At 39.8% G+C, this 101,029-nt stretch overlaps 2 protein-coding genes across 4 annotated transcripts; one reads left to right on the top strand and one right to left on the bottom strand.

Moving 5' to 3' along the window:
• Positions 1-2,113: 2,113 nt before the first annotated feature.
• Positions 2,114-36,277, top strand: uprt (uracil phosphoribosyltransferase (FUR1) homolog (S. cerevisiae)). Of its 2 annotated transcripts, none has more exons than XM_063061032.1 (7): positions 2,114-2,468; positions 15,080-15,122; positions 15,849-15,918; positions 20,654-20,716; positions 22,782-22,943; positions 23,817-23,915; positions 36,142-36,277. In XM_063061032.1, the coding sequence occupies exons 1-7, from the start codon at positions 2,260-2,262 to the stop codon at positions 36,195-36,197; spliced, it is 702 nt and encodes a 233-aa protein (XP_062917102.1). In that variant the 5' UTR covers positions 2,114-2,259; the 3' UTR covers positions 36,198-36,277. The 2 variants fall into 2 exon arrangements, with proteins under 2 accessions (XP_062917102.1, XP_062917101.1); XM_063061031.1 differs by lacking the exon at positions 36,142-36,277 and adding an exon at positions 26,079-33,354 and having other exon boundaries at positions 2,115-2,468.
• A 6,783-nt stretch (positions 36,278-43,060) lies between these two features.
• Positions 43,061-94,817, bottom strand: zdhhc15b (zinc finger DHHC-type palmitoyltransferase 15b). 2 transcript variants are annotated; one of them, XM_063061030.1, is made up of 13 exons: positions 94,582-94,617; positions 83,441-83,580; positions 72,763-72,789; positions 59,109-59,203; positions 57,611-57,731; positions 56,256-56,325; positions 54,168-54,200; positions 51,337-51,457; positions 50,511-50,643; positions 48,625-48,751; positions 46,705-46,814; positions 46,041-46,104; positions 43,061-43,198 (listed from the first exon to the last, which is right to left on the bottom strand). In XM_063061030.1, exons 3-12 carry the CDS (start codon positions 72,770-72,772, stop codon positions 46,058-46,060), a joined length of 867 nt encoding a protein of 288 aa, XP_062917100.1. In that variant the 5' UTR covers positions 72,773-72,789; positions 83,441-83,580; positions 94,582-94,617; the 3' UTR covers positions 43,061-43,198; positions 46,041-46,057. The 2 variants fall into 2 exon arrangements, with proteins under 2 accessions (XP_062917100.1, XP_062917099.1); XM_063061029.1 differs by lacking the exon at positions 83,441-83,580 and having other exon boundaries at positions 94,582-94,817.
• Between the last annotated feature and the right edge of the window lie 6,212 nt (positions 94,818-101,029).

Below are 101,029 nucleotides of genomic sequence, written 5' to 3'. Positions count from 1 at the left end.
GCACAACTGGGTTCAAGAACAGATTCTATCCCTCAACCATCAGGCTCTTGAGCAAAGGGGGGTAACTTGGTATCTTGCCATCCATGCAGATGTTACCACAACCAATGAGCCTGCGGACTCTCACAGCTACCTGGACTATTCCTCTTCGCACCCCGTCTCTTGCAAAAATGCCACCCCCTTCTTGCAATTCCTCTGTCTCTGGCGCATCTGCTCTCAGGATGAGGCTTTTCATTCCAGGACGAAGGAGATATCTTCCTTTTTTAAAGCAAGGGGCTTCCCATCCTCCACCATCAACTCTGCTCTCAAACGCATCTCTCCCATTTCACGCACATCTGCTCTCACCCCATCCTCCCACCACCCCACTAGGGATAGGGTTTCCCTTGTCCTCACCTACCACCCCACCAGCCTCCGGGTCCAACATATAATTCTCCGTAACTTCTGCCACCTCCAATGGGATCCCACCACTAAGCACATCTTTCCCTCACCCCCCCTTTCTGCTTTCTGCAGGGATCGCTCCCTACGCGACTCCCTTGTCCATTCGTCCCCCCATCCCTCCCCACCAATCTCCCTCCCGGCTCTTATCCTTGTAAGCGGAACAAGTGCTACACATGCCCTTACACTTCCTCCCTCACCACCACTCAGGGCCCCAGACTCTCCTTCCAGGTGAGGCGACACTTCAGCTGTGAGTCAGCTGGGGTGATATACTGCGTCCAGTGGTCCCGGTGCGGCCTTCTATATATTGGCGAGACCCAACGCAGACTGGGATACCGTTTTGCTGATAACCTACACTCTGTCCGCCAGAGAAAGCAGGATCTCCCAGTGGCCACATATTTTAATTCCACGTCCCATTCCTGTTCTGATCTGTCCATCCACGGCCTTCTCTACTGTCAAGATGAAGCCACACTCAGGTTGGAGGAACAACACCTTATATTCCGTCTAGGTAGCCTCCAACCTGATGGCATGAACATTGACTTCTCTAACTTCCGTTAATGCCCCTCCTCCCCTTCACACCCCATCCCTTATTTATTTATTATTTTTTTTATTTTTCCCCTTTCTTTCTCTCTTTTTTCTCCCTCTGTCCCTCTCACTATATCTTCCTCTGGTGCTCCCCTCCCCCTTTCTTTCTCCCTAGGCCTCCCATCCCATGATCCTCTCCCTTCTCCAGCCTTGTATCCCTTTTGCCAATCAACTGTCCAGTTCTTGGCTCCATCCCTCCTCCTCCTGTCTTCTCCTATCATTTTGGATCTCCCCCTCCCACTTTCAAATCTCTTACTATCTCTTTTTTCAGTTAGCCCTGACGAAGGGTCGTGGCCCGAAACGTCGACTGTACCTCTTCCTAGAGATGCTGCCTGGCCTGCTGCGTTCCACCAGCATTTTTTGTGTGTCACTTGAATTCCCAGCATCTGCAGATTTCCTCGTGTTTGCGATCTCACTTTAAGGACTCTTTATCTAGTTATTTCATGTTCTTGTTATTTATTTATATTTGCATTTGCCCAGCTATGCACTCCAGTTGATCTTTCATTGATCCTGTTATAGTTACTATTCTATAGATTTGCAGGGTATGCCCGCAGAAAAAAATTGAATCTCAGATTGTATGTGATGACATATATGAACTCTGAAAATAAAATTTACTTTGAACTTTGAAGTCTTCTTGCCCAGATGGCGCTGCGCCCAATTGCAACGTCCTATTTAACTCTAAATGTCGATTTTCTGTAATATATTTTATTATTTGTTAATTTATTTGTGGTAATATTACTTGATGTATTCTGTGTATGTGTGTGTGTTTGTGTTATATGTACAGTACTGTGTCGTGCACCTTAATCTGGAAGAAAGTTGTTTAATTTGGTTTATACATATATTCGGTTGGTTGACATTAAACTTGAAGTTGAAATTTTCTAATTTTAAGTAAAAGCGGTCTTTCTTGCCTTGATGAAAAGAATCAGCGTAGCGTGAAGGGACACTAAGTAGAATCAAATAAATGAGTGAATACTTAACGCTTTCTCTGTTGGTATTTCGTAAACAAATTTCGTGAAAATGTAAATCAAAAGAAAAAGTGGGAAATAGGGGTGTTGCGGCGATGAAGAATCAGAAAGGCACCGGCCAGCAGATGGAGCTAGGATATAAAAGGCAGAGTCTGAGATAGCAACGGCAAGAAGTCTGGAGATTTTTTTTCTTCTCTCTCGTTTTCGCTGCCATTTGGCTTCATTTCACGGACTGCGGAAGCTGGAGGCATCATAAGGAGGAGTGGACTGTTGTTCTATGGAAGCTGATTCCCCCCTTTCTAGGATCATGCCTTGTCAAAACACCCAGCAGCAGCAACTCAACAACTCCGAGCGGAACCACACGCTGCCCAAGCAAGTGAGGTTCGCGGCCAGCGTGGAGCCCGAGCCCGAGCCGCTGGGAGCGCAGCTCAAGCTGCTGCCCATGAACGACCAGATCAGGGAGCTGCAGACGATCATCAGAGACAAGTGAGTGGCGATCGAAGGGCCGAGAGGTGGGGGGACGAGACCGATTGCCAGCTCAGTGTGCCGGTGCTGGCGACGTTGGCCTCTTCTCTTTGTGTGCGGAGCCTGGAGGTCCAGGCCTCCACTTCAATGGGGACACCGGCATGAGGAGGGGAATGAGTCACATCCCTGTCTGCAAGATCAAGTTCAACCGAGAGCATGTGTCAAGTGCACAAGCAGCCAGTATATTCTCGGGTTGGAAAGCACAGTGTCTTAACTAAGAGAATGAAATGTGTACAGAAATGTTACTTATCTGTTTATTCAACGGATAGTACAAATCGTTCAGTCATATTTTCTTTTTCAATCTTTTTATTAGTTTCATAAAATATAAACATAACAATAATAGTACAAAGTTACTCGGAATACATTGTTATACTTAACATGAGTAATTATAAAACCAAATAGTACTTAATTAACAAAACTCCCAATCATATAGGATACCAATGAATAATACAGAACAAAACTACTCTAGACAAAAATCATGAAAAAAGAAAAAATATATAACCCCCTCAAAAAAAACTAAACTAAACAGAATTAATCAACTAAACTAAAAAAAAAGACCTGGGCTGTTTTAACATCGTAAAAAATGGAAGAGAAGAAAACCTTAGTGTCGACGACTCTGTTCCTCTCAACCAACACTACAGAGAAGTAAAATAAGTTTGGAAATAGTCAAATTACATCATATGAAAATGCTGCATAAATGGCCTCCAAGTTTTTTTCAAATTTACTGGAAGGGTCATAAACCACACTTCTATTTTTTTTCCAAATTTAAACACAACATAGTTTGTGAAAATCAGTGAAATATAGTATCCAATTCAGCAAAATGGATCTTCTAGCCATTAAAGTAAGAAATGCAATCATCCGACGAGCTGAAGAGGTTACAGTCATATTTTTACATGTTCTTATTTCCGCCTCCGAGCCTAACTGGCCTGATCTAATGCGCACGGCAAGCCGATTTTTACTTTACTGTACAGTACGGGAGGTGTGCTCGTTTACTTCCTGAGGGGCAATTCCCAAATCGTTTGAATAACCCATGTGTCATATAGTGCGGTCACTGGTTTCAAATAGAATAGGAATGCCGGTGGACTTCCGAAGTAAGTCTGCACGTTGTGTTCTAAAAGCGCCGTCCCCGCTATCGGCATGAATTACTTGCAAAAACAACTTGGGAGTAATTCATTCACTTTTATCAAACGAGACAATTAATGGAGGATATACCTATTTTGCCACTTTCTACCCTCTTCATTGCTGAGGGTTTGCTTAGACCCTGAAAAATCACGAACGCCTCTCCCACGTGTGTGTCACAGAACAATACTGCACGGGAGCTGGCCCGTCGGCCCCACTTGTACCTGCAGACCGGGCTGACCATAAACATTTCCTATGCATGTATCTAACCAAGTGCTTTGTATGGTGGTTGAAAATTTGTAACTTTTTCAGTCATTATAAGGTGTGTTTGGGGGGGGGGGAGGGAGCAGAAGAGTATTATCGGAGGATAAGCCCAGTGGTATGACTTTGTTCTGACTTGAATTCTACAGGGTGCATTTAGGTCAGAGGTCATTTGACAGTGATCCAGAGCAAGAATAAAGTAGTGGTTCTGCTACCATCCAGGCAGAGATGGCTCAAAGCACAAGTGAGAGATCTAAACAGGAAGCAACTGGTTTGAGTGGTGGTTTTACACCAGCTTCTCTTTGGGGAGCTTACACCAGATTTGTGGCAAATAATTTTCCTCTGCAAGGTTTTGTCTTTAAAACAAAAATGACATACCACCTTAAAAGTTTCTTGAGGCAGTTGATCTGATCAACCATTCTAGTTACCCCCCCCACACCCTCTCTATCTATTACTTCTGTTGCTACACTGATAAAACTTCAAACCACTTTTTATTATGCTGTAATATAGTATTCCAACTGTATGCACATTTATTCCATATACGTTCTTTAACCTCTGACTTTATTTATAGACAGAGCCTTGAAAAATTAATCAGCCACCACAACTATATTCACATCTTATTGTTTCATTTTCTATATTTTAACTATATTGAAGTAGGATTTTTTGAGCTAATCTACAAAACATTGGGCATCAAGTCAAATCAAAAGAAAAATTCCAAAACCTGTCAATAATTGACTAAAAATGTAAAAAAAATAAAATTGAGGCAAAAAATTATTCATCCCCTTTGTAATTACTGCACAACTTTTTTCAGGTGCAATACTGTACATTACCTTACCAACTCACCCAATTTGATGATGCAGAAAATTGGAGGGTCACCTGTTTTCAATGAATTCATGAAAATAAATGCCTCTTCTGTCTAAGGTCCAACAATATTGTAGATTTTCAACAGACCAAACCAAAATGAAGACACAAGATCATTCAAAACAAGTCAGGGAAATGATAATAGAGTAGCACAAATCTGGGCAAGGGTACAAGACCATCTCAAAGTCACTGGACATACCTTGGAGCTCAGTGCAGTCCATTATGGAAAAATGGAAAAAATATGAAACCATAGCCACATTGCCTAGGTCAGGCTGCCCCTCTAAATTTAGTTACTGGAGAAGAATGGCACTTGTAAGAGAAGCTACTGAACTTCTCTTTTTAAAGCAATGAAGAGGGGAGACTGCCTTTTGATCGCTGACGGGGTCGCTCTGTTACTGAAGAGGGGAGACTGCCTTTTGATCGCTGACGGGGTTGCTCTGTTACTGAAGAGGGGAGACTGCCTTTTGATCGCTGACGGGATCGCTCTGTTACTGAAAAGGGGAGACTGCCTTTGATCGCTGATGGGGTCACTCTGTTACTGAAGAGGGGAGACTGCCTTTTGAATCGCTGACGGGATCGCTCTGTGACTGAAAAGGGGAGACTGCCTTTGATCGCTGATGGGGTCACTCTGTTACTGAAGAGGGGAGACTGCCTTTTGAATCGCTGACAGGATCGCTCTGTGACTGAAGAGGGGAGACTGCCTTTTGATCGCTGACGGGATCGCTCTGTGACTGAAGAGGGGAGACTGCCTTTTGATCGCTGACGGGGTCACTCTGTTACTGAAGAGGGCAAACTGCCTTTTGAATCGCTGACAGGATCGCTCTGCTGCCGCAGAGGGAAAGGCCTACTGCTGTGCCCAGCGAATGTTATCCAGGTTTTTGACATTTTGCGTGTGGACTTGGACTGTAGACTCTTTTCAGTCTTGTAGTTTTTGATATTCTGTGTTTTTTGCTTGATCTTTCCAATTTTTTTGTGTGCGGGGAAGGGGATTTGGGGGTTGATGTGCTTGTTCCTTTTTTTTGTTCATGTTTTATGTGGGGAGGAGGGATTTGGAGGTTGATGATGGTGCTGCTGTCCTTTTGTTTCTTGGTTTTGTGGTTATCTGGAGAAGAAGAATTTCAGAGTTGTATACTGTGATAATAAATGAACCTTTGAACGGACTGTGACGCCAACAGTCACTCTGAGTGAGCTGCAGAAGTCAATGGCTACAACCAGAGATGAAGTTCATGGCTCCACAATCTCTAAAGGCCTTGCACAAAAAGGCAGAGTGGTAAGGAAGAAGCCCAGGCTTTTAAAAAAAAAAGCATATCCTTGGCCATGAAGACTTTGCAAAGCATCACTTAGAAAATACTTTAAAGATGTGGAAGAAAGTTTTGTGGTCATAACTTTTTGGCTGTAACACTGTATATGTGGAATAATCAAATACTGTGCATCAGCCAGGTAACACCATCTCTACTGTAGAGTATGGTGGAGGTAGCATCATGCTATGGGGATGCTTTTCAGCAGCAAGGACTGGAAATCTGGTCAGGATTGATGGTGTTACGTAACCGGCAACAATGAATATCAATCGAGACAGGTTATATAAAAACAACCAAACATTTATTAAACGCGGATAAACGATAAAAAAAAAACAAACGAAAACTTTAACCGGAAGTTAACTGATATGCAGCTGTTCAACAAATTGTCACTTGGCACTGGTTCTTAAAGCGTTAAATGCTAAAACAGTTATTAAAGCGATAAAGTGAGATATAGTTCTTAAAATGGTAAATTCGAAAGTCCAGCAGATTTGTACGTTCAATTGAGAGAGACTTCTCTGGAGAAGGATTTCTTCATAGACGCGACTTTCCTGCTGGTTCTGTCCAAAGGATTCACAATGCAGTAAATAAACAGTTTAAAACAACTGACTTTAATTTCTTTTAGAGAGAGCAAACCTTTGCATGAGCTCTTTGCTCTTTTGGCAAGAGTTATCTCGATGCAGGTCGCTACTCCTTCAACGAAGACTCAATAAGGTCGATCCTTTGTTAAACTGCCGACCGATGCCGACTCCTCTCAATCCTTCAGTCCTGTACTTTGATAAAGTCTTCACTCTCCCTTCTACTGCTGGAATTGAGTAAATCAGCACATCTAGCCAAAAATTTCCAGTCCAGTAGTATTGTCTCTTGCAATAGAACGCACAACCGTTTCAAAAATGAAACTGCGTCACAAAAACAAACACGCAACAGAAATGGAGACACAGCACGTTCTACCTGGAAACCTACAAACTAAAAACTAACTGCGTCATCTGGGGTCTACCCCTATATACCCGTGGTGCACATGTCATCACGTGACCTCACGTCGGCAGGAAAATTACATCAGGTGACCGCCAAAAGACCATTACATCATTCTCACAAAAAACCACAGATCTCCTTTAGGCATGTAACAATGGGAAGATGAATGCTGCTAAATACAGGGAGATCCTGAATTTAAAAACCTGCTAGCCTCTGCCAGAAAGCTTAAACTATGGAGGAAGTTCTCCTTTCAGCAGGACAGCGACTTAAAACACACTGCCAGTGCAGACATGGAGTGGCTTCAAATGAAGAAAGTTGATGTCCTTGAGTGGCCCAGTCAGAGTCCTGACCTTAATCCGATCGAACGCCTCTGGCAAGATCTCAGGATTGTTGTCCACCACTGCTCCCTAACTGACCTGGAAGAGCTTGAGCAATTTTGCAAGGAGGAATGGGCAAATCTTGCTCCATCTCATCGTACAAAGCTAACAGATGCTTATTCAAAAAGACTACTAGCTGTAATAACAACACGAGGTGGTTCAAATACGTATTGAGCGAAGGGGGTGAATACTTTTGACTGCTGAATTTTCAGTTTTTGAATGTTTACTTTTTCATGCTTTACAAGTTTCCTTGTTTTTTGGGTTCTGTGGGAAAAAAAGGAACGTGATTCACAACACACGTCAAAGTTGCTGGTTATCTGGTTAACTTCTCTAACATTGACTTCTCTAACTTCCGCTAATGCCCCACCTCCCCCTCGTACCCCATCTGTTATTTATTTTTATACACACATTCCTTCTCTCACTCTCCTTCTTCTCCCTCTATCCCTCTGTCTATACCCCTTGCCCATTCTCTGTGTTCCCCCCACGCTTGTCTTTCTCCCTGGGCCTCCTGTCCCATGATCCTCTCATATCCCCTTTGCCAATCACCTGTCCAGCTCTTGGCTCCATCCCTCCCCCTCCTGTCTTCTATTATTTTGGATCTCCCCCTCCCCCTCCAACATTCAAATCCCTTACTCACTCTTCCTTCAGTTAGTCCTGACGAAGGGTCTTGGCCTGAAACGTCGACTGTATCTCTTCCTAGAGATGCTGCCTGGCCTGCTGCGAACACCAGCAACTTTGATGTGTGTTGCTTGAATTTCCAGCATCTGCAGAATTCCTGTTGTATGTGATTCACAAAGAAGTTCTCAAGTAAATTAATCAAAATCCCTAGTTATAGTACTCATCTATGTGAACAAAGGATTGGGGGCTGAATACTTTTACAAGGCACTGTAATTCTTTATTCTTTATAATTGTTGAATGTTGTTTTTTATTGCATGTTGTACCAACACAGCAAAGTAGATTCCTAATACATGTAAATGTATATGGTGAACAAAATTGATCCTTGATCCTTTCCACCAATGTTAATTGTAAGCCATAAACTAGTCACTAAAGCCTGAACTGTGCAGAGAGCTGAACATTCTGGATTTAGGCAGAAATTACACTTTAACTGCTGTGTCAGTGCAGAGTGAATTCACAATACACTGGCCTTACAGATATTTTATTGTGACGCTTCTGTGGAATGGTTTTCTGCACAAGTGACACATTTCAATTCTATTCAAATAATTTTGAGTTCCTAAAGGAACAGGAAGGCTTTGCAATGGGCAGTTAAAACGTGCCCAACACATCACTGGCACCAGCCTACCTGCCATCAAGGACACATATACAGAAAGGTGCTGGAAAAAGGCCAAAAATTTCATGAAGGATCCCCCCCCCACTTCACCCTGCCCACTCCTTCCTCCCGCTACTCTTTCCTACTCCCATCAGGGAAGAAGTTTTGCAACATCTACGTCAGGACCACCAGGCTCAAAATCACATGGTTCTCCTAAACTGTTAGGCTGATTAACAACTTCTACACATTAATTGGTCCCAACACCACTGCATACGCATCACCTAGTGTCACTTTATGTGCATGAACTGTCTTGAGATACATAAAGTGTATAAGATAGGTGAGAGTTGATGTTGAACCACTGGAAAATGATGCTGGAGAGGTAGTAATGGGGGACAAGGAAATGGCAGATGAACTGAATAAGTATTTTGCATCAGTCTTCACTGTGGAAGACACTAACAGTATGGTGGATGTTCCAGGTGTCAGGGGTCATGAACTGTGTGAAGTTGCTATAATTAGAGAGAAGGTTCTTGGAAATTGGAAAGGTCTGAAGGTAGTTAAGTCACCTGGACCAGATGGTGTACACCCCAGAGTTCTGAAAGAGCCCACAGTGGCTGAAGATGTCGTGGAGGCATTAGTAACGATTTTTCAAGAATCACTGGATCCTGGAATGGTTCCAGGAGACTAGAACATTACAAATGTCACTCCACCCCTCAAGAAGGGAGAGAGGCAAAAGAAAGGAAACTATAGGCCAGTTAGTCTGACCACAGTGATTAGGAAGTTGTTGGAATCGTTTATTAAGGAGGAGGTTTCAGAATACTTGGAGGCATGTGATAAAATAGGCCATAGTCAGCATGGTTTCTGCAAGGGAAAATCTTGAAGAAATAACAACCAAGGTTGATGTGGTGTACTTTGATTTTCAGAAAGCCTTTGACAAGGTGCCACAAGTGAGGCTGATTAACAAGCTACGAGCCCATGATGTTACAGGAAAGATTCTAGCCTGGATAAAGCAGTGGCTGATTGGCAATGAGTGGGAATAAAGGGAGCCTTTTCTGGCTGGCTGCTGGTGACTGGTGGTGTTCTTCAGGGGTCTGTGTTGGGATCAATTGTATTTGTGTTATGTCAGTGCTTTGGATGATGGAATTGATGGCTTTGTTGCAAAGTTTTCAGACAATATGAAGATAAGTGGAGGAGCAGGTAGTTTTGAGGAAGTAGAGAGGCTACAGAAGGACTTGGCCAGATTAGGAGAATGCACAAAGAAACAGCAGATGGAATACAGTCTTGGGAAGTATATGGTCATGCACTTTGGTAGAAGAAATGATGGGGTTGACTTTTTTAAAAATGGAAAGTGAAAGGGTTGACTATTTTTTAATTGGAAAGAAAATATAAAAAACTAAGTTGCAAAGGGACTTGGGATTCCTTTTGCAGGATTCCCTAAAGGTTAACTTGCAGGTGAGAATGTGGTGAGGAAGGCAAATGTTAGTATTCATTTCAAGAGGACTTGAATATGAACACAAGGATGTAATGTTGAAATTTTTATAAATAACTGGTGAGGCCTCACTTGGAATATTGTGAGCAGTTTTGGGCCCCTTATCTTAGAAATGATGTGCTGAAACTGGAGAGGGTTCAAAGGAGATTCATGAAAATGATTCCAGGATTGAATGGCTTGTCATATGAAAAATGTTTGATGGCTTTTGGCCTGTATTCGCTGGAATTCAGAAGAATGAAGGGTGATCTCATTGAGACCTATCGAGTGGTGAAAGGCCCTGATAGAGTGGATGTTTCCTTTGGTGGGAGAGTCTAAGACCAGAGGACACAACCTCAGAATAGAGTGGCATCATTTTAGAATGAAGATGAAGACGTATTTCTTTAGCCAGAGAGTGGTGAATCTGTGGAATTGTTTGTGGAGGCCAAGTCTTTATATTTAAGGCAGAGGTTGATCATTTCTTGATTGGTCGAGGCATGAAGGGACAAGGTGAGAAGACAGGGGTTTGGGGCTGAGAGGGAAATTGGATCAGTCATGATGAAATGGTGGAGCAGACTCGATCCATTAACAATCATTTTGTTCTCCTTTACACTCGTATACTGAAGAATGACAATAAACAATTTGAATCTAACTTGTATTCATTAGGCTTGGAAGTTAGTTGCTTTTTATAATACACACCTCTGACAATCCTGTCTAAAAGAACAGGGATTAGCAGCGGCAGCAGACGCAGTAGGATATTCTGGATGGCTTAGTGGTGCCACAGGGAGTGCTATTGTCAACACAGCTCTGGGGACTTGGGTTCAATCTTGACCTCTGATTATGTTGAGTGGAGTTAGCATGTTTGTCCCTGTGACTTCCTGGGTTTTCCCTCCATGCTCCAGTTTCTCTCCCATGTCCCAAAGAGTTGCTGGAAGGTTAACTAGCCCCGTGGTATAGTTGATTGGCAGGAGAAATAGTAGGCGATCGATGGGTAGATGGAAAAAAAACAGGTTACAGGGTCGAGGATGGGAATACTCTGAGAGTCAACATTGATTTGGAATCAATGGTCTCCTATGTTTCGTAAAAGTAGAGAGCCAGATCTGTTTAAACTTTCTTTGCTAATCAGATCATGGCTCATTCATTTTTCTGTCCAATCCCCATATTGTCTGACTCCCTTGCTGTTAAAATTAGCCTTAAATATAATCAACAACTGGGCATCTGCAGCTGTCTAGAGGGAGAGAATTACTGAAACTTAGAAATCTCTGTGGGAAGAATCTAAGGCCTGTTATCTTAAGACTAAGCTCTAGTCAGGACCTTGAGCTGTTGCAAACAGCTCTTATGATTTACTATCCATCATTCTCAGAATCTGGGAGACACGAGACTAGGTGCTGGGGTCTGGAGCAGCACACAAAGTGCTGGAGGAACTCAGCAGTTCAGGCAGCATCAGTGAAGGAAAGTGGACAGTTGGTATCTTGTTGAGAGCATAAGATATAGAACCAGAATTGGGCCATGTTCCCTCTCAGCTCCAATGTCCTGCCTTCTCCCTGTAACCCTTCATGCCCTGACTAATCAAGAATCTATCAACCTTTATATTTTTTTAAGGCAAAGACTTGGCCTCCACAGTCACCTGCGACAAGAAGTTCCACAGATCACCACTAGCTAAAGAAATTTCTCCTCATTCCCGTTCTAAAAGGATGCCCCTTTATTTTGAGGCTGTGTCCTCTGGTCCTAGACTCTCCCACCATAGGAAACATCCTCTCCACATCCACTCCATCAAGGCCTTCCTTTCAACAGTCGATAGGTTTCAATTAGGTCAGCCCCCATTCTTCTGAATTCCAGTGAATATAGGCCTGGAGCCATCAAATGCTCTTTTCTGGATTCTCGGAATCTGTTATGATTCATTAAAATTGCCTCATATTCCTTGACACTCTTTATTGCATGGATAATCTTTTTCTTCCAGAGGACAATCCCTTCATTACAGGAACCAGTCTGATGCATCTATGGCAGTAATCCCAATGCATTTTATTAGTTAGAAACAATCATTTGGAATAGTTCTGAAAGCCATTGAGAGATTTGTTTTCACTTAGAGCATTAACATTTGCTGATGCTTTTAAAAATATTGGATTGTTCGTCCTTTAACATTTGAAATAAGCTGCACTCAACAATTATCTTGATTGTAAAGTGGTTTAGGTCTTCGCCCATAAGAAATCGTATTCCACACGCATTGGAAGGTCTCATCTGACAGTGTATGCATAAGGGTTAAATGATCACCTGTTAAGAGTTCTTGTGCGTCACAGTTTGTTGCACTCTCTAAAATCAGTCAGGTTTATTATCCCTGACATATATCGTGAAATTTGTTGTTTTGTGGTGACAGTACAGTGCAATATATAAAAAATTATTACAGGTTACAATAAAAATTAACTGGTGCAGAGGAGGAATAGTGAGCTGGTGTTCATACTGTTCATGGGATGAAATTGTGTGGAAAGAAGTTCAAATTCAGAAAGGATTTGATGGCAACACCTAAACATCTTCACATGAGTGAGATAAGACACACTTAAACTTTTTATCACCAGCCTTTTGACATTGACAGGAGCTGAAGACCGAACATAAAGCTAATATATATATATATATATAGGTGATTCCTAACAACATCAAGGGTGTAGTCAACAATTGAGAGTTAGCACCGTGTAAATTGTCCTGCGTAGTTTTTTTAAAATATAATGTCTGAGTGCATATAAAAAAAAGCCTTTTTGTGAGATGATCTGAAAAATGTCAGGAAGCTCCATGAAAGAGCTAATTCGTTCCAAGTCATTTTCAATCCCTTGTTTAATTATCTTATTTTGTGGTTTCAAATAACAAAAAAAAATCCTTTTTAATATATCATTTTAATTTTATATGTTCAAAAATTAATGACAAATCTCATAAAGACGTAGTGGGCCAGGGTACTACAGGCTGAAATTCTGTCAGCTGGCATTCTGTGGCCTGGTAATTCCCATGGTCCAGATCCATACTAATTAATTCTAACGAAGGTCTTAAAATTAACTAAAATCTGTACTCGTTAGTAGCTAATTAACCTACCAAATCAACTTTTGCAATCTCAGCTGACATTTATAGATGCTTTGGATTACGGACAATTGCTGGAACTCTTACATGACCTGGGGAAGCATCTGCACTTAGGAGGAACAGGTCTGCTGTGATTCAGGGTAATTTCTGTGGTCTGGCACCAACTGGGTCCCAAGTGTGCTGGACTAGAGAGTTTCAACCTGTAATAGGTTGGTAAGGGGGAAGTTTTTGAGAAGCATCTTAAAGTATGAGATAGCTATGTGGAGAAATTTGGCAAGCAAATTCCAGAGTTTAGGTCCCATGCAGCAGGAAGTACGGTTGTCGGGAGGAGTGGGGTATCAATTGTGCTGGAATTGGAAAAGGTGGAGGTTGGTAGGACTGGGAATTACATGGGTGGGGAGGGCTGAGGTCATGACAGGATTTGCCAGTTCCCAGCTTGAGGAAGTGGGAACTTCCTGAAGTGAGATGGTGTGTCATGGTAGCGTAAAGCTATTACAGTGCCAGCGACCCAGGTTCAATTCCCACCACTGCCTTTAACGAGTTGGTACATTCTCAGATGATCCCGTAGATTTTTTTCCCAGGTGCTCCAATTTCCTCCCACATTCCAAAGGCGTATGGATGAGTTAGTAGGTCATGTTTAATTGGTCATGTGTGTAAGTGGATGGCAGGGCTCACTGGGCTGGAAGGTCCATTACCGTGCTATATCTTTAAATAAAATTTTAAATTCAGAATTGGGTTTATTATCACCGGCATGTATCGTGAAATTTGTTATCTTAGTGGCAGCAGTTTAATGCAATATATAATATAAAAGGAAAAAAAAACAAAATAAAATAATAAATAAATAAGTAAATCAATTATAGTATACATATATTGAATAGATTAAAAATCATGCAAAAACCCCCAGAAATAATATATATTAAAGTGAGGTAGTGTCCAAGGGCTTAATGTCCATTTAGGAATCGGATGGTAGAGGGGAAGAAGCTGTTCCTGAATCGCTGAGTGTGTGCCTTCAGGCTTCTGTACCTCCTTCCTGATGGTAACTTAATTAAATTAAGTTCTTCTTGTGAGCAGTGACGCTTGATCTTGCTTCACCTGACAAGAAATGGTGAGTGACCCAGAATACATCAGGAAGGGAAAAGAAACTTAAGACCAGATTCAGATCCAAAGTAGATGGAAAAAATGTCTCTTCACTTTGACTCCAATTGCTGAGAGCCATGAGTTCCTCTTGCAAATCTCCTCCTAATTTGACTGTACTTGATAGCCTTAAGAGAATTCATGGCATGGCTGCTGTGTGAATTAGATAATATTGTATTAGTGCAATCCTAAATTGAGATGAGATGAGGTCATTGGCTAATTCTGCCATTGATCAGGTCTTGGGAGACTTGAGAGTGAGAGTGGCTGTTCGCCATGGAGAAAGTGTGGCATTTCCTGGCATTGAAAGGACAAAGTGCATACAGGAATTGATGTTTGTTTTTGATCCAAACCTATTTCCTGATACATTGCCGTGTAGGCCCTTCCAACCCTTTGAGCCTTGCTGCCCCAGCAACCCCTGACAAACCCGATTAACCCTAACCTAATCATGGGACAATTTACAATGACCAGTTAACCTACCTGGCATGTCTGGACTGTGGGAGGATCCAGAGGAGATAAACACTAATTTCATGGGGAGGATGTCCTTGCAGAACAGCGCCAGAATTGAACTCTGAACTTCAGAACTTCCCAAACTGTAACAGCATCACACTAACTACTTCACTACCATGGTGCCCATTGAAATTGCTTTGCTTTGGCTTGAATTGCAATATAATTTGTTGAAGGGTTAAGGGGATGCACTAAAATAAGATTTGTCACGGTTTTGCCTACATCTAAAGAGGCTGCTACTTTTCCTTTGTCCCCAGAACAACAAGCAGAGGAGACTTTGTGTTCTGTGCTGATCGCTTGGTGAGTAGAAATATAAAATTAACATAAATTCTGTTTTTTTAAAAAAAAGAATTAATTCTCCTTGAAGCCCTCAGTTGAGATTCTTAGTAGTAGTAGTCATACTTTATTGATCTCGGGGGAAATTGGTTTTCGTTACAGTTTTTCGTTTCGTTACAGAAATTGGTTTCCAAAAAAGAAAGGAGTAGGTGTGGCGATGGTAGAGCGTGGCAGGGCTGTAAGCATAGAGCACTACAGCACAGAAACGGCATTTGACTAATCTAGTGCATGCTAGCTTGGTTTTCTGTCTAGTCCCATCTAGCTGCACCTGGCCCGTAGCCCTCCATTACCTCCCTTATCCAAGCTTCCCTTAAATATTGCAATCGAACGCGGGTCTGCCATTGCCGCTGGCAGCTCGTTCCGCACTCGCCCTACCCTCTGAATGAAGAAGTTCCCCATCATGTTCATCGTTCACCCTAAACCCTTTGACCCTCATTGTAGTCTTGCTCAACCTGAGGGGAAAAGGCCCTGCACCTACTCACCCTACCCATCAGAATCAGCACCTCTGAAATGACAATTTTTTAGATCATGGAATGCCATTTTAAAAACAAAACTGCATTTGACATTTTTCTTTAATGGCCAAGAAATAGGCATTGTTGCTGGAGTTGTTTTATAGTCCTGCCGTAAAATGGTCACTAAATCTGTCAATGTAACTGTACGGACAATATCACCTGGAATATTATATTATAGATCAGACTCGTTGTCGAAGAAGGACTGAATCAGCTACCATACACTGAATGTACAGTTACAACTCCAACAGGTATGAAATAAACGTACTGATATAACTCAAATGTTGCCATAATTGGCATGTCTCACTGCTATACTCAACACATACATCTTGGGGCCTAAAATGGGAGACATGCTCAAGGTTCTTTTGTGTGGCTTGCCAATGACTATTTTGGCCATGGCCACGTGCAGCATAGTTTTAGCGCCATAGTCCCATTAATGAATGGGACTTGAACATTTTCACTTGCATGTTGTGTCATCATTGAGTGCACAGGTAAAGTATCAAGTAAGTATACAAGCAGGTTTGGCCTCTGGTGGGGATTGTGGGGATTATGGGGAAGAGAGGCCTGTGTTTAGGATTTGTTTGGGTCTCAGATGGGCATTGTTCAGGTTTTGGGGTGGTGAGGAGAAAAGGAGTTGAGGCTAGCACACACAAAATGCTGGAGGAACTCAGCAGGTCAGGCAGCATCTATGGAAAGGAATAAACAGTCGACATTTTGGGCAGAGGCCCTTCTTCAGGATGGAGAGGGAAGGGAGTAGATGCCTGAATAAAAAGGTGTGGCGGGGAGGGGGTGGGGGTAAGAGGCTAGCTGGAAGGTGATGGGTGAAGCCAGGTGGGTGGGAAAGGTTGAGGGCTGGAGGGTGGACAATAGGAGAAAGTGAAGGAGGAGGGGACCCAAGGGGAAGTAATAGGCAGATGAGAAGAAGTGAAAGGTCAAAGTGGGGAATAGAGGAGGGGAGGGGGAGGGGAAGGGGAAATTTGTTTTACTGGAAGGAGTAATTGATATTCATGCCATCAGGTTGGAGGGTTCCCAGATGGACTACAAGGTGTTGCTCCTCCACCCTGAGGGTAGCTTCATCTTGGGCCAAGAGGAGGCCATCAATTGAGATGTCAGAATGGGAATTGGAATTAAAATGTTTGGAGTCGGGGTGCTGTTGTGAGGATTTGATAGTGCGGGGATGAGTAAGTTACAGATCCCGAGTGGGATTCCAGTTCTAAACTGGGGCCCGCTCTGAAATGGCATTATTAATACACCCTTCGTTTGAGAGCACCCAATAACAGGCAAATTTCAGAACCTGACTCGATTTCCCAGGCAATGCAGAAATCTTGGTAACAGCACAATTAGTTTCTAGAAGTACCTACTAGCTTACTCTTGGAAGCAAATCAGTGCAGAACCCTGACTGGTAAAATGACCACCAGCATCGGGCAAATCTCTCCCTTGTGACTCCTGCAACTACAGAAGTCACCAGCCCGAGGAAATCAATCAACCATTAACCGATAAGTATTGATAAATAATGCCACTGATAGGACTGCTGGATGATTTATGTTTCCTATATTGGAACATCTCTTGCTGATTGTATGGTAACCTGTGGATGTCATCTCTGAAGTAGCAGTTGTGGTGTCATTTCAGAGTTGTTTGCCTTTGGAATTTTCTTTCAAAAAAATTATTTTTATTTATTACAAACAAACAAAAAAAAAAGCACATCTGCAAAAACCACAACTGTAACAAAATCAAATTAAATATTGAGCAGCAAAAGGGAGAAAGATATAAAGGCAAAAGTAAACGTATACAGCAGAGGTTCACCGCACCAGAAAACCTCAGTCCTCACCCCATGAGAAAGTCCAATACAGGGGCCCATATCCTTTCAAAGATGTCCCCTCTGTCTTCTTTACATAGTCTCAGTCTCTCCAAATGTAAAGTATTTGCCAGTTCTCAGCCACAGATCGTACGTAGGCAGAGTCCATTTTCCACATTTGCAGGATTAACTTCTTAGCAATCACCATTCCAAACAATACAGCCATTTTTTCCATACATACTGGCTGAAGATAGGGAGCTTGTTGCTCCAAGGATGGCTATGAGCGGGTCTGGTTCCCACCACTTCCCAAAAGCCTCAGAGAAACAGTGAAAAATACTTTTCCAGTATGCATGAAGCTTACAACATGACCAGAATGATCGTGACAAGTTACTATTCACAGGTTTACATCTATTACAAACTGATGAAACATCAGGGTAGAAACTGTGCAACTTTTCTTTGGAATAATGGAGTCTATATGTTGTTTTAAACTGTTTAAGTCTGTGTCTGACATTGAATTTTGACCTGCCTACTTCACTTGCCCCCTAGCAAGTCCTTACCAATATAGAAACATAGGAAAACCTGCAGCACAACACAGGCCCTTCAGCCCACAATGCTATGCCGAATATGTACTTACTTTAGAAATTACCTAGGGTTACCCATAGCCCTCTAAGCTCCATGTACCTATCCAAGAATCTCTTAAAAGACCCTATGGTATCCGCCTCCACCACCGTTACCGGCAGCCCATTCCACACACTCACCACTCTCTGCGTTTTAAAAACAAAACTTGCCCCTGACGTCTCCTCTGTGCCTACCTCCAGCACCTTAAAACTGCTGTCTCGTGTTAGCCACTTCAGCCCTGGGAAAAAGCCTCTGACTATCCACACGATCAATGCCTCTCAATACCAATATATGGTATCCATTGCGATTTGTCCTGCAAGTGTACTTTTGCTGTGGGTCCTGTTTAGCTGTTTAAGCACATAAGTCACCAGACAATGGACGCCACCATCCAAATTGGGTGTCCAGTGAATAGGAGTTTACTGAGCTCCATATTGATGCCCAGCTGGGACACAGCAAGAACTTGCTCTGATCAATGTGTTTTACTGCCCTTTATAGTATGGGTAGATTTGCAGGGCGGTTCTTGAAGTGGAAACGGCTTCCTTCAGAGGCTTGGGGTGTGGTGCTGACTGTGCGCTGTCTGAGTGGAGTTATCATACTCTCCCTGCGACTGTAGGTGGCTTTTGAATGCTTCAGATTGCTCTCACGGCCCGGAGGTGAGCTGGTTGGTCAGCCGGACATGTGAGGAGCCACGACCAAAGGTCACAGCTTACTGCGGATCACTAACTCAGTGAAAGACAACCATTGGTTTGCCCGAAACCTGTTGGTCTGGCAGCACGTCGTGGAGGCACGCTGTCGACTGCAGGATGACATGCTGGGGAATGCGCTGAAGCTTGGTGCAGCGACTGGAAGGGCTCTGGAAAGCACCACAGGACATGGCTCTTCCACTATTGGAGAGGAAGGACCGGGCTGGATAAGGAAGCCCCTGAATTATTGTAGTAGCATACGATTGGCATGGGGCCACATGAGTGGCACAGTGCTGTTGACTTGTATGAATGTAATAGAACAGTATGAAAGCATTTACTATGAATGTGAAGAATGAAAAGGCATTGCATGGTTTATTCTTGTAAATATTTTATTATGAAGTTTATTTTGATATATTTAAAAAAAAACATGCTGGGCAAGTTTGAGCTGACTGGAATTCCACCTGCTCCGTGTAGTGTCTTAATTAAGGTGACTTTCGATATTGATGTAGTGTGTCAAAAAGCATAAAAGGGAAGTTTAGAGAGAATCAGTTTCGGGGAATAGAGAATTAAAGAGAAGAGGGAATGGGACTAATGGGGTTGCTTTCTGGGTGTCAGTACCAACTCAATGGGCCAAATGGCCTCCTTTGGTAATGTTATAAGATTTCTTTTAAACCTTCATTCTCCATTTGAGGAATATTAGTAAATTGGAGGAGTTTCATTGAGCAAGTCAGAGATGTTTCATCACAGCCCTCCTGAACATGTTTGAGTCAAAACTTTTAACATGATGGGCTTTGACTAGCTTCCCACTCCTTGTGCAGTCAATCGTAGAGAACAGCAGCAGAGAGCAGAGCTGCTCCTGTGACAGCTAGTGGAAGAAGCTGCTGAATTTAAATATATTTGTAGTGAAATGAGCACCTGCACATTTCAAAGAACGTAAGAAATAGGAGCAGGAGTCGGCCATCCGGCCCGTCGAGCCTGCCCCGCCATTCAATAAGATCATGGCTGCTCTGTCCGTAAACTCAGCTCCGCTTACCTGCCTTTTCCCCATAACCCTTAATTCCCTCACTATGTAAAAATCTATCTAACTGTATCTTAAATATATTTAGTGAAAGCCTCAACTGCTTCCCTGGGCAGAGAATTCCACAGATTCACCAATCTCTGGGACAAACAGTTTCTCCTCATCTCTGTCCAAAATGTTCTCCCCTGAATCTTGAGGCAATGCCCCCTAGTTCTAGTCTCACCTACCAATGGAAACAACTTTCCTACTTCTGTCTTAGCTATCTCTTTCAAAATTTTGATCCCTTCTCATTCTTCTGAATTCCAGAGAGTATAGTCCCAGGCGACTCAATCTCTCCTCATAAGTTAACCCCTTCATCTCTGGAATCAACCTGGTGAACCTCCTCTGCACTGCCTCCAAAGCCAGTATATCCTTCCTCAAGTATGGAGACCAGAACTGCACACAGTACTCCAGGTGCGGCCTCATTTTATTACATTTATGCATGAACAATGTAACTATGATATTTGTCTACTCCAGACAGCCACTAAATACAGAAAAGACATCAACTTCCAACCCCTCCCCCCGCCCAGCACAAGAAAGAGAAGAAACAAAACTCTCAAGCCCAAAATGCCCTCCTCTCCCACAGCAAAAAAAAACCCGGGCCAATAACCATCTGGACTCGCAGAAAAAAGCGGCAATGGTAACAATCCCTGACTGTTTGATTGTCCGAACTAAATATTCTACTTATCCAGTGGAAAGTAAGCGGACGTCAAATGATCTGATATCTGATGATTTGCAGCTTATGAGAATGGTGGCATAAGAGCAGGAAGGACTGTGAGGAATTTGGACGACTTGTGTGATGCTAACCTCAGTTAATCTTTAATCTTATACAGGCCATAAATATGAAGGAGTGAAGTTTGAGAAAGGAAACTGTGGTGTTAGTATTATGAGAAGTGGTAAGTAATCATTGTCTACAGATTTTTGTCAGCGAGCATCTTGCAGTAGGCAAATATTTTGACATGATGGAGAGGACAATAGCTTGATTGGAGTTGGCTGGGGCAGGAGTAAGGCAATATCGAATATCAGCCTTTCCCCATCCCTCAGTGTGCCTTATACTCTTTTTATCCTTCCTACTTCAGTGCCTGTCGACACGGGGAGAACGTCCAATCTCCTCAGACAGCAGCGGGAACTGGATCCCAAACTTACAGCTGACACAGTAAAGTGTTGCACTAACCTATACACTGTTGTGCCACCCCCAGCCAACTATGACAGGAATGTTGTCCAGTTTCATTATCCTGATATGCCTGAGAGTCTGTTGGTTCATTACTATGTCAAGGAAAATGATTGTGATGTGTTAAGCATTTTTACTGCTGGATCAAAAGATAATTTAACTGGGAATGTTGGTGTGGCTGTTTTTGTGCCTGAATTACAGGTAACAATAAAGGAACATCTTTCTAATCATTTATCAGGTTTATACAGCAGAACTGGTTGCCATCATTTTGGGCTTACACTGGGTGGAGGGAGTTTGTCCTTGCAAAGTTGTAATTCAGATTCTTTATCGGGTTTCACTAGTATTGAAACAGGTCATTCTAGCAGTTGGTCAGATTTACTGCTGGAAGCTCTTTGAACTTTATGTCATATTCAAAGTATTGGTTTACATGCTCTCTTCTTGTGGATCCCTGCACGTAGAGGTGTTGAGGGGAACGAGTGGGCTGATTGGCCAAAAAATCTGTTAAAAGTTCAGCTGTGGATGTAGACCTTCCACTTGGTGAATCAGAAGCCAAGGGGTTGGTGGGGCTAAGAATAGGGGATTATGGCAAGACTTGCAGGATAATGGGCATGAGAGGAGACACCTTTACAGTTTACACAACACTTTTGGATTGATGGGAGAAGAAGGTAAAACAAGAAGGGAAGGAATTATATTTATTCGATTTAGAATTTGGCATACTATGTTTAATTATTCCTTGTATTTGGAAAACATCACTCTGGGGTGTGTAGGTTTTGTCATCATTATGAAATGGTTGAACACATTTTACAATGTGAAGCATATAAGGTTGAAGGAAAGCAAATGCAGGCTGCACGGCTAGCTTTGGGCGTTGATAGTTCTTATTTAAAAACTAAGTTTCGGAAATGACTTTAATTCACAATATTGTCTTTCATTATTTACAATCTTTAGAGCTTTTTGGGGTAATTTTAATTCACATTTGATAAAGAACTAGTAGGGATTTTTATTTCTGAACTCTCTGCACCACATTCCAGTCTAGTTGGTGGTGGTAATCCACCTTTAAATTGGACTGCCAACCGCCATTAAGAGTCATCAGAAGAAGAGACTCTTATATAAAAGTTAATAAAGTTAAATACTCTTTTAATTAATACTCATTTGATAAAGTAGAATATTCAAAAATACATGCCACACTGAGGTTCTCCTACCAAGTTCTGCAGTTTGATGTGTAGGGTTAATCTGAAAGGACTCGGAGTTATCGATTCATACAGCATGAAAACAAACCCTTCCACATCAGTCATCCAAGATCTGTATCAGAGCTAATCCCATTTGCCTTTGTTTGGCTCGTAACCCTCTAAACTAGGTGTTCCCAATCTTTGTTATGCTGTAGACCCTTACCATTAACCAAGGGGGTCTGTGACCCCAGGTGGGGAACCCCTGCTCTAAACCTTTTCTATCCATGTGCCTGCCCAATATCTTTGAAATATTGTAATTGTACTGTACCTGCCTCTGCAGCTCACTCTACATACTCACTACCTTTTTTTGTGAAGAGGTTTCCCTTCAGTTCCTTTTAAATCTTTCCCCTCTATATTAAATCTGTATCTTTTAGTTTAGACTCCTCTACACTGGGACTATGACTAATTGCCTTATTTTTTTTTATTCCACCGTTGTTTTCTAACTTACCTCTAAGTTACCCATCTGTAACAACTTCACACAATGAAAGCTAACTTGAATTCACAACTAACAGTTCAAATGTCTGCAATAGTTGGAACAGAGACTAAATCAGAATGTTCATACAGGTGAAGCCATGGAGCAGGGTTTACGAGATTGTTGTCGATCAATACGCATTGGAAAAATCCTAATCCAAAGTGATGAAGAGACGCAGAGAGCAAAGGTCTACTATGCAAAATTCCCACCAGACATCTACCGCAGAAAGGTGCTTCTAATGTACCCAATATTGAGTAAGTACCATGTGTTTTTTTTTTGAACACTTTGAGAAAGGAAAGATCTATATGGATGAGAAAGCTGGAAATGAGTTTACACCAGGCATGTACTTGGTATAAAATTAAAACCTGTTTGATCCAAATCTGATCTTAAAACTTTTATTTTAAATCCTGACCATAAAACTAGGTCCAGTCGGGTTTGGGTCAGGTACCTGATGTATCACATTGGGGTCACATGCAGCGTGATGATCCTTTTCACAACTAATGATGCTGGGGAAATCAAGATGAGTTGACTGATCAGATAGATCTAGATTTCATGGGAAAAGATTCCAATTCAGGAATTACTGAAGACTTTGTCATCGATTCTTCATGTTTAGCTATTTTAACTGAATGCAGCATTCCCATATCAACTGTGGATAGTTGCACAACTTGTCTCTGACTTGTATCAGAGAAGCTGTAAGGATGGATTATCCAGTTAGAGGCCTGGATTTTCCTGTCACTAATGAAGGAATGACACAATAAATTTGTTGCTTTGCCCTGCAATTTGTGGTAATTAGAAACCCAGTTAGTTGCTTCCCAGATCATTCATTATCCTTTCTGCTGCCAATACTTTTTGGAAGTGCAAACATTATGTTGGCCTCAGTTTTGCAAAATAGTACAACCTTAACATTGTTCTTGTGTTTTCACCATTTATTCAGAATAGGTTTATTACTTTACTAGATTACACCAAAAATGTTCGCACTATGATAGTAATTCCACAAAAATGAGAAACTCTGAGAACTACTGATGATCCAATGGATAATTCACAGCTACAAGGATAAAATGGCCTGGACTGATCTGAGATGAAAATTTCCATTCTGGATAATGGCTGGTCATCTATTTATACTGCAGGCACAGGCAACACAGTTATAGAAGCTGTGAAAGTTCTGATCGAGCACGGAGTGCAGCCAAACCATATAATCCTACTCAGTCTTTTTTCAACTCCACATGGTAAGTAAGAAACAGACTTTAATATTGGGATGTACACACAAACTTTTTTTTTACATAAAAGGTGCAAGAACTAAAAATGTATTTTAAAACTAAAATTACTGTCTCTAAGCATTGTACAATCAGAATGGCTACATGGACTTGTGGCCAGATTTAGAATGCTGGCGTGAACAGTGAATTCGGTTTTCTCCTTCACTTTGTTGTAAAAATTTTAAAGATTAGATTTATTTCGTCACTTGCACATCGAAGCATACAGGGAAATATGTTGTTTGCGTCAGCAACCGACACAATCAAAATATGTGCCAGGAATTACATGCAAATGTCGCCATTCTTGTGGTACCAGCGTAGCTTCACACAACCTACTAACCCTAACCTATAGGTCTTTGGAAAGTGAGAGGAAACTGGAGCACCCGGAGGGAAACCCACACGGTCATGTACAAACTCCTTACAGACAATGGCAGGAATTGAATCTCAATAGCTGGCACAGCAGAGCGTTACACTAACTGCTATGTTACTGAATCCATCCAGGCAGCAGATGCTAACATGGTCAATTGTGAAGTGCAGCCAAATTTTAATTTTCACTCCTCGGCTGAATAATACAGCCTTACGTTTCCTCTCCAGAGGAAGTAGGAGTGTGCTGGAGTGAATTTGGAAATATCAGGTCTGCAATCCACTGATGTCAAATAGGTTTCCTTAAACTGGTAAAACCCTTTATATTTATACTTCCATTGAGCTGGTGTTTAAAAGTATCTGAGTGGTAGTGTATGCTGGGTTATTCTTCACTCAACTTTGGATATCAGGAAAATGTTGCATCAAAATTAATGAATGAAGATTCACAGCAGTTTTCAGGCATGTAAAAACCCTCCATTTTCTATGTGACCATCAAGCTTTTCCCCTTTAACCCAGTCTTGCTTTGCTCTCCTCTGCTGCTGCCAGCATTTTCCTCTTCATTTGCCAGGTTCCGTTCTTCAGTTATACAGAGGAATGCCATCTTTTCCCATTGTCAATTTAGCATCTCAGCCTCAGTATTTCTTGTTCCCTTGTACCTGTGTGATCCTGCTTGGCATCCACATGTTCTGTACTATTAGGTTGTTTATAATCAGATTATAATATTTCCTGCTGAAGATTGGGAAAATCCGAGGATAAATCACAATTTTCTTTTCCTTCCCACTCATCATTCATCATCTCAATCCCTTCTAGATTCCCTGAAATGAATATTTTAATACAGCCCTTTGTTACTGACCTGAATCCAAAAGACCTGGATTACTGATCCTGAGGCAAATCCATTACATCCATTGTTGAAATTAAATATGAATAAGTTGCGTTCATAATGATGAATATCAGACTACTTAGTTAAAAACCCAAGTTATTAGCTAATGGCTGACAAGGTAGGAAATTGCCATCATTACTATTTAGGCCAGTATGTGACTTCAAACCCACCATTGAAGAGTTTGGCCTTAAGTGCCCTCTGGCTGTTTGGATATTTCATGGCCTTCCAGACCTCATCCAATGGAAGATTATTGAATTGAATTTCTGATCTATGTGATCAATTGTAATTTCCAAATAGTTCCCCCATCCACATTGCTTGGTACCACTTTAGGCAAATTCAAACATAATTCCTGTATTCTGATATGATCCACCATCCCTCAGTACAAATTTTAAATTCTACCTTCTTGCTATTTGTCACCTTAGAAACCTTTTCCTTTGAACTCCTGGTTCCCCCCCCCCCCACCCCCAATCATTAATTCTGCTGTTTGGAGCAATTGTTTGAATTTCCTGCTCCCCACTCTTTGAAATTTTCTCTTTTTCTGTTAGCTCTAACACCTGTTTAGAAATATTTTGAAACGTAAGCCATATTGCTCAGGTGGGTATTGGGAGTACTTTTTAGCAGCAGCTGGGTTGTGGAATTAGCGTATATGGATTACATATACATGGTTGAAAGTGAGTGCGTTGTTGGTTATGCTGCATTAGTGACACTTGCTTGTTGTCCAGTGTGAATGGCTGCACAGTTTGCTTTTCAAGTACAACACTTAAACACTTGCACTTTGCGCTTGTAACTCCGCAAAGATGTGTAGAATTCTTTATCACCAATAGAACAGAGATTTCCTGTGGTTTTCACAAATTACATTAAAACATCAATTTGGTTTATTATTTTCCCCTATAAAGGTGCAAAATCTATAATAGAAGAATTCCCTGAGATCACAATCTTGGCCACAGAGGTCCATCCAGTGGCACCCACCCACTTCGGACAGAAGTATTTTGGCACGGATTGAAGCGCAGATGGGATCCAAGCAAAATCTTTGAATGCATCGTCACTGCTTCCATGGATAAAGGCCTAGTTTGATTCTAGTAGGTGTGTTTGCCCCCAACCAGCTCCCAACCCTACTCTTTGTGGCAAGACAAAATGACAACTACACATCTGAGAGCATTTGATCTGATTTTTTTTTTGCCTCAAGTTCTTTCAAGTTACTTTTATGAGATGTCAGTTCTCTAAAGCACATTCCAATTCCATCATGTTTGCACTGTGCTTGCATGTGTGCTTTTGACATTTATTCATTTTAGCATATTTATTGTTTGCAGCTAGAGGCAGTGCCTAATTGTAAATTAAACTATAATTAAATGTTTTTTTTTTAAAAAAAGCATTAAATTGCATTCTAATTATTTTGCGGTTCCCTTGTCCAGTTTTTCTATTTTCCACTTGAGATTATAGTTTCACCTAAGTGTCACTTTTCACTGTAGCTACAGAGTGAACTGGCTGCCTTTCAGGTTATGGACAGGATGGGCAAGTGGAAATCACAAATGATTCCATTCACAATCTTAGACACACAAGTGCCAAAGGGTCTAGAGGGGCAATTACAATTGCCCTGATCTGTGGAAAGAAGGGGGTAGTCAGTGGTTTACATTAGGACTAAATGTAGTTGCAAGATAGTTAGAAAGACCTACAAAATGCTGTAGGAAAACAGCAGATCAGGTAGCATCTTTTGCCTCGAAACATTAACTCTTTACTTGTCTCCAGAGTTGCTGCCTGCTGTGTTCCTCCACCATTTTGTGTGTGTGTGTTTGTGTGTTACTCTGGATTTCTTACATCTACAGAATTTCTTGTGATTACAATGAATGTTTCCTCCTTTTTTAAAAAACTGCAATAATAGAAACCAGACATCAAACCTGGGATCTTTCTAAACATTAAGTGTAGTGCCACAACAGAGCTGCCTCCCAGTCCTAATTGTTCATAATTTTTGCAACTGTGTCTTACCAAGGTACAGCTAAAGTTAGTTAATAATTTATCTACATTTCAGGATATCAGATGAGAAGGCATTGGAGCAGGAGTAATTCCGTGCATATAATCTGCAGTAAATTATATTGCATATTTGTGGCAATGAATTCTACAGATTCACCACTGTCTGGCTAAAGAAATTCCTCATCTCTAGTCTAAAGGGACATCCTTCATTTCTGAGGCTGTGCACCCTGGTCCTGAACTTTCCCTGCTATTGGGAACCTCCTCCCCACGTCCACTCTATTTAAGCCTTTCAATATTCGATAGGCTTCAATGAAAGTCCCCCATTCATTCTTCTGAATCCCAGCCTGTATGGGCCCAGTACCAGCAAACACTGCTCGTTCATTAACTCTTTCATTCCTAGGATCATTCTTATAAATCTCCTCTTCAATGCCAGTACATCCTTTTCTCAGATAAGGGGCCAAAAACTACTTTTGTTCCAAGTGTGGTTTGACCAGTGCCTTACAAAGCCTCAGCATTACATCCTTGGATCAGTAAGATTCTCTCAATGTTTACTTGAAAACAGTTCGGCTTTTGTGTAGCAGTGCTATTATTACAGATACTGCCCTGCTGATGGAGCAAGTTGAAACAGCCACTGACAGCTGAGAGCTGAGTTTCCTCCCCATTTTCAGTGGGAACAGCACAAGTAGTGGGAAGTCTGCAGTGACTCTCTGATAATCACTGAGGTCAGTGTCAGAGCACCAATGCATTTGCCTGACTTTGCATTGCTGCGGGACTCTCGTAAGCAGTGCATGAGGAAGAGCAACAACCAGAATCCCCTGCTTGTTCAAAAAATACTTCCTGGAGACTCAATAGACTAATCATTACTTGTTTTCTTCATGTTTATTTTTCTGCAAAGGCTTATTTCTGTTTTCCTCTTGTGGCTAGACCAGTACTATGTCTTTCCCTGCAGATCATGTTCATTGTAAGATGTCAGATGCTTGACTTACAGGCATCACATGATATTTCTCAATGACAAGATTACACCCACGCAAATTAATCTGTACCCACTGCCTTCAGCTTCCTCACTGAGGCATTTGTGCTTCATGTTATTCAATCATCTTTGACTTGGTGCCAAAACCCACTGGCCTGTGGGTCCAGATAGTGGTTGCATGGATAATCTTCTACGTATGTGTAATGACAATGCTGTTAAGGTATGCAGCAGAGTTATTAAGAGGGTGGTGAAAATGTCAAGCATTATTATGCCCGAATGTTTGTCTCTTGGTGTTTTGGTGGAGAACATGGGCAGGAATCTTTTAAAGGTTGGAGAAATTTTATTATATTTCACCTCCTTTAAAACCCGACACCCACAACAATGGGAGTGCAAAGGAACAGGTACAAGAAATCCACAAGTAATTCAGTTTGGAGGCTACAGGTGAATGAGTTTATAGAAAGATGGATCTGCATGAGAACTGATTGCTTCTTGGCCTGGAATCTTATTATTCTTACTGAATATTCTGAAACATTGTCTTTTTAATTTCACTCTCTTGAATATCACTACCTGCCTAAATCAGAATCAGAATCAGGTTCATTATCACCAGCATGTGACTTGAAATTTGTTAACTTAGCAGCAGCAGTTCAATGCAATACATAATCTAGCAGACAGAGAGAAAAAAATAAACCAGTAAATCAATTATGTATATTGAATAGATTTAAAAAATGTGCAAAAAAAAAAAAAAGAAATATTGTATATTTAAAAATAAAAGTGAGGTAGTGTCCAAAGATTCAATGTCCATTTAGGAATCGGATGGCAGAGTGGAAGAAGCTGTTTCTGAATCGCTGAGTGTGTGCCTTCAGGCTTCTGTACCTCCTGCCTGATGGTAACAGTGAGAAAAGGCATGTCCTGGGGGCTGGAGATCCTTAATGGATGCTGCCTTTCTGAGACACTGCTACCTAAGGATGCCCTGGGTGCTTTGTAGGCTAGAACTAAAGATGGAACTGACTAGATTTACAACCTTCTGCAGCTTCTTTCGGTCCTGTGCAGTAGCGCCTCCATACCAGACAGTGATGCAGCCTGTCAGAATGCTCTCCACTGTACAACTATAGAGATTTTTGAGTGTATTTGTTGACATGCCAAATCTCTTCAAACTCCTAATGAAGTATAGCCACTGTCTTGCCTTCTTTATGACTACATCGATATGTTGGGACCAGGTTAGATCCTCAGATCTTGACACCCAGGAACTTGAAGCTGCTCACTCTCTCCACTTCTGATCCCACTGAGGATTTGTATGTGTTGCTTCGTCTTACCCTTCCTGAAATTCACAATCAGCTCTTTCGTCTTACTGACATTGAGTGCCAGGTTGTTGCTGTGGCACCACTCCACTAGTTGGCATATCTCACTCCAGTACGCCCTCTCATCACCACCTGAGATTCTACCAGCAATGGTTGTATCATAAGCAAATTTGTAGATGGCATCTGAGCTATGCCTAGCCACACAGTCATGTGTATATAGAGAGTAGAGCAGTGGGCTAAGCACACAGCCCTGAGGTGCACCAGTGTTGATCATCAGCGAGGAAGAAATGTTATCACCAATCTGCACAGATTGTGGTCTTCTGGTTAGGAAGGTGAGGATCCAATTGCAGAGGGAGGTACAGAGGCCCAGGTTCTGCAACTTCTCAGTCAGGATTGTGGGAATGATGGTATTAAATGCTGAGTTATAGTTGACGAACAGCATCCTGACATAGGTGTTTGTGTTGTCCAGGTGGTCTAAAGCTGTGTGGAGAGCCATTGCGATTGCGTCCGCTGTTGACCTATTGTGGCAATAAGCAAATTGCAATGGGTCCAGGTCCTTGCTCATTTTCTCTTTTCTTGTAAATCCACTATTTCTTCTTCTGTAAGCAGATCCTTGATGGAATATAAACTGAAATGACAATTAGAACACACTCCCAGTGGCCATTCTATTAAGCACAGAAGTGGAGCCCTGTGTGGTCTTCTGCGGTTGTAACCCATCCTCTTCAAGGTTCAACCTGTTGTGCATTCAGAGATGCTCACCACTGATGTAATGTGTGGTTGAGTTACTGTCAGCTTGAACCAGCCTGGCCATTCTCTGACCTCTCATTAACAAGGCATTTTGCCCACAGAACTGACGCTCACTGGACGTTTTGTTTTTGTTTTCCCGCACAGTTCTCTGTGAACCTTATTGTGCATGAACATCCTGGGAGATCAGCAGTTTATGAGATACTCAAACCACCCTGTCTAGCACCAATAATTATTCCATGGTCAAAGTCACTTGGAACACAATTTTTCGCTATTCTTACGTTTGGTCTGCAACAGCAACTGAACCCTTTGATCAGGTCTGCATGATTTTGTGCATTGGGTTGCTTCGGTAAGATTGGCTGATTAGATATATGCATTAACAAGGTGTACCTAGTAGTCGCTACTGCAGACATCCCACCTCTCCCGGAAGTTCCGGGAATCTCCCGCATATTAATAGTGGCTCCCTGATGCCCGCAAATTATATACAAAATCACGGAAATCAATTTTTTTGAGAGAGAGAGACAGCAAGCAAGCGAGAGCGCGCGAGCAAGAGAGCAAGCGAGAGCGCGAGAGAGTGCGCGAGCGACCACAAGAGAGAGCGCGTGCGCCATGGCAGAATGTTCCAAAAAAAGAAAATATAAAAAGTACGTTACCCCAGACTACACTGAAGTGTACCCCTGCCTAATAGGGGTCAAAAATAATGACAGTGTTGCTGGCTGCACTGTTTGCAACAGTGACATTTCTATTGCCTATGGTACATTAAGACTGTAAAAGACGTGTTGAGGTGAGTTTAACAGGTGTCATTCGTTCATTAGCATAGCTAACGTTATTTAAACCAGCTGGCTGGCTGCTAAGGAGCTACTCTATTGCAGACATCCCACCTCTCCCGGAAGTTCTGGGAGTCTCCCGCAAATTGATGGTGCTACCTCCCTGAAATGAGTTTTTGCAGGGTGGGATCTTTGCTACTGAGGATAGCGCAGGACAGACCCTTCATTCCAGCCCATGTTGTGCTCAATTTATTAAACCAATGACTCTGAATCTTATCCCTCTTCCCTGCACGTTGATCATCTCTCTCCCTTCTCTGCATATTCACATCCCTATCTAAGAGTCTCTTAAAGACTTCTATGCTATCTGTCTGTACAACCACCTCTAGCAGCGCACTCTATAGTAGTATCCACCACTTTTTGTCTGAAAAGAAATGTTGCCTCACACATCTCTTTGTACTTAAATACATGCCCTTTGGTACTTGCACTTTCAATGCTGGGGGGTGGGGAAAAAGGATACTGGCTGTTTATTGTATCTATGCTACACATGGGTTTCTACCCACTCTAAAGAAAACTGCCTTAGCTTTTCCAACCTTTTGTCATAACATATTCATTCAAACCCAGCAGCATCCTGGTAAACCTACCTACACCCTCTCTAAAGCCTCCACATCTTTCCTGTAATGAGGTGACCAGAACTGAATGCAATAGTCTAAATAGGGTCAAACCAGAGTTTTATATTGCAGTTACATAATTTCCTGGCTGTTGACTTCATTGTCTTGACTAATGAAGGCAAGCTTATCATATGTCTTCTTTACCACCTATCACTTATAAATTATGTGTGTGTGACAAACAGATATCCCAGTACAGTTTCCTGCAATACATCACAGGATACAGAGCTCCATTCAGAAATAAAGACTATCCACTGCTAATATCTGTTAACTATGGGTAAGCTAATTTTGGATCTAACCAGCCAATTCACTGTAGCTCCTGTGCATCCTAATTTTCTGGATGAGCCTGCCAAGTATCTTAGTAGGACCGGGAGGCTGTCTGGTTTTTCTGGATTGGCTTCTTCCTCCCTCCCTGTGCCCCCCCCCCCCGACCCCAGGACACTCATTAGTTATCTGGAGGTCTGGTCCAGAGTGCTTATTCATGCCTTGCATCTGCTTTGTAGGCTCTGCTTCTATTGCTGACTTGCACATCACACCCCGATATAAGAGTTATGTGATTATATACGGATTCAGGAATTCATCACTGTATTCTGGATCCTAAACTGCAGGTAAAGAACTAAATGGAATGTATACCAGCACTAACAAGATATAATCATAAAATAAATAAACAATTGCATGAAACTAGTTTCACAAAATAAGTAATGGCGGTCATATAAAACTGTATTGCAAATGACTAATTTATGTATAATACCTGCTTTTGTGCATACTGCTGATACTTTCCTAACTTTGATTAAAATAAAATTTTTCAGTAATATAGTGTATCTGATCATTAATTTCCAAGGAAAAACAGTTTAAAGCAGGATGCAATAAACATTTTAATAGCAGCATTTGGATGTTGAATCTTTTTGAAGAAATTGCTTGATTTTCCCCTAATGATCCTCTTTTCCTTTAAAAACATCTCGTTAAAAACCATTCCTTAAAAGATGATTGAATGCATCTGAGCTCTGTTACATTGATGCCCTCTAGCTAAAGTTACATCTGAATTTCTGAAATCACAAGACTTGACTTGCGCACTGTAGCTGTTGAATTGTCCCTCCTAGTCTTTTTTTAACTCCTCCGATTTCTATTCTATTCACTTTCCACTTGGGACTGATCTTGTTTTTTGACTCTTAAAATCATGCAGGCCATCTAGAATACTGGCTTCTACCCAGTTTTCCCTTGTTGATACTTAAAAGGTGCTGTACATCTTTATTCTACTTTTCCCATTATAATGGTAAGGAGATACTATGTTGGAGTCATAATATTGTTCAATTTAAAACCAAAGGGATTGAAACTATTATTTGCTATGCTATTATAACTGGTGATCTTGCTCTCTAAGCGTTTGTAACATGGTTCAATCTTAATTCCATATTACTCGTGGCAAATATATTTGATTCTCACTCAATAAAAGGCATTAAGAATCCAACACTTCATAAACATCTTTATTGATATAAAGATCTTTATAATAAAATTTTAAGATATCCTAGAAAGTATTAAGAGCGCAGTTAAAGAAAGTCAATGACATGGGCTATAATGAAAAATAATCAGTGCATTTCAACATCTCTGCATCATATAAAACACCAGCGGTTTGCTACTGACTAAACTTTTCTTTATCCCAAAAGCTGGAAGTGCTGAATCATGACTTACAATTTGTTGGACATTGCAGCAAATAAGCAATGCCCTCTACTTCATACCCAGAATTTTAAATCAAAGCCTCGACCCCAAGAGCAATTGAAAAGAATTGTTTATCAGTTAAATTGTGAAAATCATTTTCAAATAATTTGTAAAAACAAAATTCATTGAGTTTTACTGCAATACTTGATCATTTTAATAGTGTAGGTGTAATTAAGGTTCTCTTCAACATGGTACAGGTACAGATATAATGCAAGTACACCAGATGAGTGGAAATTAAATCTCAAGCACAGATGTGAGAAGGCAATGTGCTTTCTTACTGCAGTTGGAACATGTAAATGATAAAGGATGATACTTTGGTCTATTTTCGAACTGGAAAAGAAAGCCCTACTTGTCAGATAGATTTAAATTTTTAAAGCTCCAAAGCTGGCTAAAATACTCTCTGTGACAAACTATTGTTTTCTGAATGGCACACAGCTCAAATTATACCATAAAAATACTTTAAATCACTTTCTAGAATCAGAGCAGGCTAGCACTTTATATTTGCTACTTCATTTTTATTACAATTTATTTAAACACATTATATCAGAAAGTTTTCAAGTGTTTTTAGTGTGAAGCAACATCAGCTTAACCACAACCGACGATGTCCTAAAGTACAATGCCTCTTTTTTCTTTTCTTTCTTATAACAACATAATGAAAGTCAAATGAATGTATGTATAGTAAACAAGCAAAAAGCAAAGGAAACCCTACCACCCCATCTCCTTTCCCCTTCCCTCCCCTCCCCTCACCCCTCCCGTATGTGCTGGTTAGGTCCTACTGCCCCCCCACACTTAGTTCAGCTGTCAGTCTCTTCTAAATACAACAGTAATGGTTGCCAAGTGTTTTCAAATTCCTTGAGTCTGTCCTTGATAACGTATCTTATCCTCTGTAGATGCAGAGTATCCATTAATGCAGCCAGCCATTGTCTGAGTGATGGTGTTTCCTCCTTTTTCCAGAACATCAGTATGAGTTTCTTTCCATTAAGTATGCCATAGGTCAGGAGTTGTTGCTGGTTAGCCTGGAATTTATTTGACCTCGCAGAAGTTCCAAAAATTATTAAAATGGGGTCTGGTACTATCTGAACCTTTAGTACTTTCGATAGGACCTCAAGTATTTGCTTCCAAATACTCTTGTATCCTGGGACATAAAGCATAACTATGTAACAAATTTGCTTCTGAGGACTTGCATTTCTCACACATTGGGGACACCTCTGGGAATATCTTATGAATCCTTACTTTTGACTAATGTAGTCCATGTAGGATTTTAAATTGTATTAAACAATGCCTGGCATTGATGGAACAGGAGTTAACATACTCCAAAGCCTCATTCCATATAACCTCCTCTATCTCTGTACCCAACTCCTATTCCCACTCTTTTTTAATATTATCCATTGTTGTATGGCAGTTGCTTTGCATGGCATCATACCGATGGGCGATAATGTGTTCTGTCCCTAAACATGATCTTAAATGGTTATCTAATTTATCAGGTTCTTCCCTCTCAAAACCAGAAAGATGCAATCTTGTATAGTGTCTTAGCTGGAGATACCTGAAAAAATGACTCTTTTGCAATCTGAATTTGTCCTGGAGCTGCCGAAATGACACAAAAATCCCTTGTATGTATGTCTCCAATGCTGCGTATCCCTAATTCTTGCCATGCATCAAAGGCCCCATCTATACATAAGGGGATAAAAGAGGGGTTCGCTGATATAGGTACAAGATAATGTTCTGAGTTTCAAATGCTTCCCCATTTCTCTCCACATCTGTATGGTGCTATGGATAACGGGATTGCCTCTATAACAGGCTTTATTTAACCGAATAGGGGACATAATGATTGCCCCTATGGAATATGGTAGGCAATCCTCACGCTCCATCTCCAACCATCCGGGAAGTACAACTGTATCATCTGTCCAGTATGCTATATGGCTGACGTTAGCAGCCCAGTAATAAAAAATAAAGTTGGGATGTGCCAGCCCCCCACTAGTCTTATTTTTGCAGAGATGTTCTTTCCTAATGTGATGAGCTTTATATTTCCATATGAAAGGCAGAATTATCGAATCTAATCCTTTAAAAAATGGTTTTGGTAAGATAGAGGGGCAGGTTCTGAAATAGATAGAGCAGTTGGGGAAGAAAAATCATCTTGACTGCATTTACTCTACCCACTAAAGAAATTGGGAGTGTCTTCCAAAATTCTATTTTCTTCTTAATCTTTTCAATTAAAGGGGTAAAATTTGCTTCAAATAGAGAACTATACTTCTTGGTTATTGTACTTCCAAGGTAAGTAAACTTCTCAAGGGTTATTTTGAATGGAAATTGTTTAAGCCCCTCCTGTTCTTCTACTCGTACCGGGAATAATTCACTTTTTACCCCAATTAATCTTATACCCCGAGAAAGTGCCAAATAAGTTGACTATTTCCAGCAAAACTGGAATAGTATTATACGGTTTCCTTACAAACAACAAAACATCGTCCACATAAAGGGAAATTTTGTTGATAGTATATTCTGTAGTGTACCCATAAATTTTGGGGTGAGAACGTATAGTCTCCGCCAGTGGTTCCAGGGCCAACACAAACAATAAGGGACTTAATGCACAGCCCTGTCTTGTGCCCCTGTGCAAACTGAATGGTTCTGAGAGGGTCTGATTAGGTAGTATTTTAGCACTAGGGTCACTGTACAGTAGATTAATCCAAGTTATAAATTTGTCTCCAAATGTTTTAAGAATGTAAGGAGGATAATACTGGAGTAGCACTTGGCTGTAGCTGTCTTTAAAAGCCTCAATCCACATACTTACATTAGATGAGCATATAAACTTGACACAATGTGTACTGTTTTATTTGCAGATGCTACTCATTGGGGATCATCAAGTTGCCTGCAGTCAGACTCTCTGAAGCACTAGCTTGGGGTTGCAGAAGAGGAGGATTGGATGTTGATACTCTCACAACATTTAACTAGTATCTTGAGGCAAATTCTGGAGAATGGGATTAGAAAGGTACTTAAGGGCCAACACAGACAGGGTGGGCCAAATGTTGTGTGGGTAAGATTTACATTACAGAGACATTTGGAACTCCAGATAATTATTGCAAATGTTTTAGGAATTTAAATCCCTAACCTACAAGTGGGCTCTGCCCAGCAGATGGAACGTAGAAATGTAGAAATATTTGTAATAGGTTCAAACCTAGTGAAAGGAATCAGGCATGGTAACAGCTAAGGTAATTACTTACCTGCATTACAGAAATTATTTAATTTTCCCTATTGATTACTACTATACTGTTCTTGGTAAAAAAACAAATCGGTCATCTTCCAGGTCAACTTCGTTATTACAATATCATCTTACTTCCAAGAATTTCTCTGTAAAGGGTTTCTCCACTTGTTTTCTACTGGCTGCTTCTACTTCAGGAGATATTGTCACTGTATAAATCTATTAACAAGTCCACTCTTTTAATAAAACCTTTAAAATGTATGCAAATTGTTCTCTACAACCTTGATAATAGATCTGACAACATATTTATGCACAGGCATGGGCACTGTAGCCTCCTTGCCAATTGAGGGCATTAGAGTAAATTGATTGAAGGGGAAAATAGAGGGAAAGGAAGATTGATGATATATCATGATGTATGAAAAATCCTTACATTGAAAAAGGACTTGCTATCAAGCACTCTAAAATTAGTACACATGCAAGTATACAACACATGGATATACATTTCACAAAAATATATTTATCAAGCATATTCATTTAAAACAAACAGTATAAATACAAATTCCTTGTAAAATAATGTTTGCTGCCTTGGACAACTGCTAGACAATTTAATGCACCCTAACAATTTTTAAAAGTAACAAACCAATATGCTGGAAGAACTCAGCAGGTCAAACAACATCTAAGGGAGGAAAGCAATTGTCAACATTTAGGATTGAAACTGTGCATTATTTGTCACCAGCTTTAAAAGTTACTAGTGACTAAAGTCAGTACATAAAGCATTTCTAATGGAATTCAATAATATATTAGGAATAAAGTAACTTTTTTTTGTCATTACCAACTTTTTTTGGGGAAGTATTACTATTTCCAGATAATATCTCTGAGGTAGTTGAGACAAAGTCAAAAATGATATTTAAAAATGTGTACTTGACTTCTTCTGTCAGCAAACCTTTGGTTTGGGTATTGGGTTCCTCTAGAAATGTTACTTTGCAACTTTCACTTGGAGACAGGCTTTTTTGTTTCGACGAGACAAACCTCTTCTATATCTTCTATATTTAAGTTGTCTAAAGCAAAATGCTTCAATTGAAAGGAACCGTGATGAATTAACCAAACTAATCCTCTTCCCAGCGTTAGCCAGTTACATGATTTAGTGGACCCAGACCATGAATCAGATTTTCAATGGCTATATGTACAGAGGTTAACATATTAAAGTGGTTGTTTTAAGGAAATACAAAATAAAAGGAAGTCTCTGAGATGGCTTTAGCAGTGTTAGGAATTTGTCAAGTTTAAACTGTGTTAAATTATAGTTCATTAAATATTAGCTTTTTGTCAAATATACAAAGCATACAGTGAAATGCATTGTTTGCATCAAATCAGCCAGCATTGCGCTGGACAAGCATCGTCACATTTCCACACCAATACAGTATGCCCACAACTCACTAACCTTAACTGTTTGTCTTTGGAATGTGGGAGAAAATTGGAGTACACCGAAGAAATTCATAGCAGACATGGAGAGAACTTACAAACGCCTTAAGGCAGCAGCATTAAATTGAACCCCAATCGGTGATCCCTGGCACTAAAGTAATATGTTACCATGCTATTCCTTTCATGGTGGTATAATTGAGGGCCCTGGTCATAATATAGCAGGCATGTTGCATCAGTCCTGCCCTCCTGTAGACAAGTAGATCATTGAACCTGCTCTGCCATCCAGAAACATTGTTGAAATGCTAACTCAGCAAGACCTATTGGCATTATCCTCACATCCTCTGAATTCTTGATGTACAAAAATTGTACTTAGTCTCAAGAATTATCTGTTCATCCCCTGAAGATCAACAGACTTCTGGCATACACAACTAAAAATTTACAGCCATCTGAGTTAAAATATTTCTCAACTAATTCCAATTGTGCTATTGCTTATTTTAAGATGCTAGCTATTAGTTACAGACACCACAGTTAGGGCAAATATACTCCCAGCAGTGAGATGGAATTCAAGTGATGCATTTTGGGAGGTTAAACCACAGTAGGATATGCACAGTGAAGGGGAGGCTCCTCAGGATTATTGAACAAAGACCTGGAGGTACAAATACCTCGTTCCCTTGAAGTGGCAACAGGGTGGTAAAGGCGGTGTAATGCATGCTTGCCTGTCACACAAGTACAAAAGTTGGCACATCATGTTACAATGGTACATAACGTTGGTTTGACAGCATTGGGATATTGTGTGCAGTTCTAGTTGCAATGCTATTGGAAGAATGTTATTAATCTGGAGAGGGTGCAGAAAAGAATCACAAGGGATATTACCTGGGCCGGAGGGCTGAAGTTATAAGGAGAGACTGGATAGGCTGGGCCATTATGGAGGTTTATAAAATCATAAGGAATATAGAGAGGGTAGATAGTAACAGTCTTTTTCTCAAGGTAGCAGAATCTAACACAAGAATGTATAGGTTTGAAGTTTGATAAGGGGAACAAAACTGCACACAATATGCCAGGATTGTTTTCACCAAGGCCATACATTATTGAAACAATTATTTTCTTATACTTCATGAGGATGACTAGTTCAGCAAGTCATGTGTGTGGAAACTTGCAGTATTCAGTTCTATTACCAACACTTTATAAAATGAAACAGTTTGGGCTGATATATGGTAACATTTGCATGCTTAAGTTCTAAACAAAGATCATCCCAAAAATCTACCACTCCAACACACAATGTCATTGTCCTTATTGAACCTTTGATCACTCTTCAAAAACCTGTGAGCTATTCTATCCAGAAAGACAAAAACAAAAGCTGGAGAAGTAAAGTTCCTCTCCATCACACAAAACTGATGAGAGGGGAAATCTACAGTGATCCTCATATCCAAAGAATTAATAGAACATTTCCTAAAAAGTTAAGCAGACAACTAGTAACAAACGCATATAATCTCTTTACATTGTCAGCATCTGCTATACACTTTTACTTGCTTTTCTTTAAAGCTTCAATGCTTGGTGCTGTAAAAAGCACAAATTCAACCTTGTTGATCATAAATTTCTTGAAGTTGGGATATGGATGTAAGGATACTTATTCAATAAGGATAACTTATTCCGTTGGTAATAAAGCAGTTGCTTTATTTTTTAATGTATAATGGACAGCTTCATCCTCCATTCTTTGTAACACACCCTAGCTATGTCTGTTCCTTCATTTTAATTAACCTTTATTTTTCCATTAGAAACTAGATAAAAATGACGTCTTTCCATTTTTAAATTGGGTTCCTGGGATTCATTTTGAGAATATAGATATTCTTGTAAGTTCTAAGAGTCATTAGTTGAATTTTACAACTTCTCCAACAATACAACAAAAAATGCCTGACTGGCTTAATGGGGACATATTGATTGGTTTCTCCAGTGTAAAGCTATTAGTAACAGAGGCATTACTGGAGATGTGTAGAAATGCTACTTATAAACCAGTAATGATAATTTTTAAGCAAGGAATGATTTTAGTTTACCAATATAAAGGTTTCTATTTTGGATTGATATTTATTATGTAAAGCAGTTGGTATTTCATTCTTAATATTCTTGTTATTAAGAACTAAATTAAACAGGAAATCTTCTGAGCAGAGAGCATGAAAGGTAGAAAGCGAGTCAGAGAATGATAGAGAACATCTCATGTGGTGTTTATATTCAATCTTCCAGTCAGTATCCATTTGAATCACTTGGAAGTTTGGGGTATTTAAAGGATAATAAGGTGCAGATAAAGAAACAGAAAATAATAGCTTTCATCAAGTTATTAATGCAGTATTTTATTGTTCTTACTATAAACCAAGAATACATTCTGACCTTACCTTGGTTACTGTTGTCTATAAAGCTGCAAGGGAACTAATGGATGAAAATAAACATCCTGATTATCTGTTTTATTATAGGAACAATTGTATTTTACTTTATAACCCATTTCATAAAGATATTATACAAGGCAACGAGTACTGTACAGTATGTTGTCAATTTATAATGGAATTTATAGTGGAATGCCCTAGTTCTGTCATATAGGAAAATAATATAGGTAATACATTATTAGAGTGGGATATTTCATCTTTGATAGAAACTGTATTTATATCAACCTTAAAATGAATGGGGCTTATTTTAGACAAATATTTTTTATTGTGATATATTAACTACCAATAAATTTCTCACTAATCTTGAGATTTATCAATTGAAATTGCACTTTTATCTCCACTTGTATTTCTCCATACAAGATTTCTAAAAATATTCCTACTGTGCACATTCTTAACAGTTAAAATATATGCTACTTCTTTTAAGTGGGGCTTGGCGAATGATTGTGAAACTAGAAGTAAACTACATTAAATTATGTGTACCTGTCAGGTTAATAATCAAACTTGCGAAAGCTTAGTACATTTATCAAAACTTGAAACACTAGAAATCAGACTTCAATTTTCAATGGCAGGATTTATGATTGTATCTGAAGCTGTCATTTTACTGTAGCAAATCAAGATTATTGAACAAATTCTCAGAAATAAACTCACAATTTATTCTACTTTGTTGAACTTATTTTTGTTTTTAAATATTTCTTGTTATAATGTCTCATTGTACAAAGACAGTTCTTCACTTTACAAAATATTTACAACATAGCTAATACTTGAGATTTGGTCACTGATTAGGATATAACAGTGGTTTAATTTAGAAAATGAAAGCTCTTCTATATGTCTGCAGAGCACCTTTAGTAAGTTTGACAAAAAGAGCATTTATAGGATCTGAAAAATACCAGGGCTTTCCTATAGTGGGCAGCGCGCTATGAAACACATTTTGAATTCAAATTCATTCTTGAATTCTAATTCAAATTCAAACTCATTACTTTAACTGCAATTTGCTTTATATTGAAAGGGCTTAGAGGATATGTTATTAACAGATAACAAGTACCACCAGTTTTCAAACAATTTTTACAAAACTAAAGTTTTCATTATCATGTCCCTATTGCAACCCTGGGTATCCAAAGTGAATTATTCAATTCAGATTGACCTGTAGCAGAAGCTACAAAAAGGACAATGCTGTAATTATAGAGTGCTTTTCCCATCCTCATGACATCCCAAAGGCTTTTCAAACATGAAGTTACTTTACAAATGTAAGAAACAAAGCCAATAAGTTGCATGCAGCTGAGTCCCACAAAAGAAATAAATATAATCTCTTTTAAGGACTGGCTGAGAGATATGTTGCAAAGGATAAAAGGAAAATACCTTAAAGGTGTATTTCATTAAATATGAATGTTATCGATACTTGTTAAGAATACTTTAAGCAAGACAAGTGAATACACTAAATCCCACGGAAGTATACAACATAATTTTCTTTTTTTTACTGTTTTGTATCTCTGAAAATAATCTGTATCTCTGTGGATTAATATCCTTGAATTATTATCCCTTAGTATTCCTAGAGATGTTTGAGTCACTGTTTTGGCCTCAGCAACAGGCCCAGGAGCCTAGTCAGAAAATATCTAGAAATTAAAGTTCATGAAACTGAAAAGCCCCATTATGAGAACATGTTTCAAAAGCAGAACCTATAGAAAGATGTTGCACATCGTCAGAATAATACCCATTGTATTATGGCTCAGGCCACTGAGGGAATGCATCTGTATGCAAACAGAAAATCATCCATGAGAAATTGCACTTGTTCCAATGTAAACACCTATGTCAAGAGTTAATTTTTAACCTGAATGAAAATACAATTTAAATAAATAAACTGGTAGAAAACTCTCAATTATGGGTTGTACAGGGAGGTAGAAGATGATATTTTGGAGGTGGATTCATACTACAGGTTAAAAACACACACTGAAAAACAGTTTTTTGGATGCAGAGAAAGATCAGGAGAATTTTTACGGTAGACTTTTGTTGGTCATTTCTTTTGCTCAAAATTAAAATTAGTGCCATAGAATGATAATGAAAACTGGACCTGATATTATGCTGTGATGTGAAAGGCATGTGTACATTAAATAAGAAACAATTAAATTTTCCTAAGGTTCAAGAATAACTGAAACTTTGAGCAGATACTGCTTTACCAATCTTTGGTCCCTCGTTGGAGTAATATTATATTTAATTTTAATTCTGAGGGTAAATTAGTTTTTAAAAATATGTACATCACATTACAAACATATAAAAAAGAACTTGCTAAATTCAAGAATCTTTTAAACATATTTAAAAAACATTTAAAAAGATGACCTGGTTTGAAATGACTTAATTCATATAAACACAGTAAATAATCAATCCATTGCTCTTTTGTTCAAACACATGGATGAACAGATATTGCAGAATTTTCCACTTGACAGTTCGATATTTGTACCTTACCCCTGTAACTTTAGTGCAAGGGACACTTCTGTTTAGCACTTTGCCCTAATGAGTTAAATACAACTTGTCAATGTTAAGTTAATTGCAATATTAGTTTCAGATATTTGATAGAGTCTCATTCACACGCACATTATTTACATACATGTTCCTGCTCATGGGTATTAAGATAGTAAGTGAATTTACAACAGTCCCCTATCATTCCTCCACTATCCCAGGAAAATGCAGTTGTTCATGAACCAAAGTCTAAATGTACGTTATGTAATGAGAGGATCTTCAGTAGACTGTAAGGCATGTAATACCCAGTTCCATCTCATTTATTGATGATCTTTAGGGATCCTTGGTTCTCATATTTTCATATTAAATAATACTGTGGCACCTGGGATTAACCTGAAAAAAAGGCAATAACTAACATCAAGAATAGGTAAAGTCATTTTTAATAAAGTATTTTCAATTAATAGCCTTAAGAAGCTGTCTTTTTTTAAGAAAAAATGGAGGGAACTGTTTGATTAATAAATAAATCAAAAGCATTTTAGCTTTGTTTATGGCGAGGTTCAGATATCAATGCTCAGTTGGAATTAATTGACGAATAGATGTAATCAGAACATGAAGCAGCAGAATTTTCATAGATGACTTTAACATTAAAATGTACTCCATATTCTTCTTCAAGAACTTTTCCCCTTATCACTGTTCATGGAAGTACAGTCAGATACTAAGGTACAACAGAGTGGACACAGGCATCAATTAAATGGCTATGCTTCTTCTAAATTAAGTTGGTACAGTGATGATGGCTATTAAGCCATCCTGGCATTATTTAATAGCCAAATAGGTGTTTGACAAGCAATAAAGTGGTGGTGCTGTATAATGGCCTTGGTTGCTCAATTAAGAATCTTTAATTCAAACTGAAAACATCAACTTTTATGAATTTAGCATTATGATGTGTTCCCCTGTAATTTTAAATTCACTTGATTTATGGATTAGAGCTGAAAGAGAGAAGAAAGTTCATTTCAAGTCTTTCCCAATCACAATCAATATAGTCATTCTCTTCTGATGTACAGGTAGTGAATGTCTGGCAGTGAGGTCTCAAGCTTCAGTTAAGTATGCAAGATGGGAAGATGTACATGATTGTGTTTGTCCATTTACATCTATTTTCAATTGGGATATTACCTCAAAAATTAACGAAAACATTCATCATGTAGAACTAAGTTGAATCAGAATCAAGTTTATTATCACGGACATACTGTATGTTGTGAAATTTGTTGTTCTGTAGCCCTAGGTACAGTGCAATACATAAAAAATACATTACAATAAAATACAAAAAAGAGTAGTGCAAAAGTACAGCAAAATAGTGAGTTAGTGTTCATGAACCATTCAGAAATCTGATGGCAGAGGGGAAGAAGCTGTTCCTAAAATGTTGAGTGTGCATCTTCAGCTCCTGTACCTCCTCCCTGATGGCAGTAATGAGAAGAGGCACATCTTGATGATGACTCCTTAATCTGAGCTATTAATAATTTGCACATTCCAGTTGAACTTATACTTACTCTTAATAATTTCTCCTTTGGCTCCTCCCACTTCCTCCAAACTAAAGGTGTACCTATGGGCACCCGTATGGGTCCTAGCTATGCCTGCCTTTTTGTTGGGTTTGTGGAACAATCTATGTTCCGTGCCTATTCTGGTATCTGTCCCCCACTTTTCCTTCGCTACATCGACGACTGCATTGGCGCTGCTTCCTGCACGCATGCAGAACTCGTTGACTTTATTAACTTTGCCTCCAACTTTCACCCTGCCCTCAAGTTTACCTGGTTCATTTCCGACACCTCCCTCCCCTTTCTAGATCTTTCTGTCTCTGTCTCTGGAGACAGCTTATCCACTGATGTCTACTATAAGCCTACTGACTCTCACAGCTATCTGAACTATTCCTCTTCTCACCCTGTCTCTTGCAAAAACGCCATCCCCTTCTCGCAATTCCTCTGTCTCCGCCGCATCTGCTCTCAGGATGAGGCTTTTCATTCTAGGACAAGGGAGATGTCTTCCTTTTTTAAAGAAAGGGGCTTCCCTTCCTCCACTATCAACTCTGCTCTTAAACGCATCTCCCCCATTTCACGTACATCTGCTCTCACTCCATCCTCCCGCCACCCCACAAGGAATAGGGTTCCCCTGGTCCTCACCTACCACCCCACCAGCCTCCGGGTCCAACATATTATTCTCCGTAACTTCCGCCACCTCCAACGGGATCCCACCACTAAGCACATCTTTCCCTCACCCCCCCTCTGCATTCCGCAGGGATCGCTCCCTATGCAACTCCCTTGTCCATTCGTCCCTCCCATCCCTCCTCACTGATCTCCCTCCTGGACTTATCCGTGTAAGCGGAACAAGTGCTACACATGCCCTTACACTTCCTCCCTTACCACCATTCAGGGCCCCAAACAGTCCTTCCAGGTGAGGCAACACTTCACCTGTGAGTCGACTGGGGTGATATACTGCATCCGGTGCTCCCGATGTGGCCTTTTATATATTGGCGAGACCCGACACAGACTGGGAGACCGCTTTGCAGAACATCTACGCTCTGTCCGCCAGAGAAAGCAGGATCTCCCAGTGGCCACACATTTTAATTCCACATCCCATTCCCATTCTGACATGTCTATCCACGGCCTCCTCTATCTGTAAAGATGAAGCCACACTCAGGTTGGAGGAACAACACCTTATATTCCGTCTGGGTAGCCTCCAACCTGATGGCATGAACATCGACTTCTCTAACTTCTGCTAAGGCCCCACCTCCCCCTCGTACCCCATCTGTTACTCATTTTTATGCACACATTCTTTCTCTCACTCTCCTTTTTCTCCCTCTGTCCCTCTGAATATACCTCTTGCCCATCCTCTGGGTCCCCCCCCCCCGTCTTTCTTCCCGGACCTCCTGTCCCATGATCCTCTCGTATCCCCTTTTGCCTATCACCTGTCCAGCTCTTGGCTCTATCCCTCCCCCTCCTGTCTTCTCCTATCATTTTGGATCTCCCCCTCCCCCTCCAACTTTCAAATCCCTTACTCACTCTTCCTTCAGTTAGACCTGATGAAGGGTCTTGACCTGAAACGTCGACTGCACCTCTTCCTACAGATGCTGCCTGGCCTGCTGCGTTCACCAGCAACTTTGATGTGTGCCAGTTGAACTTATGTTTTTTTTGTTGCTATACAAATAAATGGAAACTGAACAGTGAAAATGGGCTCAGATACTTACGTGGGAGCAAAGATCAGCTAGCTCTCCATTTCTACAGTCACAGAGGTGTTTCCACTTGTAGTTGCTGACAGAAGATAAAGTGACGTTTTAGAAAACATCTGAGTCATTTCCAAAAAAAAAAGTGATTTTCTTTTTTCTATAGTTAGGAATATTAGAAGCACAATCCAGTCAAATTTAACAACTTCCTTGTTTATTTGGTTGTAGGAGGGAGGCAGTGGAAGAGAGAGGAGCAAAGGGAGATACAGAATACTCAAGCAGAAAATATATGGGGGGGAGTAGGGGAGAGAGTAAGAGTAAATGGCAAACACAATTTCTATTTCGCAATCCAGTGATACAGACGGATACTTCAAATATTCCCAACATACTAAAACCTTCATACTTACTATGAGGTGAAATGAAACCCATATTAGAACTACCACCTTCTGATTTACCCCTGAACCTAGTACAGAATACAATAGTCGTGATTTTTCCCAACAGATGAAGATTTAACAATGATGACACTGTTCTAATCTTGTTTAATATGAGATGTCTGTCAGCAAGTAAATTTTGTGGGCCAGCATGTCTTAAAACCAATTACAATAAACAACCCATCTTTATTGAAGTATACTCATCTGACTCAAAAAGGCTCATTTCTGTCACTAAAGCATAAGATTGACTGACTTACCGTAGTAGTCGACATCCGAATCTCCCTCATCCCAGTGCTCATTGTTGGAGAGAAGTGGATTGTGACTCTCTGACTGCGACTTCATGGGGAAAAAGTGTCCATCTCCAATACTAAAAATAAAGATTTCAAAAGTATCATTTGATCTATAATGATTTAATGTGGTGATCAGCAGCAGCAGAGTGGCACAGTGATATTAATGACACCTTTGTGAAGTTGAACATTCTCCCTGTGACTGCATAAAGCCCCCCAGATGCTTTGGTGCCCTCACCTCATTCCAAAGATGTACTGGTTGTTAGGCTCATTAGCAACTGTAAAAGTTTGGATTCTGGGGGAAAAAGGGGGGAAATGAGATCCGTAGGATTGCTTTGAGAGCTGGAATAGAGCTGATAAACTCAATGGTCTCTATCTATCAGGTAAGGAAATACAGATAAGAAAAATGAGTGGCATGGTAGCTAGTGCCTAGCTTTACAGTGCCAGCAAATGGGGATTAATTCCAACCGCTGTCTGTAAGGGATTGGAACATTCTCCCCGTAACCGCATGCGTTTCCGGGCGTCCTGGTTTCCTCCCACATTCCAAAAGTGTATTGCTAGTAAGTTGTGGACATGATATGTTGGTGTTGGAAGCATGGTGGGCTACCCCAGCAAATCCTTGGACTGTGGGGGTCACTGAAGCAAACAACGCTTTTCACTGTATGTTTTGAAGTACATGTGACAAATAAAGCTAATCTTTAATGCTGCTTTGACTCAGTGATCTGGACTGTATTCAGGGACTCATCTTCGAATCTGGGTGAGTATGCTGCAGTTGTTACCGACTTCATTAAAATCTGTGTGGATGAGTGTGCCTACAAAGACTTGCTGTACATTCTCAAACCAAAAGCCGTGGATGAACCAGGAGGTACGTCATCTTCTGAAGGCTAGATCTATGGCATTCAAGTCTGGTGACACAGGTCTGTACCAGAAAACCAGGTATGACTTGCAGAGGTCTATTTCAAGGGCAAAGAGACAATTTTGAACGAGGTCAGAAGTGACATTGGATGTACGACAACTCTGGCAGTGTTTGCAAGACATTACTTCCTGCAAAGTGAAACCCAATAGCATGAATAGCAGCGATGCTTCACTACCAGATGAACTCAACACCTTCTATGCCAGCTTTGAAAGGGAGAATATAACTGCAGCTGTGAAGATCCCTGCTGCACCTAGTGACCCTGTGATCTCTGTCTCAGAGGTCTTTAAAGAGGGTGAACCCTTGCAAGGCGAAAGGCCCCAACGGAGTATCTGGTAAGGTCCTGAAAACTTGTGCCAACAAGCTGGCCGGAGTATTCAAGGGCATTTTCAACCTCTCACTGCTATGGGTGGGTTCCCGCTTATTTCAAAAAGGCAACAATTATACCAGTGCCTAAGAAGAAGAATGTGAACTCCCTTAACTGTGGAGAGCATTCTGACAGGCTGCATCACTGTCTGGTATTGGGGGTGGGGGGGGGGGCTACACAGGACTGAAAGAAGCCGCAGAGGGTCATAAATTTAGTCGGCTCCATCTTGGGTACTAGCCTACAAAGTACCCAGGACATCTTCAAGGAGCAGTGTCTCAGAAAGGCTCGTCCATTATTAAGGACCCCATTACCCAGGGCATGCCCTTTTCTCATTGTTACCATCAGGTAGCAGGTACAGAAGCCTTCTGAAGGCCCACACTCAGCGATTTAGGAACAGCTTCTTCCCCTCCGCCATCTGATTCCTGAATGGACATTGAACCCGTGAACACCACCTCACTTTTTTTTTTAATACATATTATTTCTGCTTTGCATGATTTTTAATCTATTCAATATACATATACTGCAGTTTATTTATTTTTTTTCTTATTTAAAATTTTCCACACAGTTACAAAAGGCACATCAGTACTGAGAGTCCAAATGGGTAGAGTACCTGGTAAAAATAGGTAGCAGCCAATACTTTTTTTCTGGTCCAAATACATGCTCTAAATTTTTCCTCGTGCCAAGGTTGTAACCATTTTTATCTGGACCATGCTGAAATATTGGTGCTGAGAAGGCCTCTGGAAAGAAAAAAAAAGAAATATTTTAACAAATCCACAGAATTGTTTCACATTCAAGAACAATCTGATCGTTACTTCTTTGGAGGATCAGCTAGATATTTACAGAAAGCGAGTTAGAAAATTGCTCAGTGCATGCAGCATTTCTGTTCATGCTAAAGTGCAATATTTAGTTACTTTCTATGCCGCTATTTTTAGAGTCAAAGAAAAATATAGCACAGAAATAAACCAATTGGCCCATCTCGTCTGCACCGAACCATTTAAACTGCCTACTTTCATCAACCTGCACTGGGACCACAGCCCTCCATACCCCTACCATCTATGTACCTATCCAAACTTCTCTTAAACACCGAGTTTGAGCTTGCATGCAACACTTATGCTGGCAGCTCATTCCACAATCTCATGTCCCTCTGAGTAAAGAAATTTCCCCTCATGTTCCCCTTGAACTTTTCATCTTTCACCCCTAACCCATGACCTCTAGTTGTAGACAACTCAGTGGGAAAAGCCTGTATGCAATTACCCTATCTATACCCCTCATAATTTTGTATACCTCTATCAAATCTCCTCTCAGTCTTCTATGTTCCTGACCTATTTAGTCTTGCCTTATAACTCAGGTTCTTCAGAACTGGCAACACCCTTATAGGTTTTCTCTGTACACCATTTTCTTCATGTTGGACTGTCATTTGACTCACAATTTCTAAAATGTTTATTTTATGCTTCTTGCACACAGCTTATTTCTCAGCCTGGATCTCAAGCTTCCAGATTCCATACCCAGTGTTATGAAACTGACCATTTGGTTTTTAACGCTTGCACTGTTGGCTGCTCCTCACAATGTTTCTTCCTCCTTTCCTGCACCCAGTTAATTTAAATGAATGCTAACATTTTGGGAAGTCATTGTTCATAAAGACTACCTAAATGGCACGAGTTCTCTGATACGGAAGTATTTTTTTTGTTGAGGACTAGTTCATCTTGAGTTTGGAGAAGTGTTACTGGAGGCTGACTCATAAAGCAGAAGACAAAACACAGTTCAAATATTGCACATTATGGGCAATTTTTATGAGCTTATAAAAGGATCAAGACCTAACCAACACTATTTCTTATGAAAATATTTGAATAACCGTTTGGTTTAATAGAATGAGCTGAGTGCATCTGCATTAAAATACTGTATTTTGTAGTAGTATGGATTAAAATGAAGTAGAAACAGCAAACTGATAATCCTTCTGTTATATTTGTCCAATGAAAACGATCCTCAGGTAGGACATATACAAGTACTGTCACAACAGCTGCAACATCTGCTTCTATTTATTGAACACCTTTAACAGAATATCATGGCATGCCATAAATATTAGAACAGATGCTATGGCTTGATGAAATCTGTAGATCTGTAAGAGTGTCTCCAAGGAGAGAAAAGAGGGATGGTGGACGGAAGGAATGTATGGACTCATCAGCTTAAGGCATAGCCATAATGATCTGGATGTGCAAAAATTCAGAATATGAGTACAGATATCTTGAGGGGATGCAATACTGGACGAGACCACCAAGAATGACTGGCATAACCATTGAGCCTATCAGGACAGAGAAGCTGCAAGTTAAAACTCCACAGACGTGCCCACAGCAGAAACTCAGGCTCTCCCTTCTCCCCCCACCCTCTTCTTCAATGCCCCTAAGTAATCCACAGCATCAAACATCCAGACCTGAATTTTAAATCCACTCATCCATTCCTTAATAATTGCAAACAAGTGATATGTTGCTGAAGTCTTACCTAATGTAGATCTGTTTAAACTGACCAGCCAACAATGGTAGCTAAGGAGGAACATGAGGCTCAGGAAGAACATGACAGCCACGAAAAGAAGAAAGAGAACATGGAATTTTGCAGGACCATCGGGAAGACCACCCTGTCAGGAAAATAAGAGCCAATGAACTATCACTGAGCAAGAACACAGCAAACTTGTAATTTTCAAAGCAACCGTTGTTCTGAGCCATGTAGACAATAACAAAGATACATGATATAATTTTATATACAAACTTCAGAGCTGAGATGATCCAAACTCTAATTTGAAGTTCATGTGATTTAAGTAATCTTAAAATGGTCACTAATTTACACCTATCCGTCAGTTGTTATGCTCCTGAATAGGAAATGTGATGGGGAGGATAGTTAGCCCAAACTCCACACCTGATCACTATAAAGTGAATATCTTCAGAGGAATAAATAGATTGAAAAAGACTGACATAGGACAGTGGTCGTCTGTGATACCATCAAAGACCCAATAGCTTGCTAGCACTCACTTTAGGCCCTGATGAAAAGTTGCCACCACAGTCCGGTTCCACCAGTCTCAGTACTAATTAGAAATGCATGCTAACTGGGTATGATACCTTTGAGAAATGACAAGGAAGGTGCAAGGAAATAAACCGAGACTACATACATGTTAACTAAAACATTGTTGTAGTGGAGATTTTCAACAAGCAATCAAATATTGTTTGTGTACCTCGAACCAACTAAAGTAACTATTGAACTGACAATCCATATCCAGATTTCATTTGTGCATGTTTCATATTTTGAGTGAGGATACATGCAAACTGGAAGTTACCGTCCAAAACATGATGAAATATTGCAGAACTGTGGCAGCAACAAACAACGAATACAGCATGGAATATCCCAGAAAGAGCAGAAAAAATTTGTAGTTTGAAAATCCAATACAGTTGTTCACCCTAGAGAGAAAGAAAACTATTAGAACAAAGCCTTTGTTTATATAATAAATAACAACTGGGATTTAATTTCCATTTTCACAACCTCATAACATAACCAATAAATTATTTTTGAAATCACAGTTGTCCAGTAGGAAACACAAGTAATATACACTGAAAAGTTCCACAGATTTCAGTAAAATGATGATCAGATAACACTTTTTGCCAGTGATAGAACCATAGAACACTACAGCACAGAAAACAGGCCATTTGGCCCTTCTAGTCTGTGCCAAACCTTCATTCTGCTAGTCCCATTGACCTGCACCCAGTCCATAACCCTCCAGACCTCTCCCATCCATGTACCTATCCAATTCATTCTTCAAACTTAAGAGTGAGCCCGCATTTACCACATCAGATGGCAGCTCGTTCCACACTCCCACCACTCTCTGAGTGAAGAAGTTCTCCCTAAATCTTTCCCCTTTCACCCAAAAGCCATGTCCTCTCGTATTTATCTCTCCTAATCTAAGTGGAAAGTGTCTACTCGCACTTACTCTGTCTATACCCCTCATAATTTTGTAAACCTCTATCAAATTTCCCCTCATTCTTCTACGCTCCAAGGAATAAAGTCCTAACCTGTTCAATCTTTCCCTGTAACTCAACTCCTGAAGACCCGCCAACATCTTAGTAAATCTTCTCTGCACTCTTTCAATCTTACTGATATCCTTCCTATAGTTAGGTGACCAGAACTGCACACATATATTCCAAATTTGGCCTCACCAATGTCTTATACAACCTTGCCATAACATCCCAACTCCTATACTCAATACTTTGATTTATGAATGCCAGGATGCCAAAAACCTTCTTTACAACCCTGTCTACCTGTGACGCCACTTTCAAGGAATTATGTATCTGAACTCCCAGATCTCTTTGTTCTTCCGCACTCCTCAGTGCCCTACTATCTACTGTGTATGTCCTACCTTGATTTGTCCTTCCAAAATGCAATACCTCACACTTGTCTGCATTAACTTCCATCTGCCATTTTCTGGCCCATTTTTCCAGTTGGTCCAGATCCCTCTGCAAGCTTTGAAATGCGTCCTTGCTGTCCACAACGCCTCCAATCTTAGTGTCATCAGCAAACTTGCTAATCCAATTTACCACATTATCATTGGGGGACCAATTTTGTCCCTTACTATCCTTTTACTCTTAATATACTTGTAGAAACCCTTCGGGTTTACCTTCACATTATCTGCCAAAGCAACCTCATGTCTTCTTTCTGTCTTCCTGATTTTCTTCTTCAGTATTTTCTTACATTTCTATACTCTTCAAGTACCTCATTTGTTCCCTGTTGCCTACATTTGCTATACAACTCTCTCCTTTGCTTAACCAGATCGCCAATATCCCTGGAAAACCAAGGTTCCCTATGCCTGTTAACTTTGCCTTTAATCCTGGCAGGACCATGCAAACTCTGCACTCTCAAAATTTCGCCTTTGAAGGCTTTCCACTTACTGAACAAATCCTTGACAAAAAACAACTTATCCCAATCAACTCTTCCTAGATTCTTTCTCATTTCCACAAAATTGGCCTTTCTCCAATTTAGAATCAGTGACCAGACCTCAGTTCGAGGACCAGTCCTATCCTTATCCATAATTAACTTGAAACTAATTACATTATTGTCGCTGGACCCAAAATGTTCGCCTACACATACTTCTGTCACCTGACCTGTCTGGTTCCCTAATAGGAGATCAAGTTTTGCATCCTCTCTTGTTGGTTCCTCTATATATTGATTTACAAACATAGAAAACTTTCCTGAACACATTTGACAAACTCCAAGCCATCCAGCCCTTTCACAGTGTGGGAGTCCCAGTCAATATGATACCAGATGAAATATTTATAAATAAAAGGCTCCAGGGCAAATTCCTTTGTTTTTTAGAACCGTAGTTTCATGAGATCTTTTATGCCTAATTGAAAGGAAAGATGGATCTTGTTTAACATCCTATAAGAAACACGCATCTGCTGCAGTGCAGCAATTGTTCTTACTGCCCTGAAGGTTATGGGCTGAGTTTCTTGAGTGGTACATGAATCTGTTATCTATTAAATAGGAGGCAAGTCTGACTGAATCTATCATGCAGGACTCTACAGCTGCTCTTGCTCTTGTGCTAAGATAAAAATGTAAAAATTTTCCAAGCCATTAATATTCTTTTTCACTCCCCCCAATAAAAAAATTGGAGCATGGAACGTCAATGCTAAGGAAGGTTATTACTGAACAGATAAACTTTCAGGGAAGTAAACCGCAACTGAAGATCTACTTAACTGAAAATTGTCCTGTTCAATTTTTTTGCAAATTTGGCTAGTTATATAAAACATAAATTTATGGGACAAAAATGAAACTAATTATAAATTAAGGAATTTTGAAATACTGAATGGATATTAATTTATCTAAAACTCTTTTTAATTCTGCAGATGAAAAGTTCTAGGTCACAATGACTAATGAACAGTAACCAACTACAAGTTTATTTCAACAGGATTTTCAATATTAAAGATGAGAAACCAGACAATTAAGAAATCGTCTGGCATTATCTGAATTCACACTAGAAATCTTACACTGTGTCTCTGTCCACTCTATAATGAAAACGCACATTATGTTATGTGTGAATTAATGACTTGATTATAAAAAGTTTTACGACTTGATTACACTTGTTGCCCAGTGCTTGGTTAAATATCAGATTTGACCTACCAAGGACAGTGATGGTCCATTTTCAATACACACCTAAAAACAAAACAAAGAAATCCGTTAGTAATAAATAATAACCTTTAAAAAGTAAACCTCAGGTACTTCCAGGAGAATTTTGGTTGGTCTTCAACATCAATTTACAAACCCTTTAGCATTGTTGAAACTCAAGGCACTTCACAGAAGTGTTAGCAAACTAAATTTGACAAATCTGCATTGGAGCTACAGGCTGGTTAGTGAGATAAAATTTAAGGTGTTTCTTAAAAATAGGAGAGATAAGGATATGGAAAAGTTTGGGTTGGGAATTCTAGGGTTAGGATTCAGGCAGTTGAAATTACTGCTACAAATATCCAAGCAATTAAATGATAACGTTTAAATGGTCAGAACTGGAGTGTAAACATGTGGGAGAAAGGGAAAATATGAAATACAATTATTCAAGATAGACCGTAGTTAGCCAAAGATTAATCCGGGAATCTGTCCAACCAGCTAAATAATTTCAGTCTATGTTTCAGCCTAGATAATGTGAACATTAATTATTTACACATTTCAAATTGCAGGTTATGGGTTAGAAGAGAAAATGATTTTTAAAAAACTGATCTGTGGAAAGAGAAAAAAAAATTGCAGGCCAGATTATTCTGGACCTGGTTCATATCTAGATCCATGAATAATTTTCCTAATGACTGGATGAACCTCTGTACTTGACAGGTATCTGGTGAGGAAGTCAAGTAGCATATTCCAAGTCCCTGACAGCCTTAATGGTCATCAGTAGACTTCAAAGCTTTTTAAAATATTTCTGGCTTGCAGAAACATTTAAACAGGTCAAAAAGGGGATTAGAACATTCAGGGAATTAAAACATTATTTTGGTAACTAAATGTAAAAAATATAATTAACTGCACATTAAAATCAAATAATTAGAAATATTAACGTTAAAAAATATTGATGTTTTATCAAAGACATTGAAATGGAAGTCTCTGTAAACACAACAGTTCTCTATGCTGTAAAGATAAAAACTGGATGCAGAGTGCAACCAGTATATTTCTTGGTACTGTAACTCACTGCTCCACTGTTGAGTGTAAGAAAAAATGTGCCAATATCTAAACCCCAGCACACCCTCACCTTCTGCTTTTCATTATACACTTGGGAAATCTGGTGGGCTAAAGAGTGAACAGCTGACAGCTGGTGATGTCTTCTGAAACTGTTGGCTATAAATCGGTGGCTTTGTGCCAGCGTTTCAGATCTATGATCTTTAACTGACCTTCCATGTATATGAGGATCAGGCAGAAAAGTAGCATTTTGATAGGTAAGCAATGACCTTGTCAAATGGTGAGTAGGCTCAAGGGACTGTGTGACCTATTCTTCCTCCTGCTTCTTACACTCTAAGCTGTTCAACAGTGCTCTGAAAGTAAGCATGTGAACATTTGTGTGACAGGAGAACTGATGTATTGTTTTAACTATTGCTTATTCCACTATTTTATGCACCAAATAATAAAAAAAACTGTCATTTTAAATTGCTATGCTTAGATATCTGTTCAAAGTAGGATTGAATGCATTATTGTATTCTTGATCCCTTGAAACTTGCATTCTCAGTTTTTGAAATTAGATCATTGCCGTATTCACTTGTACTAAACTCACTTTCCCTTCATTGCATAAAAGGAATGAATTTTGTCAGATTCACATAGAAGACTGTCTAATGACAGCATTCCAGTTACTTCAGCAAAATGCATTAAGGGGCAAGCAACTCATTAGATATAGCTTTACAAATGTAGCTCTGCTGCAGTTGGTATACAGAAGTGCTGATGTGAAAATCAAAGACCAAAGGTATAGTCAGCATTACATTCTCCAGCAGGGGAGAAACCATGTTACTAACTATGTAGTGATACCATGAATATTTAACTCTGCAGGTGAGAAATCTGTTCATTGTATACAAGTAATATCATAGAATTTCACTGCATTCAAATCAAGAATAGGATATATATTAGAATTCATTGAATCCAATCTACATATATGATCATTCGTACAAGAACATTGTTCATTTAAATCAATCTAGTTGCTTCATTTTAGATTTCTTTAATTAAAAGATCTGAACTGCATACGTGTCACAGATGGAGCAGTGATGACAACGATCAGGCTTAATCAGTTGGCACCGGTCACAGTATCGGATGGCTAATGAAAAGAAGAAGGATTAGTATCACTCTCCTGCAATTTTAGTGCTTAGATGAAGAACTTTCTAAATCAAAAGTTTCTTGGAAAACTTCTTCCTTTTTAAACTTTTAGTATATAACAGGATTCAGTTGCATAACATAGGTCTATAAATTTAGAAATAAAACATTTCAACAGCTCTAAAGGGTGGTCAATGTTACAGCATCTAACAACATAAAAGGCCACCAAGCTAGTAATTGATAAGACAAAATCAATACTGTCATTTTCAGCTGAAATACACCACAATAAACCTATTACTGTTCAGCAGAGTGTCTGCACTGTGGACGAACAAGGGTGAACAGTATACGTGCAGGATAATGCCCCTTTTTGGAGTCTGTATGCATTCGAATTGTAATGACATTGTAACATAACCTCCTTTCCACCATGGTGCAGAGGGACTTTGAAGTTTTCATGCAAGACTCCCAGCAGGTTAATTTATAGATTGAGTCTGTGGTAAAGGCAGCAAATATAATGTTGGCATTTATTTCAAGAGGAGTAGAAATTAAAAGCAAGGAGATAATGCTGAAGCTTTATAAGACACTGGTCAGGCCGCACTTGGAGTATTGTTAACAGTTTTGGGCCCCATATCTCAGAAAGGATGTGTTGCCATTGGAGAGAGTCCAGAGCATGTTCACGAGGATGATTCCGGGATTCAAGTGGTTAACATATGAGGAGCATTTGGCAGCTATGGTCCTGTACTCACTGGAATTTAGAAGCTTGTGGAGGGATCTCATTGAAACCTACCAAATGTTGAAAGGACTAGATAGTGTGGATGTGGAGAGGATGTTTCTTATGGTGGTAGTATCCAGAACTAGAGGGTACAGCCTTAAAATTGAGGGGCAACCTTTTAGAACAGAGGTAAGTTGGAATTTTTTTTAGTCAGAGAGTGGTGAATCTGTGGAATGCTCTGCCACAGAGTGCGATGGAGGCCAAGCCCATGGTGAAAGTTGATAGCTTCCTGATCGCTCAGAGCATCAAAGGATATGGTGAGAAAGCAGGTGTATGGGGTTGGTGTGATCCAGGATCAGCCACGATGAAATGGCAGAGCAGGCTCGATGGACTGAATGGCCTAATTCTGCTCCTATGTCTTATGGCCTAGCACTAAGTTATTTCTTCCCTCTTCTCACTATTAGTCAAATTAATTATTTTCTCAAAAGGGGTCAGCTTTTGCTACTGATTTAGTGCACTTACTTTATGTTTGTTTTTCAAACATGAAACATTACAGATGTGTGATATTGGATTCTCATACCTCCGGATGCAGTCTTGGTGTACACTGGTAATGTTTTAGCCACATCCAATAGAATTTGCTTTTGCACCTCAGGATTTTCTTCTCGCTCATATCTCTCTCTGTCAGCTCTGGTCAATTGAAACTACAAGCACATGGAAAATATAACAAAATTCCATTAACAAGAGTGTGCAAGAATGTCGCATTAAAAAAAGAGCTAATTTTGTGGTGCAGCAAGAAGAATGAATGTTATGTCGTATTATTATATAACAGGAAGTCAGAAGTAAATATAGGCAATAATAATATCAGGGTTTACCATCAGGACCAGTCTCTCAAAACTCATTAGAAGATGGAATAAATTTTAATACCCTAATGAAAAAAAATTACACCTCACAGTATGTGGTTTTAATATAGCAATTGTATTTTTGCATTAATTATTGCCATTTTAAAAACTAGAGTTATGGCATTTTAGTACTGTGTGTTGTTCAACAACTAGCTGGTTTGAACACTATACTTGAAACCTGGCTGAAAGTATTAAGATGCTAAACAGTTTTAACTGTCAGGAGGCTTTGCCTTTAAACAGGTATGTTGACAGTTAACTCATGAACTCCAGAACCTAGGCTCTGCTGAAAACTGGCTACCTTCCTAGATCTAAAGGCAGAAGGTCGGACTTTGACTTATTAAACAAAGAGTTTGTTACTGAGTAAGGTGGATGCAAATAACCCAATGAGATTATTTTGTAGAAGAATGGAAGAGATACCTTCATTGCCAATATTAATCTATCATTCAACATTAATTAGAATTATTTGCTGTTTTTCTCTGGTTTCTCATGTGGCAATTTGCTGTTGATTTCCTATAATAGACACAAAACTTGAACATCACAGTAAGATAAAGAATTTTGGATCATTCTGCAGGGGAAATGAAACTCCGATAGAAACGGAAGGTAGAGAAAATTCAGTGGTGGAGAAAGTGGAACAGAATAAATTCAAGAACCTTAGACTTACACACCTCCTGCAAAGTTCTACGAATCCCTACAACATTATGGAAATAGATTCCAAGTGACTAGTTTTTATAAATCATTTAACTGTGCTGCAAGCAGCTTTAACAGATCAACCCCCATTTTCAATGATATTTTCCTTTGCTTATAAATTCATCCACCAATTTTGTTAGATTTCTCAGTCATTTATAGTCTCTAGCTCAAACAGATTATTGCCGAATAGGTACATTCTTGCCTAAGCTGCTCAAAACAAACCGCACAGAAGGAGCTCAATTCGCTTTTTCTCTCAATGGTTTTGATGCTTCTTCAACAGATGTACCAAATCAGCATCCAACAACACTCGAGGGAATGTAACAATACACCCTACAATTCTCTACTCTGTTTGAGAGTTCTTGGGGTACCAAGATGCTCTGTAGAGCAAGTATGATCCATCAGCTTTACATAAACCACGATGATGAAGTTAAACATGACACCGAACTTTTCACACAAGATCAATCAATGCTCACTTAAGTCAAAATGAATTACCTTTCGAGAAGGCTGTGCTGGTTCTGTAAAAATAGCTTTGCAATAGGTCCACACAAACAGCACAAAAAATAAATGAAATATCACAAGATATGCAGCTGTAATATAACAAAAAAATGGATCAGGTAAAGCCAAAATGGTTTCATTTTTAAAACAGATAAATAATAACATTTGCATTTTAGAAAAAACAAGTGCATCTAAATTAACTAACAAACGCTTATATTTGCAAGGTTTAGACATTCAGCTTTGTCTTCCAAACAGACAAGGACAATGCAATAAAGCTGATGACAATCCTATAAATGAGCGGATAACAGCTAGATGGTAAAAACACAGACCACTGGCTAAAAACATGGATCAGTGAAGACTGATGTAGAAAGACTTCAAGGTGGCACAATGGCGCAGTTTGTGGATCGCTGCAGACCTGAGTTCAATGCTGACCTCGAGTGATGTCTATGTGGAACTTGCACGTTCTCTGCATGACTGTATGGGTTCCACTCCCCATACAGGCTGCTCTGATTTCCTCCTATATCCCAAAGGTGTGCAGGTTGGCAAGTTAATTGGCTACTGTTGATCTCCAATTTTTCTGATGAAGATGAATAGTAGTCTCTGCAGGTAGATGATGAGAATGTGGGGGGCATAAAATTAAAGTTAATGTAGGATTAACGTAAACATGTCGTTGATGGCGAGCACAGACTTGGTGGGCCAAAGAACCCATTCTGCCCTGTATGCCTCTATGATTCACTTATTACAATAGTTGAAATTGAAAATGCTTTTTCCTTAGTTGTTTAATTATATTAAGTCTTATCAGAGAGTGACTACACCTTCAGCTAAGAGAGTCATTTTTGTCCTAGATTATGTTTCAGTGATACTTAAATTTATTAATTCTGCCAGCACATCATGCCCTCCATTTTAAGCAGTAAGTGATGTGATATGGCTAGAGGTGAATGCTGAGTTCAAATCAGAAGCTAAATAATCCAAAATAGGATGGTTTCAAAAGTTGAATGTTTCTTTTCTATTTCAATATGTTCTTTGGTTATGCCCTACCAGCAGCCTTGGTTTTAAACTAGCTCCCATGTAGCTAACTTGATTGATTCCCTATTTAAATTGTTAGATTACCATTAATTTGCACTGTTCGGGAAATTTTTGTCGCAAAACCATTAAATACTATGAAATCTTTTAAATTTAGAACCCTAATGGCAAATAGTTGAGACTTTTTAGCAACAGCTAGGTAACAAAACACAGGATACTACCAGACTGTTGCACTGCCAAGGTTTCAAATAAACAAACTGCTTAATATGGATTATTTCTTGACATTCATTTAATATTCCTTAACCGAAACTATTCTAGATGCTGAAGAAACAAGTAACATAATTTCTGTTATTAAAATATAAACATGTAATACATGCAAATTCAGTACAAGGTCCTTATTAATATTTTTGATTTCAAACCAAAGAAAACTATTTACAAATCTTTATTATTAGCAAGCTCCAAAGCAATTAAAATAAAAGGTAATATTTTGAAGTTTACTAATGGGGACAATTTTTTAAAAAAATTATTGACATCTGGGTATGGCCAGCAAGGCTGGCACACCCATTTCCAACCAGGTTTGCTGACAATCTTTTGCCAATGAGAATTTCACAAGTGTTGAAACAACACAAAGCCATGACAGATTTTGTTTCTTCACATAGCTCACTATTTCAGGAAAATTGCCAAATGGAACCTTGTATTTATGGTGTACAAGGATTGTCGTGAAATAAAACAGCCAAAATATTTTGCAACATTTGTACTTGGGCAAAAAAAACCTCTCACATTTTAATAATCTAATATTAATTTCTGTATAAAGACTGAAATATATTTAGAGTGAAAATCAAACATTAATATTATAAACTCACTACACATGGCCAATTTGGAAGTTGATACACATTTTGAGAGCAGACACTTCCTCTGCAGATCTGACTGCGCTTAACCCAGGCACTAGAAACTTATATGAAAAAAATATGAAACATTTGATCCATTCCTTATCTCAAAGAGTATGAAAAATAATTATCTAAGGAACAGTAAAACATTATGCTACCCTCTCCATGATTATTATAGCAAGAATTTATAGCAATTCTTTAAAGAACTGGGTTTCCATCCCTCCACTATTGATGCTGCCTTAACTATGATTGAATATTGAATTCCTCTTGTCCTTACCTATCACTCCATCAACACATTATGTTCTGAAACTTCCGCATCTCCAAAGGATCGTACCTTTTCCTCCCACTCCCTGCTTTCTGCAGGAATCACTCTCTTAGCGGTTCCCTTGGCCATTCATCCCTCCCCACTAATCTCCCTCCCGACACTTATCCCTGCAAGCAGCTTAAGCCTCTCCCCCCCACCTCCATTCAGGGCCTCAGGCAGTCGTTCCAGGTGAGGCAACACTTCACCTGTGAATCTGCTGGGGTCGTCTGCTGTGTCTGGTGCTCCCAATGTGACCTCCTCTACACTGATGAGACTCGCTGTTTTTTCAGCTTAAACCACTTCAAAAAGGGTTGATAGCTATAATTTATAAACGGATATTGAATTTACGAATGATATCTAATGATAAAATTAAACATGCTTGGGAATTGGAAGTTCAAGAGTCATTCTCAGATAATCAACGGAGTAAAATTCTTCATTTGGTTAATAGCTCATCTATTTGTGCCCGTCATTCCTTGATACAGTTCGAGATAGTGCATCGGGCCCACATGTCAAAGGATAAACTAGCACGTATTTTTTCCAAGATCAATCCTATTTGTGACAGATGTAATAATGAGGTGGCCACTTTAACTCATATGTTTTGGTCTTGTCTAAAGCTAGACAATTTTTGGAGAGATGTTTTAAAAACATTATCAAAAGTCTTGGATCTGGACCTACAACCTAATTTACTTACGGCAATATTTTGGATTACCCCATCGAAACCAGGAAATATTCCTGTTTCTGCTCAACGTATGATAGCCTTTTCAACTTTATAGGCTAGGAGAGCCATTTTACTGAAGTGGAACGATTCTAATCCACCTACTGTCTTTTATTGGCTTTCCTCCATTACGTCTTGTTTAAGTTTAGAGAAAATAAGAAGAAAGACATTTGATACAGCCTTTAAATTTGAGCAAATCTGGCGACCTATTATTCAATATTTTCATTTGATTTGATTTATTACTCTTCTGATTTTTTTTCGAAGTTTTAGATTTGATTAGAAAGTCTTTCTTTTTTTTTTGGTTGTATCCACAGAATGGACTGCCCAGTCCCTTTTTTCTGTATAGTGTAGTGGGGGTTTTTTACCTTCATTTAAAATTCAAAGTTTTTTCTTTCCTCTTCATGAACTGATGAGGAGAATTAGCTGTTTTTTTAAAATTATACATTATATACTAGCTTAACACTATGTTTGACTTTGATAATGTCTATTTTAATCTCTGTTTGTATTGTTATTGATATATATATATATATTTGAGATAATTCTCCTCTTGTTTGTATTTATGTTCCTTCTAAATCAATAAAAAGATTAATAAAGAAAGAAAGAGACTCGCCGTAAATTCGAGGACTGCTGCTTTGAGCACCTCTGCACCATTCACCACAAGCAGGACTACCTGGTGGCCAAACATTTTAATTCCTGTTCCAACATGTCAGTCCATGGTCTCCTTCTGTGGCAAAATGAGGCCACCCTAGGGTGGAGGAGCAACACCTTACCGTCTGGGTAATCGATACCTCCTTCAAAAAAACAAATCCCCCCCCCCCCACCACCATTCTTTACAGCTGCCTCCTTCACCTTCCCCCATGTTTTTATTCTGGCATCTTTTCCCCTTTCTCAGCCCAAAACGTCAACTATCTTGTCATTTCCATAGATGCTGCTGGCTGAGTTCATCCAGCATTTTGTGTGTGTTGCTTTTGATTTCCAGCAGCTGCAAACTTTATGATTTTGAGAGAAAACTTGCTTGCAATATCAAAAACAAGCAGAAATGGTTTCTGTGGACGCCTACAAAAGGAGGGAAATAAGTGTGACACCACTGGAGAATTATCCCTGCTGGTGAATTAATACAAGGAAATAAAGAAATGGCATTATGTTAACTCAGTTTTTTTTGCATCAGTCTTCACAGCAGGGGAGTCTGCAAATATCCCCAGCAGGTGGGATAAATTCAAATAAAGGGAGGAATTGTAAACATCTCAATCACAAGGATCATAGTACAGTATTGGAGAAACTAAGGGGCCTATGGTTACACAAATGAAAGGGATCCAGTGGTCTGCACACAAGAATTTTAAAGGAAATAGTGACAGAGACAGCAGACTCATTGGTTGAAAATTTTCAAAACTCACTGAATTCCAGGAGGGCATCAGATAATTTTAAAAACAGCTGGAGGGATGTAACTAGTGGTGTACCCCAGGGGATTAGTTCTTGGCACTTGATTGTTTACAAATTAGATTAATGACATGGAGGAAATGAAATATAGTATTTCCAAGTTTACAGATGATATTAGAATCAGTGAAATGGTATGTTGTGATGAGGTAAGTGTGATTCTGCAAGGTACATTAATAGATTGAGTGAGTGGACAAAAACATGTCAAATGGAGTTTAATGTGGGGAAGTGTGAGGTCATGCACTTTGGTAAGAGGAATTAAAAAGCTGGGTTATTGTCTAAATGGAGAGAGATTGCAAAATCAGTGAAATCCAGAGGCGTCTATATTTTTTACTGCATGAATCACATAAAGTTAGCAGGCAGGTCCGACCAGTAGTGAACCGGCAAACTGCATTTTGGCCTTTCTTACAAACGGGTTGGAGTTTAAATTGGGTGGTTTAGTTATAGTTGTATACTATAGAGTGTTGATGAGGCTACACCTGAAATATTGTGCATTGCTTTCGCTCCCTTACCTAAAAAAAATGATATAGTCAAAAGAGATTTAGTAGATTAATTCCGAGGATGAGAGGATTGTCCTTGCGACAGAGGCTGGACTATTTGGGTCTGTACTGCATAGAGTTCACAAGAATTGAGGGGACTATGTTAAGCATACAAGATGCTAACTGGGGTTAACAGGATAGATGCTGAGATTTCTGGAATGCTCTGCCTGTGAGGATGCTGGAGGGCAGATCATTAAATATATTTAAGGTAGAAGTAGATGAATATTTGAAAGATGGAGTGTTAAAGGTAACTGGTACAGAAGTCAAAATCAACATAGAACAGCCATGATTACATTGAGACCGTAAGACACAGGAGCAGAATTAGGCCATTCTGCCCATTGAGTCTCCTCTGTCATTCCATCATGGCTGATGTATTACCTATCTCAACCCCATTCTTCCCATAACCTTTGCCACCTTTCTAATTAAGAACCTATCAAACTCCGCTTTAAATATGCCCAATAACTTGGCATCCACTGCCATTTGTGACAATAAGTTCCACAGATTCGCCACCTTTCAGCAGGTGTAGGCCAGCTGACCTCTCCAGCCTGGGCCACCCACCTTTCACTTACTGAAAGAGGAGCCACATTTGAGAAGTCTCCTGGCCAACTCCTGCTTCAATTCTCCTGCATTCTGAAGTTATACTTTTATTCAATTACATTATTTTTAAAGTTACAATACTGAAAGGGGAAAGATGACAGTGAAACCTAAGAGGAAGTGAACAGATTAAAAGGAATAATCAAGGAGTGGCTATCTACTTGTGACATCACTTTCAAGGAATAATGGATCTATATTCCCAGATCCCTCTGTTCTACCACACTCCTCAGTGCCCTGCTCACCATGTAAGGCCTACCCTGGTTGTTTCTCCCAAACTGCAACATTTCACATGTCTGCATTAAATTGCATCTGCCACTTATCAACCCATTTTTCCAGCTGGTCCACATCCTGCTGCAAGCTTTGATAATCTTCCTCGTTGTCCACTGCATCACCAATCTTGGTGTTATCCACAAATCTGCTGATCCAGTTTACCATGTTATCATCCAGATCATTGATATTGATGACGAACAACAATGGACACGGCACAGATCCCTGCGGCACACCACTTGTCACAGGCCTCCAGTCAGAGAAGCAACCATCTACTACCACTCTCTGACTTCTTCCATGAAGCCAATTTACTATCTTATCTTGAATACCAAGCAACTGAACTTTCTTGATCAACCTCCCAAGTGAGTCCTTGTCAAAGACCTTGCTAAAGTCCATGTAGACAACATCCACTACCTTGCCTTCATCAACTTTCCTGGTAACTTCCTCAAAAGCTCTATTAGGTTGGTTTGACATGACTTATCACACACAAAGTCATGTTGATTATCCCTAATCAGACACAGTCTATCCAAATACTTATATATCCAGTCCCTTCCAATAACTTTCTCACTACTTATGTCAAGCTCACTATTCTATAATTTCCTGGATTACTCTTAGAACCTTTCTTAAACAACAGAACAACATTAGCTATCCTCCAATCCTCTGACACTTCACCTGTGGCTAAGGATGATTTGTATCTCTCTACCATTAATGGTGGGTCCATAGCAATCTTCTGACAATTAACTAAATAATTATTACAAGATGTATTTGAGTTATTTAGTTTTTATTAACACAAGAGATTCTGCAGACATTGGAAATCCAGAGCAACACAAAAAATGCAGGAGGAACTCAGGCAGCATCTACGGAGAGGAATAAACAGTTGATGTTTCAGGCCAAGATCCTTCATGAAGACAAGATAAACAGGGGAAGAAGCCACAATAAAGAAATGGGGGGGGAGGGGAAGAGGAGGGAATAGAAGCTGGCAATAGGTGAAAACAGGGGAAAGGGTATGAAGTGAGAAGCTGGGAGTTAGTAGGTGGAAAAGTTAAAGAGCTGAAGAAAAGGAAGTTGATAAGTGAGGGGAGTGGAACATGGGAGAAAAGGAAGGAAGAAAGGACAGCAGAGGCCAGTGATGAGAAGGGGAAAAAGGAGAGCCAGAATGGGGAATAGGAAAAGAGAGAAAGGGAGGAGGGAGAAATTACCAGGAGTTCATGCTGTTCATGTTTGGAGGCTACTAAGATGGAATATGTGGTATTGCTCCTCCAACTTGAGAGTGGCGCTGTTGTAGGCATAGAGGCAGCCATGGACCAATATGTGGGAATGGAAAGCAGAATTAAAATGGGTGGACACCAGGAAAACCCACCTTTTGTGGCTGACAGTGTTAAAGGGCTCGACTAAGCGATGCACAGATCAACATCAGGTCTCAAAAACGTAGAGGAGGCCACACTGGGAGTACCAGATAGTTTTGAGTGAAAGGATCTTGTTGATGATGATGGATGTTATGAAGGATGATGTGCAGGACAGGGAGGCTCATGGGGTTGTAGGAAAGGACAAGGAGTACTCGATCCCTAATATGGCAGTAGGAAGATGCAGTGAGGGTAGATGTCCGGGAAATGGAGGAGATGAGAGCAAGGCAGCATTGACGTTAGAGGAAGGGAAACACCATTCTTTGAAGAAAGAGGACTTCTCAGATATTCTGGAATGGAAAGCCTCCTCCTGAGAACAGATGCAGTGGAGGCAGAGGAACTGAGAAAGGGAATAGCATTTTTACAAGTGACAAGGTGGGAACAGGCATAGTCTAGATAGCTGTGAGAGTCAACGTTCAAAGTAAATGTATTACCATAGTACATATACATCACCATATACAACCCTGAGATTCATTTTCTTGTGACCATACTCAATAAATCCAACAACCATAATAGAATCAATTTAAGACTGCTCCAATAGGGCAGACAACCAGTGTGCAAAAGACAACAAACTGTGCAAATACAAAAAGAAAAAGAGTAATAATAATAATAATAAATAAACAATAAATATCAAAAATATGAGATAAAGAGTCTCTGAAAGTGAGTCCTTAGGTTGTGAAAGCATCTCAATAATGGGGCAAGTGATATTGAGTGAAGTTAACCCCATTAGCTCAAGAGCCTGATGGTTGAGTGACAATAACAGTTCCTGAACCTGGCGAAGTAAGTCCTGAGGCTTCTGTACCTTCTTCCTGATGGCAGCAGGAAGAAGAGGGCATGACCTGGGTAGTGGGTGTTCCTTTAGATAGTTGCTGCTTTCCTGCAACAACATTCCATGTAGATATGCTCAATGGTGAGGAGGGCTTTACGCATGATGCACTGGGATGTATCCACTACTTTTTGTAGGATTTTCCGTTCAAAGGCTTTGGTGTTTCCACACCAGGCTGTGATGGAGCCAGTCAATACATCTCCACCATACATCTACAGAAGTTCATTAAAAGTTTTAGATGTCATGCCAAATCTTCGCCAACTTCTAAGGAAGTAGAGGTGCTGCTGTGCTTTCTTAGTCATTGCACTTACGTGTTGGGCCCAGGACAGTTCCTCTGAAACGATAACACTGAGGAATTTAGTGCTGCTGACACTCTCCACCGATGATCCCCCGATGAGGACTGGCTCATGGACCTCTAGTTTCCTACTCTTGAAGTCAATCATCAGCTCTACAGTCTTGCTGATATTGAGTGAGAAGTTGTTGTTGTGGGCACCACTCAGCCAGATTTTCAATCTCCTTGATTCATCACCACCTTAAATTCGGCCTTCGACAATGGCATCATCAGCAAACTTGAAAATGGCATTGGAGCTGTGATTAGCCACACTGTCATAAGTGTAAATCAAGTACAGTAGGGGGCTAAGCACACAGCTTTATGGTGCACCTGTGCTGATGGCAATTGTGAAGCAGATATTGTTGCCAATCCGAACTGACTGAGGTCTGTAAGTGAGGGAATTGAGGATCCAATTGCACAAGGAGGTATATTGAGGCCAAGGTCTTAAAGCTTATTGATTAGAGTCAGTAGGTTTAAAAAATATATCACTAGACAGTCTGTCTCCAGAGATCAAGAAAGGGGAGAGAGGTATTGAGATGAATCAAGTAAATTTAAGGGCAGGGTGGAAGTTGGAGCAAAGTTAATGAAATTGATGAGCTCAGCATGGGTGCAGGAAGCAGTCGAAGTAGCGTAGAAAGAGTTGGGGAACATTACCAGTGAAGGCTTGAAACATGGACAGGTAGCTGACAAAAAAGACGGGTATAGCTGTAGCCCATCCAGATGCCCACAGCTACACTTTGGGTTTTGAGAAAGTGGGAGGACACGAAAGAGAAATTGTTGACAGTGAGAACCAGTTCCACCAGAATGCAGAAGGGTGGTGGTGAAAGGGAAATGGTCTGTTGTCAAGAAAAATGCAGAGAGCTTTAGGGCCATCCTGATAGGGTTAGAGGTGTATAGGGACTGGACATCCATAGTGAAGATGAGGCGATCAGGGACAGGTATCTTAAAGTGTGTACGAAGTGTAAAGAATATAGGTAGGAAGGTACTGAACCAAAGTAGTCTGGAAATCCAGAGCAACACACAAAGGGGAATTCAGCAGGTCAGGCAGCAACTATGAAAATGAATAAACAGTTGATGTTTCAGGCTAAGACCCTTCATCAAGGCTGGAAAGGAAGGGGAAAAGATGCCAGAATAAGAAGGCAGGAGGAGGAGAAGAAGAACAATCTAGAAGCTGATAGGTGAAGCCAGGTGGGTAGAAAAGGTAAATGGCTGAAAAAGGTGGTATCTGATGGGTGAGGAGAGTGGACCATGGGAGAAAGGGAAGAAGAATAGGTACCAGGAGGAGACAATGGGTAGGTGGGGAGAAGGGGTTAGAGGCCAGAGTGGTGAATAGAAGAACAGGGAAGGAGGGAGGGGATTCAAAAAAAGAGGTAAAAATTACTGGAAGGAGAAATCAATGTTCATGCCATCAGATTGGAGGCTACCCTACCCTAGGTGGTTTCTCCTCCACCCTGAGAGTGGTCTCATTAAGGCCATGGACTGACATGTCAGAACAGGAATGGGAATAGAAATTAAACTGGTTGCCCAATGGGAAGTTCAATTTTTTTGGTGGATGGAGTAGAGGAGCTTGACAAAGCAGTCCCCCAATTTAAGTTGGGTCTCTCCAATCTACAGGAAGCCACATTGGGAGCACCAGATAAAACAAATGACCCCAACAGATTCGCTGGTGATATATTGCTTCACCTGGGTGGGAGGAGGTGAATGGGCAGATGTAGCATTTCTCTCGCTTGCAGGGATATGTGCTAGGAGGAAATTAGTGGGGAGTGATGAATGGACAAGGGAAACACGGAGGGAGCGATCCAGGCAGAAAGTGAAGAGTAGTGAGGAAGTAAAGTTGTACTTGGTGGCAGGTTCCCATTGAAGATGGTGGAGGTTATGGAGAATAATGTGTTGGGTAAGGAAGCTCATGGGGTGGTAGGTGAAGACAAGAAGAACTTTATCCCTGTTGAAGTGGTGGAAAGAAGGCATGAGCACAGATATCTGGGAAATGGAGGAGATTTGGGTGAGGATAGCATCAATGGTAGTGGAAAAGAAATACTGTTCTTTGAAGAAAGAGAACATCTCTGATGTCCTGGAAAGCAAAGCCTCATCCTGGGAACAGATGAGATGGAGACGAAGGAGCTGAGAATAGAGGTGTCTGAAGTGGATCAAGTGAATTTAAGAGCAGGGTGGAAGTGGAAGCAATATTAATGAAATTGATCAGCTCAGCACGGGTGCATGAAGCAGCACTGATGTAATTGTCAATGTAGTGCAGAAAGAGTTGGGGAGAATTACCAGGGAAGGCTTGGAACATGGACTGTTCCCAATACCTAATGAAAAGGCAGACATAGCTGGGGCCAATGCAGGTGCCAATGCATGTTTGCAAAAGGAACATGATGGAGACTAATTGTGCAACCATCACTTACACAATAAACACAAAATAGATATTTTGTTTTGCAAATTAATTGGTCTCACAGTAATCACTGTTTAGTAAAGTGTCTAAAGAAATGTGATCAGAATGTAATCCCCAAACCATAGCCCAATATTCATATTTTCTTTCCATTTTGGTCACCAATGTGATCAACCTCTTTGTGTCCATCTAAGAGTCATGTAGTGTTTGAATCACTCGAATAATCTGAAGCATTCTCTATCAGTGCCACCACTTTCAAGACATGATTTCTCTTAACTGACAAAACATTACACAAGGCCATAAAAATAATAGAAACAGAGGTACATTATTTAGCCCTCATGTCCACTCTACTGTGCAATAAAATCACAGCTGATTTTCTACCTCAGTGCCACTTTCCTGCGTCAACCCTGTCTATGAAAAACTATCAAAATCTTTCTTGAATATATTCAGTGGCCGTGCCTCCACTGCCCTCAAAGGGAGTGAATTCTCAAGATTAACTACCTCTTGCTGAAGACAGCTTTGCTCACCTGTTTCCTGAATAGTCACTTCCTTATTTTGAGACCGTAAACATTGGCTCTAGATGTCTCAGATAAAGCAAACATCAACATCTGCCCTTTAAGAATTTTGAACATTTCGATGAAATTAATCTTTAATCTTCTAAACTCAGTAGAGTACAGGCCCACTCCTCTTACTATCTCGTCACGTGACAACTCTGCCATCCCAGATCTTTTTGGCCTTGGCATATTCTAGTTCTGTAACAGTTGCATCTTTCATCTCAGCAAGCATCAGGCATCCTTCTAACACAAATTTGCAATACACTCACCCAGTTCCTCCACCTGACCCCCGTCAATCGTGTAGCTTTTGTTCACCACTCCACTGGATTTACTAACACCTCTTTTGGTCACCTTCCTAACTTCCATTCCTATTTTCTACTCAGGTTTTTTCCCTTATGTGAGAAGCATTGCATGTTAGCATCTTGTTTTTATTTCAATGTTCCAACAAAATAAAGCCAAAAGGAAAAATAATCTTTAAATATTTATTACATTTTCTGTCATGACACAGTGCATTCCTATGACCATGTAAAACTTATCTATTAAGCATAAACAGATCTTTTGGGGACAAGGAGTTTAGTCTTTGCTTTCATCTCTGGAACTGAAATCTGAATATAGCTTTAGATATTTCTTGGCCAATTATCTGCAAGAATTCTCCATGAAATGAGTTTGTGCCTCAACTTGGTAACTGTATTCCCTCAATTTGCCACTAATGGATATTACCCTTCAGAAAAGCCAAAATAAATGGAAATGTCAAAAGAAAAAGCAATAAATGTTTCTTCTGAACATTGGGATAAACCAACTGCAAAATGGAACCCAGCAAACTTCAGAATGTCCGGACTGTATATTGGACTAGAAAGATTGAAACTGGGTGCTTCAGATGAAAAACAGTTAACTCTCCTGAAATAACATCCCTCCTTTGATGAGCTCCTCAAAATTGAATTATGTGAGCTGATTGAAAGAGAAATCAGTTGGTCTGGAGGTTTCTAACTTGCAGCTTTTATTTTTGGAGCATAATGAAATGGATTTGCTTATCACAAATGCTGGTGAAATCTGCAGAGTTGTCAAAAAGGATGTGAAAAAAATAATTTCAGTTAAAAAAACTAACAAACGTCTGTCTTTAAAAATTCAATAGCAATAATACTTAAATAAATGAAATAATTAAAATATCCCATTTTACTTAATAGGTCACAAAGTGAAATGTTTCGGCACTGAAAGGGAGCCCAGAGTGAATATTTCAAGTCTGATGATCAATCTTACAAGTTATTTAATAAAATCCAAGTATTTATCTTACCTTTGCCTCAGGGGAAATTAAGTATGGAGGGTAAATTCAGAGTATCGATTTTATCAACAATAAAGAAGTGGGTACAACACAAAGAGTCAAAAGGTCTCCTTCTGTGGTTTGAATTTCTATGATTATGATGCAATGAATGTGAATTATCAGACAAAGCAATTGCTTAGCATATCTTAGAAAGGGAAGCGGGAGTCTGGGATGGATTGGGAAGATAAAGGAGTTGTGGGGAACAGGACAGAAAGCATTAACAAATCAAAGACTTGTCTAAAGGGTGAAGATATGCATTTCTTACATGTTTTTCCATGGTAAAAAAAAACAAATTTTTTACTTATCGTTTCCAAGTCTCTCAAATAAATACTGCATTTCTGGGCTTTTACGTAAAATACTAAATTTGTACTGAATGTTTAAACTTTACAACCTGAAATATCAGTAATTCATAGCCAGCTGGCTGATTAGTATTAACAATGTTTTAAGGTCTTGACCTTTGCACGTGAACATAAGCAAATTACAGACATCCCACCCTGCAAAAACTCGTTTCAGGGAGGTAGCACCATCAATTTGCGGGAGACTCCCGGAACTTCCGGGAGAGGTGGGATGTCTGCAATAGAGTAGCTCCTTAGCAGCTAGCCAGCTAGTTTAAATAACATTAGCTATGCTAATGAACGAATGACACCTGTTAAACTCACCTCAACATGTCTTTTACAGTCTTAACCCTTCACGGGCAATAGAACAGTCACTGTTGCAAACAATGCAGTGAGCAACACTGTCATTATTTTTTTACCCCTATTAGGCAGGGGTACACTTTAGTGTAGTCTGGAGTGATGTACATTTTATATTTTCTTTTTTTGGAACACTCTGCCATGGTACGCTCTCTCTCTCTCTCTCTCTCAAAAAAAAAATCGATTTCCGGGATATTGTATATAATTTGCGGGCATCAGGGAGCCACTATCAATATGTGGGAGACTCCCGGAACTTTCAGGAGAGGTGGGATGTCTGAAATTATATTGACCTATTGAAAATGGTGAAACATATTAGCCGTTCATTGGAAAAGCAAGTTCGTTAAAAGATTAGAAAGATCCAAATCAGAGCCTTACCTTTTTCCATACCATTACGGACAGTAACTGTAAAAGAAGAATGAACAAGATTTTAAAGAAGGAAACATTCAAAATGCACAGAAGTATTTATCATTTACTGTATAAATAGATACTTTGATTTGTAAGGTAGAGACTTCAAAATGATTTTTGCTGCTTTTGAAAACTATTCAACGAAAATTACTGTGGTAGCATGAGCTGCTTACTTTATCACTATAAAGTCAGTCAAAGGACATTTATTATCAAAGTATGTATGCAGTACCCTGAGATTTGTCTTTCCCCATGCCCCTTAAAGAAGATCTTCAATTTCTTCTTAAGTGTTATGATTAACCCCACTTCAGGAGGTAATATATTACACATTCTAATAATTTGTTGCAAAAAAAATCTGCAGATGAAGTTTTTTATAAGTAGCAGCAAAATCAACATATTTATTCTAGGACATGTTTAAAAAAATCATACAGTTAATTTCTTAATTGACTCAAGGTCATTTGATCTTTACTAGAACTCAGCCCAAAATAACATCACTAATGGTTTACAAAAATAGGTAGAAAATATCAAATGCAAATTTGATGTTCCTCAGTTCTCTGAAAATGATGAGAGACATATTTTCGCAAAAAAAGCAGCCTCACTGGAAATGACTGCTTGTGGCCGTTCCTGCAGCATGCATGAGTGTAAATTCCCCCGTGATTAGGTTAGGGTTAATCAGGTTTGTTGGGGGGGGGGGGGGTTGCTGGAGCAGCAAAGCTCGAAGGGCCAGAAGGGCCTATTCCGTACTGTATCACTACATAAAGTACGTTGCTGGTCAACTTTACTCAATACTGAGTAGCAATTACCACAAATCTGTGTGCCTATATTAGAACACAGGAATATGATGTTGTGCCAAACTATACTAATTCCTTATGCCTACAGAATGCCCATATCCCTCTATTCTTTGCACCTTCATGTGCTTAAGAGCCTCTTAAATGCTCTATCACATTTGCCTCCCTCACCACCCTTGGCAGCAAATTTCAAGCACCCACAAAAAAAACCTGCCCTGCACATTTCCTTTGAAATTACCCCATTTCAACTTGAATGCAAGCTGTCTAGTATTAGACATTGCAACCTGGGAACTTTACCTATGCCTCTCAATCTTACAAACTACTATCAGGTCTCCCATCAGCTCCCACCACTTCAGAGAAAACAACCCAAGTTTGTTTAATCTTTCCTCATAGCACATGCAGTACAATCCAGGCAGTATCCTGGTAAACCTCTTTTGCACTCTCTCCAAAGCCCCCACACCCTCCAGTTTAAATATACCCAATGATCTGGCCTCCTCAGATATCTGTGGCAATGAATTCCTCAGATTCAATGTTCTTCATCTTTCCTTTTTAATGGAATGTACTGTCCTGTGCTCTGTACTATTGGTCTTTAAACACCCTCCACGTTTCAGATGTGGACTTGCTATTCCCGATTAAGCCTCCCTAGTACCTCCTAATACTTTAAGAATTTGCACTACTCCAGTTTATTTCTCTCCTGCAAAGTCCTTACTTATTATTTACAGATATCTTAAAACTTTTTTAAACATTTGTAGTCACTTCTCCCTAAATGCTCTTCCACTCAAGGATTTGTCATCTGGCCAAGCTCATTACCTAACACCAGGTCTAGGCAGGCCCTTCTCTTGTTGGTCTATCTACATACTGATTTAAGAAACGCACTCAAATGTACTTAACGAATTCTGCCCCATCTCTTCTTGCACCATGGAGGTCCTAATCTATAACTGGGGGGCGGGGGGGGGGGAGTTGAAATTACCCACAACAAAAACAACTTTGTTGGCTTTACACCTTTCCCTAAACTGCCTCAAAATTAATTTATTCCTCAATGTCCCAGTGGCTATTTAAGTGTCTGTAGCATGAGTGATTGTACCTTTCTTATTTTTGAGTTATTTCCATACAAATTGTAAAGTTACAAATGAGATATAAATGAAACATGTGCTGGTAAAAATAATTTCCATTTGCTAAAACATCAACTATGAATGTTGCAAAGGTAACTTTTGACTTAATCTTTGTAGCATATCATCAGCATGGCCATCCATTAAATACTGAATGACAATTTACACCTATATAGCAATTCAATGTTAATAAAAGTCTCAAGGACTACTTTGTCAAAATATAGATCCGAATCAGGTTTATTATCATTGGTGTATGTTGTGAAATTTGTTGTTTTGCAGTAGCAGTACACAATAATAAAAATATCTAAAATCACAATAAGTTTCTGTAAAAAAGTTTAAATTAAACAAGTAGTGCAAAAAGAGAGCTAAAAAAAAGAGAAAAAAATTTGAGGTTGTGTTCATGGGTTCATTGTTCATTCAGAAATCTGATGATGGAGGGGAAGAAGCTGTTCCTGAAATGTTGAGTCTGTGTCTGCAGGCTCTTGTACCTCCTCTTTGATGGTAGCAATGAGAAGATAGAATGTCCTAAGTGATGGGAGTCCTTAATGACAAATGTTGCCTTTTTGAGGGATTGCCTTTTGAAGATGTCCTCAATGCTGGGGAGGCTAGTGCCCATGCTGGAACTGGCTTAGTTTATAACTTTCTGCAGCTTTTAAAAGAAAAACCAGAAGAATGAACAAAAATTCACCTCTTTGAGGAAGATTTAAGAACAGATTGAGAGAGGGAGATGCATAACCAAGGACCTCCACAACATGGTGGTAGAGGTAGACAAAGATTTTGTGATTTAGCTGATTTCACTTTGGATGCTTGGTTCAGAATTGAAGATGCAAACAACTGGGAAGGGGAAATTAATCAGATTAAAGACAATGGCCAAAGATAAAATCTTTGATTGTTGTAATGTTTATTTGGAGAAATCATTCAATTGGAACAACTGACACCATAGCAGTGGAGGGTCCAAGAGAGATGGTAGCGTGTTAAACTGAATCTTTAATAGCATCCAGTGTTTCAATAACATGTTGACAAAGGGATCTTTTAGATAAGTTATTCTAGGACAGATTCATAGGGGCTTTAAAAGAGATGTGTCAGAACAGGAAATGACAGCACTGCTGCAGTTTTTCCATGTACAAATTAACAGTTAATCATGAAATCAAGGAAAACACATTTTATCCTTTCTGTAAACCGCACAATTCTAACATTGTGATATGGGAAGCTTTGGGGATGGGGGAAAGAGTGAAAAAGAAAAAGAAATGGATAAATCATCCTACAACATGAATAGTTATAGTTAGAAATTCCATTCATTTTTTTAGCCAGAAGGTGGTGAATCTGTGGAATTTGTTGCCACGGGTGGCAGTGGAGGCCAAGTCATTGGGTGTATTTAAGGCAGAGATTGATAGGTATCTGAGTAGCCAGGGCATCAAAGGTTATGGTGAGAAGGCGGGGGAGTGGGACTAAATGGGAGAATGGATCAGCTCATGATAAAATCACACAGCAGACTCGATGGGCCGAACAGCCAACTTCTGCTCCTTTGTCTTAAGGTCTTATGGTCTAAAAGACCAGAGTTAAATTTACTTGAATCAGATAGTCAAGAAACAAATCTGGAGATTTAAAAACTTTCCTGCAATGTTGACAAATTCATTGAGAAAGTCTGTTTCAACATGATATTGGATTCCATGGCAAGGTGCAGTGAATGTAACCTTATTTGCTCTTCACTGTACAAATGAGTCGGCCGTCCATTCAACTAGCCAAGAAATGTGTGCCTGTCCATCATGGGCCTCTTCATCATTCGTGTAAGTTCTCCACAATTAGTGGCTATGCCTTCAGTTCCAACGGAACCAAATCCTAGAATTTTCGTGTCAGCTAATTTGTCCCTCTAGTGTTCTTTCCTTCTTTAATACATTCCTTAAATTCTGTCTTTGACTGAAGTGTCAATCATCAGCCCTAATACATGTCTGTTTAGCTTAATGTCAGGTTTTGTTTGCTAATGTTCTTATGAAACGCCATGAGCCACTTTGCTATGTTAAGTGCAGTATATAATGTTATTGTTATGAAATATGAACTTGACTTCCATCACAATGGGAGATCTAGTGTAGCTGCTGCCACACAGCTCCAGAGACCCCAAGTTCAATCCTGCCCTCTTGAAATAACTACATAGAATTTGTACATTCTCTCCGAGATTGTGCCGGTTTTCTCTAGGTGCTCTGATTTCTTCCCACATCCCAAAGATATACAGAATTGATAACTGGCCACAATAATTCCTCCTAGTACACAGGTGAGTGGTAGGATCTGATGGGAAAGCAGAGAATAAAATTGGATTTACATAAATGGGTGATTGATGGTTGGCACAGTTACTGGGTTAAATAAACTGTTTTTGCACTACCTCATTGTGTCTCAAATTGACTGCAAAGTTAAACCTACTCTTATCCAAGAAATTGATAAATAAAATAGAACGTGAGATTAAACTAACCAGAAACACAAAAACAAGCTACATGATCTTATGAAAAGTAGGAAAAACAATTGAGGGCTAATATAGGTTCTTTGGAGATAGATGGGAGAATTGAAAAAAAGCCAGAGAAATTAAACAATTATTTGTGTCATGGAGGTCACAAAAATATTAGATAACCAATGATCCAGTACAAATGAAAACAAAATATTAATACCGGTAAATAAATACTACTGAAGTTAATGTGCAAAATTAATAAATCTCAGAGACTTGATTATTTTAATTCAAGAGGTGGCAATGGAGATATTGGATATTGTAAGCTCCTCTACCATTGAGGACATTTTCAAAAGGCAGTGCCTCAAGAAGGCAGATCCGTCACTAAAGACCTTGACCATCCAGGACACGCCCTCTTCTCATTACTACCAGCAGAGAGGAGGTACTGGAACCAGGAAAAAGCAAACTCAATGTTTTAGGAACAGCTTCCTCCCCTCAGCCATCAGATTTCTGAAAGGCCCATGAATTCACGAACACTACCACTTTTGCACTATTTATTTTATTGTAATATTGATTATCAGATGGTGATGAGAGAGCATACAGGAGCGAGATACACCAGCTAATTGAGTGGTGTCGAAGCAACAACCTTGCACTCGACGTCAGTAAGACCAAAGAGCTGATTGTGAACTTCAGGAAGGGCAAGACGAGGGAACTCAAACTAATCATCATAGAGGGATCAGAAGTGGAGAGAGTGCGCAAGATCAAGTTCCTGGGTATCAGTATTTCTGAGGACCCAAGCTAGACACAACATATTGATGCATCTATAAAGAAGGCGAGATACTAGCCATATTTCATTAGGAGTTTGAGTTGATTTCGTTTGTCACCTAAAACACTCGAAAACTTTGAAAGATGTACTGTGGAGAGCATTGTGACTGGCTGCATCATCGTCTAGTATGGGGGTTGGGGCTACTGCATAGGATTGAAGTAGGCTGCAGAAAGTTGTAAAATTAATCAGCTCTATCATGGGTACTAGCCTCTGTAGTATCCAAGACATCTTCAAGAATATGCCCTCTTCTCATTGTTACCATCAGGAAGGAGGTACAGGAGCCTGAAGATACAAACTCAGCAATTCAGGGACAGCTTCTTCCCCTCTGCCATCTGATTTCTAAGTGGACATTGAAACCAGGAACACTGCCTCAATAATTTTTTTAAAATTTCTGTTTTTGTACTACTTATTGTAACTATTTATGATACATATAATTACTGTAATTCAGTTTTTTAAAAAATCTATATTATCATGTATGGCATTGTCACAAACCTGCCACAAAGTTAACAAATTTCACGACATATGCCAGTGATATTAAACCTGGTTTTTATTCTGCAGATTCTGGAATTGTTCATGCAGATGGAGAGCAACACACATGACCCTACTCTTAGTATGGAGAGTATGGAGAGACAACACAGGGAATAAGTAATCTATTAAACTGGCACTGTTGATGTGAAAACGCTGTCAATAGTAATAAAAAATGAGATATCAAAACAGTTAGAAAATAATAAAATAATTTTAGCAAAGCTGATAGATTTATGAAATATTTGATTAATCTACAGGAGTGATGTATCTTTACAGTAGATGAAGAGGAACCGGTGGATGTGGTACACTTGGAATTAAGCTTTCAATCATACTCCACACAAAAAAATTAGTTAAAAAATCTCAAGTTCATGGATTTTTTTGGGGTGGAGTGGTCACACACTAGGTTGTACTGAGAGTTGGTTGACAGATAGAAAGCAGGGTGCAGATAAATGGATTCTTCTCAAATTAGCAGCCTATAAAGATATGGGTATTGCAGGGTGAAGTGCTTGGTTCTTACTATTCACAATGTATATTAACAATTTGCCTGAAAGAGTCCAAATATAATAATTTTGGTATTCTTTATCCTGGAGGGCTGCAGTGACTCAATCTGTGCAAGTCTGGAAGTCAAGACCCAAAGTTCAAAGCCATGAACTTTGTAGTGTAACAAAATCTGAAACTGGAGGCCCAATGCCTGCAAGTCTAAGAGTTCGGGTGAAGGACTGGAGGCCCAGAGGCAACCTGTCCTGGGGTTGGAGGTCTGTCTATGTCTGCATGTGTGAGGAAGGGTGGCAAAGAGACTTATTTTGCCTTTGTTGTCTTGTTGTTGTGGCTTGTCTTGTTCTGCTGAACTCTGTGGGCATGCTATGTTCACACTTGAATGTCAGGTGATATCCTTGCATGTGTTGGTTGTTAATGTAAATGATGGATTTCACTGTTTGTTTTGATAAATAAATTAATCTGAATTTGATATACATTCAAAACAATGTTTGATAAATTTACAGATATTAGAGGAAACCAAGGATATGAAGATAGAACAAGGACTGAATGCTGAAGCAGGCTCAAGAAGCCGAATAGCCCACTCCTGTTCCTAGTTCTACATTACAATCTTACGTTAACCTGTCTAATTGGTCTCTTCTTCAAGCTCAATTTAATTTGTTAGTTCTAGGGTAGAATCTCCTTTGCAGAATAACTGGGAATTTCTTATAAACACAGAACTTCCCCTGACATTGCACTTCCTAAGAATAAAGGAACCCTTACTAATAGGATTGAACGCCCCAAACCCAAGTTCAGTACTTCTCTTCTAGATTGTTTTATGCTAGAGACTGACAAACTGATTAAATAAAAACATAAAAAGACTGAAAAAATTGATACATTACAATAGACCTTGATAACCATTGAGTTGATTTAGTTTGGCTTTGACTACAAGTACCTTGGGTCAAGAATGATGAGTTCGGAGAAGGACATAAAGATACGGAAGGCGCTGGCGTGCAGGGCTATGAACGACATGAAGGAAATCTGGAAGTCGAATCTGACCAGAGGGCTTAAAAAGAGGATTTTCATAGCAGTCATAAAGTCCATTCTCATGTACGGATGCGAGACGTGGACACTAAGACGATGCGAAAGTCACTAGATGGTTGCTATACACGAATGCTCCGGATGGCTCTTGACGTGAGTTGGCAACAGCACATGATGAACGTCGAGCTCTATAACAACCTACCGATGTTCACCACTAAAATCGAGGCGAGAAGACTGCAACTAGCGGGGCACTGTCTACGCCACCCCGAGCTACCTGCCAGCCTAGTCATCATCTGGGAGCCCAAGCACGAGAGAATGAACCCTGGGCACCCTCCTAAGACTATGGTCAACACGTTCCTAGAAGACAGCAGCACGGCTAATGTAGATGAACTGAACACACTGATGAAGGAGAGGGAGAAGTGGACAGTCCGTCATAGTGCCCGATGCCGGCCCCCTAGGTCTGAGTCGACGCAGTAGTAGTAGTTGATAACCATCTGTGATCACTAGCTTCCATCCTATTGCACATGACTATGTGGCTCAGCATGGCTCAAATACCATCTACAAATTTGCTGACAATACAACCATTGTTGGTAGAATCTCAGGTGGTGACGAGAGGGCGTACAGGAGTGAGATATGCCAACTGGTGGAATGGTGACGCAGCAACAACCTGGCACTCAACATCAGTAAGATGAAAGAGCTGATTGTGGTCTTCAGGAAGGGTAAGACGAAGGAACACATACCAATCCTCATAGAGGGATTAGAAGTGGAGAGAGTGAGCAGCTTCAAGTTCCTGGGCATCAAGATCTCTGTGGATCTAACCTGGTCCCAACACATTGATGTAGTCATAAAGAAGGCAAGACAGCGGCTATACTTTATTAAGAGTTTGAAGCGATTTGGCATGTCAACAAATACACTCAAAAACTTCTATAGTTGTACCATGGAGAGCATTCTGACAGGCTGCATCACTGTCTGGTATGGAGGAGCTACTGCACAGGACCGAAAGAAGCTTCAGAAGGTTGTAAATCTAGTCAGCTCCATCTTGGGCACTTGCCTGCAAAGTACCCAGGACATCATTAGGGAGCGGTGTCTCAGAAAGGCAGCATCCATTATTAAAGACCTCCAGCACCCAGGGCATGCACTTTTCTCACTGTTACCATCAGGTAGGAGATACAAAAGCCTGAAGGCACACACTCAGCGATTCCGGAACAGCTTCTTCCCTTCTGCCATCTGATTCCTGACTAGACATTGAATCTTTGGACACTACCTCACTTTTTTTAATGTACAGTATTTCTGTTTTTGCACATTTTTTAATAATCTATTCAATATACATAATTGATTTACTTGTTTATTTATTATGTTGTACTTATTTTTTTTCTTCTCTCTCTGCTAGATTATGTATCGCATTGAACTGCTGCTGCTAAGTTAACAAATTTCACGTCACATGTCGGTGATAATAAACCTGATTCTGATTAGTCGGGTCAATGAGCTGGATCACCCATTCCTCAAAGCATTTTGATGAAATATGATGTCAAGATAAACAGAACTCTTCATAGTCCTTTGATTTATAAAGAAAATGCTGTTGCTCATTGTGAGAAGCTATAGAGAAAAATTATTGTGAACACAGAATATCATACAAAGAAATCATACTGCCAACAGTTAACAGAATATCAGCAAAAAGCCAGAGAATACTGAGCTTTTCAGGATCTAATGTGATTAACACACAAGCAAAAGCTTCTGCTTTAACTCTGGCACTAGCAGATTTGTGCTTTTACTCACATAATGGCTAATTTACTGGAAATATTATATACTGTCTGATATTTCGTCAAGTTTCTGTTTCAACAGTTAAGCTTTTATGACACCCAAAGCAAAGATTACTTGTGTTAGAAATGTTGCTGTGTCTTAGTTTAATCTTGAAATTAAGAAGAAAATGTCAAGTAGACCTTCTAATTTTGAGTTCATTTCAAAGCAGTTAGAAAGCCAACACGCAGGCAGGTTTCCTGCACAATCAGAAAGAGAATAATGGTGAAATAACAACAAGAGACACACACAAAACACACACCTTTGTGAACATTCCATTCACAACCAGCTGGGCAGTAAGCATGCAAACATTGACCTAACAGCTGAATTCAGAAGCAAGACAAGATTGCCCTTGACAATAATGCAGTCTTTGACTGTGTAAGCCATCAAGTAACCGTGGTAAAATCACAGCCGATGGGCATCAAGGAGAAAGCACTCCAAAGGCTGGAGTCACTCATCTCAACAAAACAGATAACTGTTGACAGTCAATTATCGTTGACCTAGACTATCACTTCCCCCTCAGTTCTATCTAGTTAATAGATAAATGAATAAAATAACACACTGTAACTGTAAAGATAAAAAAAAGCAGTTGCTGGAAATTGGAAATGAAAGGAATGCTTGAAAAACCAGAAGGTCAGGTAATTTCAATGAAGACAGGAAAACTAAGGTAAAGGGTGGATGACATTGCATTAGAACTTGCTAGTGTTAATACAGCAGGAAAAGTTGGTTATTTGAAATTATTCAATTCAGTACTAAGTACCAAGAACTGCCTAGAATGAAAACATGGTGGTGTTCCTTGCATTTGTATTGGAGTTTGTAGTAGAGGAAACAATGGAGTGGATGGAGTAGTAACTGGAAGCTCAGGTTATCCTTGCTGTCTGAACACAGGTATTTGGCAAAGTGGTCATCCAGTCTATATCCAGTTTCTTCAACAGAGAAGAAACCAAATCCTGTGCACCTAATGCAATACACTCAATTAAAAGAAGCTCAAGTGAACTGTTTTTTTTTCACCTGGAAGGCAGAATAACAGTTTGGCATGGACTAGATGGGCCAAAGGGCCTGTTTCTGTGCTGTAGTATTCTTTGACTCAATAACCATTTGGATCAACACACTGGATTTCCTTGTTCTTCTCATTTTAAGCATGGAGCTTCTTCCCAAGCTCTAATGATGCAAAAATCATTTTGCAACTGTTGCAAGTTTCCCTCTGGTTGCAAGAAACGTCCTTGCCATGTCTAACTCCAAAGATGACTTTACTTTTCTCCATAGCTGATCCCTGTTTGCTTCACATCACCTTTGTCATTGAGTTTTGTGCCACACAGTACCAAAAAATTTTTCCAAGTTAGATATGTGCTGCAACAAGCTAAGAAAACAACTCAGTGATGATAGGGAAAGAACGTTTAAAGAAAATGTAATTTAACCTGATTAAGCTGTGATAAAAACTGAAAGGGCAGCAAGTCTTAAAACAATACTCCCAGGGAATGCAGAGCAGTGCTAGTGCAAAGGACAGATTGACCTTCAACTATCATTCTACAAAAAACTGAGAAGTAAGCATACATAAAATGCTTCAACTGTGGAAGCAAAGAATGGAAGCAAGAAGAATCCATACATAGAAGAGTGGTGGTCATTAACTCTTATCGATTTATATTTCTATTGTTACCTTCTCTTTCTCTTCATTAGTTCCCCATTTTTTCATATATTGGCTTGCCCCTCAGATTTGGTGAAGAATAATACAGGATATGTTACGTTGACCTCTTCTTCCACAGTGCTGTATATTTTTAGTATTTTTCAGTCTTGTTTCTGAAGAAGAAATTTTACCTTACATCCTTATTTGAAGTTAACCATAGTTTAAAAAATATGAAAATACTGAAATTTACTCCTAATGCTGAAAACCTTTTAAAATCAAGAGCAGTTATAATTCCAGATAGACAGCTTCAGACTAAAGGAGAAACACGAAGCTTATGCATATTATTATCAACTACTGAGCTTCTCCAAAAAATTATTTATCTTGTTACAGAATGCTAAAATTCAGAGGCAATGTGCTGTTACAGAATCCATTAGGCTAAGACTCCTAGGGGTTATTGGCAGATTTTGGATTAAATTACAGCAAGGTTATGTCATGGCTCTTTAGAGTCCCTGTGGAATATAACTGGAACGCATCCTGGAAGAGGATCGAACTCCATATGAAACACAAGCAATTGCATTGCAATTACCCTCACCAACCCTAGGGAATACGGAACATGTCAATTTCTTTTAATGATACAAATTTGAGCCAAATTTCCAATATCACATGAAGTAAAGACTGAACTGATAACACCTGGCACTGCTGCTTGCAGCAAAGCATAAAAGTTAGTTGGCCACCAATGCATCCCTTATGATTTGATGTGATTTGAAATAGTTCACTTCATTGGCGAAGTTGCTTTCCTGCCAGAGACTGTTCAACATGGAGTTTATCATCACCTACACTGATGATGCCAGCTACATTATGACCTAGGAGCAGAATATGAAGCTTGAGATCTAGTCAGAATTGTAGTGATTGAAATTGCATGCTCAAGAGAACATAAGTGATTGAATGCAGACATCTAACCTCATTGACAGATCTCAATCAGTAAGGACTGGTAACAACATTGAATTGAATTGACTTTATTTCTTACACCCTTCACATACATGAGTAAAAATCTTTACATTACACCTCTGTCTAAATGTGTAATGTGCAATCATAGTAATTTATAATAAATGGAACAGTCAATGTAACATAGAAATTCACTCAAATCAGCGTGAGTTAATCAGTTTGATGGCCTGGTGAAGAAGCTGTCCTGGAGCCTGTTGGCCCTGGCTTTTGTGCTGTGGTACTGTTTCCCATATGGTAGCAGCTGGAATAGATTGTGGTTGGGGTGATATGGGTCCCCAATGATCCTTTGGGCCCTTTTTTCACACATGTCTTTGTAAATGTCCTGGATCATGGCAAGTTCACAACTGAAGAAGCGCAGGGCTGTCTGCATCACCCTCTGCAGAACCACGTGAAGTCCTCGGTGATGTGGATGCCGAGGAACTTAAAGTTGTTTACCCTCTCAACCCCAGATCCATTGATGTCAAAAGGGGTTAGCCCATCTCCATTCCTCTGTAATCCAGATCCTTTGTTTCTGCGACATTGAGGGAGAAGTTGTCTTCTTGACACCACTGTGTCAGAGAGATAACTTCTTCCCTGTAGGCCACCCCACTATTGTTTGAGATTAGGCCAATCAATGTAGTGTCGTCACCAAATTGCTCATCACTGACCTTTCTCTACTCCCTAAACACATGTGACTGTGTGGTGAAGTACAACTCCAATGCCATATACAAATATATGACACCAGTGTTGTTGAATGAATCACAGGAGGTAATGAGTCAAAAGTCAGAGCAAGGTAGGATACCTGTTTGAGAGGTCCTGTAACAATATCTCTCTCGCTCAATATCAATAAAATGGAAGAACTGATTGTTGACTTCAGGAAAGGGAAGGAGGGCGAACATGTGCCAGTCTACATTGGTGGATCGGCACTGGAGAGTGTCAGCAGCTTTAAATCCCTGGGCATTATCAGACTGGATGACCTGTCCACGGCCCAGCACATGGATGCAATCAAAAGGAAGACATGCCAGCATCTTTACTTTCTTAGAAGGTTAAGTAGGTTCGGCTTGTCACTGAACACACTAACAAACTTCTGCCGAAGTACTTTTGAAAGTATCCTGACTGGTTGAACAATGATCAAATGCACAAAAAAAGCAAGAAACTGCAGAGTAGTGGATTCCGCCCAATGCATCAATGCACATCCTTCACAACCACTGAAAGCATTTACATAAGATGCTGCATCAAGAAGATAACATTGATTAAAGAACCCCATCATACATGTCATCCCATCTTCTTGCAATTTCCAACAAGAGGTTACAGATCTCCCTGAAGTTCAGAACAGCCTGAACTCCCACACCACCAGGTTCAAGAACATCTCTCTCCCTTCAACCATTTGGTTCTTGAACTAATCTGTACAATCTTATTCACTACTTCACTATAGTAACATGTTGTATTTTGCAAAAAAATGAACTTGTTCTAATTGGGTTTGTTTTTGTTTAATTTTTGCTTAATTTGTTTCTATTATGAATTTTGTGTCTCTAACGCTTTGTGCCTCTGATGTTACTACAAGTAAGCTTTTCATGATTTTGAGAAGGTTTGAGGAAGGTGGCAGAATTAAAGAGGGTTGAAGCAATGGAATGATTTGAAGGTGAGTGAGAAATACAGAACGAAAGCACTATGGAACAGGAGTCAGTGCAGGTCAGCAAGCCCGGAAGTGGAACAGTGGAATTTTGACAACAAACCACTAAATTTTCGATGAGTTAGTTTACATAGAGTGGAAGATAGAAGGCCAGCAGGAGCAGCACCATAGGAGTAGTCACAGATTCAGGTAATAAAGCCAAAGTTGAGGAATTCAGTGGTTGAAACCGGGGCCCAGTGAAGTAGGCAGATTTGATCTAAAAGGAGGAGGCAATCAGAAGCTCAATTCAAAGCTGTCCAAGCAAGGTTATGACCCAAGTAACCTCAGACAATAGCCAAGGAGGGTGAAGAAGTTGATGATTAAAATGGAACATTGCTTGACAAAATTTGGACACTATGACCTTCTACTTATTCCACCCATGACAAGCATAGTAAATCAGATACAGTAAAGTAGTGAAGAGAGGTGATAATAAGCTAGAGCTTGATGATATCAGTATATAAGCAGAAACTGACTTGCTTTATTTTTAAATTTAGAGATACAGTGTGGAACAGGCCCACCAATTTAACCCTAGCCTAATCACAGGGCAATTTATAATGGCCAATTGAACAGCTAACCAGTATGTGTTTGGACTGTGCCGATGAGAAATGGGAAGCACCAGGTATAGATCCATGTCAGACACTAGAGGTAACAGTATAGCAGAGGATAGATGATCCATTGCAAATCTCTGGCTACAAATACAAGAATGGAAAGAAGGATGGGGAATGTCTGCACCAAGTCAATGGAAGTGAGATGTTGCATGCTGATGGCATGATTAATTATGTCAAAGGTTGCAAGCAGGTCAATATGAAATAGGAAGGAAAATTTAGCACATTTCCCTTAGGATGACATGTGATTTGACAAATACAAGATACGAATTGTAAAAAAAACAACGCATTAGTCAAATGATTTCAAAGCAGCTATGGAAGTGACTGTAATAAATCTCATGTATCTTTAAAACTCAAGCCCTCCAGTCCTTGCAACTTCCTTGTGAACCTTTTCTGCACCCACTCCACGTTAATCACAATCAAAGCCATTAGAAGGTTTTGCATGTGCAGTCTTTAAAGAATAATACTCAGACAGTTCACAAAATGCATAATTACCAGAGAACTAAGCTTATACAAAAGTGATGAAATTAAATATTTCCCTGGACCAGATTCATCAGAGGTACTTACTTCCTGTTCTGACTGGCAACATACAAAATAAAGCTCAGGAAGCAACAAGAATCTAAGAGATTAACAAATTATCGACATAAAACATTAACTCTTTCAACAAAGGCAGGTTGACCTACTAAATAATTCCACAGCTTCTTGTTTTTCATTTCCATTTTTCACAGGAGAAACAGAGGGAAAATGTGTAATAATTTAAAGATTTAAGAACGCGATAAATTGAGAACATTACTTGTGGTTAAACCAAACCTGTAGATTAAAGCTGCATTTAGACAAGTACGGAGTACTAGGAGGAAGCAGTTCTCAACTCAGCTTGATTAGACACTGGAAAGTACAGAATCGGGGAAGAATTACAACATAAAAGGAGAACATTTGGTCCATCATGTCCCTGTCAGTTGATAAAATATTCTGTAGGTTATAGATTAAAGACAAAGTTATCCTCCTACCGCCCTTTCAGAGAGCAAATTCTGAATCCCTAACACCTTTTGGGTGAAACATTTCTTCCCCATTTATTTTTAAATTTTGGGGCATGATAAAGCTGTGTGTTTTCATATCAGAATCAGATTTATTATTACCGGCAAGTGTCGTGAAATTTGTTAACTTGGCAGCAGCAGTACAATACAATAAATAATATAGAAGGAATAAAAAATAAATTACTGTATATGTATATTGAATAGATTAAAAATCGTGCAAAAACAGAAACAATATATATTCAAAAAGTGAGGTAGTGTTCGCAGGCTCAATGTCTATTTAAGAATCTGATGGCAGAGGGGAAGAAGCTGTTCCCGAATTGCTGAGTGTGTGCCTTCAGGCTTCTGTACCTCCTACCTGATGGTAACAGTGAGAAAAGAGAAAAGGGTATGTCCTGGGTGCTGTGGGTCCTTAATAATGAACACTGTAGCAGTGTGTGTGTGTGTATGTATTTCTGTTACTGTGAATAGCTAAGCGAGTAAAAGATGAAATGAGCTCCAGCAGACATAAAGTTAAAGATGACACATTTCTTTAATATCTTAAGCAAGAAAACTTCTTTATTTCCATCTTTTACAATTTCAAAATAACAAAAAAAGGAAAAGGGCCCAAAGCAAAAGTTTGGGGATCCTGCACGGCAGTACTTAGTAACACCCCCTTTGGCAAGTATCACAGCTTGGGAATGCTTTCTGTAGCCAGCTAAGAGTCTTTGAATTCTTGTTTGGGGGATTTTTGCCCATTCTTCCTTGCAAAAAGCTTCTAGTTCTGTGAGATTCTTGGGCTGTCTTGCATGCACTGCTCTTTTGAGGTCTGTGCCTAGATTCTGGATGATGTTTAGGTCAGGGGACTGTCAGGGCCATGGCAAAACCTTCAGCTTGCGCCTCTTGAGGTAGTCCATTGTGGATTTTGAGCTGTGTTTAGGTTCATTATCCTGTTTGTAGAAGCCATCCTCTTTTTATCTTTGTTTTTTTTTACAGACGGTGTAATGGTTGCTTCCAGAATTTGCCGGTATTTGATTGAATTCATTCTTCACTCTACCAGTAAATGTTCCCTGTGCCACTGGCTGCAACACAAGCCCAAAGCATGATCGATCCACCCCCATGCTTAACAGTTGGAGAGGTGTTCTTTTCATGAAATTCTACACCCTTTTTTCTCCAAACAAACCTTTGCTCTTTGCGGCCAAAAAGTTCTATTTTAATTTCATCAGTCCACAGGACTTGTTTCTAAAATACATTCAATTCAAAGATTCAAGATTCAGAAAACTTTATTGTCATTCTAACCATACATCAGCTCTGCAGGGCAGAATGAGACAGCTTTTCCCAGGAGCAGTGCAATCATAACATAACAAACGCAACACTAAATAATAAACATAACAATAAATAGTAAAACACAACAGCCACATGTCAGTTAAAATCAAGTTATAAGTGTCCAGTGCAAGTTAAAAGTGTCCAAAGCAGAATCAGGTAGAGCAGCCTGTCTGACTGCCTGTGGGAGGAAGCTGTTTAGTAGTCTTGTGGTTTTAGTTTTGATGCTCCTGTAACGTTTGCTTGATGGCAGAAGAACAAACAGTTCATGGAGAAACATTCACGCTTTCTATCTTCTTATAGCCTTCTCCTGCTTTGTGCGCATCATTTATTTTAATTTTCAGAGTGCTGGGCAGTTGCTTAGAGGAGCCCATGGCTGCTGATTGTTGGGATAAGGTTTGAGGAGTCAGGGTATTTATAAAGCTTTGAAATTTGCATCACCTGGCCTTTCCTAACGATGACTGCGAACAAGCCATAGCCCTAACAAGCTAATTAAGGTCTGAGACCTTGGTAAAAGTTATCTGAGAGCTCAAATGTCTTGGGGTGCCCAAACATTTGCACGGTGCTCCTTTCCTTTTTTTCCCACTCTAAAATTGTACAAAACACAAATAATACACTAATCTTGCTTAAAATGTTGAAAAGAATGTTTCATCTTTAACTTTATGGCTTTTGGAGATCAGTTCATTTTCTACTCACTTAACTATTCACAGTAACAGAGATTTTGACCGGGGTGCCCAAACTTTTGCATGCCACTGTATATACTTACACACACACACACACACACACACACACATATATATAAAACTTGGTCATATGATTGACAGGAAGAATGTCAATGTATTTGTTAGGGTGGACACAAAATTGAAAATGGAATTCAATTCAGACTATCAGAATCAGATTTAATATCACCGGCATATGTCGTGAAATGTGTCAACTTTGTGGCAGCAGTACAATGAAACATATGATAATATAGAAAAAACTGAATTACAGTAAATATATACAAATAGTTAATTAGTGCAAAAACAGAAATAATACAGTAGTGAGGTAGTATTCATGGGATCACTATCCATTTAGAAATCGGATGGCAGAGGGGAAGAATTTGTTCCTGAATCACTGACTGCATGCCTTTAGGTTTCTGTACCTCCTTCCTGACAGTAAGAATGAAAAGAGGGCATGTCCTTGGTGGTGGGAGTCCTTAATGATGGGCAAAGCCTTTTTAAGGCACTGCTCCCTGAGGATGTGTTGGATACTACAGAAGCTAGTACCCATGATGGAGCTTATTAGTTCTACAACTCTCTGCAGCTTACTTTGATCCTGTGCAGTAGCAACACCCACCCGCCCATAACCAGATGGTGATGAGCCAGTTAAAATGCTCTCCACAGTGCATCCGTAGAAATTTGCGAGAGTTTTAGGTGACATACCAAATCTCCTCAGCCCCCTAATGAAACATAGCTGCTGTCTTGCCTTCTTTATAGCTGCATTGATATGTTGAGACCAGAGAAGTATGAGATAAGGCATGGGATAAGGCAATAAGAGAATATAGAACACGAGATGAAAATGACAGGTGCAGAGAAATAGGAGGTGGTTGCAGTGTATGTCCACAGATCCTTAAAGCTAGCAAGAAAGCTTGGAATGAGTTAGATAAGTTAGACAGAATCCTTTCTTCTAATAGCTTTGGTGGTGAATATAACAGCAGGAAGGTTATGTAAGAACTGTAATCACAAGTTTAGCCGCAGCTTGAATATTGGCCAGAACTTTGACCACCACAATACAGAAAAGAATAAACCAATTTACCAAGATGCTGTTGCACCACTGACCGTGCAACAGACCTTAAGAGGGATATTGCCAGGAATAGATCATTTTAGCTACAGGGAAGCATTAGAGAGACTGGTGTTATTTTCTTTGGATCAGGTAAGCCCAACTGTCACTTCTGTAAAATACAATAAACTAGGAGGGGCCTATTTACTCTTAGGACATCATTTTCTTCAGCAAAGTAACCAAACAGCACAGATTTAAGATAATTTGTAGGAATAGAAGAAGAGAAAGAAACAATATTTCATCTAGAGGGTGTAATTGCTCATGTGGAATGGTGGTAGAACCAGAAATCTTCAGCAGATTTATAAAGAAGCTAGGTGAGTATTTGAAGAGCTATAACCTTCAGAGTTATTGATCTGGTGCCAAAATGCAAGGTTTGGCTGGGCAGCTTTCTTCAATTGACAGAGATGCAATGCACCTAATAGCCTCCTCCTGTATCAAAACTTTTCTATGATTTAATTTTTTCATCTAATTCTTTTACCTGCTACTGTAAATTATATCCTCTCCTCTTTGACCCTCCTGCCGAAAAGTATATGCCCTATTTATTAAGGCCTCTCACAACCTTAGTCCTCAATTAATCCCCTTCATCCCCCTTTTCCAAAGGATACAACATCAGTCTATCTCATCACCCCTTGCAAATTATATCTTCTAGTACTGTTATATCATAATAAATCTCCCTAGCAACGGTCTACTGCAATGACTTGTTTTCTTGTAATGCATAACCAGAATTCTAGGCATTATTCTAACTGTGATTTACTTACTATTGTATATACTTGCAGTATAAATTTTTTATCCTTACATTCTGTGTCTTGACTAATAATGGAAAGCATTCAATATGGCCTTTTTAACTACCTCATTGACCTCTCCAACTAACTTTAATTATCTTTGGCATACTCAGCAATGTCCCTCTATTCCTCTCGACATGCTTCCTTTTTAAGTGTTAATTGCTTTGCAGAACTTGCCCAACTAGATTACCTCACACTTCTCTGCAAAATTAACAAAGCCATCAATATCATTCTCCTGCAGCCTAAAGTTTCATTCCTCCCTATTAAATCACAGCGCCAATTAATGTATCCCTGAAATCATTTTTAACCATGTCCCCTTATAGTTCAATTTACTTTACTAGGGTATATTACAAACATAACACAGTCATGTGGAACTCCACTGAATTTCAAAAAACAGCCATCAATCATGACCTTTTGCTTTTTGGTGTTGAGCCAGTTTTGAATCCAATTTTTTCTTTTCTTTGGATCACAAGTTCAAGTTTACTGTCATTTGATTGTACATGTATAAAACGAAACAAAACAACATTTCTCCAGATCACGATGCACCCACAAAACATGCATCACTCACAGCATATAAAGCAAAATGTTACCTCAAATAGTTAATAAAATGTAATTCAAAGTGCATGTAGCGTGCAGTACAGATAAACCGTCAACAGTTTGCTGTCCTAGTGACAAGACCTCGGTGGTGGCAGTTTTCATTAGTCTCACAGGAAGCTGTTACCCAGTCTGGCATTCCTAGTCCTGATGCTTCTCTAACTCCTTCCTGAAGGTAGTAAATCAAAGAAATAATGAGATGGGTGGTAGGGATCCTCAACAAAGCTTTGGGTCCTTCGTATACAGTACTCCTGGTAAATGTCATAAAGTTTTGACCAGCCTGCCAGTAGATGACATGAAACACTGCCCTCGTTTTTCAATCTTCCTAAAAAATTCAAGTTATCAGACATGACCTTCCATTGCAAATCCATGTTGATTGCCCTTGATTAATCCACGCCTTTCTAAATGAAGGTGTAAACTCTTCTCAGATTTAAGTCTAATAATTCAGCCATCCCACGAAATAAACCTAACTAACATGTGATTACATGGTAAATAATAATATCATACAGCTCTCCACTTCTCAGGGACCTCCCCTTGAGTCAGGAAGGATTGGAACTTCCACAATTTCCTCCCTTGCTTCTTTTAACATCCTAGAATAGATTTTCTTGAATGAAAACAGATACAGACTTTTGAAAATGGTAATGTTTCCATTTTCAAAGGTGCTAAACTTCTTAATATTAACTCTTACTACATTACTTCATCTAATATTTCACTTGTTCTTTTTAATTACAACATCTGTCCTTGTTGCAAAGTATTCCTCCTGAACCTTATCGTTGTCTTCTGCCTCTAAAATAAATTACCTTTTGTTCCCTAATAAGTTCTGTTCCATCCTCAGTTATCCTCTTAGGCTTTATGTCTTTAGCTCTTTTAATTTTATTTTTACTTGCCAAAATCTTGCAAGCCATTTTTTGGTTCCTTAATTTCATTGTTACCCCTTGAGTGCTCTGCATCTGGCTTAAGCTTCCCCTTTTTGTCTTGTTTTACTTCCTGTGCACCTGATCAGCAGAGTCTGAGATAAGATAGTGCCACCTTTTTCCTGTGAATATATTGTCATAATCCTCTGAATCTTTTTCATGAATTCTCCACCCTATTGTCCTGACACTAATTTACCTTTAAGAAACGGAGACAATCCACATTCCAACCTTGTAGTACCTGTATTTGCTTTCTCTCTCAGAAGCATTGCTGCTACTTTGTATTTTCCCAAACCAATGCTAAATATAAATATAAATAGGATTATGATACCATCATAAGAATGATCTATCACTGATACAGCTTCTATTTGCTCAACTTCATTCTCTAAAACACTATCTTTAAAATTCCCCTGCTTTAAAAACCCACAACTGTTTGTTGAGTTTTGCTGTATGCCAGAAAAAATGCCCGGAGCATCCTCTCATATCCATTATATTATTAGATTAAGAACTGAATTGATCTTTGGGAACTTTCTTGCTCATGATTCTGTACCATCTAAGTTATTACAAATGATTGCTAATTTCAAAATACATAACCACTGTATTAGGAAAAGGCCTAATTCTGTTGAAATCACCACTGTTAACAAACAGTATATGCATTCCTGATGACATCAAATGACTTAACCTATGATTTAGCAGACATCTCTGTAATTTGACCTTTCATATTGGTTAGAATTCAAACTCCGTCTTTAAGACCCCCCCAAAATGGAAATTAAACAGTTAAAAAAACATGGATAATAGTTGTACAGTTATCATTCAATGTAAATATTATAAATCCAAAATATTCTTAAAATTTACAGGTTTTGAAGTAACATGTTTCAATCAGCAAGTTTCAATGTGAAGTTCAGAACTTAAGATGAAACTGAATCCACTACTTTCAGAAACCAAGCAGCTGTGTCACAGAAAGAAACTACCAGGTGGAAAAAGAGGAAAAGACCCAAAACATCCACAAAAGCCTCCTTCAAAAAAGGCAATATTCCCACTGACTCTGAGCCCATGAAGTCACATTCAAGGATGGCAGCCAGAATTTTGTTCATACATCAACTGCACACACAGAAACCCTGCAAAGCATTTACCTTCCCCTTGATACACCTCCTGCCACACCTGTCGAAGTCTGCAAGTCCCACATCAGGCACCTCAGAGCCTACTGATCAGGACTAGTTACAAATCCTCCTTGATCCTTAGGGTCTGCCCAAGACAGAAGGACACATATTTTCTAGCTATATATTTAAAGTAGAGCATCAGGATGGTTTCCTAGTCAGCAATACTCCTATTCTGACAGCTTCTTGAAGGCCCAAACACTAGGTACGGTCTGAGCTATGATACTGACAGACCCTTTGACTGCTGTAGCCCACTGGATACAGCCAATGACTTATTTTCTCTCTCAGCACCAGTTTCAAAATAAAAGAGCTACTTACAGACACACAGCTCGAATACATAGGCGTAGTAAGACCAAAGCACCACCATGGAGATGATGAGCACTGGTATCCAAGCCAACAGCCGCTGACAGCACCAAAGCCCTCGCGATATCGCCATTTTCCCACCCGGCCTATCGGCCGGTCCCCTCGACCCTCTGCTTCACCGATCCCGGCAGACTGGTTTCGGTTGCCTCCGGCACAGCGCCAGCTCGCTTCGGCTGTTTCCGGAAAAATGCCGGCTGCCCCCAGCTGTTTCGGAATCGCCGCCACTTCGGGTATTTCCGGAATAGGGTCGCTCCACCCCGCTACTTCGGAAGATTTCGGAGCCTTTCGACTATTTCCGTTTCATCGATAGCTATTGATCCTCGAAAATAATACCGCAGATGCTGGAATCTGAACCAAAAAAAAAGAAATGCCGGAAGAAGTGGGAGGAAGGGTGGCTGAAATATTGACTGGTTTCTCTTTCCAAAAGTGCTGCTTGATTGGCTTCAGCTTTCAGCATTTCTCTTTTCCATTCATTAATATTCGATTTCTGTCGGTAATTTGTAAGGGAGAGGGAATATCGAAACTTTCCGCAAGTCTTTGGCAACTTCCGTGTGGTGCAATGCAAAAAGAACATCAAGGAACGCAGAGGGCTCTAAATTACAGTACTGTATATATCTCCGCATCGCAGATTAATTTAATATATCTGCAGATTTTCTCTTGTTTGTTAATTTAATGCAGGTTACTTTAGAACATACAGTCACTATTGAATTAATACAATGTAGAATCCTGTAGCTGCACACCATCTAGCTACAAGATACATATTTTAAAGAAAGATATTAGCTAGTCATGGTAGACCTAAATGTTGCAATATCATAGAACAGAACAGCACAGTACAGGTACAGGCCCCTCTACCCACAATGTTGAATCAAAATAATTAAAACGATGATACCAAATCCTTTCTGCCTGTATGTGGTGGCCTAAATCCCTCCATTCTGTTTCCTATCTCAGGGCCTCTTAAAAGCTTCTGTGGTGTCAGCCTCTATCACCACCTAGGCACCCACAACTCTGTGTAAAAAAAAATACCTATACATCCCTTTTGAACTCACCCCATCTTAAAATGCCTGCTCTCTAGTATCAAGAATGGAGGTTGAAGCTCTTTTTCATCGTGCTTTTATAACAACACATGGGAGCCCTTTGTTACAAAAAAAATCAACGACAGATGTGAGTGATGATAAATCTGATTCTGATATGGCTCTTTGTTGTGGACTGAGAGTGGAAGGTGGCAGGGAGAGGGGAATCATGGTTGGGAAAAGGTGAATGGGGAGGGGTAGGAGCAGGAAGCACCAGATAGACATTCTGTAATGATCAATAAATCAATTGTTTATATATCAGCCCCTGGCCTTGGCACTCCTTCTTTACCACCTGTCCCACACCCCTCCTGTGGTGCTCCACTTTCACTATTCCCAACATCCTTTGCTCCCACCAGATTTACTAACTCGCTCTACGCTCCACATTTGACAGATACAGTACTGTGCAAAAGTCATGGGCACCCTAGCTACAACCACAGTTGTATGTACCTAAGCCGTTGCACAGTGCTGTGCATATAATTATATTTCCTTTATTACTCTTTGTCATTTTCTATCCGATGTCCAATGCTTTAGGCCATGTCATTCTGAGACTAATTTCTGGGAGGAATGGCCGCCTCTATTGTTTCTCCTTGTTTCTAAGCGGGATGCATTTGTCCCTTCATATTGTAGGAAGTTGAAAGAGAACATTGGTGTCCTGTTATTTTACCTGTAGCTCACTGGGTTATAGCACAATGAGGTGTATAGGTACTGGGTGGGGTAGGGGGGGGGAGGTTACCAGTACGTGGAAGAATTATTTGTAGTACAAGTGAATGAATATTCTACCATTCTATGATGAAGTGACTTGGTGAACCAATGATCCCATTGTGCCACACAAAGTGAATTATATACCAATAGGCCAGGCAGCATCTCTAGGAAGAGGTACAGTCGACGTTTCAGGCCGAGACCCTTCGTCAGGAGGGTCTTGACGAAGGGTCTTGGCCTGAAACGTCGACTGTACCTCTTCCTAGAGATGCTGCCTGGCCAGCTGCGTTCACCAGCAACTTTGATGTGTATTGCTTGAATTTCCAGCATCTGCAGAATTCCTCTTGTTTGCGTATATACCAATAGGTTACCCCATTGTTCAAATGGAACAGGTTGGTCTACTTGCCACACTAGTGCAGTGTTGGCTACTTGGCATATCATTAAAGATGTTCAAAGTTCAAAGTTTAAAGTACATTTATTATCAAAGTATGTATACCACATACAACTTCGAGATTCATCTCCCTACAGGTAGTTGCAAAACAAAGAAACCCGATAGAACCCATTAAAAAAAAGACTGTCAAACGCCGAGTGTGCAGAAGAAAAAAACAAATCGTGCAAACAATAAAAGTAAGCAAACAGCATTCGGAACTGAAGTTTACGAAAGCGAGTTCACAGACGTGAAGCCAGCAGCAAGCCCATTCAGGAGCACATTAATGGCAGGCCACAGCCTCAGTTCATTGCACAGGTGAGTAATCCTTACGGAGCAGTGAGCTAAACCAGCCCCTCCCTTGCCTCCGGCCCTGACACCCTGACCTCATTGTGCAATTTATTGCCATTTCATTGTTGTTCCAAAAACTGAAATACTCAACTTTCTTTCCCTGGCATTCTGAAATTTATCAAAATAATAACCATGAGTTCCCAGAAGGAGCTCAATGGGGCAATCTGATTGTTTTCTACCATAAATATCATGCCTCCTTTGTTAATCCTGTGTACATCATAGTGTCAACCGCTAACCCTAGAAACTACCAGCAGCTTCATTACATATTGCAATAAAAACCACATGTAAATTATTAATAACAAAAATGCAATAGAATCTCTCCCATGGTAGTACTAAATTCTTGTCATGAAACGGTGCAAGCCACATATTTCTTTCTAAATTAGCTGCATTAATTACAGCATACAACAATGTACTATTTTTCATGAAATGACTCTACTTCAGTCTAAAATATGTTTTCAGATAATGCTCCAAATAACATCCTCAATTGTCAGTGTTTTTAATCTTTCTCTATACAGCAGGCTGTTGAGTTACTATACATGCAAAACAACCTGATTCTGAGAGACAATGACCATATTATGAGACAAATGCAGAGAAAATGAATTTACAGATATAAGTAGATTGATAGTAAAATAGATCATTTAATATTGTATGTATATGTCACATTTTGAATAATGGTACTTATTATCTTGGTGAATGAACTGGTTTTCAGCTGTTGCTTTAGATGAAGTGTTCAAAATGGAAGTATTAATAATGTTACTCTCTTGATATTTTCCTTCTCTCTTATCCCTCCTATTTGTCCTAATTTATGTTTTGTGACCTCAGCTCATTACTTTTCTGATCTGTTATTGCCATTGTAATGTTGACACACATAACTGCTGATTGCCCAGCCATATCCCATAAATGCATAAATAATTTACTTCAGTGATCTGTTGTGGTTTAAACCCTCCCCACCACTGAGCATGTTTACACTGAGCGCTGTCACAGGAAAGCAGCGTCTGTTATCAAGGACCCCCACCACCCAGATCATGCTCCTTTCTCGCTGCTGTCATTAGCAAAAAGGTGCAAGAGCCTCAGGACCCACACTGCCAGGTTCAGGAACAGATGTTACCCCTCAACGTCAAGCTCTTGAACGAGTGGGTTTAATTTCACTCAACTTCATTCGCCCCATCATTAAACTATTCCCACAACCTATGGACTCACTTTCAAGGACCCTTCATCTCATGTTCTCAATATATTTATTGCTTATTTATTTACGAATGTTTTTCTTTTCTCTTTGCACAGTGTTTGTTGCCTTTTGCACATTGGTTGTTTGTCCATCCTGTTGGGTGTGGTCTTTCATTGACTTTCTTATAGTTCTTGGATTTACTGAGCATGCCCAGAAGAAAACAAATCTCAAGGTGACGTATATGCACTTTGATAATAAATATACTTCGAACTTCATTAATGGATTAATGTATAAAATATTTGGGGGAAAAATCACTGATCTTCAAATGAGAATATAAGACATTGGTTTTAAATCTTATCCAAAAGGCAATGCCTCCAATAATATTGTACTTTACTAATACCAACCATCCTTTGCCAAAGCCACATTCTCTCTATGAGAATCTTATCTAACACACCAGCCTCATTTATCTGTCCCCAGAACTTTGGGTCTATTATGACAGACCATAGTGTACTTTTCATTACACCATTTCAGGTAATAGAAATTCAGCCTTACAGAATTCGCAGATCATTGCCAAAATATTTGAGCTACAGAATGAAGTTTTGCCTTCATGGAATTTATGCACAAAAACAAACACAAAATAAGAACTGAACAAGTTTACCAAGGATAATGATTGCAGCCTGCCAGTTCACAGCAGAAGGCCACAAGAGATTTGCTTTAGAAACTGACAAGGCAGTTCATTTATCAACACTTTATCAAACAATGTAACATAATTTCTAGCTAATCAAAGCAGTGCCCTTCTCTTTTGCCTGCAATTAAATCAGATTTTCCTTGCCTATTAAAATTTGCAGATGTATTACTGTTAGGAGAAAAAATTCCCGTAGAAAAGCATATCAGCCTATAGCCCGGAATTCAATAGGTAAAAGCATGGAAAAGAATGATAGATAGTTTTCTAGGAAAGCCCCGTCTCTGTAGCACAGGAGTGCACAGTACCTCCAAGATCTCTGATTGTACTGAGTTCTCTCATGATTCCCCAAATAACACCTCCACTTCCTGATCTGACAGCAATGAAAGCGATAACTGAAATCAGATAAAGGAAAGATGATGGACAGATAGAGCATTGAGGAGGAGGTAGGACACCCAGAAGGTGTAGTGTAAATGGGGCAGCAAGGTGGCATGCCTGAATGACTATCGACCTGTGGCTCTGACATCAATTGCTATGAAGTGCTTCAAGAGATTGGTTATGGCACACATCAACCACAGCCTACCAGTCAACCGCGACGCTTTGCAATTCGCCTACCAGAGCAACAGGTCAATGGCAGATGCCATCTCTCTGGCCCTACATTCCTCCTTAGAACACCTGGAGAATAAAAACGCATACGTAAGGCTCCTTTTCATTGACTACAGCTCAGCCTTTAATACCATCATTCCAAATAAACTGATTCCTAAGCTCCGGAACCTGGACCTTAGCACTCAGATCTGCAGCTGGATCTTCAACTTCCTCACAGACCGGACCCAGGCTGTAAAAATAGGGGACAAACTCTCCTCTACAATCACTCTGAGCACTAGTGCCCCACAAGGCTGTGTACTCAGCCCCCTGCTGTACTCACTGTACACCCATGATTGTGTAGCCAAGTTTCCATCAAACTCAATATATAAGTTTGCTGATGACATAGTAATTGTAGGTCATATCTCTAGTAATGATGAGTTTGAGTACAGAGAGGAAATTAAGAACCTGGTGGCATGGTGCGAAGGCAATAACCTATCCCTCAACATCAGCAAGACGAAGGAATTGATTGTTGGCTTCAGAAGGAGTAGCGAACCGCACGACCCAATTTACATCGGTGGTGCGCAAGTGGAACAGGTCAAAAGCTTTAAGTTCCTTGGGGTCAATATCACAAGTGACCTGACTTGGTCCAACCAAGCAGAGTTCACTGCCAAGAAGGCCCACCAGCCCCTTTACTTCCTGAGAAAACTAAAGAAATTTGGCGTGTCCCCTAAAACCCTCACAAATTTTTACAGATGCACCATAGAAAGCATTCTTCTAGGGTGCATCACAACCTGGTATGGAAGTTGTCCTGTCCAAGACCGAAAGAAGCTGCAGAAGATCGTGAACACGGCACAGCGCATCACACAAACCAATCTTCCATCCGTGGACTCACTTTACACCGCACGCTGTCGGAGCAGTGCTGCAAGGATAATCAAGGACAGGACCCATCCAGCCAACACACTTTTCGTCCCTCTTCCCCCCGGGAGAAGGCTCAGGAGCTTGAAGACTCGTACGGCCAGATTTGGGAACAGCTTCTTTCCAACTGTGATAAGACTGCTGAACGGATCCTGACCCAGATCTGAGCCGTAGCCTCCAAATATCCAGACCAGCCTCTCGGTTTTTTTGCACTACCTTACTTTCCATTTTTCTATTTTCTATTTATGATTTATAATTTAATTTTTTAATATTTACTAATTATTACTATTTTTAATATTTAATATTTGTAATCCAGGGAGTGGGAAGTGCAGAATCAAATATTGCTGTGATGATTGTATGTTCTAGTATCAATTGTTTGGTAACAATAAAGTATAAAGTATAAAGTACAGTGGTTAGCACAACACTTTACAGTACCAGCAACCCAGGTTCACTTCGCACTGTTGCCAGAAAGAAATTTAGTACGTTCTCCCCATGACCACATGGGTTTC

This window comes from Mobula hypostoma, chromosome 10 (genome assembly GCF_963921235.1).
Source record: "Mobula hypostoma chromosome 10, sMobHyp1.1, whole genome shotgun sequence".
Classification (NCBI taxonomy): Eukaryota; Metazoa; Chordata; class Chondrichthyes; order Myliobatiformes; family Myliobatidae; genus Mobula; species Mobula hypostoma.
Note: the sequence above shows the minus strand (reverse complement) of the source record. Positions and strands in the feature narration are given on the sequence as shown.

Excerpts from the sequence above, each read along its gene's own strand:
- uprt (XM_063061031.1), top strand. The coding sequence starts at position 2,260 with ATGGAAGCTGATTCCCCCCTTTCTAGGATCATGCCTTGTCAAAACACC. Across the intron at positions 15,123-15,848 it reads TGTTCTGTGCTGATCGCTTG|ATCAGACTCGTTGTCGAAGA; the intron begins GTGAGTAGAAAT and ends ATTATATTATAG. Across the intron at positions 15,919-20,653 it reads TACAGTTACAACTCCAACAG|GCCATAAATATGAAGGAGTG; the intron begins GTATGAAATAAA and ends AATCTTATACAG.
- zdhhc15b (XM_063061029.1), bottom strand. The coding sequence starts at position 94,699 with ATGGCGATATCGCGAGGGCTTTGGTGCTGTCAGCGGCTGTTGGCTTGG. Across the intron at positions 72,790-94,581 it reads TGTATTCGAGCTGTGTGTCT|TTACTGTCCGTAATGGTATG; the intron begins GTAAGTAGCTCT and ends CTTCTTTTACAG. Across the intron at positions 54,201-56,255 it reads CACTGCTCCATCTGTGACAC|GTGTGTATTGAAAATGGACC; the intron begins GTATGCAGTTCA and ends TTTTGTTTTTAG.